General features: G+C 36.5%; 4 protein-coding genes and 2 pseudogenes across 14 annotated transcripts; 5 read left to right on the forward strand and 1 right to left on the reverse strand.

Annotated features, from left to right (window-relative positions):
- The first annotated feature begins 2,291 nt into the window (after positions 1–2,291).
- Positions 2,292–17,456, forward strand: LOC127793126 (ABC transporter B family member 25-like; annotated as a pseudogene).
- A 1,022-nt stretch (positions 17,457–18,478) lies between these two features.
- LOC127793128 (ABC transporter B family member 25-like) lies at positions 18,479–25,828 on the forward strand (annotated as a pseudogene).
- Positions 25,829–30,688: 4,860 nt separating this feature from the next.
- On the forward strand, positions 30,689–37,875 carry LOC127792990 (ABC transporter B family member 25-like). 3 transcript variants are annotated; one of them, XM_052323711.1, is made up of 18 exons: positions 30,689–30,847; positions 30,929–31,151; positions 31,500–31,568; positions 31,668–31,703; positions 31,795–31,869; positions 32,025–32,149; positions 32,439–32,538; positions 33,010–33,181; positions 33,291–33,409; positions 33,983–34,093; positions 34,183–34,327; positions 34,454–34,586; positions 35,016–35,091; positions 35,200–35,265; positions 35,502–35,609; positions 35,730–35,837; positions 35,933–36,130; positions 36,223–37,875. In XM_052323711.1, exons 2-18 carry the CDS (start codon positions 31,089–31,091, stop codon positions 36,424–36,426), a joined length of 1,908 nt encoding a protein of 635 aa, XP_052179671.1. In that variant the 5' UTR covers positions 30,689–30,847; positions 30,929–31,088; the 3' UTR covers positions 36,427–37,875. The 3 variants fall into 3 exon arrangements, with proteins under 3 accessions (XP_052179671.1, XP_052179672.1, XP_052179674.1); XM_052323712.1 differs by having other exon boundaries at positions 30,702–30,847; positions 30,932–31,151; XM_052323714.1 differs by lacking the exon at positions 31,795–31,869 and having other exon boundaries at positions 30,703–31,151.
- LOC127792991 (transcription termination factor MTERF15, mitochondrial) lies at positions 36,928–39,684 on the reverse strand. Its single transcript, XM_052323715.1, has 2 exons — positions 37,985–39,684; positions 36,928–37,432 (listed from the first exon to the last, which is right to left on the reverse strand). Exon 1 carries the CDS (start codon positions 39,680–39,682, stop codon positions 38,315–38,317), a length of 1,368 nt encoding a protein of 455 aa, XP_052179675.1. The 5' UTR covers positions 39,683–39,684; the 3' UTR covers positions 36,928–37,432; positions 37,985–38,314.
- Positions 39,685–40,689: 1,005 nt separating this feature from the next.
- LOC127793036 (protein GLUTELIN PRECURSOR ACCUMULATION 3-like) lies at positions 40,690–118,146 on the forward strand. Of its 9 annotated transcripts, XM_052323792.1 has the most exons (13): positions 40,692–41,036; positions 41,562–41,711; positions 42,404–42,571; positions 42,844–42,996; positions 43,141–43,293; positions 44,554–44,718; positions 44,839–45,021; positions 46,358–46,532; positions 46,645–46,840; positions 48,178–48,360; positions 48,651–48,864; positions 49,275–49,320; positions 118,084–118,133. In XM_052323792.1, exons 1-10 carry the CDS (start codon positions 40,847–40,849, stop codon positions 48,340–48,342), a joined length of 1,698 nt encoding a protein of 565 aa, XP_052179752.1. In that variant the 5' UTR covers positions 40,692–40,846; the 3' UTR covers positions 48,343–48,360; positions 48,651–48,864; positions 49,275–49,320; positions 118,084–118,133. The 9 variants fall into 9 exon arrangements, with proteins under 9 accessions (XP_052179759.1, XP_052179758.1, XP_052179755.1 ...); XM_052323794.1 differs by lacking the exon at positions 48,651–48,864 and having other exon boundaries at positions 40,691–41,036; positions 118,084–118,146; XM_052323791.1 differs by lacking the exon at positions 118,084–118,133 and having other exon boundaries at positions 49,275–49,595.
- Positions 96,535–99,684, forward strand: LOC127793129 (uncharacterized). Its single transcript, XM_052323910.1, has 5 exons — positions 96,535–96,590; positions 97,194–97,278; positions 98,529–98,791; positions 98,908–98,964; positions 99,255–99,684. The coding sequence occupies exons 1-5, from the start codon at positions 96,535–96,537 to the stop codon at positions 99,682–99,684; spliced, it is 891 nt and encodes a 296-aa protein (XP_052179870.1).
- Positions 118,147–123,138: the final 4,992 nt, after the last annotated feature.

A 123,138-nucleotide genomic window follows, 5' to 3' on the forward strand; every position in this document is an offset into this window, starting at 1 on the left:
GATAAATTACTTACTTTAATCTTAATGTTTATATTTAGAATCTCATAGCAACTCAGAAGAAAGTTGTCATTTTGGGATGTTAAATCACTAATTTATAACTTTAAATAATGTTATGCATTCTTGAATTATAAAAAATTTGCTTCAATGGCATATGTCAAAATAAAGGTGTTATTTTAATATTTTTTTATTAAAAAATATAATTAAATTTAACGGATATAATTTTCACAAAATCTATGTATTTATAAAACTTTTTGATTAAAATAGAGTAGTTAAATTATAACTGTTGAAACAGTAGAATCAGAAAAATGACATAACAGTTCATGACACTTTTCCTTTTTCTCTCTCCAGAATTTGAGAAATTAGCATTCTAAGAATATTGTTGTCATTTTACAATCTTAGATGTCAACTCGTTGGACTAAAAAATTTTAAATTTGAGGTGCTATTTCAACAATTATTGACAATTATGGTGTTGACACCCGAATGACACTTCGAGTACTCTCATATTAATAAGATACTTAAGTAAATATGCCTCTAGGACATAAGTTAAGTAGCGGATAAGTGATATATTGAGATTAATACTAATAGATTATGAGTTCGATACTCGGCTTAGGCAAGAGCCAAAGACCTGCATGCGATTTATCTTATTTGCCAAAATTAAGAGCACGAGTTGCGAGGACCGCGCAAGGGTGATAATTCTAAGTTAATTCAGTAAATATAATTTGCTTGAAAAAAATTTAAAATCTTTATTAACTCAATCTTTTGATGGCTCAGTCTATTTGTAACACCCGAGAATAATTTTGAGGATAAAAATGATATTTGATAAAGGGCATAATTGGAATTTTGAAAAAAATAAGACTATAGGGCACACTAACACAGCTTTGGACAATCGAATTAATCAGAGAGAGTACCTCGGACCCTAGATAGTTAAGGAAAATGGTATAGTATCGACGAGCAATTAAAATCATGATTTTTAGTGATAAAGGAAATGAGATCGAGAACAATTTTCGGTACAGCAAAAATACAGCTGCCAATTAGGTCGTATTACCGAATTACTGTAAACGACGTCCAAAAAGTCAACGGAGAGTGTCAAGGACTAATATTCGATGTATAGAACAACCCTTAAGTGGTTTCAGGTTGAATCGAGTGGATTTGAGGTTAAATAAATCAGTTGGGCCTAAGTGTAATTTCCAAAAATTGCCCGAGGGAGGTCTAAACGACAATTTTTCAAAGGTTTCAAGGGAGAAATGAGAAGTACTAATCTTGAGGGTCTTAGTGAGGATGTTAGAAAGACCAGGGGCTTAAGGGTAAGGGCCAAATTGCAAAAGAAAAATTTTGGGGGGCTAAAGTGTAATTTTCAAAAATTTTGCACTCACATGGCAGTCTGGCCGCGAGTTTTGGCCAGAAAATCCGGCCATTTGGCAGCCAAATCTTGTCAAGGGATGGCCGAGGTCAGTCCTGGTGGCGTGAAGGGGAAGAAATGGCCAGAAATCAGCCACGTGGGGGTCGTTTTTGCCTATAAATACCGAAGGTATTCGGCCGAGAATGAAGCACCAAATCGAGCTCGTTTTTGAATGATTTTTGGAACTTTGATAGAGGGCTTTTGGTCTCTAGGCATCAAGGATTATTTTGGTAGTGTTTTGAAGCATTTTGGTGAGCTTTTGAGGGGGTTTCGAGTTCGGCCGAGGGTTTGAGGCGGTCCACCTAGCCGGACCTGTAACCGGGCATTTGGGCCATTTTTCGGTGGCCTTTTGACCTGATTTTTGTGGCATCGTGATCGATTCTCCAAGGGCTTTCGAACGGCACCGGTTTTGTGGCTATCAGAGCAGTCGCCGGCGACCGACTCAAGGTAGAAGATGATCGGCGCATGACTGTCGCGCGCCAGTTCAAACCAGTCAGCCACTCGCCCGCGAGTGAGGGCGCGTGAGGCCTGAGGTAATTTTGAATTTTTTTTATTATTTTAATAAAAATAAATTATGAATTATGGTGGAAGAAAATTTGGAAAAATGTTGGGTAAAATGGTCATTTTGTAATTTTCAAGATAAATAAAGCTTATGAAAAATAGGAAGAGGTATTGGAAAATCCTTAGAAAATTTTGGAAGTTAGGAATTATTTATTTATGAATTGTTATGAAGAGAAATCGAGGAAAAATCTGGAGTAGGTATTTATTAGAATTTTTGAGGAGAAATATAAAAAAAATAGGAAGAAATTATGAAAAAATTGGAAAAATAGATATTGATATGATTTTGAATAAACGTGGTGACTAGGGTATCGTTGAAGCTCGAGGTTGAAGTATGAGAGCGTCGAGCACAAGAATTGAGGTCAGGCAGGCAAATCGAGGCGACTTGCGCTCTTCAAGAAAGTTGAGTTACAAGGTGAGTGTTCTCCCCCAACTTTGTTTTGACTTGAGAGTGGTTCTACCCGAAAAGACTTTAAGTGACATGTGAATGATTTACTGTGAATGTTCTTCCCTATGGCTTGGTTTAATATGGTTGTCCAAACAGTTATTTACACATGCATTGAATTTTGTATGGTAAATTGCACACATTGAGATGTCGATTTTTATGCATGTTATGATTTTTCGACATTGGCTTGTTTTGTGTTGTCCATGTGGGGCGTGGGTTGGTAACCTGTGACGTAGCCCAGAGTGACAGCACTCGGGATGTGTACCTAGGATTAATGCTAGGTGACCCACTTGGGACGGGGCTGAGACGGATTTCACCCTACGGGACCCAAGTGGCGGGGCTGAGAGTGGACACCACCCCAGTTGTTGGCTCAAGTGGCGGGGCTGCGAGTGGACACCACCCCAGGTTCCTTTGAGCGATAGCATTAATGCCGAGGTGACGTCGATTCCGAGGATAGTGCTGATGTGACACTCTTGGGGCTAGGGTTGCGTTGGGTTTTGGATTGTTTTTGAGTTGGAGCGTAAAGCCTAACAATGACAATGTGGTGATTCCCGGGTTCATATGTCGAGGTTGTCCCTCTTAAGCAGGATTTTTTTGTCAATGGGCCGAAGTGGTTGTGTCGCCTTTAGAGAGATTGCATTTTCCCCGGTTAGGGTTAAGTGCTATGTGGGATTCTCTTAGGCTGGTGCATGTCGGGATTTATCGATTTTGTATATAATTTTTCATATCTGCATGAAAACGTTTTTGAACTCTCACTTAGATGATTCAGTATCTAATTTGGACTATGTCCTTGGAATATTCAAACGTTCCAGGTGAAAGCAGTGGCGCCAAGGGAAAGAATATCATCGAGATGTAGTGGCTATGTTTAGTTTTCGTAGGTTTTGTCCATGATTACGATGTTCAGAGGTTATGTAATATTTTGATATTTTCATGTGAAACATCGATTTGGTTATTGTAAATGAATTGTTGGTTATATATCATTGAGGTTTCGATCTTGTTTCCGCTGATGTGATTGTTAATACTTGTCTTAGTTTATTTATTATTAAATTATGATATGCTAAGAAGGTACGATCGGGATTGACGGAAAATAATTATGATGAGCGTATGAATATCAAGAGATTTATGCTGTGTTTGATTTTTGAAAAAAAAAAAAAATCCCAAAATCTCAAGTTAACGCACGCTTGAGGAAAAGTGGGGCGTTACACTGTTCCTGCTTAAGAGTTGAAATAAAAATTATATTTATTTGTTGAGGGTAAATCAGATGATTCTCGGGAAATTCCCGGCGCGGGGGGGGAGATTTTCTTGGTGCTTACCAATTGTTTCTTTGTTCTTCAGAAGATATGTATGTTTGACTTCCCTCGATTGGGTTCCTTGTCTATAGGAGCCTTGTGATCTGTCTGGATCTCTCAGATGGTCTTATTTTGCACCTCTTGCTTATCCGAGACGTTCTTTCTTTGAATTTTTTCTGTTTTCATGTAGGGGAGAAGGGGAAATAATGCCTCAGAAGATGGCCAACTAACAGACCTTGAGCATGGAGATGCAGAACCGGTTCTATTACACTATGCAATTGTTCTGTCACGTTTAGTACCGATTGCGTGTTTGAGGTGCTAAGTGCTAACCTTCTTGAAAATTTAGGCTGCAAATGTGGGGTTCTTCAGGGTGCTATCACTTGTAAGTGGATACTATCTGGTTTTGTTGCCAAGAATGCATGATTTCACAGCATGATTTCTGAATTTTTCGTCTCATTAGTCATTACTTTCCAGGCAAAACCTGATGCAGGCAAATTGATTGTTGCTACCATTGCTCTGTTGATAGCATCCACTTCAAGTTTAATGATTGTATGTACTACCTGTATTCCCCCCATCTTACTTTTTTACCCTTGTATTGGTTCCTTTTTTGGTGTGTCTTGCCTATTTTAATCATGAAGTTAAGTAGTCCTTCCAGTCCTAAAATAATTGGGCCCTGATGGCTTTCCACTTTCCAATGTTCATGCTGCGGCCGAAATTTGGTGTGAGACATTGTGTCAAGGGATATCCAAACAGGACGAAGCACTAGATGCAGTCAAGGGCACCATAATTGGCATTCTTTTGATAGTCATAGTTGGGTAGGACCGTAGCACCATCGTGAAACATGTTGGTTTTAGTGTTTGTGATAGGCTGCTTTCCCTCTCTATCTTAACAACCAAAAATCAATCATTAAGCTCAAAAAAAGTAGTGCTGGGACTTCTGCTTGTGGAGTCCAGAGCTTCTAAGACTGAAAATTTTTGTTGGGAAAAAAGCTTATGCTAGTTTACTAGAACTTTGAGTATTAAAAGACCTATTAAGCAAATATGCATACTTGATTATTATCTCATCCCAAGAGGCTGCCCATCTTTTTCTTTACAGTTCAGTTAACACAGCACTACAGGCATGATTGTTTTTTTCTGCTAACAAAAGAGTTGTTGCTCGGTTGAGAAGGGATTTGTTCAGTCACCTCATCCACCAAGTTAGTCAAAGTTTTCCTTGCAAGTTTAATAATCTATCCCGACACAGTAAATTCCATTCTGATGTTAGAGAATCATATTTTTGTCACTTTCCACAGGGTTCGCAATTTAAAAGCATAAGAACACTCTCTATGTGACTATTTTTCACCATGGCTGATGGTTGCAAGAAATAGCATTTTTTGATGTTGCTCGTATAGGAAAACTGCTAAGTAGGTTATCTGAACGCACACGAATTATAAAAAATGCAGCAACATATCAACCTCTTTCAAGAATTGACTAGCCTTTCTACCATGTTTATTGGTCTTGCTCTCATGTTTGATACATCATGAAGTTAACATGTAATTTCTCAATCATTTATGACCAAAGTATGAATCGTTTTATGCGATTCCCATTTAACATTTTCGTCTTCTTTTTTTATATTTATCTTCAGTGTTGGCCTTCACTGAAAAAAAATAGATTTGTTTTTCATAATTCGTGTGCGTTCATAATTAATGAGATTTTAATGAATTCATAATTAACCTAAATGAATATAATAGATTTGTTTTTAACCACTTCACTGGAAAAAAAAAAAATTTTGTACAATCAAACAAACTCATTGCACTCTATAGCCACTTTAATGTAAGATACCTAAAATACCTTTAATGAGATTTTAAAATGGAAATGTAATACCCGGGAATAATTTGAGGATAAAAATGATATTTGATAAAGGGCATAAATGGAATTTTGGGAAAAATAAGACTATAAGGCACACTAGCACAGCTTTAGACGACCAAATTAGTCAGAGGGAGTACCTCGGACCCTAGATAATTAAGAAAAATGGTATAGTATCATCGAGTAAAATAAATTATGATTTTTAGTGATGAAAGAAATGAGATCGGGAACAGTTTTCGGTACAGCAAAAATACAGCTGCCAATTAGGTCGTATTACCGAATTGTTATAGACGATATCCGAAAAAATCAACGGAGTGTGTCTAGGACTAATATTTGATGTATAGAACAACCCTTAAGTGGTTTCAGGTTGAATCAAGTGGATTTGAAGTCAAATAAATCAATCGGGCCTAAGTGTAATTTTTTAAAATTGCCCGAGGGAGGTCAAAACGGTAATTTTTTTGAAAGTTTCAAGAGAGAAATAAGAAGTACTAATCTTGAGGGTCTTAGTGAGGATACTAGAAAGATCAAGGGCTTGAGGGCAAGGGCTAAAATGCAAAAGAAAATTTTGTGGGGGCCAAACTGTAATTTTCAGAAAAGATGCACGCACATGGCAGATCTGGCCGAGATTTTGGCCAGAAAATCCAGCCATTTGGCAGCCTAGGATCGTCAGGGAGTGGCCTAGGGAGGTCTAGGAGGCGTGGGAAAGAAGTTTTGGCCGGAGATTGGCCATGTTGAGGGTCATTTTTGCCTATAAATACCGAGGGCTTTCGGCCGAGTTTGAAGCACAAATCAATCTCTATTTTGGATGATTTTCGAAGCTTGGATAGAGGGCTTTTTATCTCTAGGAGTCAAGGATCATTTTGGGATCGTTTTGAGGCATTTTGGAGTGGGTTTGGTGACTGATCGAGCTCGGCCGAGGGTTTGAGGTGGACCGCATTCCGCCGCCTGCAACTGGCCATTTGGGCCATTTTCTGGTGGCCTTTCGGCCTGATTTTGGTGGAGTTGTGATCGACTTTGCAAGGGCTTTCGGAGGGTACCGGTTTCATGGCCATCGGAGCAACCGCCGGCGGCCGGCTAGAGGTTGAAGACGGTGGCGCGTGACTGCCACGCGCCAGTACAAATTGTCCAGCCACTCGCCCGCGCGTGAAGGCGCGTGAGGGCTCAGGTAATTTTGAATTTTTTTTATTATTTTAAGAAAAATAAATTAGGAATTATGGTGGAAGAAAATTTTGAAAAATGTTGGAGAAAATGGTCATTATGTAATTTTCAAAGTAAATAAGGCTTATGAAAAATAGGAGGAGGTATTGGAAAATTTTTAGAAAATTCTGGAAGTTAGGAAATATTTATTTATGAATTGTTATAAAGAGAAATCGAGGAAAAATCTTGAGTAGGCATTTATTAGAATTTTTGAGGAAAATATAGAGGAAATAGGAAGAAATTATGAAAAAATTGGAAAAATAGATATTGATGTGAATTTGAACAAATGTGATGTCTAGGGTATCGTTGAAACTCGAGGTTGAATTATAAGAGCGTCGGGCACGAGAATCGAGGTCGGGCACGCAAATCAAGGCGACTTGCGCTCTTCAAGAAAAAGTTGAGTTGCAAGGTGAGTGGTTCTACCCGAAAAGACTTTGAGTGACATGTGAATGGTTTACTGTGAATGTTCATCCCTATGGCTTGGTTTATTATGGTTGTCCAAACGGTTATTTACACATGTATTGAATTTCGTACGGTAAAATTGCACACATTGGGATGTTGATTTTATGCATGTTATGATTTTTCGGCATTGGCATATTGTGTTGTCCACGTGGGATGTGGGTTGTTAACCTGTGACGTAGCTCTCGAGTATCAGCACTCGGAATGCGTACCAAGGGTTAATGCTATGTGACCCACTTGGGACGGGGCTGAGACGAACTTCTCCCTACGGTACTCAAGTGGCAGGGCTGAGAGTGGACACCACCCCGGTTGTTGGCTCAAGTGGCGGGGCTGAGAGTGGACACCACCCCAGGTTCCTTTGAGCAATAGCATTAAGGCCGAGGTGACGTTGATTCCGGGGATAGTGCTGATGTGGCACTCTTGGGGCTAGGGTTGCGTTGGGTTTTGGAATGCTTTTGAGTTGGAGCGTAAAGCCTAACAATGACAATGGGGTGATTCTCGGGTTCATATGACGAGGTTGTTCCTCTTAAGCATGATTGTTTTTGCCAATGGGCCGAAGTGGTAGTGTCGCCTTTAGAGAGATTGCATTTTTCCCGGTTAGGGTTGAGTGCTATGTGGGATTCTCTTAAGCTGGTGCATGTCGGGATTTATCAGTTTTATGCATATGATTTTGCATATCTGCATGAAAACATTTTTGAACTCTCACTTAAATGATTCAGCATCTAATTTGGACTATGTCTTTGGAATATTCAAACGTTCCAGGTGAAAGCAGTGGCGCCAAGGGAAAGAATATCATTGAGATGTAGCTGCTATGTTTAGTTTTCGTAGGTTTTGTCTATGATTACGATGTTCAGAGGTTATGTAATATTTTGATATTTTCATGTAAAACATCGATTTGGTTATTGTAAAGGAATTATCGGTTATATATCATTGAGGTTTCGATCTTGTTTCCGCTGATGTGATTGTTAATACCTGTCTTAGTTTATTTATTAAATTTTGATATGCTAAGAAGGTACAATCGGGATTGACAGGAAATGATTATGATGAAGGTATATGTATCGAGAGACTTATGTTATGTGTTTGATATTCCCGAAATCTCGAGGTAATGCACGTTGTGGGAAAACGGGGCGTTACAGGAAAGCCCACATTGCCATTAGCCTCATTTACTAAAATACCCCTGTCTTTTTCACTGACATTTCCCCTCTATCTTCTCTTCCAATATTCACGCTTTTACTTTCTTGTCTCCATTGCTGAAACCATCAAACTTAACCATTTTTTCTACATTCAATCTTTTACATGTTAGGTCATTTAACTTCTTCATCAATCAACGCAGCGACCTCATTGAATTCGCATTCACGAGAAGTTTCCCTTTCCAACAAACATTCAATGTATTGATTTTGATTTATATTTGTTTTGTTTTTCAAAAGTATTTTTGTGTTGGCATTTGCTTATTAAAATTGTGTAGAATGATTGTGATTGTGAATAAAACATTTTTGGTAGATATTCATTCCAGATCTGTGTGAAAAAAAAAATTCAAAAAAGGCACACCGTCATCGAAATTTTCAGAAGTGGCACACCGTAATCGGGTTTTGTTGAATAGCTTATCGGGCTTTGTTGGGAAGCCTATCGAGTTTTGTTGGGAAACTTATCAGGCTTTGTTGGGAAACTTATCGGGTTTTGTGGAAAGCCTATCGGGCTTTGTTGCAAAGCCTATCAGGTTTTGTTGGGAAACCTATCGGGCTTTGTTGCAAAGCCTATCGAGTTTTGTTGCAAAGCCTATCGAGTTTTGTTGGAAAACCTATCAGGCTTTGTTGGGAAGCCTATTGGGTTTTGTTGCCAAGCCTATTGGGCTTTGTTTCCCAACAAAGCGTGATAGGTAATTTTTTGTTAATTTTATAAATTTTTTTATAATGGGATTTTTTCCTAGTTTCTCAATAGTTTGAAAAAAATTAAATCACTGATTTGGAATTACATTTCCAAATTTTATTTTATAAAATATAGTAACATTTACTTGGTTTAATGTAAACACTTGATAGATAGAAGGAACACTTAATCATTCATCAATTTCACTTAATTCCAATGTGACGTATATTCTGTTTGAGGTGCATTTTCTATTTAATTAACTCGAAGAATGTAAAAGATATTAAATTAGTGGTAATTGAAGCAAAAAAATAATTATAAAATAAAAAAAATAAAAAATTGGCAAGAAATATCCTATCGGGTTTCGTGACCCATGAAGATAGCCTATCGGACTCGATAAGCAATTTCTTGTCAATTTTTTAATTTTACAATTTTTTTTTTTGTAATGGGGTTTTTTCCTAGTTTCCTAATAGTTTGAAAAGTTAAATCACTGATTTGGAATTACACTTTCAAATTTTATTTTTTAAAATATACTTACATCTAGTTGATTCAATGTAAACACTTGATAGACAGAAGGAACACTTAATCATTCATCCATTCCACTTAATTCTAATGTGATGTATAGAGTTGTTTGATGTGCATTTTCTGTTTAATTAACCCGAAGAACATAAAAAAGATCAAATTAGTGGTAATTGAACCAAAAAAATAATTGAAAAATAAAAAAAAATAAAAATTGGCAAGAAATATCCTATCGGGGTTCGTAGCCCATGAAGATAGCCTATCGGGCTTTGTTGGGAAGCCTATCGGGCTTTGTTTATTGCCAATTTTTCAATTTTACAATTCTTTTTTTTTTTTTTGTAATGGAGTTTTTTTCTAGTTTTTCAATGGTTTGAACAATTAAATTACTAATTTGAATTACACTTTCAAATTTTATTTTATAAAATATACTAACATCTATTTGATTCAATGTAAACACTTGATAGATAGAATGAACACTTAATCATCTATCAATTTCACTTAATTCCAATGTGATCTATAAAGTTGTTTGAGATGCATTTTATGTTTAATTAACCCAAAGAACATAAGAAGAGATCATTTTAGTGTTAATTGAAACAAAAAAAATAATTAAAAATTAAAAAAAAAATGAAAAATTGGCAAGAAATATCATATCAGATTTCGTGGCCCATGAAAATAGTTTATCGAGCTTTGTTGGAAAGCCTATCGGGTTTTGTTGGTAAACCCGATAGCGCATCCCAACAAAACTCGATAGGCTATCTTCATGGGCCACGAAACCCGATAGGTTATTTTTTGCTAATTTATTATTATTATTTTTTAATTTTTTTAATTATTTTTTTGGTTCAATTACCACTAATTTGATCTCTTTTACGTTCTTTGGGTTTATTAAATAGAAAATGCACCTTAAACAAAGTATACGTCACATTGGAATTAAGTGGAATAGATGGATGATTAAGTGTTCTTTCTATCTATCAAGTGTTTACATTGAACCAAGTACATGTTAGTATATTTTATAAAATAAAATTTGGAAGTGTAATTCCAAATTAGTGATTTAATTTTTTCAAATTATTGGGAAACTAGGAAAAACCCTCATTACCAAAAAAAAAAAAAAAAAATTATAAAATTGAAAAATTGGCAAGAAATTGCCTATTGGGCTTTGCAACAAAGCCCGATAGGTTTTCTAACAAAGCTTGATAAGCTTCCCTCGATAGGCTTTGCAACAAAGCCTGATAAGATTCCCAACAAAGCCCGATAAGCTTGGCAACAAAACCTGATAGGCTTCCCAACAAAGCCCCGATAGGTTTTGCAACAAAGCTTGATGACGGTGTGCCACTTTTGAAAATTTCGATGACGGTGTGCCTTTTTTAAAAATTTTTTTTCACACAGATCTGAAATGAATATCTACCAAAAATATTTTATTTACAACCACAACCATTCTACACAATTTTAATAAGCAATGTTAACACAAATACTTTCGAAAAACAAAATAAATATAAATCAAAATCAATACATTGAATGCTTGTTGGAGAGGAAAACTTCCTGTGAATGCGACTTCAATGAGGTCGTTACGATGATTGATGAAGAAGTTAAATGACTCAACAAGCAAAAGATTGAATGTAGGAATAATGGCTAAGTTTGATGGTTTCAGCAATGGAGAGAAGAAAATAAGAGCGTGAATATTGGAAGAGAAGAGAGGGGAAATGTCAGTAAAAGAGACAAGGGTATTTTAGTAAATAAGGCTAAAGGCAATGTGAGCTTTTCATTTTAAAATCTCATTAAAGGTATTTTAAGTACTTACATAAAAGTAATTATAGAGTGCAATTAGTTTGTTTGTATGAGTTTAAAACGTTTTTTTTTCCAAAAAAGTGAATAAAAACAAATTTACTATTTATAAAGTGATTAAATTATGCAATTTCCACTTATAAAAAATACAGCAACATATCAACCTCTTTCAAGAATTGACTAGTCTTTCTACCATGTTTATTGGTCTTGCTTTCATGTTTGATGCATCATGAAGTTAACATGTAATTTCTCAATCATTTATGACCAAAGTACAAACCATTTTATCCAATCCCCATTTAACATTCTCGTCTTGTTTTTTTATATTTATCTTCAATGTTGGCCTTGCTTGTTGTGCCGACCATTTCCATTGCTGTACACAAATTTGGGCGCTTTCTATCACGACCCAAAATTCGGGGCCGTGATCAGCACCATCTCCCTAAAAGCCACAAACTCAATAAGGAATAGTAAGCCTTACAATACATATAATCCTTCAAATATTTAACAATCTCATATACACTACACAATATATGCATTTTCATTAACTGATATTGAAGTGCCTACTGTGCTAAAATCCCATTACACACTCACAATACTCAAAATTTTTTACTTTACATAAGAAAGGAATATTAACTTCCCTATACTCAACCCGTGAGATGAAATGCATGTGCTGTAGTTGGAGCGTGTCTAGAGTAAATGAAGTAGAATCGTTTACCACAACTCCTACCGTCAAAATGAAGTCAACCTACAAAATCTAAAATATTGAGGGGTAAGTAAACTTGACACTGGCTTAGTAAGGGGCGAAATGCATTATAATGAGGGGAAATATAGAATCAATGCATCAATATAGAATATCATGCTATAACATTTCAATAACATATAATACCGAATGAGAAATGATGAATAAATATGCACATTGGGAGTAAACCATTTAGAACTAGAATTCACACATCATTTCTTTGGTACGGCCTATCTCAACCCCACCAAGATCCACTTCGGTGGACTAACTCATGCCAGATATAAACAAGGATGGCAGACTATCTCACACCCGTCCAGAGTGAACTATTTCACACCCTAACACATACGTGGTGCATCAACAACTAACTCTTACTATGGTTAACGATACAAGGTTCTAACTGTTACTCCATTTAACACACATTTCATACCAACATTTGGTATTATCTGCAATATGTGCAAAACAAATAATATGGATTCTAATTTTCCCGTATGCAATTCCCAAGGAAGTTATGAATAGTATATATAGAATACTAGAATAATGAAAGGTATGAATACAACAAATATCACCATAATACAAATTCACCCACTCACAGTGTTATAGAAAAGGCGGGATTTCCTCATACGCCTCTCGACTAGGGCGCGTCAAAATCACCTAACAAAATTATCAAATTACATAAGAATTAATTAAATACAAAATTTAAATCCCCTAGAATTTGGACCGAGCCAAATGCTGCCCCCAACGGCCCAAAACCCCAAAATAAAACAACCTAGGCCAGCCACACCGCCGACGTCCACTTTTGGTCGAATATTTTGACGATCAGAACCTACCATTAGAAGCGTCTAGCAATGGAGGTCAATATATACAAAAATGAGCCAAATCTAACGGCTGAATTTCTGTAGATCTGATTTTTACATTTCTGGCTAGATTTAAAAATAAGTTGTTTGACACCGCTGGCCGCATTTTCCGGCGATCCGAGATTACCACTCGACTCCCTTACCCTCATAGACCAACGTATCCAAAAACCATCAAGATCTAACGATTAGATCTTCGTAGATTTAACTTTTAATTTTTGGCCAGATTTACAATGTCGCTGCCGGCCACCGCGGCCGACAGTTTCTGGTGATCCAAGGCAGCCATCCAATACTCTTAACCCCATTGGCTAACATACCCAAAAACCAACAAGATCCAACGGCTAGATCTTCCTAGATCTAAGTTCAAAGTTTCAACCAACACACCCGCACGCATATACATACACCTCTCACAAATTTGAACTAAAAGTGAAGCTAATGAAAATAAAAGTCTTACCTTGTTGTAGATCTGGGTCAATTTCACGGTGAAAATGTTGTCAGATTTAGGATCCAACGGTTAGATTGCCCAAAATCAGTTGTGAGAGAAAGAGAGAGAGATTGTTGGGCGGCAGAGAAGAAGAAGAGGGGGAGAAAATGGGAGCCCTACCTTTTTTATATGTCTATTTGGGCTTGGCTCCCCCCCTTTGAGCCTTCTCTAACAAAGCCCAAAGGCTAGGCCTTACAATAGAACTCCCGGGTTAAGCGTGTTTGAGTTGGGGAAACTTAAGGATGGATGATCCCCTGGTAAGTTCGCGTAAACCCATCAGGATAAGTTGTTTCGGTCCTTCATATCGCTCGATGCGGGATGTTACAGGTGGTATCAGAGCCGACCTTTGGTGAAGACGGTCCGATGAGGGCGGGGAGTGGCGCTAGGGCTTGAGGGCCTGTGCAAAAAGCGGCTCCTGGCAGGTTTCTAAGATAGCAGCCTCCAAGGGGGAGAGCTGAGACCAATTGTAAAGTCGCATGATGAGGACGTCATATGCTCAATGGGGGGAGAATGTAATATCCCAAGAACCCAGAGAAATGTAGTATATATTGAGGATAAGTAAGGAAGGAAACAACACCAACTAGATACTTTTTGCACTAAATGTAGACAAAGAACTCTCGGATTAAACGTGTTTGAGTTGGAGAAGTTCAAGGATGGGTGACTCCCCTGGAAAGTTCACGTAGACCCATCAAGATAACTTGTTATGGTCTTTCCTATCGCTCAATGCGGAATGTTAGACTTTCTTCATGAATTTTCTCACAAGACGCAAGCTGTGGTTGCTATTACTTCCTCAATTCTCGAGATTTGTTGGTGGCATTAGAAATTTCAGTTTCCTGTCTGTGGAATCTCTCAGTATAATAACCATATGTTATTAAGTCTTGCCATTACCAGCCATGAATCGAAACCAATTTGGATACCTCATTCAATAAGTTATTTCGGTAAGAGTTGCAATGATCAGCCACAAAACTATATCATCTCCAAAAACTAAAAAACTTTATGTTGTTGTGTCTTGCAATTATAAACATGATCAGTTGACATGATTGAAAAGGGGCCAGAGAGTACAATTGTATTCGGTATGTTGTGCCTAGGGTATCCTAAGAAATGCTCCCAGAATTGGACATTCTTGTTGATTTTTCTACTAAATGCACAATTTTTGTGTAGGAAACTTTTGGTGCTATACGCGCAGTAAGATCTTTTGCTCAGGAAGAGAGTGAGATTTTGCCCTATTCTCATAAAGTTGACGAGACACTAAAGCTTGGGCTTAAAGAGGCTTTGAGTTCCATAATGCATCTCTCTCTCTGTGCAGAAAAACAGCAGTCAGCAGTAGCAGTAGTTTTTGATGTTTTCTGCTGCAGAAAGGAGACGGATTATTCTTTGGAAATCTAAATGCAGCATCAATGCTGTCAGTTACCACAGCAGGGATCTATGGAGCTAGTCTGACAATCGCAGGATCTATGATTCCAGGATCTCTAACAGCTTTCATTCTTTTTAGCCTTACAGGTAATTCCCTCATTTTTTTCTGCTTTTGAATCAAGGCTATTATACCACTGAACAGGTTTCCATCCATTAGAGTTTCAAATTTTGGATTATTTAATTGACTACCTCAACTATGTCCACTGTCAGTGGGATCATCAGTATCTGGATTATCATCACTATATACAATAGCAATGAAAGCTGCTGGAGCTAGTAGGCGGGTTTTCCAGCTTCTGGATTGCATCTCATCTATGCCCAAATCAGGAAATAGATGTCCTTTGGGGTTAGTTCTCTGAATTCCTGTCCTCTAATCTATTTCACTATTTATTAGTTAGGGCAGACCAAGTGTCTGAGGCTCCCCATTTTGCAAGAGTAAAGGGAGTTTGAATGTAGCCCTACCCGTAGCTTTGCAAAAAGAGTTGTTTTCATAACTCGAACCCAACCTGCCAATCATAAAAGAGCAAAGCTTTCAATATCTTTTAGTCTTGACAGCTTCTGAATTCATGTTATTGAAAAAGATATTTTGAAATTGGAGAGTGAAGAATCATCACTATTAGAATCATTTATAGGGGACTTGGGGGTAGAACCCCCAGAATTTTAAGAATCCCACTTTGGAGATTCTTTCTGATGTAACTTGACCATAATAAAGGATAAGAATCATCTCACAGTTCCACCCTCCAGTCTGGCATATCCCAAAGGCATGCTCACGATGTATATGCACACATTTTGATAAGAGACAAAGACAACCCCCTTTCAAATTCTTACATTATCAAACAGGCATAACCCAGATTGTTGTTCGCATTGTTGGCCCATTTTGATCCTCAAGAACTTGAGCATTGTTCCTTCGAGCATCATTGGTGAGTAGTGCTATTATCTTAACTTTCCTGATCCTTTCAAGATCATTCCCCTTTTCTCAGTCATCATTCCTTACGCAATCCCAAGATGGACTCTCTTTTTGTTCTAACTGGAGATGAATAATTCATAGACACAAAAAAATGAAAAACTTGAAAAACAATGCAGTGTTTGCTAAATACATCTTCTGAGACAGTTGTGTCTGGAAGTAATAACACATTTTTTTTTTCTTTTGCAGTGATCAAGATGCAGAACTGGAGTTAGATGATACCTGGTTTGCCTATCCTTCTTGCCTGAGCCGCATGGTACTCATGGTAATGATACTCTCCTTGACTTTTCTCAGATGGAAGACATTATATCACTTTTAATTCGAGAGTTTTCTGATTAAAAAGATGTCATGTTTTTTGGATATAGGGAATATCATTGAAGCTACAGCACGGTTCTAAGGTTGGTCTGGATGGTCCAAGTGGTGGTGGAAAGGTAATTTTTGTATATTCCCATGGATATTCGTTTTGTGCTTGCTTTTTATCTCCCCCCACCCCACACCTCTCTTAATATCCTAAGAGGAGAAAGATGCCATTTTATGGGAATGTGTTGTTTTTTATGGATAGAAGCATAGGATGCACATTCCAGCACTCATCTTTTTATTTGTGAGATGCAGATAGCAAATCTAATTGAAAGGTTCTATGGTCCCATCAAGGGAAAGATTTTACTAAATGGGATTCCTTTAGTAGAGGTATCTCATGAACATCTTCACAGAAAGGTAAAATTGTCCTAAAATACTACAGCAGACAACTTTGTGCATTCAACTTGGGATTGCTTGCTTGTTGCTAATGCATGAAAAGTTTTTCAATCTCATGGACTCTGCTCTTGACAACACATACTAGCATAGTGAGCCAGGAGCATGTTCTCTTCAACTGTTCCATAGAGGAGAACATTGCCTACGGATTGGATGGCAAATCGAATAGTGATGATGTAGAAAATGCTGCGGTAAGACTTAAGTCTCTTCAAATTCGACCAGCAACTATTCTCTGCCCAATACTTATGACTGCGATTGTGTTACTCATTGAGTACTGCAGAAAATGGCTAATGCTCATGAATTCATTTCCAAATCCCCGGACAAAGACCAAACCCAGGTGGGAGAGCGTGGGTTAAGGCTTTCAGGAGGTCAGAAACAGAGAATCCCAATAGCAAGAGCACTCCTGATAAATCCAAAAATCCTCCTGTTAGATGAAGCCACAAGTGCCCCAGTCCAGATCCCATCTTCCAGATCTCACCTGACCAAACAACATGAATTCATGTTGCGCATCTAGTTTTTCTTTACTCTAGTTGTCTTGTTCTTGTGTAGGATGCCATGGATTCCCTTGTGAAGGACAGGACTGTTCTAGTCATAGCTCATAGGGTGTCGACTGTCAAAAATGCAGACATTATAGCAGTTGTTTCTGATGGTCAGGTGGTTGAATGGGGCACTCACGAGGAGCTCCTCAATAAAGATGGAAGCTGGAACCTATACCGCATTAGTAAGAAGACAATGAAAAACTTGGAGAAAACATCAGATTTGGCAGAATGCTACTCATTAGTTATTACTGATTCATCAAACCAAAATCCATGTGTCCTGTCCTCATTTCTGTTGAAAATTATTTGTCAGTTTGCCCAGTCTGACCTCAGTAGGGGAATGAGGAGTTTAAAATTTAGTATTTGATAGGATATTTCAGTCTATGTCGCACGGAAAAACATCATAGGTGCCGTTTTCTCGTTTTCGAAATATTTTGAAAACGTTTCTTATTCCCGTTTCAGACCCTATTTATGCCTACTTTTTTAGAAAAACATCTATTTCCACGTTTCCGTTTTTTATCGAAAATGTTTATCGTTTTCGTTTCTGTGCAACATAAATTTCAGTCATATTTGATTTAGATCTAAGACCGTTATCTTTAGTCAAATTTTATCTTGTTCATATGATTATAGTTAGGACAGTATGTTAGAATCATCTTACATTTTGGATTGGATTTTGTCTATAATTAGGGGCATACGATGGATTCAGAAACTTCATGTCTGTCCTCTCTATATGCTTGTTTCTTCTTCCTCTACTTTCTTCCCCATCCTTTCTTTACAACTGACCAAGTTTACGTACAATGCACGGTTCTTCCTCACCTTTTAAATGGAACTAGACCTTAATTCTTGAAATTTCAGGGAGCTTCTTAATTGCTCTTTTGTTTCTTTTTTCATTGTAATTCATGTTTTTGTAGGCTAAAATTAATTTCTGAGGGGAAAGCTCAAATCCTCAAATATGGATGGACAAATATATATGCATTAGTTATTTGTTTTTTTTGACATTTTCTTGACAAATATATATATATATATATTTATCTTAATTTATTTTTATAATGTGTTGTGTTGTCGTCGTTAAAATACCAGATATGAAAATTATATATGGATAAGTTTACAGTAAATTTTTTTTATTGTTGATGGCGTTTTGTAAAATAAGAATAAAGTTATATTTAAAAATGATAATTCTAAAATGCAAAAAAATTTACTATATTATATAAGAATCATGCTAGATGTACATCTATTTTGTACATTTTAGGCTACATAAGAGAGTATTATGACTAAAATACCCTCCGCCTCACATGCACCTCTATGCGCCTCATGAGGGATTTTTTTGTCATAATACCCCCTTATGTAATTCAAGATGTACAAAATGAGTATACTAATAGCATTTTCCCTTATATAAACGTATTTAAGAATGATTATTTTAAAATTGAGATTTTATATGTATTTATCGGAATAGAATTTGAAGAGTTGGGTTGTCACACCCAACCCCACCAAATTACGATTTTGCCAAGCAAGCCAAATCTTTAACCCACAACCGAACTTCAACTAATTAATTATTGTGGACAAAGCTCAAGCCCAAACTTCTTCCAGAGCAATAACGCTTCTAAGCTTCACGCGGGCCAACAATGAAGACACGGAGCTTTTCGCGTCAAGCTCCTCTCCAGTTGGCCGCCTTTTCTCGTCGTTGCGGTGGACTGCCGATCGTCTTCAAGCGAGCTTCTCTCATTCATTGCACCGGCAGAACCTGGAGCTTATTCCCCCCTCGATTGCGGATGCGGTAGCTACAGTGTTGACAGCAGAGACACAACTCCTCTAACGGTCGAAAATAAGAAACCCTGCAACGGTCGCCGATCTGCGATCTCCTGGATCCAGAGATCTTCTCGATCTCCTCTTAACGGTCGCCGGCAGTTGTCTTCCTTGGCAAGCAAGTTTCATTCCTCTAACGGCTCAATTCCTGGGCATAAATCTCAATTTCTCTCTTCTCCATCGATCCCAATTTGTTCAATGTGGCATTCGGAACGAGCTTCGACTCCACCCGCTCTCTTCAGAACCTTCCAGTAACAGCGAGCGACAGTAATAAGAAGAAGAAGAAGAAGAATACCACTCAGAAAACAATATCCTAGGCATGGCTCTGGCTCCTACTTCAGCAGTTCGCCATTCTCCGATTCCGCCAAGTCTTCTCTCTCCATCTGCTCTTTTTGATTTTTATCTACTTTGATTGCTTCTATATATTGATGGTTGTCGTATGATGTATTTCAAAAAGGAGCAATCGAGAAAATTAGGAAAATACATAATTTATATTTCAGACGTACGACTAGATCAAAAGTATTTCGCTGTATTTGATGTTCTTCTTGGAATAGGAGAGAATAAACTTCTCGGTGTTTGCTTCTTTTCATATATGTATATACCTAATTAGTAGCAGTTTTTTTTTTTTGGGGTATGTCTTTCTGTATTGTGTTCTCTTTTTGGCCCCTGACCGTATCGAGATTCTGAATGTATGTCGAGTGTTTTGATATCTGGTTTCAGTTACATGGGCGTGAATGTTCAGAGGTTACAGCAACAGTTTGACGCTGAAGCTTTGAGTTCTTCTCATTGTTGTTTTAATAGTGGGAAGCCTATTTCTCAAGGGGTTTCTACTTTTGTTGATGGATTTACCGTGCCATATAGTCAGTTTTTGATGAACTTTGGTAATCTCCAATGGATGCAAAGAGGTGTTACCAAAAAACTTGAAAATTTTCTTGTTCTTGGAATCTTAAATTGAGCTGCAAGGATATGCGCTAAAGCATGGAGAGGACGCTTTGAGAACTAACATATCATATGCAGCAACTTCCATACAGTAGAAACAAGGACACGAGGTGCATAATAATGGGATAATCCACTGAACATGGTAGGTCCTCATCCTATACCTACTTCTTTTTCCTCACTTCTCCTCCTCTTTCTCCTTTGCCTACTTTAAAGCCATTTAGGTTTTTGCTGTTATTTCGATGTTTTGGCTCTTTCTTAATTTATAAATTTTGCAGTAACCCAATCTCTTCATTTGTATTTGAGAAACAGTGGTCGACATTATCCTTTCCTCTTTCTTACTGTCCGTGACAGAAGAGGTGCTTTGTCTATTGAGGTAATTTCCTTCTCTTGATCAGTAGTTTTCCTCAATTTTCATGGGATTAACTTTGCTATTTTTTTTTTCTTTGCAAGCAACAAAAATCTTTGTACGTTCATTTCTTCATCTTGCCAGGTGTTGTGGAGGGTTGCTTTGCCAATCAAGGTGTTCCACTTGTTCTTTTATTAGTAATTCCCTTTAACATTCAATGGCAAGGTATCTCTTGGCTGTTGTAGCATCAGAACTTTGTGCCAAAAATTTTGGATGCCTGGAGCACTTTTATCTCAGGCCATTAATCTCCAAAGCTAGATGCAGGCTTTAGATTTTGACTGTTTTCAAAATGTTGACTTATTATTTCCAGAATTTTACTTATCGGTGCTGACTTGATGTTTTGTTTTGTTGAAGAATTTTGCTTGACTACAAAGTCTGACTACTCTCTCATTTGGAATTGTGATGTTTTATGACATGGTATTTCAGGTATTGTTTAAATTTCTTATATTTGGGCATGTTTTTCTTTTTTGATTTGTCTTTTTAACCACTAAAATTCTTGGTCTCACTTCTGTTTATGTCTAAAGGATCATCTCGAAGTCATTTTGAGTCTTTTAGCCAACAGTCTTAGTTCAGTCTTCAAGAGATTTGCTGTATTATCATTTCAAGGAGCTTTAAGATGGTTCATTGTTTTGCTTCGTTTCTGCATTCTCTCAATGAAACAAAAAACCACTATGTTTTTGTTTGAAACTTAGTTTTGTATGCTCACTTTAGAACTTTGTTCAGAAAGTGATAAGATTCTTGAATTGTTCAGAAAGTGGTGCATTTTTAATTGTTATTGGTACGGATATGTTGGTTTATTTTTTCTTGCTTATCCTTATTTTTGCTTGGTGTGGATGTGTTGGTTTATTTATTTATTTCTTAATTTGCCTTATTGGTGTTGACTTGAGGTGTCCTTGCAATGAAGCATGGCAATCCATTCCAAGGATTGAATTATAGACATCAAACAAAGAATTGAAGTCAAAGGAATATACTGTCTGTTAAGGGATCCAGAAAATATTTTAAGAGTAAAATATTATGATTATTCTGTAGAACATTAATGATAAGGAGATTTAAAAGTTGGTTTTTTAGCTGTTTATCTTAAAAAAATTATTTTTATGTGATTAAAAATTTGTACAATTCAAGTGAAATAAATTCTATCAATTTTTTAGCAACTCATCTTCTTTAGAATTTCAAAATTATACAGAAAATAAACTTGAATGAATCCCAAAACAGTAATGCACTAACAGAGAGGTCTCTCTCTCTCTCTCGCTCACTCGCTCCCCCTCTCCCCCCTTTGCAGAGTGTTATTACTTGTAAGTGGGAACTACCTAGTTTTGTTTCCCAAATAGCATGATTTCTCAGCCAAATTTCTGAATTGTTAATTCTCATAGGTCATTACTTTCAAGTCAAAACCTGATGCTGGCAAATTGATTGTTGCTACCGTTGCTCTGTTGATAGAATCCACTTCAAGTTTACTGGTTGAGAGCCCAATATTTCCTTTTATTTCCTCGTATTGCTTTCCCTTTTCTTGTCTGTCTTGCTTATTTTAATCATGATTCTAAAATAGCCCTTCCATTTTAAATTAATTGGGCTGTGATAGCTTTATAATTTCCAATGTTCATGTTGCAGCCGGGATTTGGCAGGAAAATCATTGACACTGTGTCAAGGGTATCCAAACAGCAGAGCAAAAGGCTGGAGCATTAGATGCAGTCAAGAGCACCATAATTGGCATTTCTTTGATTGTCATATTTGGGTAGGAGCATCACGAAACTCATTGGCTTTTTGCGATATGCTGCTTTCCTTCTCTATCTTAACAGGTAAAAACAAAACATGTAAGCTTAAAAATGTGGTGCTAGGGACTTCTTCCTGCGAGTCTGAAGATTTGAAGACTGAACAATCCGTTGTTTGGCATTTCTTTGATTGTCATATTTGGGTAGGAGCATCACGAAACTCATTGGCTTTTTGCGATATGCTGCTTTCCTTCTCTATCTTAACAGGTAAAAACAAAACATGTAAGCTTAAAAATGTGGTGCTAGGGACTTCTTCCTGCGAGTCTGAAGATTTGAAGACTGAACAATCCGTTGTTTGTGTTATATTATGAATTTCTGTAAGCAATTGCTCTTTCATTTCAAGCCATGTTATACTTGATTTTTATCTCATCCCAAGAAGTTGTCCATCTTTTTTATCTTTGCAGCTCAGTCTCCACACCACTTTGGGGATGGATATTTTCTTCTACCAAGGAAAGGGTTGTTGCTCGAAGACCAAGACTTTTGGTGGCCAACTTCTCCTGGTCTTCATCAAAGAAGAACCAGTCCTTCACGTTACATTGGACCTTGAAATTCTTGGACTCTAGTCTTTCTCTATACAAGGATGGAAAGGCTTGTAATTGTAAACTGGACTGTTCTCTTTGCGACAGGTGTAAACCACAATGGGCAAAGTTCTCAGGACTAAATGCTAAGGAAGTGATAGAGCTTCTCTCCTGGACAGACAAGTAACTCTTTGTTCTTACTTTCTCAGTGACCCAGTTATGGTTTTTCTGGACCAAAAATTCTGCAACTATTTTAATTTCTGGCATTGCCCATGTGAAATATTTTAACTTCATTTTGGTGGATTATACTTATTTATTGAGGGTAGATCAGATGATTCTTAGATGGAAAAACCCTTGGGGATTTTCTCGGTGCCTGCCAACTGTTTGTCTTTATGTTTCAGAACCTATGTCTCGATAACTTTCTTGACTGTTTTCCTTTAAGCAATTGCCCTTTCATTTCAAGCCATGTATTCTTAATTATTGTCTTATCCCAAGAAGCTGTCTATCTTTTTATTTTTTTGCAGCTCAGTTTCCACAGCACTTTGGGCATGGTTGTTTTCTTCTGCTAGTGAAAGGGTTATTGCTCGGTTGAGGAAGAACTTGTTCAGTCATGTCATCCACCAAGTTAGTTTAAGTCTTCCTTGCAAGTTTAATAATCTATCCTGACACAATGAATCCCATTTTGTTGCTAGAGAATCATATTTCTTGTCACTTTCCACATGCTTGGATACTTAATAGCTTTGAAACACTTTCTATGTGAAGGGTTTTCACAGTGGTTGATGGTTGCAGGAAATAGCATTTTCTGATGTTACCCACATAGGGGAACTGCTAGGTAAGCTACTGAAGATGCGCAGATTATAAAAAATGCAGCAAGTACCATTACCAACCTCTCCAAGGCTGTAAGCAATGTTTGTACCATTGTTTATTAGGCTTGGTTTCATGTTTTCTACGTAATGAAAGTGAACATTTAATATCTAAATCATTTATGACCATTGACCAAACTATGAACCTTTTTTATGCAATGCAGATTTAGCATTCTCATCTTGTTTTCTACTATTTATCTTCAGTTTTGGCTTTGGTTGTTGTCGCGGCCATTTCTATTGCTGTCTGCAAATTTGGGCTCTTTCATCGTAAACGTTATCACAAGACACAAGCTGCAGCTGCTGTTACTTACTCAATTGCTGAGGTATGTTGGTTCCATGTGACTCTCTCAATATAATAACTTTATGTTGTCAAGTGTTGCCATTACCAGCCATGAAACCAATTTGAATATCTCATTCAACAAAGTTATGTTGTTAAGTCTTGCAATTACCAGCCACAAAACCATATTTTATCTAACAATTAACAACTTTATGTTGTTCCATATTGCACTTATAAACATGATTCATAAAGGGTTCAGAGAGTACACTGTATTACACATTTATGTCTATTTTTGCCTAGAGTATCCTGAAGAATGCTTCCAGAATTGAGTAATGGTGAGGCATATTTAAAAAAGTGAATGCATAAAGAAATTGGCAAATATGGTTTCTGCATACCAGTGATGGAACACAGTTATGCATCTAGAGAATTTTTGATTGTTGTGGTTTGAATAGTTGTAAAACCATTTCATTGTGTTAATTTCGCATAAGTATTTTAGAAGTTAAATATTACTCAACAGCTGATAAAATACTTATGTTTCATCATTACTTACCCTTGTTGATTTTTCAGTTAAATGCACAATTTTTGTTCAGGAAACTTTTAGTGTCACATGCACAACAAGATCTTTTGCTCAGGAGGCGTATGAGATTTCACACTAATCTTCGAAAGATGTCGAGACACTAAAGCTTGGGATTAAACAGGGTGTGAGTTCCATAATTCCTCTCTCTCTCTCTCTCAGAAAACAGCAGTCATTAGCAACAGTTTTTTGTGTTGTTTTTTGCTGCAGAAAGTAGTTGGATTGTTCTCTGGAGGTCTAAATGCATATTCAACACTGAACAATAGTGATCTATTGAGGTAATTTGACAATCACAGGATCTATGACTCCAGGATCTCTAACATTATTTATTCTTTATAGTCTTACAGGTAATTCCCTCTTTTTTGCTTTCATCTGACTCGAGCTATTAAAACACTGAACATGTTTCCATCCACGAGAGTTTCAAATTTTGGCTTATTAGCTGACTAACTCATCTGTTTCTACTGTCAGTTGGATCATCTGTGTCTGGGTTATCTGGCCTGTGTATAGTAGCAATGAAAGCTGCTGAGCAAGTAGGTGGGTTTTCCAGCTTCTGGATTGTGTCTCATCCATGCCTTAAGTCAGGAAACGAATATCCTTTGGGATTAGTTCTTGGAATTCTCTGCTCTAATATGTTACTTTATTTTTTAGTAGTGAAAACTTGTTGCTTGATGTCGTGGAAAAAGGTATTCTGAAATGGAGTGTGAAGCAGCATTACTATTTCTTTGGGGGAATTGGGGTAGGACCCAAAATTTAAAGAGTCCCACTTTGGAGATTCTTTTAGATGTAACTTGACCATAATGAAGGATATGAAACATCTCTCAGCTCCACCTTCCAATCTGTCTTATCCCTAGGATATGTGGACAATATTTGCCAATTTTTTATGAGGGAAAACAACTATCTATCAAATCCTTACGCTTTCTAATAGACAGACAGACAGACAGAGACTTTTTCCTTGAACTGTGTCATAACCCAAATTGTTGTTTACTTTCGAGCACCATTTTTGAGTAGCCATATTATCTTTACTAATCCTTTCAAGATCATTCCCCTTTTCTAAGTCAGTCCTAGGCCATCCAAGGTTGAACTCTCTTTTCCTTCTAATTGTAGATAACATAATTCATTGACACTGAAAACCTTGAAAAAACAATGCAGTGTTTGATAAATTCATCTTCCGGTACAGTGGTGTCTGGAAGTAATAACACATTTTTTATTGCAGTGATCAATATGCAAAACAGGAGTTAGATGATATCTGGGTCTGCCTATCCTCCCCGCCTGATCCTTATGGTGCGCAAGGTTGTGATACTCTCCTTGACTTTTTGCAGAAGGGACATAATTACACATTGTATGGCTTTAAATCCAGTAGGTTCTGATTATAATGGTATCATGTTATGTTCATGCAGAGAATATCATTGAAACTGCACACCCTGGGTTATGGGTTTCCTTGGTTTGTTCGAGTGGTGGTGGAAAGGTAGTTTTTATATACTCCCATGGATACTTGTTCGTGCTTTTCTTGTTACTTACATATCCTAAAAGGCAAAAGATTCCGTGACCCTCGCAAAGCGGTGGGCTGCACTGGGGATGCGCTTTGATCCTAAAAGCTGAAAGATTGATGCCATTTTATGTGAAAATGTGTGTCGTTTTTTGTGGATGGAAGCATGGGATGTACATTCCCGTACTCATGTTTTTATTTATGTACTGCAGACCACAATAGCTAACCAAGTTGAAAATGTTCTATGGATCCCATCAAGGGAAAATTTTTACTAAATGGGGATATACTAACTTACAAACAACTTTATGTATTCAACTTTGGATTCTTTGCTTATGTAATGCATGAAAAATTTTCAATCCTATCAACTCTGCTTTTGAAAACACAGATTAACACAGTGAGCCAGGCGCCTGTTCTCTTCAATTGTTCCATAGAGAACATTGCATACGGATTGAATGGCAAAGCAAGTAGTGATGATATGGAAAATGCCGCAGTAATTTTCTCTTCAAATTCAACCAGCAACCATACCATCTTCTCTGCCCAATACTTACGACTATTATCATGTTACTCACGGAGTGCTGTAGAAAATGGCTAATGCCCATGGCTATTTTTCTAGGGGTTTCTATTTTTGTTGATGGATTTACCGTGCCACCTAGTCAGGTTTTGATGAACTTGGCCATCTTCAATAGATGCAAAGAGGCGTTACCAAAAAACTTGAAAATTCTCTTTCCTTTGGAATCTTAACAGGAGCCGCAAGGATATATGCTAAAGCATGGAGAGGACGCTATGAGAACTAACATCATGTTACACATCATCTGCAGTAACCTTCCAGACATACAATCAAGAACATGAGGTACACAATAATTGGACAATCCGCTAAACATGGTAGCTCTTCCTATACCTACTTCCTTTTCCTCACTTCTTCTTCTCTTTCTCCTCTGCCTACTTTAAAACTATTTAGGTTTTCACTGTTATTTCAATGTTTTGGCATATTCCTAATTTATAAATTTTGCAGTACACCAATCTCTTCATTTGTCTTTGAGAAACATTGGTCAACATTATCCTTTCCTCTTTCTTACCATCTGTGACAGAAGAGGTGCTTGTCGACTGAGGTTATTTTCTTTTCTTAATTAGTAGTTTTCCTCGGTTTTCATGGGATTAAGTTTTTTTTTTTGGCTTGCAAGCAACATAAGTCTGTACCTTCTTTTCTTCGTCTGGCCAGGTGTTGTGGAGGGTTGTTTTACCAATCAAGGTGTACCACTTGTTCTTTTTATATTGACATTCAATGGCGAGGGTATCTCTTGGCTGTCGTAGCATCAGAACTTTGTGCCAAAAGCTTTGGATGCTTGGAACATTTTTATCTCAGGTCATTAATCTTCAATGGTAGATGCACGCTTTAGATTTTGACTATTTTCAAATTTTTGACTTATTATTTCCTAAATTTTACTTATGGGTGCTAACTTGATGTCTTCTTTTGTTGAAGAATTTTGCTTGATTATGAATAAATGCTGACTACCCTTTCATTTGAAATTATGATGTTTTATGACATGACTTGATATTTCGGGCATTGTTTAAATTTTTTTATAGTTGGGCTTGCTTCTTATTTTTTTAGTTGTTTTTTTAATCATTAAAATTCTTTGTTTCCCTTTTGTTTATGTTTATATTTATAAAGGGTTATTTTAAAATTATAATAAGTTTTTTAGTCAATAATTTTGGATCAATCCTCATGAGGTTCATTGTATTATCATTTTAAAGAGTTTTAAAATGTTCCATTGTGTTTGTATTCCCTCAATAACAACTAAAACAATTGTGTTTTTTTGTTAGAATATTAGACTACGTTCTTTTTACTATTTTCAAGTTATTTTTAATTTTTAATTTTTTAAAATAATAAAAACACATTCTTTTTATTGTTTTTAAAATTATATTTTTGAAAATAAAAAAAATTATAAAAAAAATTCAAAATAATAAAAAGTTATTTTGAATGAAAACACATTTATTTATATTTATTATTATCATAATAAATAATAATATTTTTAATTTACTGAATAATCAAAATTTTAATATTTTTAATAAATAATGAAAACACATTTATTTATATTTATATTATTATTCTAAACTCAAAATATATTTATTTATTTATATTTTATTATTGTAATGGAAAAAAATATTATAAAATTCATTAACTTTAAAATATATATATTTTTAACAATATATTAACATTAAATATTTTTAATTTATTGAATAATTAAATTTATTAAATAAAATATTATTAAAAAATTATTTTTAAAATTTCAAAGAGAACGCGGTTTCTAACTTTTTATTTTAAGAAATGATTTTTCAAAATGATAAAGAGAACGCGTTTGTCAATTTTTTAAAAATAGACTATCAAAACAGAAAATTAAAAATAAATTTAAATTTAAAACTAAAAATTAAAAAATAAAGAAAACGCAATTTAAGTTTTGTATGCGGACGTTAGAAATTTGTTCAAAAAAGATGTAGATACTAGATTTTTAAAGTGTTTATTCATATCTTTCTTTGTTAATTTTTTATTATTTTTAATAATTAATGTATTTTTAATTGTTTATTGGTATTGATACTGTGATTTATTTTTTTCTTGCTTATCCTTAATTTTTTATTAGTGTGTATGTATTGATTGATTTATTTATTTCTTAATTTACCTTATTGGTGTCCTCTTGAAGTGACGCATATGGCTGTTGATTCCAAGGATTGAATTACAAACATCAAACAAATAATGAAATTCAACTAAATATACTTGTCAAAGGTTCCAGAATATATTTTAAGAGAAATATTTTAATTATTTTATAGAAAATTAATTATAAAGAGAATTAAAAATTGGTGTTTAGCAATGTATACCGAAAACTTAGGTTGCCTTTTTTTTTTGTGTTGTTTTCAGGTTATTTTTTTTTAAATAATAAAAATATGTTTATTTTATTATTTTAAGACAAATAATAAAAAAAATAATTTTTATTAATTAGATTTATTATTTTATTTTAATAATAAAATTTTATTAAAAATAATAAATTGTATCATTTAATAATTAAATGTATTGAATAAAATATCATAAAATAATTTTTCTCAAAATTTTAAAGTAAATGTATTTTTTAATTTTTTATTTTAAAAAAATAATTTTTTAAAATAACAAAAAAACATGTTTTCAGTTTTTTTTTAAAATAAGTTATCAAATAGAAAATTAAAAATAAATTTAAAATTCAAAACTGAAAATTAAGAATGCAAAAATAACACAGTTTTAATTTTTAGAAGACTAAATTGGTGCAATAAATTCTATCAATTTTTTAACAACTCATTTTGTGTACCAATTTCAAAAATTACCCAAAAAATAAACTTGAATAAATTCAAAATGATAATGCACTTAACAGAGAGGTCTCTGTCTTTCTCTCTTCTGGTTCATCTCCTTCACGAAGGAAGGCAAGGGCTTTTAAACTTGGTGGTATTTTATTTGATTTTTTTAATAAGTCAATATTTTTTATTTGTTCAAGAAATCCAAATGTATTTTTAATATATAAACTGTAAGTTACACATAACACTAAGGGTGTGTTTGATTACAAATATAGAATTTATATGAAAATAAAAAAAAAATAGGTAATTAAATTGTTTAGAATTAAATTTGATGAAAAATGTTAATTAAAAATGTTTGATTGGCTTAATTTTTTACTTAAAAATTATTATACTTTTCTATCTTTTGATGTTTGATTGCTATTATTTTTCATGAAAATAATCATATACATATACGTAGATAATTAATAATCAAATACACAAATCAATAATTAACTACATAAAATAATAAAAAATACATATATTCAAAAAATAAATCAAATATACAAATATAAAATAATCAAGCAGTGGGTCAGTGGGTCTCTAGTTGCCCAACAAGTTCAGGCACAGCCACCGTCATCACCCAGCCACAACTGTCGTCACCGTTTAGCCACTATCGTCGTCACCAGTTGTCGTTGTCATCGTCGCTGTTGGTCGAGGCATCGTTCGTCATTGTCGTCTATTGCGCGCGGAATCGCCACACTTGCATTGCGACCTTTTGTCTTTCTCCTACAACATGTTCGTTCGTTTCTCTAGTCACTGCCCACACCTCCGTCGTTGCCTACACCTTAATCGATAGTCGTTGCCTACGTCTCCAGTTACCGCCCACGCCTTCACTATTACCTATGTTTTACAAGTCGTCGATGGCTGTTGCAATCGTTGGATCTGGTCGATCCTTCTTTTCTTTTCTTCGTTGATGAATGATAGTGGGCGATGGTGGAAGGGGAAGGTCAACTATATGGTGGGTGGGTTTTTTCATTTTCATGAAAAATTGTATCTACCCTCAATAAGAAAACCAATTACAGCAAAAGTGAAAAAATAACATCACGTGATCATAAGTGAGAAAATTTTTTCTATGAGAAATTTGGCCAATCAAACACATCAAAAGCTGAATTTTAGGTGAAAAATGATTATTTTTCATAAAAAAAAATTGTTGTTTGATTGGAAAAATATGAAAAAGGAAAATATTTTTAAATTTGAAACTGTTTGATTGAAATTATTTTCATAAAAAATGTCACATCAATAAAAAAATTTCCATGCATGTTGCATGCTTGATTGCTTAAGGTTTTCCATGGAAAAATTTTATGATGTAACACATTGAAAAATGTCTTAGTCTATTTTCCATAGAAAATTGTAATTAGGAGAGATGGGAATTATGTATATTTTTTTTTCATATTTTTTCAATCAAATACACCATATTAGAAATATTATTTAGATATTGGTTATGATATTTTTTATAATAATCATATATTAATATATTATATTTTATATCACATTAATTTAAATATACAACACAATAATAAATAAATAATTATTATCAAAAGTGTTTGAATTGAATTTGAAAATAGCCTATCCCTACGCATAGCTGCATGCCAAGAAGTATTATCATATCATATAGCGGAGAATCTCCCAACAAAGATACATAAGCAGTGACAAAAGCCGTCCACGTTGCTCTCTCCGCTAGGTTGATGGATGGATGTCAAATTCATCCAACTTTTTCGTAGAAGAAGCGCTGATGAGGAGGACCCATCTTCTGAAGACCTTTCGAGATTATCGTACTGGTGAATTTCTTACTATCGAAATGTTTTAAGTTGAGAAACAATAAAGAATGACTTCTAAGCAATTTCCATTTGAAAATAAAGAAGACCAAGACTTTCGGTGGATTTTTACTCCTGAGCTTCATAGAAGAACCAATCATTCACGTTCTCTTGGAAGTTGAAATCCTTGGAGTTTGTCTCTATTTAAGGACGGAAGGGCGGCCTGTAATTTGGGTTGTTCTCTTCGTAAGAGGCAGAGACAGCAATGGGCGGATTCTCACGGACGAATGGCTTGGGAAGTGAGAGAGCTCCTCTCCTGGACACACAAGTAAATCTTTGTTCTTACTTTCTCAGTGACCCAGTTATGGCTCTTTCTGGACAAAAAATTCTGCAACTATTTTGTTTTCTGGTGGATTATGCTTTATTTGTTGAGGGAATATCAGATGATTCTCAGATGAAAAACCCTTGGGGATTTTCTTTGTGCCCACCAACTGTCTGTCTTTATGTTTCAGAACATATGTTTGGATGACATTCTTGAGTGGGTCCCTTATAATATGAGCTTCTAGAGAGAGTTTCTTGGAGCACTATGATCTCTATGGCTCTCCCAGACAGTCTTGATTTGCGCCTCTTGCTTCTCCGAGGTGTTCTTTCTTTGAATTTTTGTCTTTTCATGTAGGGGCGAAGGAGCAATAATGCCTCAGAAGCTGGTCAACTAACGGACCTTGAGCATGGAGATGCAGTACCGGTATAAAACCTTCTATTGCACTTTGCAATTCTTTTGTCATGTTTAGTATTGACTGCATGTTTGAAGTGCTAAGTGCTAATCTTCTTCTTGGAAATTTAGGCTGCAAATGTGGGTTTTTGCAGAGTGCTATCACTTGTAAGTGGGAACTACCTAGTTTTATTGCCAACAAAGCATGATTTCAAAGTCGAATGTCTGAAATTGAGTCTCATTGGTCATTACTTTCCAGGCAAAACCTGATGCAGGCAAATTGATTATTGCTACCATTGCTCTGTTGATAGCATCCACTTCAAGTTTACTGATTGTATGTAGTTCTTGTAATCTAACCTCACCATTCCCCTTGTATTCCCTTCCTTTTTTGTCTGTCTTGCCTATTTTAATCATGATGCTAAAATAGTCCTTCTGTTTTAACCTAATTGGGCCCTGATAGCTTTCTGCTTTCCAATGTTCATGCTGCAGCCAAAATTTGGTGGGAAAATTATTGACATTGTGTCAAGGGATATCCAAACACCAGAGCAAAAGGCTGAAGCATTAGATGCGGTCAAGAGCACCATAATTGGCATTTTTTTGATTGTCATAATTGGGTATGACCATCACGAAACTCATTGGCTTTAGTTTTTGTGATATGCTACTTTCCCTTTCTATCTTAACAACTAAAAACCAATCGTTTAAGCTTAAAAATGTGGTGCTTAGGACTTCTTCCTGGGAGTCTAGAGCTTCGAAGACTAAACAATCCGTTGTTTGTGTTAGACTACTGTACCTTTTGAGTATTAAAAGTTGGATTTCTGTTAAGCAATTGCTCTTTCATTTCAAACCATTTATATAGGATTATTTTCTCATCCCAAGAAGTTGTCCATTTTTTTTTCTTTGCAGCTCAGTTTCCACAGCACTTCGGGCATGGTTATTTTCTTCTGCTAGTGAAAGAGTTGTTGCTCGGTTGAGAAAGAACTTGTTCAATCATCTCATCCACCAAGTTAGTTGTTTTACTTGCAAGTTTAATAATAAAAATTAATAAAACTTTTCACATGAATCTTTTACAAAACTCTTACCTAATACTAACATTATCAACTAATCCGAGTGCTTTGTTTTTAGACCATGATATTTGATTCGCCAAATACATCATTATTATATACTTTTTCATATATATGGTGCAACCTAATTCTTATTTTTAACTCTTTTTTTTTTATTTGCAATACCTAAATAATAGGAAATTCACTCGACAGTGATATATGTTGCATATGTAAATCCTAGATATGAAAATATGCGGAATTTCTCTTTGAAAAGGTATAGAAAAAAACAAAAAAACAAAAGGAATATCCTGACATAATGAATCCCATTTCGTTGCTAGAGAATCATTTTCTTGTCACTTTCCACATGCTTGGGAACTTTATAGCATTGAAACACTTTCTATGTGAAGGTTTTTCACAGTGGCTGATGATTGCAGGAAATAGCATTTTTTGATGTTACCCGCACAGGGGAACTGTTAAGTAGGCTATCTGAAGACACGCAGATTATAAAAAATGCAGCGACTACCAACCTCTCCGAGGCTTTAAAGAATGTTTCTACCATGTTTATTGGTCTTGGTTTCATGTTTTCTACATCATGGAAGTTGACATGTAATTTCTCTATCATTTATGAACTATGAACTTCTTCCAAACTATGAACTTTTTTATTATGCAATCCAGATTTAACATTCTCATCTTGTTTTTGACTATTTATCTTCAGTGTTGGCTTTGGTTGTTGTCCCGGCCATTTCCATTGCTGTCCGCAAATTTGGGCGTTTTCTTCGTGACCTTTCTCACAAGACACAAGCTGCAGCTGCTGTTGCTTCCTCAATTGCTGAGGTTTGTTGGTGGCATTAGAAATTTTAGTTTCCCATATGCTGAATCTCTCAATATATTAACTTTATGTTGTTAAGTATTGCCATTACCAGCCATGAAACCAATTTGAATATCTCATTCAATAAAGTTATGTTTTGTTAAGTCTTGCAATTAGTGGCCACAAAACCATATTATATCTAACAATTAAACAACTTTATGTTGTTTCATCTTGCAATTATAAACATGATCCATGAAGGGTTCAAAGAGTATAATGTATTGGATATGTTATGTCTATGGTTGCTTAGCGTATCCGGAAGAATGTTCACAGACTTGAATAATGGTGAGGCATAATTAAAAAATTGAATGCATAAAGGGATCAGAAAATATGGTTACTGCATACCACGGATGGGACTCAGTTGTGCAACTAGACCATATTTGATTGTTGTGATTTGAGTAGTTGTAAAACCACGTCTTTGTGTTAATCTTCATACAAGTATTTAAGCACTTAAATATTACTCTACAGCTGATAAATTACTTAATTTTCATCTTTACTTACACTTGCTGATTTTTCTGTCAAATGCACAACTTTTTGTTTAGGAAACTTTTGGTGGCATACGCACAATAAGATCTTTTGCTCAGGAGGGGTATGAGATTTCCCGCTATTCTGAGAAAGTTGACGAGACACTAAAGCTCGGGCTTAAACAGGCTGTGAGTTCCATAATGCATCTCTCTCTCTCTCTCTCTCGGAAGAACAGCACATCAATGGCAACAGTTTCTTATGTTGTTTTCTGCTGCAGAAAGTAGTTGGATTGTTCTTTGGAGGTCTAAATGCAGCATCAACACTGTCAGTTATCACAGTGGTGATCTATGGAGCTAATCTGACAATCACAGGATCTATGACTCCAGGATCTCTAACATCATTCATTCTTTATAGTCTTACTGGTGATCCCCTCATTTTATTTTTGTCTTCATCTGAATTGAGCTGCGATGCCACTGAACAGGTTTCCATCCATGAGAGTTTCAAATTTTGGTTTATTAGCTGATTAACTCAACTGCTTCTACTGTCAGTTGGATCATCTGTATCTGGATTATCTGGACTATATACGGTAGCAATGAAAGCTGCTGGAGCTAGTAGGCGGGTTTTCCAGCTTCTGGATCGTGTCCCATCTATGCCTAAATCAGGAAATGAATGTCCTTTGGGGTTAGTTCTTTGAATTCTCTGGTCTGGTATGTCGCACTATTTTTTAATTGAGAGAATTTGTTAATTAATGTTGTTGAAAAAGTTATTTTGAGATAGAGAGTGAAGTATCATTACTATTGGGATCATTTTTTGGGGAATTGGACCCTGGATTTGAAGAGTCCCACTTTGGAGATACTTTTGGATGTAACTGAACCATAATGAAGGATAAGAATGATCTCTCAGCTCCACCTTCCAATCTGTCTTATCCCAAGGATTATTCCCCTTTTCTGAAGTCTGTCCTAGGCCATCCCAAGTTGGACTCTCTTTTCCTTCTAAGTGTAGATAACATAATTCATTAACATAAAAACCTTGAAAAACAATACAGGGCTTGATAAATACATCGTTTGGTACATTGGTGTCTGGAAGTGATAACACATTCTTTTATTGCAGTGATCAAGATGCAGAACTGGTATTAGATGATATCTGGTTTGCCTATCCTTCCCGTCCGAGCAATATGGTGCTCAAAGTAGTGATGCTCTCCTTGACTTGTTGCAGATGAAATATAATTTACACATTGTATGACTTTTAATTCGATAGATTCTGATTAGAAGGATGTCATATTATGTGGATACAGGGAATATCATTGAAACTGGAGCCTGGATCAAAGGTTGCCCTGGTTGGTCCAAGTGGTGGTGGAAAGGTAATTTTTACATATTCCCGGGATACTTGTTTGTTTGTTTGTTTTTTTTTTCCTTCCTTTCATACCTAAAAGTCAAATATTTTTTAAATCTTGCAAAGCCTCATGCTCTGAAAACGCCTGTTGATCCCAAAAGCAGAAAGATTGATGCCGATTTATGTGAAAATATGTGTCGTCTTTTATGGATAGAAGCGTGGGATGTATATTCCGGTACTCATTTTTTTATTTGTGTACTGCAGACCACAATAGCTAACCTCATTGAAAGGTTCTATGATCCCATCAAGGGAAAGATATTGCTAAATGGGGTCCCTTTAGTAGCTATATCTCATGAACATCTTCATAGAAAGGTAAAATGGTCCTAAGATACGTTCAACGAACATCTTTATGCGTTCAACTGTGGATTCTGTGCCTGTTGTGTAATGCATAAAAATTGTTCAATCTTACCAACTTTGCTTTTGAGAACACAGATTAGCATAGTGAGCCAGGAGCCTGTTCTTTTCAACTGTTCCATAGAGGAGAACATTGCCTACGGGTTGGATGGCAAAGCCAGTAGTGATGATGTAGAAAATGCAGCGGTAAGACTTAAATCTTCAAATGTAACTAGCAGCAACCATTCTCTCTGTCCAATACTTATGACTACGATCATGTTACTCATCATCGAGTCCTGCAGAAAATGGCTAATGCTCATGAATTCATTTCTAAATTCCCGGACAAATACCAAACCCATGTGGGAGAGCGTGGGGTAAGGCTTTCAGGAGGTCAGAAGCAGAGAATCGCAATAGCAAGAGCTCTCCTGATGAACCCAAAAATCCTTCTGTTAGATGAAGCCACAAGTGCTTTGGATGCTGAAAGCGAATACCTAGTCCAGGTCCAACTTATAGAAGCTTTATTGGAAGAAAAATGTGAATTTATCTTTGCACATATGGTTGATTTTACTTGTGATGCTCTTGGGTTGTGTAGGATGCCATGGATTCTCTTATGAAGGGCAGGACTGTCCTAGTCATAGCTCACAGACTCTCAACTGTCAAAAGTGCAAACGTTGTAGCAGTTGTTTCTGATGGTCAGGTAGTTGAATGTGGAACTCATGAGGAGCTCCTCAGCAAGGATGGCACCTACGCTGCTTTAGTGAGGAGACAATTACAAGGGCCGAGAAATGAAACCTAGAGTCGCATGGTGAACTGGTAGAAAACATCAGATCTGGTGTGAAATTTCTACCAGCAGTTCATGGACGTAAGAATTCTACTCTGATTAGTGACTCACACAAATCCCATTTATCTCGTGCTTATGTATGCTGAAAATTGTTTATATGCTTGGCCGGTATTTGCTCTTTCGACCAAGTCTACAATATTAGAAAAATGTTTATGTTCTGGGCAATCATTCTGTTAGACCTCAGTTCTTGACATTAATTGACTATTGGATAGACTATAGGGCATATTAGAAAGCTTCTGCATCTTTTTTTTGGGTTGTATTTTATGTTACTATTTGCCAAAAATGATGTGTGAGGGGGCAAAGATCAAATCCATAAACATGAATGGGAAAAACACGTCATTTTCATACTTGGGCAAATATATACATGCACGTCTTAATCTGCAACATACCGTGTCCGGTATTGCCACCAAACCCCGAAGATGTATGAGATTGCTTTTGTGACTGGAAGATTACAGGTTCAAATAATGGAAATAGTCTACTAGTGAAATGAGAATGAGATTGTATACAAAAATAACCCTTCAAAAAGTGGGAGCTTTATGCCCCAGGGGCACATTTAGACATAAAAAGGCTTGGAAGTTGTATAACGTTATACAAGAGTCGTTCTAGTAATTATCATTTCAACATTCTAACCCAACTCTATGCTAGAAGCCTGCACCCTCCAGTAAGTAGTATGAAAGGGAGGTGAATAGTTTCAATCTATCACCTGTCTCGATTTTCAACTGCACGTAAGAAGTATGTCCAAATGCAGGATAACCATCCAGAATCCTCAACCAAGCCCATTGTTACCATAACGTACATTGGTCTTTACTCTTTAATCCTCCATCTTTCAGCATTGAAACTGCTAAGCAGTGACCAATTTGGACTTGGCATCATTGGCTTGTGAAGAACTCGAAAATTATGCAACAGAAATTGATTCTAGTATACAGCTCCGCATGGCTCCTATCAGAACTTGCACCTGGTGCTGCAACACATTACGGCAAAGTAATTCTAAAACATACAAGAAACTGGGGGAAACTGAACAAGAGAAAGAAACACAAAACAAGTTGAGACATCACCATCCAAAATCAAACCCTGCAGCCTTGGAGTAACAATAAGAACCCAAGGAATCAGAGAACGGAAATGCATCACATATGTACATATATTGGCGATAATTGAGTGACAAGAAGCTGTCCTTTTAGGGGTCTGAGCTGAACCATTACCATATTGGCCTACCAAGCTGATATGTTTTGATCAATAGAAATATATACCAATCATGTTTGGACTTGAATTGAGCCCAAAAGCAGTCCTCAGAGGAATTACATCAGATATAATGGGCACCAAATCACACAGGTCTTAGAGGAATTACATAATCCAAAACATTTATAAGCATGAGGTAAGAACTATCAGGCGTGCCCCCCCCCCCCCCCCCCCCCAAAAAAAAAAAAAAAAAAAAAAAAAAAACTAGGTCCTTTCTGCAGTAAGGTTTAAAGCGTAACAATTAAGTAATTGGCGGAAAAAGAAAGCATAAAATTACCTTGTGTTCTGATGTCCATGATCAGATTGGTGGACAGAGCCAATCAACCATGATGACTAACTTGCAGAAGTTAGAGACCTTGCAACAGATAGACATTCTAATGATGGCAAAGATAGTTCTTCTGAGACGTGTCTTCTCTAATAAAGAATCCTGCAACATTCTACCTCAGCTATAAAAAGCTGACATTAAAATGGGATCGTTAATTCCCTTTTGCAACAAAGCAAGTTTGAAGTTGTTCACCAGCTACTGTCATGTAGAACATTTCCATTCAATGAGATCAGGTTCAAGGAAACCAACTTGATTTACGTTTAACAAACTGGGCCCCCCTCACTAAACAAGCATTTCCATGAAAGACTTGATGTTCTTAAGATCTTCTTTGGATTCTGGGTATTTTTGGGGCTTGAAAAGTTTCCACATTCCAACTGGATGTTGTCTTTTAACTTCCACTTGTCTTGCGAACCCGCCAAACAACTTTTCACACTCTGGATATGGCTTGACATATAGACTGTAAAATCTCTGCCTGCTGAGTTTGATCAAACCCTTCAAACCCACCTCACCTCCAAGACCACCCTTAGATCTCAAGTATTCAATCACATCATATCGAGGAACAATCTGCTTCTCAAAATTAACACCCAGATATTCTGGAACATCAACCACCCAAAGAACATCAAGTTTCATCGTGTGTATTAAGAACTCGAGTTTCTTCTCAATGTCCTCTATCACATACAGTATTGCTCGCGGCTCTCTCCGCAATATCTTAAAGGCATCCCCACGTATCAAACCGTATCTGCATAAGCAATCAACCTTCCTTTTCACCTCGATCCCAGCCCTAAAAGACCCATCACGATGAATTTTCTCTTTAATCACCACACGACACTTCAAAGTCCTCAGCAGTCCCACACATCGGGAGAGCTCCCCTAGTTCCAATCCTAGGACACCTGGGTCCCTAAGAATTTCTCTCCTGACCACATCCAGGCTAAAACCCAAATCTTCAAATTCATCAAACAAGGGCTTCAGCTTAGTTTGCACTCCACATGCCAGAATACGAGGAAACACATTAAAAACCCAATCAATTTGGTTCTTATCAATTCCAGTTCCCACCAAGAATTCAATTCTGTCCCGAATTCCATCCTCATTCATGACAAGTACCATAGGAAACTCCTCTAAAACCCTAGCCACAGTTCCATCACTAAACCCTAAACTCTTCAAACGCGATACAAACCCAGAAACCTCCCCCGGCCCCATACCCAACTTTCTGGAAACCTCAAGAACATTCCGAATCACCAAAGAACTAGCATTCGGAATCCCAAGTTCCGAAATACCTAATTCCCAATTCTTGAGGAACTCAAAATCCAGAATCCAAGGACAATTGTTAACCACGGAAACGAGAAATTCCTGAGACCGTTTCAAGGACATGAGAATCTTCAGGGAGTTTTCGATATCGGAGGAACTGGAGAAGATTAAAAATCGATTCTTTGAAAGCAAATCGTGGAGCTGAGATGCAGGGAAACCGTACCTTTGGAAGACATCTGCGAGGGAAATTAGCTTCCTGTACTGGGATTGCTGCGTGAATTCTGGGGAATTTGATTGTTTTGTAGAGAAATCTCGGCGCTTTGGGTTTGAGCATTGAGAGAGTGGTCTGTGGGTTGACGTGATAAGGCGACGGAATGCCGATCTGGTTAAAACCGTAATCGCCATTGCCATTGCGAAGCTTGCCCCCCCGCCGTGTGAGTGTGTGAGTGTGTGTGTGTGTGTGTGTGTGAGAGAGAGAGAGAGAGAGAGAGAGAGAGAGAGAGAGGTGTCTCTGGTCCCAAACAGGCCGCTTCTCAGTTGCATGGACTTGTTGGGCCCACTTTTCAGCTGGATGGGCTTCTTGCTTTTGTTGTTGGTATTTATTTCTGTATGTTATTTTCGATATGATTTTCAATCTTAACAGTGTCTCTTCAAATTTTGGTTCGATTCTTTAGCATTACAAACCCAAATCTAATTAAGACCACCCTACCAGTAAGCTATGGCTTATGGCAGTTACATTCTTTAATCTATTTGCAGTTGTCTACTGAGCTATGCCACTCTCACATTTTACTTTTCAGTTGCTATTAAAGTAAATCTTAAATGCTTGTACTTACCCTTTGCAGAGTCATTTAAAGGCATTAATGCCTTTTCACAGTTCAAGACCCATCCAATTTGTCAAAACATGGGCCTCAAAAAATTTAATATCTCTTAGGCCCATCTAGCAATGAGCCCACTAGGGTTGCAATATTTTCGTGCACAATTTTAATTTACATTATTAAGTCAAATGGACTACATAATTTACTTTGGTTCGATCCAAATTAGCCTTTGTACAGTATAATTGTAATGGTTTTCATATTAATGTTATATATACATATATTTATTGTATTATTATTTACATGTATAGTTTTAATTCAAAAGTTATAAACTTTTATGTAACAATATTCAAAACCATTATTTAAGTCTAAAGCAAATGGTAATCCAATGGTTTAGTTTAATTTGATTTATGTATCAAAGATAATTTCATTTAGCTCAAAATGAAAGAAATTATAATTTAATTCATGATTTAATTTTTAAATTAAATTTAATGAAAACCAACCAAAATCCTATAAAAATTCTTTCAAATACAATTATATTGTATGACGACACATCCACTAAACTGAACCGAGACGTGTACACCCCTAAGCGTGACACTTGTTAATGGCCGCTTCTCTGCGCTCTGCATGAACCCAAATCAAATCCCCTCATTCGCAACTCCACAAGCCAAAACGACGAGCCCATTTCTCTTTCCCTCTGTTTCTGCTTCTTGCAAAATTTTCATTCTCAGGTTCTGGGTTCGCTTCATCTGGAAAAATGAAATGGGAAAAGTTGTCGATTCAGAGCCGGGTCGGGGAAGAAGATCAGGATCTGGGCCCGATTTGTGGACCTGGGACGAGGTGGGGACACACCTGTAACGCCATTAGAGACGGCAAGCTTCTCTACGTTTTCGGTGGCTATGGCAAGGATAACTCTCAGACCAACCAAGTTCACGTCTTTGACACTGGTGGGTCTCAAACAATCCTTCTTATTTTTGGTGTTTTTGAGTCTTCAGATTATTGATTTCAGATTTTAATGAAGCTTTGGATAGTCGTAGTGCCTTCTTCTGTATTGCTACCTCTAGGGTTTAATTAGTTTGATGTATGACTTTGGAATGGAACAAGTATTTAGCAAAAGAGATAGAGGGATACTGAGAAATATTGTGTGAGAACACTTAGACATCATATGAGGTATAAGGGCTTTATAAAAGATAAAGTTATATATATATATAAATGATTAGAGAGCTAAATTTTTAATAGTGGTTCTCACGTAGGGGGATGAAATGTTGTTATGACTTTGAACTAAATACTTCTTTGGGTTATTATAGGGGTCTTTCCCGTTAACTTATTTTATCTTCATGGTCTGTAGTGTTCATGGATTTCTATTGGGATATTTTGTATGTGCATGCACAGTGTACACTCACTTTAATGTGGGTGGTTGTTTGAAATTCATCTAAAGTTTTATTATTGGTTTGATGTATTCTTGTGCGTAGCCACACGGACGTGGAGTGAGCCTGTGATAAAAGGGACACCACCGGTGCCAAGGGACAGCCATAGCTGTTCCACTGTTGGGGATAATCTGTTTGTGTTTGGGGGCACAGATGGAAGGAACCCTCTTAAGGATTTGCATATATTAGACACCTGTGAGTTGCCACCTATTGTTCTCTGTTCCGTTCTCTGGTTGTTTAGTTATTGAGTTCAAATAAATAATTTTAAGGTAATTATGAATAGCTACGTCACATGCTTGAAGTGGAATAGTCCTATAAATCTTGTATTATTTATATTTCTTTGATCTCCAAGCATTATTTTCAATCTGGATAATAGTGGACTGCTTTAGCAATGGCAAGAAACAATCAACTCATAGTTCTCTGACTCCTGATTCCTCAGTTTGAATGTCTTGGTGTCTTTTAAAGCATGTAATGGGGGTTTAGGCATGATTAATTTGAGAGTTTATATTATAAATGTGTTTTCATGAAAATATCATCAAGCAGTTCTTGCTTTATTTTTATCCTCTTTGGGAGTGGAAGCCATTATGTACCTTTGGAAAGGCAATCTCTCTATTAATAGCCCCTTTAGTCTTTCAATTTTCTATAATTCTTCACATCAAGCAGTTCTTGTTCTCTCTTTATCCTCTTTTGGAGTGGAAGCCATTGTGTACCTTTGAAAAGGCAACCTCAATATTTATAGCCTGTTTGACAAATAGTGTCCATGAGGTAAAATCTCAGTTTTGGATAATTCTTTGCATCACACAGCATTACTTTTTTTTTTCCCCCTGATATGTTAAATTTTGCATCATTGCAACCCATATACCCTTAACAAGTTTAATAATGCATAGCTACAAATACGTGGATGTCACCAAATGTAAGGGGTGAAGGACCAGCGGCACGTGAAGGCCATAGTGCAACACTTGTTGGCAAACGTCTTTTCATATTTGGTGGGTGTGGCAAATCTTCAAATGATGTTGATGAAGAGTATTATGGTGATCTCTACATTCTGAATACTGGTAAGTTTATTTGCTAGTCATATAGCCATTCATTCTGAATCTCTGGGAAGCTGACTTGTAGTTATAAGTGTAGGATGCAACATTTGTTTAACACATCTTGGTGGGTTTTACTTCTCAATTTATTTTGTTTAAGTAAAGTTGTTGGCAGCTAAAGCATAGGCTTAAGATGCAAATTTGCGTGATTCCTGGACACTTGACCCAGGTTATTGGTACTTTCTCCTAGAGAAAAAAGTGAAAAAAGAAGTTATTGATTATTTCCTCCACATTTGTAGAGACTTTTGTATGGCAACGTGCTATTACATCAGGAACTCTGCCAACGAAGCGGGATAACCATACATGCTCATCTTGGAAGAACAAAATCATTGTAATTGGTGGTGAAGATGCATATGATTATTATCTCTCTGATGTTCATATACTTGATGCAGGTATTTGTTCTTGTTGAATTTGCCATATTCATTGCCAAGATACAATGGATAATATAACGTTTTTGTTGAAAAGACTACCCATAGGTCCAGTTATTGTAACTAAATTTGGTAATGACTTACATAATAGTGTCTCTATTTTAATAGATACTCTTGTTTGGACTAAGCTGAGCACTTCAGGCCAACTCTTGCCACCTCGAGCTGGGCATTCAACTATTGCTTTGGGCAAGAACTTGTTTGTCTTTGGCGGTTTCACTGATGAGTCAAACCTTTATGACGACATTTATATGCTCGACGTTGGTATGTAATCTGTTCCATGTGTATGCAACTATCTATTTATCTTTCTTCCTTAAGAAAAGAGGTTTTCTTTTGTTAATCACAAAAATGTTGTCTTCCCCCATACATTTCTATGTTTTATCGAGGTATTATCTAGTCTAGCTACTTTATCACTCTATCTTTTTTGTAGCTGGTTTCACTTCTTTCAGACAAATATGTCCATTCGACATATAATTTCAATATTCTTTAAAATTTCCAAGATGTCCTAATGTACCATTTGTTTCTCCATATTCATTAAATAATTTCAAAAAATACCTCTTTCATCTCTTTTGATTGCCCCTTCATTTAACCAACGCCCTTTGGTTTTTGTTTTTATGCACTTCACTCTGCCCAAATTCCTTTTTGTTCCCCAACTTGCTTCAACAAGCTTATGTTTCTCTCCTTTTTCTGTTATCAAGTCAATGGCAGAAATTTTTCTAAGCTTTTAAGCTTACTTCACTGATTGCCTTTTTTGGTTTCTTTTTTGCCAAAATGTATATCTGTAGGTTTTCATCGTTAGAACATGTATGTACAGGTTTTTAGCAAGAACTTTTTTATTTTGATTTTTCATGGTACCTTTTTGCTTCACTTTGCTTCGATTCTTTCAGAATACTTTTTTTCATGTTTTGAATGACAGTAGTCAGCTTGGTCCACATTAAATTAGTCTCACCTTCAACAATTCAATCATTCCTCCATGCACTTTTATTTGAATATAACTTGTTTTTCACCTTTTTAAATTCATTTGTTTGACTTTTTAACTTCATTCTTGGCCATCCTTCTGCCTGGATTTTTTTTGATACGGACCTCAATGACCATAAGCCTATATTTAGTGATTAGGCTCTTCTGCTATGACTTCATAATTCTTACAGTGTAAAAAAGCTATTGTTTCAAATGTTTTGTGATGGTTTGCTGTGTTTTGGAGTATTTCACTGGAAATAGTCATTTTGATTTTGCAGGAAAGTTTTATGTCCTACAAGGAAATATATATATTTCAGCTGTTTCAACAGAAACAAGACAAATTTCTGTTCCTTGGATACCTGTAGAACATTATATTCATGAAATTTGTTCATCTAACTTGGTGGTCAAAATCAAAATTTCCATTCCTGTGTTATGTTTTTAGCTGCTTCCTTTTCTTCTGCTTGGTTCCTCTAGTGTATAAATATGTTAGTATCTGTTTCTATTTTCCATTGTATATATGGTATGATTTAATGCTCATCATGTCAAATTCTATCAAAATTTGAGTAGATACTGGCGTGTGGACCAAAGTGATAGCTACAGGTGAAGGGCCTTCTGCCAGATTTTCCATGTCTGGAGACAGTTTACATCCCATAAGGGGCGGTGTTCTTGTGTTTTTTGGTGGTTGTAATAAAGACCTTGAAGCACTGGATGACATGTATTTTTTACACACAGGTTTAAGTTCTTGAAGTTAAAAAATTTCTCATTGCTTTAAGTATCCATTTTATTGAAACTTCTGTATTTTTGAACGAAAGAACAATCTAAGATATTTTCTGTTCTGAAATTTAATGCTAGGACTCACAAGGGAAAATGAACGAGATGAACGGCGTTTCGAGAAGTTATCTTTGAGGAAGCAGCTAAAGTTGAAATGCCAAGAACAAAATATGCTTGCTTCTCCTGTATCTGACAAGGCACTGGTCAGAACTGAGACAAAAAATGATTTTGGCCAGCCCATTCCAGTAGGAAGTACAGAATCAAGTAAGAATTTTTCTTCCGTCATAGACTCATGATTGTTGTTACTGTTATCCATTTTGGAAAGGGAGATTTTATTTTGCAAGAGAAACATAAAGATAATCAATTAAAAGGTGCCCGAGTGCATCCAGGTGGGCACTGTGAAATTTGTTTTAGGAAAATATTCTGAGAGTTATAATTGCCTTTCTGGTTCCTGTTTTTTCTGCTCTTTGTTTTAATTGGTGAGGTAAGCACCTGATGTAGCTGGTGTTTGGAAAATTAATTTGCTAGGTTAAAAATAGGTCTCCAGTAGGTCTGGCTGCTCTGACTTTATTTATCCTTCTGGTCATGCATGTAACCATGCAGGGCATCCATTTAGAGATTGTGGAAATACTCTTATCAAGGTTGGTTTTATCAATTGTACAGGGGATAATTATAAAGGCCTACTTAACGTTTTGGGCCATTTGACATATATTCAGTTTCCATTAAATTTCCTGTCATTTTACAAAAACTTATTTGAACCATCTCTAACCTATCTGAGCCTACCTAAGTCCAGATCCTCTTTCTTTTTCACTATGAAACCTTGCTAGTAGCTCTAAAATAACATTTGAGACTTGCATTTTCTAATTTGACAGATTTTCTCAAGCTTCTAAGGCCAATTTTTGGTTTATGCACTCTTTTAATACAAAGTGGTTCTAAAATTAACTCTTCCAGTTGACTTTTTGGTACCTAAACCCCTCAAGCTTGCAACTTTGCCCATACTTCCTCTACCCTTCAGAAGTGTTTTGATAATTTTTGTAGAATTTTCTTCCTAAAGATGAATCTAGACCTTAGGTAGGTTTTTGTTAGGTCAAAGATGGTCCAAGCTGCTTTTTGTAAGGTGACAGTATGTTTAATGGAAAGTGAAAATTATGTCAAATTTAGGTAGGTCTCTGTAATTATCCCGTTGTTCATTCTACAAGGATTGTTTTTCTGGATCAATCTTTCGTAATCAATCAAGTTCTGATAGTATGCTCTTTCATGTACTGCATGAGCTTTAATATATTTGCTTTGTACAAGTGTTGTTATATTGTGCCTAACCTATTGGGGAAAAACAAAAATGGTGAAGGAGAAAAGAAAAGAAAAGAAAAAAACGAATCAGCTAAGTGTGGAATTTGTAATTTATGCCCCCAATTTTGCAAGGAGCCAATACCCACTGCAATAATAGTAGAATTCCTAGCATTTGGGGAAAACTTAATATTCTTGCCTGACATCACTAGTTATCTATCAGCTAATGTTTCAGAATTTTTTATGACAAAATGGACAAACTGTTGACTTTCAAGGGTATCAGCTGCATATCTAATAGGCAGTGCTTCAAATGCAGGCCAACCAAATCTGAGGGAGTACCTTCCTTTTCCAGGGAAGAGGACATTTCATGCCAAGGTTACCAAATGCTTCCCAGTCGGCTACACTATTGAAACCGTCATTGATGGCAAGGTTCTTCGTGGAGTATTATTTTCCAACAAAAGCATTAACTCTAATGATGATAGTTCTAAAAGGTGAGAGCAATCGGTTTGAATAACTAAAAATAGAAAAATAAAACTATCAGTTGCTAAAACCCGTGTTTCCTCAAATTCTGATTTTAGTAGCCATACCATTTTCTCAAATCAGGATAAAGGGTGCTGCGGAAATCAATGGTGTTAAGATGAATGTTGATCAGAAATCTTTCTTAGAAACCCCAAAACCTGTCGGGCAGGACAAACCAAGTGACAGGCAAGCAGATAGTGTTCGTGGAGAGAATGTGGAAGCTGCTTCTACTCCCAATATGAAGGGTCCAGCATGCTCTGTTGCTTCTCAGCCCGATGAGGTTATTTATTATTTCTGTTCCCTTCAGTTTTGTTCCTTTCATAGACTAAGTTTGTTATCTTCAAGCGAGTGTTTTGGTATTCCTTTTTCCCATTGCTTGTCCTTTTTTAAACTGTATTGGACTGCATGCCCCGTGAATTTGATTTAACTGATTCCATTTGAAGGTTAACCAATCATAATCAGTTAACCACAAAAAGGTTTGCTGATCTTTCTTTGAAACCAGAGTCTCTTGAATTTGACGCAACTTTTAGGATTAGTCTCCCACTTTTTTCATGGGAAGATGGCAAAACAAAGATTGCCATTTTCTCTGCCATAAGCAGCCATTTTATGCTTCATGCAATTTCTTATCTGGATTTACCAAATCAATTACCAGTTTCTGACTGAGTGCATGATGACAAGTCCTAACAAATAAATTGATATGGTGCAAGTATCTTGCCTTGTTTTCTGGAAAATAGCTTGTCTGATTTGTAACTATTTGGTCATGCACATCCATGGCATGTTATTGTAGCAAGGATTCATATTTGATTTTTTTTTTAATTTTTGGCTGGCCAAATTTTATTGAATATTTATAATGGCAACTCTAATGTATGGCATAGAATGTCGGTAGTTAAGTACCAACATGTACAAAATAGGAGTGTAACTGAGATAAGGAGGTTATATTGGACATGTGACCATAAAAAAGACAATTAGAAATGAGGTTATCCATATTAAAGTTAGAATGATACCTATTCAAGATAAGACGCCTGAGACATATTGAAGATGCATCAGAAATATGGGGAAGACCAAAGTTCATGTGAAGAGAGTAAATGGGTGAAAGAAATTTGTAGTAAAGGAGGTAGAGGTAGGTCAAAATTAAGAAAAGGAGGGGAAAAACTCTTAGGCGTGATATAGAATATAATGCCTTATAGAAGATATGGCCATGGATAAAGATCATAAGCAAGCTAAAATTCATATAGTTGATACAGTCGACCCCATGTAATGGGATGGAGATGGTGGTTTGTTACTTTTCATCTCAGGATTGACTTTCCTCCAACTTGTAAGAAGTGACTTTGGAAGCACACAAAAGTCCTACTCATGTCATCTCTGATTGAGTGGCAATTGTTTGGTTCATGCAAATCCATGACTATTTTTGGATGGAAGACCAATAACAAGGTGATCCTACTGTGTCATTTGTTAATCAGGAGCGTCTTATAATTATTCTAAAATTTGCCTCATCATTCTATGTCACTTTTACTTGGCACAACCATGTCAGCATCATGAGGCCCTGTTAATTGTTTGATTTCTGATATGGGGTAAGGATCTTTCATACAAGGATGCTTTGAATTATGCTTTCTTTAGCAGGTCCCTGGGAACTTAAATTTGCCTGTGGCGGTTGATAATGTGGAAAACTTGAACTTGCCTAACATTGCTGATGGAAACATGGAAGACAAAAAGACAATGAATGAGCTGAACACTAGCAATGAGGTCCATGAAGTAAATACATCTTCAGCTGCCAAGGACTGATAGCATCCCTGAATCTAGGTAAAAACAGAATAAACATCATTTCCTGGTGTGGGATACATCCCTCTCCTTGTGCATGCACATGCTAGTAATTGCTTGCCTTACATATTATAATTTGGAAACTAATTGGTACAATCTGTAACTTGCCTCTTAGATTTTAATATATAGGTCTGCTGTGTGTTTAAACTTCCAGGTGAAATAAAGTAGTTTTCTTCTGCGAGCCAAAAAAGAAAATGTAGTTTGGATTCTTGAGCTGTCAAAAAATGATTTAGGGTGTGAATGTGGTAATTTGATGTGTAACATGTTTGTAGGTACTGTGATTATCAATGGAATCAAAAGCACAGATGGACCTTGCATATCTGGGGATTGGAGATTTATAAAGAAAAGAAAGAAAAATTAAGCAATAACAAAAGTGGAGAAGTTGCAGAATAGTGGGGTTTTCTTGAACATCACAAGAGAAACTAAGGCTGTTATTCTGATGATGGATTGGATCATCACTTCATACTGTTTCTGGATTCCTTTCTGGTACAGTTTAGATGGTTTATGATTTGCATCAACATATATATTTTTTTACTCATTTGCTTCTTTTAATTTTATCCTAGATCTACTGGTATACAAGAAAAGATGAATGAGAATGATGTTATTCTTAAAAGGGTTGGACTGAGTTCTATTGAAAAAATGATGCATGAAACATAATTGAAACGGTTTGATCATGTGAGAAGAAAATTAATTGAGGCTCTTGAAAGGAGAAAGGATGGAATGGAAGCAAGGTTCTAGCAAAATATTAGTTATAGTGCCCCTTATAAAAATATAAGATCATATATAGATGGAAATGAGTGGTGAACTAGAATTCATGCAATGGTGGGATAATGACTCTTATGTTGATTGCTTCTCTGAATCCTCCCCTTACATTGGGATTTTTTCTTTGGTGACAGCTGAAGCAGTTAGAAGCATTCTGATCTGATAGCATCCTTCTTTGAGGTGAATTCGAGGAATTCGTAAAGAACAAGAGACTAGACTGTAAATTGGTGGTAGGTACAGTTGATAGGTGATATTACAGGGATTGATTGATTTCTTCTTCCAATCCTTTGCTTTGGCGGAATATTGGCATCTGACTGATCATGCTCCAGCTTCCATTTCATGAGTATGGGGTTTTAATCCATTAATTGTAGACTCTTTTTTAACTGTATCAGTATGTATGTAGTTACATACATACACATATCTATATATATATACATAGTGAATTCAACAACTTATACCTAAATTGTTAAATTAGAGAGATTAAATTGTTACTCATGCATTGGCCATCTGCTTGATTTTCTTTGCCCTGCTGAGGGGGCCGGGCTGTTGGTTGTTTAAAAGTACTAATTGATCGGAAGATTTGGGATGGGGTTTATTCAGCTCGCATTGTTGCATGGCCCACCTTGCCCAAATGTAAGGACACTTAGAATGAACGAAAGGGCATTTTTTTTATTGTGTAAAATTCAGGGGTTCTCCCAACACAGCTAATTTTTGACTAGGGTCGTAAATAAGTCGACCCATTTACAAGTGGCTCAATATTTGATTTAACAAAAACATATTTGAATTTATTTATTAAAATAAAGGAGTCGGGTTTGAATTTAATTTTAATCCTGATTTGTAAATGAGTTTGAGTTTGAATTCAGTAAAATTTAATTCATTAAAGTTATGAACATATTTGATTGGAGGTTTGTGAATAGTAATAGGTTTAGAGGTTTGTAATATGTTTGATTGAAAATTTGTGCATAGTTTTTGAACAAGTTTATTTATAAATACCTTATATATTTATTTATAATGTTTTAATATATTATTTAATATAAAATTATCAAATTTTAAATTATTAAATTAAATATATTTAAAATTATTATATATATTAATTTGATTATTTAACATAATATAATATATATATAATAAAATAAAATAATAAAAAAATAATAATAATCAGATGAAAGAGGAGAAGGGGATTTGGCAAGATTCGTGTAGTGAAAAATGAGGGAGAAGAAATAAAGACGGTTCAAGAAGCGAGAGGCTATTTGAGTTAGCGTCAAAAACAAAGATAGGGTAGTCGACGTAATATAGTTGTCAAAAGATTGATAGTGAAGTAGAGCAGAAAGCGAGGGAGTAGATTCTAGAGCACTGTTGTCGTTACCTCTCTAAAGTATTGTTGAACTGAAGCCTAGAAACTGGCTCACCAAGACGAGCTTGGGCTCAACAAAGCTCAGCTCGACTCATTTTCATTGCAACCCTACCTTTGGCCCGACACATCTCACCTAACATTAAAACCCACGATCCACCTTGCTTAAACCCAAAGTGTACAAACAAATGAGCTGCGAGCTGAAACCTAAGGCCCTGGCCCCTCGAAATGGACACAGATTATCACAATCCGCATGGAGGCAGACTCTAATCCACAAACTTACAATAATTCAAACTCCTAAACACATGCTAATGGACCATTTACGCTACTTCAATGGTTCAAAAACCAATGTTTTACATATAAGGTAGAAGAAAACATGATAATCTACGTTTATTTTTGTTTGAAAATAATAGGCTTAATACATTGCAGAAATCACTCATAATTAAAAAATATGATATTTAACATCTGAAGAATAAAATGTCAACATTCTGTATTTGAATTATTAAGAAAAGTTGTTTTAAATGCTTGCCATGATGACTTGTTAACGCGTGCACACACGTGCCTACTTCCACTAGTGAATGCCACGTCATTAAGCCACATCATTAAACACATATATTGCACGTGTCTGTCTCTTGGCCTATTTTGCTCTCTCATTAAACACGTGCATTCAACGCACATTCCCCATACACGTCCTTTGAGCTTTCTTGATTCAACACTCACATGTCTTCTCTAATTCATCCTTAATTGCTCTTTTTTTTTTTTTTTTTTTGTACAAGGGTTTACCGCATCCTTTGGTCTCCTTCCTTTCCACTGCTCTGATTCCACGAGAGAGCTTGCCTATTCCACTACTCCATTCGTGCGTGTTAATAATAGTTGGATCAAGATTGTTAAAATTGAAATTTTAAGTGGGATTGAAGAATGATTTATGAAATCAAATCGTAAACTTAAATTGTAAGATTTTAGAGACAATTAAAAATACCCTTTAATATATGTAAATATATATTCAGAATGACATAATTTAAAAAAAATAATTAATATTATTTAATAACAAGTTATTACAATTTGCAATCGTATTCCTTATGAATAATAAAATATATATATGTACATATTTCAAAATAATTTCATCTATTTATTTCAGAAATATTAAATAATATAAATTTTTAAATATTAAATTCATCATTTGTTATTATTCATCTATAATCAAAATTTTAAATATTAATATATATATATATAATATAAATTTCAAAGTTTACCACCGAGTTTATCAAGTTTGTAGTATTGAATCACGAGACAAATTTGATTATATGAAAGTCTAAGTTTATAAGTGAGTTGACTCGTTTAAAACTACGTGACTTGTAAATTCGTAAATTCATATGAATTAACTCACAAATTTAACAATAATAGGTTAGATGACTACTTTGATGGAGTTTATTATGTCACTTTTTGTTTAAGAGCTCATTTAACATTACGTGAACAAAATTTATAAATTCAATCAAGTTTTGTTGATTCACAGGTTGTGTACTCCATTGATAGTTTTAACAGTTTTTTTTGTTGATTCACAGGTTTTTGTTCACTGGGTAATAATTCAAAGTTTTTATTTTCAGGCTAATGATTCACAATATTTTATGAAATTTATGTCTTCAATTCACAAATTGTCAGGCATCTTCATTCCATTCGCAGGTTGTGTACTCAATTTTGTGTGCACTCCATTTATGTTCGAGTTCAATTTTTGCAATTCATCATCTTTAGGTCTTAGTGTAATTTTTTTATAAATATTTTAAAGTTTTTTTTATAAAAATTTTAAATAATTCCACCTAAGAATGTTTTCCACTGCCGATCTCATGTTCGGATAAAGGAGAATGGTTGTGTTAGGTAGCCGACAACCAACGTAAAATTTAGTCGGATCCAAAACATAAACTCTTGACAAACTATGAAAAATCATTGGGGAATAACTCTTCATAGCGACGTGCTACACTGCCCGCGTGTAATGTGAAATGAGCTAGAGCTGCTGCATCGACGTCCGAATGTAGTGACAAATGAGTAAGGGTCCCCGCATTTACTTGGACGAATATGTTTAAAGAAGTTAGTCCAAAATCAAAATAAAAAACAAATTCAAAGTCAAGGCCAAAACCAAAAATCATAGATTAAGTATTGGGTCATGGAACATAGAAATATTAACAGGCAAAGCTATGGAAGTGGTAGATGTAATGATTAAGAGAAAGATTAATATTATGTGCCTTCAAGAGAGGAGATGGGTAGGGAAAACAGAAAAAACTTTATCAGAAATTGGACATAAAATATACACAAGAAATGATTTAGCGAAAAATAGAATGAGAATTATTATGGATAAAAGCTTAGTAGATGAGGTAGTAGATGTAAAGAAAATAGGGGATAGGATTATTATGTTGAAGGTTGGTCTAGGAAGAATGACTATGAATATCTTTAGTACATATGCACCACAAGCGAAGTTAGATGAGGAGATAAAAAATAAATTTTGAGAGGACCTAGAGGGACTCATACAAATGATACTAAGAGGAGAGAAAGTGATTATAGGAGATGACTTAAATGGTCATGTGGGTAGAGATGAAAAATGCTATAGAGAGGTACATGGAGGGTATGGATTCGGGGAAATTAATAATGAAGGTAAGTTTATTCTAAATTTTGCTATGGCATATGGGCTCATCATAAAAAATAATAGATTCAAAAAATGGGACGAACACTTAATCAAATATAAAAATGTCACATTAAGCATCCAAATAGATTACTTGCTCATGAGACAAGAGGATCAGTTATGTTATAAGGATTGTAAGGTGATACTGGGGCTCCGTACCTACTAAGCCAAAATATTATTCCTCCCTGCTAATTCTTTTATAGTTTTTATCTTATAAATTGATGACTAGAACCAAATCTACTGCCTGAGATTGGTAGAGATTAGGTGTGATGGGGGAGGGGGTGTTGTTAATTCCGTGTGGGCTTGGGTAAGCCCTGCACTATGGCGAATCGTACAAACTTATTTCGCCAGGCTATGAAGCAAGGATTATGTAACGCCCCACTTTTCGGGCGTGTTATAACTTGGGACAATTCTGGGAATTTTTTTTTTTTTTTAAACTCTAAAACTAAACCGCATCATTAATTGAATTCGTCCTAGAATTCTTGTACATTAATCTCGAAAGAGAATCACTATACACATCAAATGCGGAAGCAATGATCGAAACTTGATATCTTAACATTAATCATAAATTCTTTCATCTTCAACATTTTTCAAAACATTCAGAATTTAAAGTAGCAGAACTTAAATACAGGGACTACGTTACATACATTTAATTTATCATGCACTCTGCTAAGTGTCGTTTCATGCCTCCTTTATCCTTGTATCTGCTACCATCTCCACCTGGAATATTTGAATATTCCAGGGGCAAAACCAAAGTTAGATGATGAACCATCTAAGTAAGGGTACATAATGCTATGTCATGAGTGTATGCAATGTCTTTCATCGTAGGTGTCAACTGCACCCCTCATGCTACCTACCATTTTAGCGGTCACCTCTTTCGAAGCCGGGGTGTATGGGTGCACCTTTGGTAAGGCAGCGGTGCCAGTTCGTACTCCCTACGGCCTCATATGCGTGTGATCGATGATATCAACGTGTATTTATGCATTTCATAGTCATATATGCAGTCTACGTGATGGATACATATATCAGGGCATGTTAATATGATGAAAATGTTTTCGAGGAACATAAACCCATTACTAACCAAGCATTTTCCATAAAACTAACTTTAATTGGGGAGTATCACTTACTTTCTCAAGCTTATCGGGCTACCTCGATATCCGTGCCTTGTCTCGTGCATCGTCTCGATTTGCGTGCCAACCTCAAAATTTGACAAGTCACTTTAACTTATTCCTCAAAGTATCCTAATCACCATATTTATTTAAACAATAAAACCTATTTTTCCATAATTTCTGGCATTTTCTATAATTTTCTCTCTATTTCTTCATATTTTTCCTCAATAATTCTAAATTAAATATTTATAAAAATATTTTCTCAAATATTTCACTACGACAATTCGTAAAATAATATTCTTGAATTTCTAAAATTTTTTAAGAAATTTTATTCACCTTAACTTAGCATCTCGGATTTCCTCGGTATGCGTGCCATATTCCCGAAAAGCATGCCCAGGCCGTTTTCTCATCAAAAATCTCCGGGATATCACCGAAACATAATTTCCTATTTTCTGGGATTTTTCTAACAATTTTTTGATATTTTTCTCTATTTTTTCTAAATTTCTTTTTTCTTTTTCTTTTCTTTTTTTTTCTTTTTCTTTCTTCCTCCACTATTCATCTTCTTCTTCCTTGCTTTCTCCTCTGCGTGCAACCTCTTCTTCTTTCTTTCCTTTTTTTTTTTTTCTTCTTTTCTTTTCTTTCCTTCATTTTGTTCTTTTCTTCTTCCCCTTTCTTCCTCCTCCTCCTTCTTCTTCTTCCTTTTTCTTTCCTCCCCCTGCTTCTGCGTGCGCGAACTAGCGCTTGCGCGCTGCCATGGCTGAAACCAGCCATCCCGACCACTTCCGATCGCTCCTGCTGCCTCCGATCACCTCCGCGCCGCCTGCCATCGCGGCCGCCTCTGCCGCTCCCGCTGCCCACGGCCATGGCCGCGCCTGGCTACTGCAACAGCAGCTTCGCGGCTGCCATGGCCGCACCTTACTGCTCCATTTCTCCCTGCTCTCGATCTTCTTCTCTCTTCCCTTAACCCAAGTGCTCTCTCTCTCTCTCTCTCGGCCGAATCTCTCATGGCTCACTGCCACTTCTTGCTTCATTTGCTTCCCTCAATCTCTCCATTCTTAGTCTATTTATAGGCTCACCCCACAACCCTCACGCCTGCCTCGGCCATTCTCTATTGCGTGCAAAATCTTCCTTGCCTATAAAATCTTCCAAATCATGCAGAGACGTGATTTTAATCTTGCAGGGGGCGTGGCTAATTGCAACAGGGCATGGGTTGCATTTTACAGAGGCATTGCGTGTACATATATTATGCAGAGCATGGGTTGCATTTTACAGAGGCTGCCATGCGTATACACATATATTATATATATATATATTGCATATAAATTACATTATAAAAAATGAATATATATCTAAATGCCCAATTTTAACCTTACATTTATTAAGATAATTCTCTAATTACGATAATATCCTCAAACACTGAATTATTTGGCCTTAAAATATCGAAAACACAAAATTAATAATCCAATTCTTAGTTAAAAATGACAATTTCACCCCAGTGTCCTTACCGAGCTATCATTTCATCCCGAAACCATTGAAGGGTTGATCCTTACGAAAAACCGGAGCCCCCCTAGGGTTCCGCTAATTTTTCGGGAACCTCATGCAACGATTCGGTTTTGCAACCTAAATGGCAGCTACATTTTAGCTGTACCGAAAACTGTTCCCGATCAGATTTCTTTCGATACCATAAATTCTATCTCGGAGTGCTCATTGAAACCATATAATTTTTCTTAGATAATTCTACCCTGAGACACTCCCTGCAGTTGATTCGGTACTTGTAACTACTATTAATTCAATTTTTCAGTATCCTAATCTCATCGAAATTACGTGGCAACTTCATACGAACATGGGGTATTACATTCTCCTCTCCTTACAAAAATTTCGTCCTCGAAATTTGCCACTTGTCTTAAATCTCAAATTTTCATCATTGAAATCAACACCAGATTGATCAAATAAAGAAGATCCCACTCGAAACTCGTGAATACCAATGCACATATCAAAATCCAAATCCTTAGACTGACCATACCCGTCAACCTATAGACAAGTACACTTGTTAACCATGCATACCTTTCAAATTATAATCGCATAACTCGGTCCTTGGACCATGAGTCTCCACTCGAGCTCCTATCTAAGTCAGTACTCACATCATCATAATGAGCCCATGGCTTTCATATCCACATTCTTAATTTTCAATTTTCTTAAGTCATCACGACATTTCTTTAATTCTAATTTCCTATGACGTCATTTATTTTGAATCAATCAATCATGGTTTGACAATTTTCCAACAAAGTCCCTGATCTCGATACATCTTAACTTTTATCAAATCGATCCTCAAAGAAATACTTTTATGTCGTCAAACTATTTCACGTACCCTTGGATCCAAAAACATCAAAAATATACGTCATCACATATCCTTGAACCTAGCTATGCCTTACCTTAGGTCATCTCAAACTTAGTCATTGCTTAATTTTTACTTGTGCTAATCTATTCGAGATTTCTATTGTTTACTCATTCTTGTAGGTATTCATCTCCCGATACAATCTCAAGTTTCTGCCAATTGACCACAATTATCTTCTAATCATGTACTATTTTCTCAAGAAATCTTTATTAATAGATTATATTTGTCTCCAAAACTTGATCGAAATTTAACGTTGTCTAGCAATACTAATATCCTTGCATCGCTTGTTCCTTTGTTACTTGATCGCCAAACTAATACTTATTTATCCATATACCCATAACTTAAATAACTCCTCAAACTTTTTGAAGTGATCCTCAAATAACATTTTATATAATCAAATTAATCATTTAATCCTCAAATTACTCTTCTAGTAATAACGTTTTATGTCAACTAACTTTAATCATGCTCGATCCTTTTCGGAGCTACTTACTCAAGTTATCGACCTTTGCTTGAACCAACCTCTACTCAAAGCATTTGGTTCGTCTCTCGAAACTTACTGGGTTATCTGACTTTTTGGAACTTTCAATCCTCGACCTTGACTTTACAGAGCCTCATGCTCTCATCATTTCTTTCTCGATTGGCTCATGACCTAGCAAACAAGTCTCATCTATCGCAACATTCCCTAACATTATCCTCAATGTTTTTCATACGTCTCCCTATCTGAGGAGTACACCAATATATCCTCGATAAACACAATCACTAAAGCGTCTTTAATGCAGACGGTACTCGGTCAAATCCTCAAATCATGACTCTATTGCCGATTTTCGAAATGCCTCATTCCTCAACCGCACATCAATCGTAATTATCCTAGCCTCTTGCAGTTGTTAATAATTCATCAAATTTGAGGTAAAGATATCGACTCTTAATTATCACCTCTTTGATAATTTACGTCCTCAATCAAGCCACTTATAGTTAAGCATCTAATAACCTTAAGCTATTATTGGCAATTAAAAAATAATCCTGATAAATCTTTCGAGAACACCTCTTGGTATTTTTTTTTTTTTTATGGCTTTTCATTGATCGCAAATGCCGGTATCACAAATCAAAAGGCTCCTTATAACCATAACTTGCTGACATCACTTAGCTATATATTTCCCAATTTGCCTACCAGGGTTACCTAGACTAACCGTCTAGTCATACGAAAGTTTCATTCTCCAAAATCGAAATATTGGATTCCAAATCGATCTAGGCCTTCAGCTTTTCCTATTGTGATCCGTTATCCTAGCACATCTGTCATCATTTGATTCTCTCTATCACAACTAACATTCGCACAATCTTCCAGACGACAATCCATAACTATACTGCTAGCTAGGGTAGGCAGGTACTTATGTCACTAATAGTACTCCAATCTTCGCCGGATTTCTTCCTAATAACTCTAAAGCTTCATCATGAATCCTTAGATTCTCGATCAATTCTTCCAAGAAATTCCTCATGAATTCCAAACCGATTTATCTCCAAAAATCTCGAATCAGATCACGATGTCTAGTTCCAATCCTCTTTTGCTTCCCTGCAATTATTGCTCTCATTTATCATGGCGTTTCCGAGTTCTCCTCGTCGGGTTGACCATCAACAACTTTACCTGATTTCGCAAGTCTACTAAGCTGTAATCACAACCTCCGTTAACTAGGTCTCCTTATCATTCCTTTAGGGTTAATTCGACCTATTAAGCAACTCTTTCATTTTTCAGTCCCCGAACTCTACTTTGAACCGAGGCTATGATCCCACTGCCCTACTAAATACTGCGGTATTCCTCAAGCTTTGCATTGTACGTCATGTCCCTACTCCCAAGATGACCGCGAATCCTGATACAATTCTTTAGATAGGACACTCAGTCCATACTCAATCTATTTCATTTTTGGGTTGATTCTCCGGCCTCGATCAATTACAACTAGTAGTACATCTTTCTCTTAGACCATTAGGACTTAGACCTATACCAGATACAGACCCTACTGCGCTATCCCAGATTTTCAGCATCTGGTTGTCTTCCAAGCAGTTTGCTATGATACTTCGATCGACGGTGCTTCTCGTACCTTATTGCAAGCCATCCATCAATTATCTGTACGTGGGTCCCTAGATCTAGATCTGTTACTGCGAACATCGAACCAGGAGTGCCGTCACTCTGCTAGGGTTCCTTATCCCATTTCTGCGAGTCCTATTGGTTGCACTACTACCACCTCATCAATTGACCCATTTCACTTGCCATCACTTGACCACCTTCGGTCTCTTGCTTGACTCAATTCGTTGGATCCCTGATCTTGCACATCTTACTTCTGAGACACTAAATGTTCTTCGAAATACTTATCATTCGATCCTAACTTAACAGCTATGCTATGTCACATCAGACTAGTCATCCATGACTCAATCATTTTTGATAACTACCAGCTATCCTAGTCCCTAAGTCTCTCGGGTCTATAATTGAGTCAACCTTACATTCGAATCATATCATCAGATCCTAACTTCAATAGTTAAATCATTGTACTAGCTTCCATCAGGCTTTTACTATTCACCGAGAATAGTAATCGTATACTGGAATAGTGTTTGTATGTGAATAGTACACCAGGTAAGTTCCTAGGAAAGAGAGGTGGGTCACAAATAGACACACTTAAATACCAAGTCTTTCCTTAGTCAGAACTTGACTAGACATGCACTTCCACTACTCAACATTGAAATCCAGTAACCTCTAAGTCTTCAACCGATAATCCCTGAATCTCTTAAATAGGGATTTCGTCTTTCGAACCCTTGTCTTTTTTTCCTAAGCCTCCACTTGGGGTTCCTACTAACTAGTTCTATCAATATCGAATACCCTTAAGTCTCCAAATTGTTATTCCCTAATCTTCAAATAGGATTTAACTCTGATATCGACTACATCCGAGTCACTTAGGGCTTCCAATAATCTTAAACTCTGATACCAACTGTAACGCCCCACTTTTCGGGCGCGTTATAACTTGGGACAATTCCGGGAATTTTTTTTTTTTTTAAACTCTAAAACTAAACCGTATCATTCCTTGAATTCGTCACAGAATTCCCGTACATTAATCTCGAAAGAGAATCACTATACACATCAAATGCGGAAGCAATGATCGAAACCTGATATCTTAACATTAATCATAAATTCTTTCATCTTCAACATTTCTCAAAACATTCAGAATCTAAAGTAGCAGAACTTAAATACAGGGACTACGTTACATACATTTAATTTATCATGCACTCTACTTAGTGTCGTTTCATGCCTCATTTATCCTTGTATCTGCTACCATCTCCACCTGGAACATTTGAATATTCCAGGGGCAAAACCAAAGTTAGATGATGAACCATCTAAGTAAGGGTACATAATGCTATGTCATGAGTGTATGCAATATCTTTCATCGTAGGTGTCAACTGCACCCCTCATGCTACCTACCATTTTAACGGCCACCTCTTTCGAAGCCGGGGTGTATGGGTGCACCCTTGGTAAGGCAGCGGTGCCAGTTCGTACTCCCTACGGCCTTATATGCGTGTGATCGATGATATCAACGTGTATTTATGCATTTCATAGTCATGTATGCAGTCTACGTGATGGATACATATATCAGGGCATGTCAATATGATGAAAACGTTTTTGAGGAACATAAACCCATTACTAACCAAGCATTTTCCATAAAACTAACTTTAATTGGGGAGTATCACTTACTTTCTCAAGCTTATCGGGCTACCTCGATATCCGTGCCTTGTCTCGTGCATCGTCTCGATTTGCGTGCTAACCTCAAAATTTGACAAGTCACTTCAACTTATTCCTCAAAGCATCCTAATCACCATATTTATTTAAACAATAAAACCTATTTTTCCATAATTTCTGGCATTTTCTATAATTTTCTCTCTATTTCTTCATATTTTTCCTCAATAATTCCAAATTAAATATTTATAAAAATATTTTCTCAAATATTTCACTACGACAATTCGTAAAATAATATTCTTGAATTTTTAAAATTTTTTAAGGAATTTTACTCACCTTAACTTAGCATCTCGGATTTCCTCGGTATGCGTGCCATATTCCCGAAAAGCATGCCCGGGCCGTTTTCTCATCAAAAATCTCCGGGATATCACCGAAACATAATTTCCTATTTTCTGGGATTTTTCTAAAATTTTTTTGACATTTTTCTCTATTTTTTCTAAAATTTTTTTTCTTTTTTTTTCTTTTTTTTCTTTTTCTTTCTTCCTCCACTATTCATCTTCTTTTTCCTTGCTTTCTCCTCTACGTACAACCTCTTCTTCTTTCTTTCCTTTTTTTTTTTTCTTCTTTTCTTTTCTTTCCTTCATTTTTTTTTTTCTTCTTCCCCTTCCTTCCTCCTCCTCGATTATATCAATTGTAAAATGTTTGAGTTTTTCAATGCTAATTAATATTTAAGGTATTACATTTTTAAAACTATGGAAGAAATCAAAATTCATATTTTTAAAATTTTGTTATTATTGAAAAACTTATTCTTAGTCACATTTAAAAATTTTAATTTATATTTATAATGTAATAAATATAAAATAACGAATGTGGATATATTATAAATTTTATAATATTTATTTATAAATAAATATAATATAATAAATAAAAAATTTATAAGTATTTTTCCAAGTGACCTACTTAATGTATTAATTATTGTTTAGCACATTTAATGACTGTATATTGAATTAAGAGTGTTCTCCATTAGCATATTGAATAGCAAATAATTAATTAAACTTAAATTTTTATAAAAAATTGAGTATTAAAAGAAAAAATTATAATTATCAATTCTATTAGAATTATTTAAAATAACAAATTTAATCTTTTATTTTTAAATTAAAGTCTCTTGTGTATCACGCGAATTTACCACTAGTTTACATATATACGAAGAAAGTGTTAATAACTAATCTTTAGAGATGATTTTTCATTCTTCCTAATTTTTTCCTTATTCTCACCACACGATAATTAAATATGGGTTCTTAAATTTATACATCTTGTTCTTGTAATTTTAATTTTTTAATATGATTATCCGAAAGTTTTATTATTTTGATTATAATTATAAATTTAATTTTTAAATAATTTAATTATTTTATTTTTTTCATATGACAATTCATATTTTTTTTATTTTAATTATATTTATATACTTGTATTTTTAAGTCAATTTAACTCATATACTTTTATGGTGACTATGTTGCCACATCATTGACACATCAACGCCATGTCATTGGAACAGCAGCAACTCCGGCGAGAGTATGCCGGAAAATCTCAAATATGATCACATTACAAAAAATTTAAAAATTTTGTGATAATTTTAAAATCAATTGAAGTTTAGTGATCACATTATAAAAGACACCAAAATTTTGTGACTTTTGGTATGAATTACTTGCTCTATTCACGTTAAACTATAAGAATTAAATTGTCTAAAAAATATAAATTCAGATATATAATTAAAATAATAAAAAATTTAATTATTATATTAAAAATATTAAATTAAAGATATAATTAAAATAATAAGAAATTTAAGTGATCAAGAAAAGAAAATGTAAAAGTCCTTAAACCAAAATATAGATTTGGTCAAATAAATTACAAATGTGGTGGGAAAACTCTAATTACAAATTACAGTGAACAGGATCGTAGCCGCAAGAGGACCGTAGCCGAAGACCCTTTGAACTTCCACTTGCTGTGCCTCTTGCTGATGCTTGCATTTTCCGCGGTCTTCGTGGCCACCAACATCACGCCCAAGCACCCCAACGCCGCCCGGGTGCTGGAGAGCATTGGCACGCTCTTTGGCATTACGGGCTTCTTCTTAGCCACTACAGTGGCTCTCCCACTAGCTCTGAAGCTCGTCAGTTGGCTCATCTACGCGCTTAATTTGCTCTCCTTCTGCAGCAGCAGCCTCCAGCCGTTTCTAGTTCGCATGGTCCGATCATTTCGCAGAGGATAATGATATTTGTCAGGCCAAATACATATTTTAGTTGGCATGGTGCGTTTAATTTATCCTTGTCTGTTTTGTTTCGTAAAAGGGTTTACCTCATCCTTTGGTCTCCTCGTTTCCACTGCTCTGATTCCACAAGAACGGTTTGCCTATTCCACTGCTCCGTTCGTGTGTGTTGTGTGTTATAATAATGGTTGGATGTCTTGTTTGAGAGTGAATGAAATTTATGAATTTAATGAAGTTTTAAGACCTCAGTTGTGTGTACTCCGTTGACAGTTTTTGTTGATTCCCAGGTTTTTGTTGACAGGTTAATGATTCACAGTTTTTATTTCAAGTTAATGATTCACAAGATTTTATTAAATTTATGTCTTTGATTCACAAATTGTCTGGCACCTTGATTCACAGGTTGTGTACTCCATTTAGGTTCGGCTCCAATTTTTGCAATTCATCATCTCTAGGTCCCCCTGCATCTTTTTTTTAAAAAATAATTAGTGAAATTTTTAGATATTTTTATGAAATATAAATTTTTTTAAATAAATTTATATCTTTTTATGAAATATTTAGATTTTTTTATGAAATTTAGGTATTTTATGAAATTTTTAGATCTTTTTATGAAATTTAGGTATTTTTGAATATTTTTAAGTATTTTTTATGAAATTTATGTCTTTTATCAAATTTTATGATAATTTTTAGGTCTTTTATGAAATTTTTAAGTCTTTTTATGAAGTTTATGTATTTTTTTTATTAAATTTGATCTTATTTTCATATCAAGAACTCAATGTTAAAATTTTTTAATTATTGAGAAACGAAATGTCATATTTTTGTAATAAGCTTAATCTGATATATTTTACTAACGTAGTTTCTTTTTTTTAATGTAAGGTGACATTTTTTTTTTATTTTTAGTCACCCTAAGGACTTAAAATAATATTTTTTAATAATCTAGATATCACATATTGAAATTTTATACTTCAAAAACTAAATGTTATATTTTTTTAATTATTAAAGAGTCTCCATAATACGTATTAAGCCAAAATATTATTGCTCTCTACAAATTCTTATCTTATTAAGTGATAACTAATTAGAAAAATTTATTGGCTATACTCTTAAGTTAATGTTTCCAATACATACTTCCTTCTTCTCCTCGACCCACTGGTAAGTCTTCAAGCAAACTACTGCACTGCCACTCGTGTTGGTATCCTTTCGATTGATTTGGCAAGATTTATCGGAAACAGGTGGCTGAATTAGTGCCTGGTAACATGAAAGCATGATTGTTTCTTGATTTGATTAATTACAAATTAAGATTTATGGTTGAGAGATAGATTTATCTGGTAGTAGCAGTCGAGATTTTCTTGTGGGATTGTTTTGTTGATTGTTACAAGTACATGGTTAAAGAGAAGAGTAAAGACTCTGGTAAACAGTCTGTGCAGGAATGTTATGCTTCTTATGGGATCCTTGTTCAGCAAGTTTATCATGCGCAACAGCCACCGTTCCTTGAATTTGCCTAAAGAGCAAAGGGAGTAACTAAGTTGTTCGTCTGCAATATTTGTCTTTCCCTATCTGTTCGGTAACTGAAATTAAAATGTCATCTTAGCGCATCAGTTTACCATTTCTGGGGAAGGAAGATCAGCAGATGTGCTAATTCTGACAAACCATCTTAGAGGCTTTATATCCTATGATTGGGCCTTTATCAACCTCATGGTTACTCTCAGTCAGTGAAGATCCAACAATTTTGGTAAAAGGGAGCCTAAAGGAAATTCTGGAGTATAAAGAAAATTTAGTAATTGTTTGAGGGGGCGAATATGCGTACATCCATATAAAGATACTCTAGTTAAAAAATGAAGTTTAGAAACTTTGGGGGGACTCCTGAGATTTCTGGCTACAAAGATCAGCAAACGAGGTTGCTCGTAAACAATGCCAAGGCCGCCTCTCGTTTTCCTAGCTGATTCTCTTTGCTTTATTTGGATACTTACAGCAAATTTTTCTTTAGCATCTGAGTGCTCTCCCACCGCAAGCCCCCCCGCCCCCCCCCCCCCCCCCCCCCCCCCCAACCAAATGTTTCTGTATACATATTTTACACGCGTGGATAAAAATGGTTAATTCAGTACATATGTTGCATGGATAATTCAAGCAAACTATTGTGTCATTTCTTAATCAGGAGCGCCTTATAATTATTCTAAAATTTGCCTTATCATTCTATATCACATTTACTTGCCACGACCATCTCAGCACCATTTGGACCTGTTAATTGTTTGATTTCTGATGTCGGCTATGGATCTTTCATACAAGGATGCTTTGAATTATGCTTTCACCCTACTTCTTTAGCAGGTCGCTGGAAACTTAAATTTGCCTGTGGCGGTTGATAATGCGGAAAACTTGAACATGCCTAACATTGCTGATGGAAACATGGAAGACAAGGAGACAATGAATGAGCCAACACTAGCAATGAGGTCCATGAAGTAAATACATCTTCAGCTGCCAAGGACTGATAGCATCCCTGAATCTAGGTAAAAACAGAATAAACATCATTTCCTTTTATGGCATACATCCCTCTCCTTGTGCATGTACATATGCTAGTAATTGGTCGCCATACATATTTTAATTTGGAAACTAATTGGTACAATCTATAACTTGCCTCCTGGATTTTAATATATAGGTCTGTTGTGTGTTTAAACTTCAAGGTGAAATAAAGCAGTTTTCTTCTGCAAGCCAAAAAAGAAAATGTACTTTGGATTCTTGAGCTGTCTGAAAATGATTTAGGGGGTGAATGTGGTAATTTGATGTGTAACATGTTTGTAGGTACTGTGATTATCAATGGAATCAAAAGCACAGATGGACCTTGCATATCTTGGGATTGGAGATTTATAAAGAAAAGAAATAAAAATTAAGCAATAACAAAAGTGGAGAAGTTGCAGAATAGTAGGGTTTTCTTGAACATCACAAGAGAAACTAAGGCTGTTATTTTGATGATGGATTGGATCATATCACTTCATACTGTTTCTGGATTCCTTTCTGGTCGTCTAGATGGTTTATGATTTGCATCAACATATATTTTTTTTACTCTTTTGTTTATTTTATTTTAATTATCTTAGATTTGTTGCTATACAAGAAAAGATGAATGAGAATGATGTTATTCTTAAAAGGATTGGACTGGGTCCTATTGAAAAATTGATGCATGAAAGATAATTGAGATGATCAAGAAAACTAATAGTGGCTGTTGAAAGGAGAAAGGATGGAATGGAAGCAAGGTTCTAGCAAAATATTAGTTATAAGTGCCCCTTATAAAAATATAAGACTATATATAGATAGAAATGAGTGGTGAATTACAATTCATGCAACGGTGGGATAATGACTGTATGTTGCTTGCTTCTCTGAATCCTCCCCTTACATTGGTTTTTTTTTTTTTGGTGACAGCTGAAACAGTTTGAATTTCAGCTGAAACAATTTGCTTCTCTGATCTGACAGCATCCTTCTTTGAGGTGAATTTGAGGAATCTGTAAAGAACAATAGAGTAGATTGTAAATTGGTGGTAGGTACAGTTGACAGGTGATATTACAAGGATCGATTGATATCTTCTTCTAATCCTTTCCTTTGGTGGAATATTGGCATCTGACTGATCATGCTCCAGCTTCTATTTCTTGAGTATGAGGTTTTAATTCATTAATTGTACTCTTTTTTTAATTGTATTAGTATATATGTAGTTACATATATATACATATACATATATATATATACATAATGAATTCCACAACTTATACCAAAATTTTTGAATTAGAGAGATTAAATTGTTGTTCATGCATTGGCCTTCTACTTGATTTCTTTGCTGCTGAGAGGGTCGGGCCATTGGTGGTTTAAAAGTACTAATTGATCGGAAGATTTGGGATGAGATTTATTACGGGGATGGTCAACTCGCATTGTTGCATTGCCCACCTTGCCCAAATGTAAGGACACTTAGAATGGATATATAAAAAGGGATTTTTTTTTTTTTATATCCTGAAAAACTCGGGAGTTCTCACAACACAATCAGTCTTCGACTAAGGTCGCAAATGACCCTAGCCATTCACAAGTGGCTCAATGTTTGGCTGAACAAAAATTGTTTCGAGTTCATTTGTTAAAGTCAATACATCAAGTTTAAATTAACTTTGAATTTTGATTTAATTTAATTAATAAAATTTTAAAACTCACGAATATATTCGATTAAAGATTCATGAAAGCTAATAGCCTTAATTTGAAGTTTGTAAACGTGTTTAATTAAAATTTGTGAATAGTTAATGAATAAATTTATTTATAAATATATTATTTAATATAAAGTTATTAATTTTTAAATTTTTAGAATAATATATTTAAATTGAATATTTTTAAAATTGTTATATATATTAATTTGATCATTTAACATAATGTAATATACGTGTATATAATAAAACAAAATAGCAAAAGAAAATAAAATGAATCGAATGAACGAGATAAAGGAGATTCGGCCAAATTCTTGCAATGGAAAATGAGAAAAGAGAAATAAAGGCTCTTTGAGAAGCGAAAGGCTATTCAAGTCAACGTCAAAGATCAAGATAAGGCAATCGACGTAGTGCGGTTGTCAAAAGATCGACAATAAGGCAAAGCCATAGGTGAGAGAGTAGATCTGAAATATATGTGGAGTATTATCGTCGTCGCCTTTCTAAAGCACTGTCCACTATTGTCACCCATAACTGCACATTTTTCTCTTTCTTTGCCATCACTCATTGTTGTTGCACACCACTTACCTTATTGCTACCACGGCTTCATAGCCTCCTCTTGTGGTTATTTTTTGGCAAGTCTAAGCTTGTGCTAGTCGAGCTTGAGCCTAAAAACTAGCTCGCCAAGATGAGCTTGGACTCAACAAAATTCAGCTCGGCTTAATTCCATTACAACCCTACCTTCAGCCTAACACATCTCACCCTACTTTAAAACTCACAGTCCACCTCGTCTCAGCCCAAAATGTATGAAGAAGTGAGTCATGGGCTAAAGCCTAGGACCTTGGCCGCTTGAAATAGACACAAATTATTATAACCCGCACAGAGACAAACTCTAACCCACAATCTTAGAGTAATCCAAACTTCCAAACGTGACAATGGACCATTTGTACTACCTCGGTGGTTCAAAAACTAATATTCTACATATAAAATAGAATAAAATATATGTAATCTACATGTATTATTGTTTAAAAATATTAAGTTTAATACATGCAGAGATCACTCAACAATTAAAAAATATGATATTTGGCCCTGAAGTACAAAAATGGCAACATTTAGTATTTAAATTATTAAAAATTATTATTTTAAGTTCTTGTCATGACAATCCATTAGCTCATGCACACGTGCCTGGTTCCATGAGTGAACACCACATCATTAAGCACGTGTATTGAATGCGCTTGTCTCTTGGCCTACCATGCTCTCTCATTAAACGCGTGCATTCAACATGCCTTCCTCATACACGTCCTTTGAGCTTCCCCAATTCAACGTATATGTGTCTTCCCTAATTTATCCTTGCCTGCTTTGTTTCGTAAAAGGGTTTACCGTATCATTTGGTCTTCTTCGTTTTGACTACTCTAATTCCATGAGAACAGCTTGTGTGTTAATGATGGTCGGATGACTACTTTAATGAAATTTATTGTGTCACTTCTCGTTTAAAATCTCATTTGACAGTCTATAAATAAAATAAGTTTATGAATTAATGAAGTTTTTGTTGATTCACCAGTTGTGTACTCCACTCCATTGACAATTTGATAATTTTTGTTGATTGACAGTTTTTATTTTGAACTTAATGATTCATAATATTTTGTGAAATTTATGTCTTTGATTCACAAATTGTTTGGCATGTTGATTCAATGGTTGTGGGGGTACTGGATTTTGTTTTTTTCTTGGGGGGCGGGGGGATGTTGATTCACAATATTTTATAATATTTTTTTAATATTATTGTTCTCTACGAATTCTCTTATAGTTATTATCATATTAGGTGATGACTAATTAGAAATATTTATTGGCTAAACTCTTCAGTTAATGTTTCTTAGATACTTCCTTCTCCTCGACCCACTAGTAGCCTTCAAGGAAACTACTGCTTAATTTGGGCAAATCTTACAAATTTTATTTGGCAAATTAAGGAGGGCTGGGCTTAAAGGCGTCATAAAGGTCGCAGGTTAGTGTGTATAAAGTTTGACAAATGGAGCCGATATTTCTGCTTCTCTTCACACGAAATTCCCTCAAATATATATTAAAGCATGAGTTAATAAAAAAATAATTCACGTATATATATATATATATATGAAGAAAGAGATAATAATTAATCTTTAAAGGTGATTTTTCATTCTTCCTAATTTTTTTCTTATTCTCACAACATGGCAATTAAATCTGAGTTTTTAAATTTATATATTTTTGTTGTTCTACTTTCAGTTTTGACCATTTATTATTTCAATTACACTCATAAATTTAATTTTTAAATAATTTAATTCATGTACTTTGATCTCTTTTTCGTGTGACAACTCGAATTTTTTATTATTTCCGTTATACTCTTATATGTATATTTTTGAATTAATTTAATTTATATATTTTTATATAAAAATAAAATAAAATAATAAAGCACATGTCATGTGTTATTTATATTAAAATATAAAATTAAATAGAATCAAAAATATAAATTATAATCAACTGGACGGATATTCCCAGTGCTATCTCCTGTTGGGACTGATAGCTCTCTTTGTTTTGTTTTGTATGTATTTTGGATTGGGATCCAAAATACATACAAAACAAAGAGCGCTATCAGTTGGGATCCAAAATACATACAAAACAAAGACCATATATAGATGGAAATGAGTGGTGAACTAGAATTCATGCAATAGTGGGATAATGACTCTGTATGTTGTTTGCTTATTTGAATCCTCCCCTTAAATTGTTTTTTTTTTTTTTTTTTTTTGTGACAGTTGAAGCAGTTTGAAGCACTCTGATCTGATAGTATTCTTCTTTGAGGTGAATTCGAGGAATCCATAAAGAACAAGAGAGTGGACTGTAAATTGGTGGTAGGTATGGTTGACAGGTGATGTTCCAGGGATCGATTGAACTCTTCTTCCAATCCTTTCCTTTCGCGAAATATATGCATCTGTATGATCATGTTCCAGCTTTCATTTCTTGAGTATAGGGTTTTAATTCATTAATTGTACTCTTTTTTAATTGTATCAATATGTATGTAGTTATATACATATATATATATATACACATAATGAATTCAACAACTTACACCAAAATTGTTAAATTAAAGAGATTACATTGTTGCTCATGCATTGGCCTTCTGATTGATTTTCTTTGCTGCTGAGAAGGCCAGGCCATTGGCGGTTTAAAACTACTAATTGATCGGAAGATTTGGGATGGTATTTAATATAGGGCTGGTTAGCTCGCATTGTTGCATGGCGCACCTTGCCCAAATGTAAGGACACTTAGAATGGACAAAAAGGGCTTTGTTTTTTTTTTTTTTATCGTGTAAAATTTGAGAGTTTCTTCAACATAGACAGCCTTTGATTAAAGTTGCAAATGAGTCGAGCCATTCACAAGCAATATAGTGTTCAGCTCAATAAAAAGTCATTCGAGTTCATTTATTAAAGTAAATGATCTAATTTTGAGTCTAATTTTGAATCTTCATTTTGTAAATAAGTTGAGATTGAGCTCAATAGAGTTCAACTAGTTAAAATTTACAAACATGTTAGATTAGAGGTTCGGGAATATTAATAGATTCAATTAAAAACTTTTGATTAAAAATTTAGAAATAGTTCGTAAACACATTTGTTTATAAATATATTAATATATTTATTTTATAATTTTATAAATATATTATTTAACATAAAATTATTAAATTTTAAATTATTATAATAATATAATTAAATTATTATATATGATCATTTAACATAATATAATATATGTGTAAATAATAAAACAAGATAGCAAAAGAAAATAAAATTAATCAAATTAAGGAGAAGGTCCTTTGAGCTTCCTTTGATTCAACACGCATGCATCTTTCCCAATTCATCATTGTCTACTTTGTTTCGTAAAAAGGTTTACCGCATCCTTTGGTCTCTTCTGTTTCCACGAGAATGGCTTTGGCTATTCCACTGCTCTGTTCGTGTGTGTTAATGAAGGTTAGATGACTACTTTGATGGGGTTTATTATGTTACTTCTTGTTTAAAATCTCATTTGACAATCTGTAAATAAAATTTATAAATTCAATAAAATTTTTGTTAGTTAATAGGTTGTGTACTCGATTGACAGTTTTTGTTGATTCACAAGTTTTTGTTTACAGGTTAATGATTCACAGTTTTTATTTTCAGCTTAATGATTCACAATATTTTATGAAATTTATGTCTTTCATAGACAAATTGTCTGGCATGCTGAGTCACAGGTTGTGTACTTGATTTTGCATCTACTGGATTTAGGCTTGGCAAGTTGTTCTAGGACCGGATGGACCTATTAAATCCCCCGTAAAAAAGGGGGTAAAAAAACGATTTTGTCCACGCCGACTTTGCAAATTTGCAAAGCGGGCCATTGCCCTCGCCCCTATTCTGTCGTCTCTCCTGTCATGGCCGTTGTCTTGCCTCGTTGCCGTCGCCTCATCTCCGTCGCATCTCTACCATCACTGCCTCGCCTCGCCAACAGTCGATGCAGCAACTGTCAACTTGGCGAGGCGACGGTCATGGCAGGGGAGATGATAGAGTAAGGGTGGGGCAATCCATGGGAGGGAAAGGGAGAGAGTAGGGTGTGGGGGCAAAATCATCTTTTTATCCCCTTTCAGTAATCTTGTCGATAAGCCTGTCAGCCTTTCTAGAATTACTCTAGGCTCGACTACAATTTTTTATGATTTACAATATTTTATGATTGTTTTAATATTTTACGAATTCTCTTATAGTTATTATCTTATTAATTGATGACTAATTAGAAAATTGTATTAGCTAAACTCTTACCAGTGTTTGGTATAAAAAAAAATTTAGATTCATGGGATTCATGATTTTTGAAAATGTTTTTAGAAATATTTTATTTATAAAATTTATGTAATTTTATATTTGAATGTTGAGTATTTTTTTTCTAAAAAATTTACATTTCTATATTTAATTTAAATGTAACATGCCTAAGAATCCATGTTATTTTTTCAAAATAACAATTATTTGATTTTTATTTAAAAAAGATAATTTTTTTCTAGTATATAAAATATTGAGACCCATAAAAAATTATTTTTTTTACACATTATGTATATATGTGTGTATATATATACATAATATATATGTTTGTATGGATATCTACTTTAATTATTTTTAAAAAAATTTATATACAAAACATTTAGTTGTTATTGGGATTAGAAGAGAGTAAGGGGTATTTTAATCTTTTTATTTGTTAAAAACTTTATCTAGTTCATGAGAATTCAAGATTCTTAACCCTCCATGAATATCTTTTTATGATAAAATTAATTAAAAATAAATCTTAAAAATATTATTTTTTTAGAATTATTTTTTAAAAAAAATTATATCAAATATGAGAATATAGAATCTCATTCTATCATTCCTAAAACTCTAATAAGAACTTTTCATGTGTAACAAACGCCCCTTAAGTTAACGTTTCCAATACATACTTCCTTCTTCTCCACGTCCATCTGGTCCGTCTTCAAGGAAATTACCACTACACATGACTTGGGCAAATCTTACATATTTTATTTGGCAAAGGAGGGCTGGGCTATCTTTAGCGGCTTCGTCGGCATAAAGATAGCCCGTCAGTGCATGATGCATGACAAACGGTGCCTATATTGACAAACGGAGCCGGAGCCGATGTTTGTGTGTCTGGTCACACGGAATTCCCTCAAATATATATTAAAGGATGATTTACACATATATGAAGCCAGAATTTGGCCCAGAACACAAGTTAAGTGGTTGATTCATGATAAATTGGGATTTGTACTAATAGGTTGTAGATTCTATTTCTTATCCTACTCAATGAAGCAAAATCTCCACATTCAATTTATCTATTTTGTCAAAATCGAAGGCACGAATGACGGAAAACTGCGCAAAATTAGTAATCTCAAGAAATAATAACTAATCTTTAAAGGTGATTTTTCATTCTTCCTAATTTTTTTCTTATTCTCACCACTCGCTAATTAAATTTGAGTTCTTATATTTATATATTTTTGTTCTTGTATTTTCAGTTTATTTAGTGTGATTATTTGAACCTTTTGTTATTTGATTACACTTATAAATTTAATTTTTGAGTAATTTAACACATGTAGTTTGATTATTTTTTTCTATGATAACTCAAACATTTTATTATTTCGATTACACTTCTACACCTACATTTTTTAGTTAATTTAATTTAAGAATTTTTATATAAAAAAAATTAAAAAATACATGTCACACTCTATTCAGATCAAAATATGAGTTAAATTAAATAAAAAATATAAGTTTAAGAGTTTAATTGAAATAATGAAAAATTTAAGTTGTTATATGAAAAAAAAATTAAATTGATTTAAAAATATAAAATATAAAATCTAATTTAAATAAAAAATAAATAATTTCACAAAAAATATAAAAATACTAAAATAAAAATATAAATTTGACTAAACAAATTACAAATGAGGAGGGGAAAGTATAATTACGAAGTACAATGAAAAATCGCCGAGGTGAGAGGATCAACACAAGAGAGCGATGGCCGAGGGAAGGGGAGGGAACATCTAAAAAAAGAAAAGTCTACAAGTACATGGGTAGGTAGTCTATTCACAAAATGAACCCAAAATTTTGAATATAACTCACTTATAACTTTAGATATTCACTAATAAAACTATAACTTTAGAATATAACTCACTTATAACTTTGAAAGTTTGAATTTCTAACTTAAAACTATAACTTTAGTTATATTATAACTTTTCGGGTAGTATAATTTTTTGGTTCTATTGCATATGTCATTTTCGGGTAATTATTTCACCCAAAAATTGACTGCCCAAGTAATTATAGACATGGTAGTCTCTCTCTCTCTATATATTTAGATTTATATTTTTTTTTCTTTTATTTTTAGTTTCTTTAGTGTGGTTATTTAAATTTTTTATTATTTTAATTACACTTTTAAAATTAATTTTTGAGTAATCTAATTTTTGTACTTTGATTTATTTTTTGTGTGGTAATTCAAATTTTTTATTATTTTGATTACACTTTTATATTTGTATTTTTAAATCAATTTAATTCATATACTTTTATGTATAGAAAAAGAAGATAAAATAAAATAATAAAATATACGTCATACTCTATTAACGTCAAAACATATGAATTAAATTAAATAAAAAATATAATTTTAAGAGTGTAATCGAAATAATAAAAATTTTAAATTATCATATAAAAAAATTAAATAATAGAGGTTAAATCGACTTCAAAATGTAAAATTAGATATGTAATTGAAATAATAAAAATTTTAAGTAATTATATAAAAAATATTAAAATAAAAATATAGCTTTAACCAAACAAAGGAGGGGAAAGTCTAATTATAAAGTACAGTGAAAAATCACTGAGGTGAGAGGATCGACACAAGAAAGCGACGGCCGAGGAGAGGAGAGGAGAAAGAGCATCTAAGAAAAGTCTATAAATACATGGGTGGGTAGTCGTTTCACAAAATGAACCCAAATGAACTCAAAGTTTGGGTTCATTTTGTACTCGAAAATGACATATGCAATAGAACCAAAAAGTTATAATATACAAATATATATTGAGATTATCGTCCTTGCACAATCTCTCGTCATTCATGCCCTCGAATTTGATAAAGACATAAATTACAGGTGGAAACTTTGTTCTACTGCGCAAAGTAAGGAATCGAACATACGATCTACTGGTGCAAATCCTAATTTATCATGATCCAACTACTTGACACGTGCCTTAAATACTATATTAATATCTATATAATAAGGCAATAGGGTTTTTGAAAATGTCTCAAATGTATCAGAGAGACATTTCAATGGTTGGGATGAATTTTTGATACGTTCCAATGGCTGAGATTAATAATCTTCCCACCCACAGCGCAGCCAAACACACACATACACACACATCCACATATATATATATACACCGGCTGGTCAGTGGAAGTCAAAGGAATCGATCGACCATGGTTGTGCGGGGAAGCAGCGGCCAGTTGTAGGGGCGGCAGTGCAGCAGCGGTGGTCGGTTATGGAGGCTGGTCGGGGTCTCAGCAGCGGTGGAAAACAACTGTGATGAAGCGACCAGAAACGTTGGTGGCCGACGATGGCTAAAGTAGCAACGACGGTCAGTGGTTGGAGGTGCAGATGACCAATTACAGCGGCTCTGCACACAGACGGGCTGTGCGCATGAAGAAGAAGAGGAAAGAAGAAAAAAATAAAAAGAAATAAAAATAAAGAAAAATGGGGAAAATAGCTGGAAATTTCAGAAAAAATTGGAGAAAATTTTAATTATTAATTTGGGGCTCGAGGAATATGTCAGAGGCTCGAAAATAGAATCTAGGCGCAAGATAGTAGCCAATATGGCTTCGAGCTAGCGAGAGTACGCGCAAGTCGAGAATTGGTCGTTTCAAGGCAAATTCCTAACCCTTTCATCATGTTCTTCAATCCTTATGCAAATCTCTATCGTTTTACATATTTTAATCATTTCCTTACCATGATTTGGTTCTACGCATTAATTATATAAATACGCATGATAACTATCTATATAATAAGGCAAGAGGGTTTTTGAAAATGTCTTAAATGTATCAAAGATACATTCATTGGCTAAGATGAATTTCTGATACATTTCAATGGTTGAGATTAATAATCTTCCCACCCACAAACATACACATACATATATACACACAAACACACACATACGCATATACGCAGGCGCGCACACACACACACACACACACACATATATATATATATATATCTATATATACTTGCTGGCCGCCCTAAAGCGGCGGGCATCGACTGGCCATGGCTGTGCGGCGAAGCAGCGACCAGCGACAGAGGCAACCATGCAGCAGCGGTGGCCGGTTATGGAGGTTAGTCGAGGTCTCAGCGGCAATGAAAGGTGGCCACGATGAAGCGGCCAAGAGCGTCGGTGGTCGGCGATGGCTGAAACAACAGCGGTGGTCAGTGGCTAGAGGTGCAAAGGACTAGCTGCGGTGGCTCGCAATCAGTGTCAGTCGATGGCGGCTATCGCGCGACAGTTGTAGGCGGCCAGCGTTGGCAAAGTTGGCTGCAGCGGTGGTCGCCGGAGGCCCAGGCAGTGTTGGTCGACAGCGGCTCTGGGCGCAGATGGTTTGTGCGTGTAAAGAAGAAGATGAAGGAAGAAAAAATAAAAAAAAAGGAAAAAAAAAGAAAAGAAATAAAAAAGAATAAAGGAAAATTTGAAAAAAAAAAAAAGAAAAAAGAAAATTGATAATAAAAGATAGCCATAAATTTTTGAAAAAAATTAGAGAAAATTTTAAAAATTAATTTGGGACTTAAGAAGCATGCCAATAGCTCGAAAATAGAATCTTGGCGCAGGGTGGCAGCCAAAAAGGCTTCAAGCTAGCAAGAGTGCGTCCAAGTCGAGAATTGGTAATTTTAAGGCAAGTTCCTAACCCTCTCATGGTGTTCTTCAATCTCTATGCAAGTCTCTGCTATTTTACATATTTTAATCATTCCCTTACCAAGATTCGGTTCTACGCATTAATTATATAAACATACGTGGTAATCATTTTATAATATTTGAGTTGTTATTGAGTCTGTGAATGGTGGGCTTAAACTAAATATGTGACCCTTGGTGATATTTATTTCTAATCGCCATGCGACTTCTTATTGCCCCTATTTCCTTGGAAATGATGTCGTACTCACTATGAATAATTGTGTGTGCTTTAGGTTTTGCGTATAATTGCACCAGCAGTCAAACAATCTGCTACTTGTTGGATCCCTCAATAATTTGGGTATCGACGGGATTTGAAAGAAGAGACATTAATTATAACTTTGAGAAAGCGTGGTTGGGAACCCTTGGAACCTCTAACCAACGGCAGTCGGGGCTCCAATTTTTTAGTTTTTTTAAAAATTAATACTTAATTTTAAATATCAATACTTAATTTTTTTTAAATATTCGACTACAACATTTGAACTTTTTTAAATAAAAAACACCAGTAGTGTAAGTGTTAATTTTTTTAAATATGTATAATTTAAGAATTTGATATTTAGAATTGTTTTTTTTAAATCATGAATGGTTCAATTCAAAAAAAAAAAAAATCTCTTTCTTTGATAATGATCAAATGTAATTTTTACTGTAAAAACTTTATTCAAATAATGATATTAAAGTAGGAAACGATATTCAAAATTTAATATTTTTATCTTTAGGTGTTGAATATTTGATACTTAAAGAAATGTAAAATTGATTTATTCGTATTATTTTTTAATTAAAATAATATAAAAATCAAAGAATTCCCGACGTCAGTTCCCCAACCTATCGGGTCGGGGAACATAACGGTCCCCGACCACTCACGGTCGGGAACCCAATGTTCTTCGACCCTGAATCAATGTTCCTCTCGTTGATGGCTGCAACCACCATGGCCGCAACCATATGTGTTTGTTTTCACAAATTACCAGATTGTTGTGTATGTTCCTCGTTAGGGATACATACAAGTTGATACAAAGACTTTTTGAAAAATAATGAGGAGAAAGTTTGGGCAAACACATGTTTGAATACATGTTATTGACACATATTTTATAAATCATACATATTTTAGAAAGATTTAACCTACTTTTTTGTAAAATTTTAACTCATTCTTTTGGTGTATGATAATATAATATTTGTTTCCTTTATGTAGTTATAATTTGATGTCAGTAGTATTAACTGGTGTGTATTTTAATTTTGATTTTTTTAAATTGCAATGTATTGGTTATTGTGCATTATTTGATATTTAATTTTTTTTTATATTTGATTTGTTTGAAATTGTAGAAGATAGGCTGGTATTTAATTGTACAATATTAGCTGGTATGTAAAATACTTACTGGTAGAGCACTTACTGATGTACTCTATTATATATATAGATTAAAAAAAATCTTTTTAATTTTTATTTTATATTCAGTGTTTACTATTTTTTTTACTTACTCTTATATTTTAATTTACAATATTGGTGAATATTATAAATTTTATATATTTATTTCTTATTTTAGTTTTGTAGAGCATTTAATATATGCAAAATTGTTATAAGTTTTTCACAAATTATAACATAATATGTATAAATTGTAATTATATTTTAATTTTTATATTATTTATACCATGCTTTTAGTCACGAGCATACACTAGTATATTAATATATTATAACTTTTGGGTTCAAAACTTTTGCATACGTCCAAAACGGAAAACCTCCTTTCTTTTGCATATGGTCCTTTCTTTTTCTTTAGCATATAGTGCTTTCTTTTGCATATGCCCTCCTTTCTTTTGCATATAGTCCTTTGAAACCTCCTTTGTTTTGCATATAGTCCTTTCTTTTTGTTTTGCATATAGTTCTTTCTTTTGCATATGTTTAACATATGCAAAAGAAAGAACTATATGCAAAACAAAGGAGGTTTTCCGTTTCGGACGTATGCAAAAGTTTCCAAAAGTTATAATATATATTAATATTAATATATTATAACTTGGTTCTATTGCATATGTCCAAAAAGTTATAAACATAATGGTTAGCTTCTTCAATGTTCTTCATAATACATCATGAATTCCACTGCTACTGCCGACCTTCAGGCTCCGGATCCTGAAATTCCCCCGGCGGCAGGACCAGGGCCTCGTGCTGTTCATCGCTGGCTGGACTGGGCGAAGCTTACGATGACCTTCTGCTTGGGTGTAGCGGCCGAAATGGCCATCCAGACTCGCACCGAAGACCCTTGGAGCTTCCACTCGCTGTGCCTCTTGCCGATGCTTGCATTTTCCGCGGTCTTCGTCTCCACCAACATCGCGCATAAGCACCCCAACGCCTCCCGGGTGCTCGAGAGCATTGCCACGCTCTTTGGCATTACGGGCTTCTTCTTAGCCACTACAGTGGCTCTCCCACTCGCTCTGAAGCTCGTCAGTTGGCTCATTTTACGCTCTTAATTTTCCCTCCGTCATCCTTGTCTGCTTTGTTTTGTAAAATGGTTTACTGCATCCTTTTGGTCTCCTCCGTTTCCACTGCTCTGTTCGTGTGTGTCAATAATGGTTGGATGACTACTTTGATGGGGTTTATTGTGTTACTTTTTGTTTAAGAACTCATTTGAAGTGAATAAAATTTATGAATTTAATGAAGTTTTAAGAACTTATGTGTGTACTCCATTGACAGTTGGACAGTTTTTCTTGATTCACAAGTTGTTATTGAGAGGTTAATGATTCACAGTTTTTACCATCAAGTTAATGATTCTCAATATTTTATAAAATTTATGTCTTTGATTCACAAATTGTCTGGCATGTTTATTGACAGGTTGTGTAATTGATTTAGGTTCGGCTCCAATTTTTTGCAATTCATAATCTCTAGGCTGACCCAGTGCAACATTTTTTTTAAACATTTTAAGTTTTTTTTTTTAAATTTTTAGATTTTTTAATGAAATATAGGTTTTTCTAAATAAATATGTCTTTTTTATAAAAATTTTAGAATTTTTTTATAAAAATTTTAGAATTTTTTTATAAAAATTTTAGAATTTTTTTTATAAAAGTTAGGTATTTTTATGAAATTTTTAGGTCTTTTTATGAAATTTAAATATTTTTTAAATATTTTTAGGTCTTTTTTATAAAATTTTAAGATAATTCTCAAATCTTTTTATGAAATTTATGTCTTTTTATATCAAATTTAGTCTTATTTTCATATCAGGGATTTAATGTTAAAAAATTTTAATTGTTTATGGATCAAACATTATATTTTTGTATTAATGCCAAAATACTATTGCCCTTTGCGAATTCTCTTATAGTTATTATCTTATTAATTGATGACTAATTAGAAAAAAATATCAAATAAACTCCCAAGTTAATGCTTCCAATAAATACTTCCTAATTGGACAACGGAGCCGACTTTTCTGCTTCTGTTCACACGGAAGGATGATTTAATAAAATGAAATAATTTACATATGTATATGAAGAAAGAGATAATAACTAATCTTTAAACATGATCTTTTATTTTTCCTAATTTTTTTCTTATACTCACGACACGGTAATTAAACCTGGGTTGTTATATTTATATATTTTTGTTTTTGTACTTTTAATTTTTTTTAGTGTGATGATTCAAATTTTTTGTTATTTCAATTATATCCCTACACTTGTATTTTTTAGTTAATTTAACACATATTTTTATATATTAAAAAAATTAAATAAAATAATAAAGTATTTATCACTTAGTTAAATTAATTAAAAAATACAAGTTTATAAGTATAATCGAAATAATAAAAAAATTAAGTTATATTGAAAAAAATCAAGGTATAAAGGGTAAATTATTCTAAAATTTGCCTCATCATTCTAAATCACATTTACTTGGCACGACCATCGCAGCATCATGAGGCCCTGTCAATTGTTTGATATCTGATGTGGGGTAAGGATCTTTCATACAAGGATGCTCTGAATTATGCTTTCACCCTACTTCTTTAGCAGGTCCCTGGGAACTTAAATTTGCCTGTGGCGGTTGATAATGCGGAAAACTTGAACTTGCCTAACATTGCTGATGGAAACATGGAAGACAAAGAGAGAATGAATGAGCCGAACACTAGCAACGAGGTCTGTGATAGCATCCCCTGAATCTAGGTAAAAACAGAATAAATATCATTTCCTTTTGTGGCACACATCCCTCTCCTTGTGCATGTACATGCTGCTAGTACTTGCTCGCCATACATATTATAATCTGGAAACTAATCGGTACAATCTGTAACTTGTCTCCTGGATTTTAATATAAAGGTCTGCTGTGTGTTTAAACTTCCAGGTGAGATGAAGTAGTTTTCTTCTGGCAGCCAAAAAGGAAAATGTAGTTTGGATTCTTGAGCTGTCAGAAAATGATTTAGGGTGTGAATGTGGTAATTTGATGTGTAACATGTTTGTAGGTACTGTGATTATCAATGGAATCAAAAGCACAGATGGACCTTGCATATCTGGGGATTGCAGATTTATAAAGAAAATAAACAAAAATTAAGCAATAACAAAAGTGGAGAAGTTGCAGAATAGTGGGGTTTTCTTGAATATCACAAGAGAAACTAAGGCTGTTATTCTGATGATGGATTGGATCATATCACTTCACACTGTTTCTGGATTCCTTTCTGGTAAAGTTTAGATGGTTTATGATTTGCATGAACATATATATTTTTTACTCGTTTGCTTCTTTTAATTTTATCCTAAATCTGCTGTTATACAAGAAAAGATGAATGAGAATGGTGTTATTCTTAAAAGGGTTGAACTGGATCCTACTGAAAAAATAATGCATGAAACATAATTGAGACAGTTGGATAAAGGCTTTAAAAGGGGAAAGGATGGAATGGAAGCAAGGTTCTAGCAAAATATTAATTATAGGTGCCGCTTATAAAAATATAAGACCATATATAAATGGAAATGAGTGGTGAACTAGAATTCATGTAATGGTGGGATAATAACTTTGTATGTTGTTTGCTTCTCTGAATCCTCCCCTTACATTGGTTTTTTTTTTTTTTGTGACAGCTGAAGTAGTTTGAAGCATTCTGATCTGATAGCATCTTCTTTGAGGTGAATTCGAGGAATCCATAAAGAACAAGAGACTATATTGTAAATTGGTGGTGGGTACAGTTGACAGGTGATATTACAGGGATCGATTGATTTCTTCCTCCAATCCTTTCCTTTGGCGGAATATTGGCATCTGACTGATCATGCTTCAACTTCCATTTCTTGAGTATGGGGTTTTAATCCATTAATTGTACTCTTTTTAATTGTATCAGCATGTATGTAGTTACATACATAAACATATATATATATAATGAATTCAGCAACTTATACCAACATATATATAATAAAGCTGTTGTACCCTCAATAATCAGAAAGAAAAGAAAGGAAGCATGACGAGAGAGAAAAAAGCTTTGAAAGAAAGTTTCGGAAAGAAAGCTTTGGAACGTATGTAACATCTCGTTCGAGCGATAGGAAGGACTGGAACAACTTATCCTGATGGGCCTACACGAACTTCCCAGGGAGGTCACCCATCCCTGGATTACCCCAGGTTAAACACGCTTAATTTGGGAGTTCTTTGCCAACATTCAGCCTAAAAGGTATCCAGCCAGTGTTGTTTCCTTTCTTACACTATCCTCGATATATACTAACTTCTCTAGGCTTTCGGATTATTACATTCTCCCCCCCTTAAGCACATGACGTCCCCATCATGCGACTTTACAACCGGTCCCAAATCTCTCCCCCCTTGCATGGCCGATGTGGGATTCGCCTAAGGTGTCTACACGCACCCCCCATAGGGGCCTCACGCCCCCCTCGGGACTCAGCCTCCTCGCTGAGGTTTGCCCCACCACCGCGCTCAGAGGCTCGGGGGTCGGCTCTAATACCATTTGTAACATCCCGTTCGTGCAATAGGAAGGACCGGAACAACTTACCCTGATGGGCCTACACGAACTTTCCAAGGGGGTCACTCATCCCTGGATTACCCCAGGTTAAGCACGCTTAACTTGGGAGTTCTTTGCCAACATTCAGCCCAAAAGGTATCCAGCTGGTGTTGTTTCCTTTCTTACACTATCCTCGATATATACTAACTTCTCTGGGCTCTCGGGGTATTACAACGTACCCTCGGAAGGAAGCTTGGGAAGCTCCCTTGCGCGAGGCAACCAGCCTCCTTTGGAAGGATGATACGGGAACCTCCTTCGGAATGAGCCTTCCAACTCACAACCTCCCACGAGCAAAAGCCTCTTTCAGAAATAGGCTTTGAAAGGAAATTTCTCAAGGGACACGTGTCTCCTACGACCATCCTCGAGACTCAAGTCCTATAAAAGCCCAGCTACAGTTCTCAAAAGGAGATCCAGACATCGATATACCACTTCCACTTTCGTTCCAAAATTTAATCTACTTTCATTTTCCTAATATTATTTTTCTTCCATTATTGACTTAAGCGTAAGAGGGTCTTCGCGGGAAAAAAACCCCATGAGCCTTTTAACTTTTGTTTGTTGTTCACAGTTTCTTCGGAAGCATTGCACTTGTCCCTTTGGAAGGCCTGCTTGTAAGAAAAGATAATACCCTTTGGAAGACTTGTCTAGTTCCTTCGGAGAGAACTCTCTGGAGCATGATAAGTTCCCTCGAAAGGAACCCTGCGGAAGCACTCCAAATTGCAAGACTCTTATCCGTCTGAAAATGTCTCCACTCATGCAAAAGCACCATCGGGAGGCCCCTTCGGAAGGCCCCTTCAAAAGCATTCTTTCGGAAGCTTACCTTAATCCAATGACCAAGCTTCGATCGTATCTCAAGACTATCGGCATCCACAGGCACCTCACTCCAAAAAAATTTAATTATTGTATTTTGACAACAACAAAAGTAAAATAGAAAAAGGAAATAAAATTAGTTAGATGAACAAGAAGAAGGGGATTCAACTAAATTCTTGCAACGGAAAACGAGATAGGAGAAATAAAGGCTGTTGAGACGCGAAAAGCTATTCAAGTCAACGTTAGAGATGAAGATAGGGCAATTGACGTAGTGTGAATATCAAAAGATCAACAATGAGGCAGAGCAAAAGTCGAGAGAGCATATCTGAAATATATGTGGAGCATTATTGTCACCGTCTCTTTGAAGCACTGTCCACTACTGCCACCCACAGTTGCGCACCTTCCTCCTTCTCTACCACTACTCATCGTTGTTGCACACCCCTTACCTTTTTGCAACCACGACCTTATAGCCTTCTTTTTATGGTTATTTTTTGGCAAGCCTGAGCCTGCGCATGTCGAGCTTGAGCCTAGAAACTAGCTTGCTAAGATGAGTTTGGACTCAACAAAGTTTGGCTTAGCTCAATTCCATTACAACCCTACCTTCAGCCTAGCATATTCCACCCTACTTTAAAACTCACGGTTCACCTTATCTCAGCCCAAAGTGTTCGAACAAGTGAGTCGCATGCTGAACCCCAAGGCCCTGGCCCCTTGGCAAACTTTAACTCACAACCTTAGGGTAATCCAAACTCCCAAACCGAGATAGTGGACCATTTGCGCTACCTCAAATGTTCAAAAACCAATGTTCTTCATATAAAGTAAAAGAAAATATGTATAATCTACATGTATTATTGTTTGAAAATATTAGGTTTAGTACATGTGGAGATCGCTCAACAATTAAAAAATATGGCATTTGGCTTCCGAAGTACAAAATGTCAATATTTAGTATCTAAATTATTAAAAAATATTTTTTAAGTTCTTGTCGTGACAACTCGTTAGCTAGTGCACACACGCCTAGTTCCATGAGTGAACACCGCGTCACTAAGCGCATGCATTCAACGTGTCTCCCCCATACACGTCATTTGAGCTTTCTCTATTCAACGCACACACATCTTCCCTAATTCATCCTTGTATGCTTTGTTTCATAAAAGGGTTTACTGTATCTTTTGGTCTCTTCTGTTTCCACTACTCTGATTCTGCGAGAATGGCTTGCCTATTCTGCTACTTCGTCCGTGTGTGTTAATTATGGTCAGATGACTACTTTAATGAATTTTATTGTCTCATTTCTTGTTTAAAATTTCATTTGACAGTCTATGAATAAAATAAATTTATGAATTCAATGAAATTTTTGTTGATTCACAAGTTGTGTACTCCATTGACAACTTGACAATTTTTATTGACAAGTTAATGATTCACAGTTTTTATTTTCAAGTTAATGATTCACAATATTTTGTGAAATTTTTTTTTTTATTCAAAAATTGTCTAGCATGTTGATTCACAGGTTGTGGGGGTACTGGATTTTGTTTTTGTTTTTTTTTTTTTTTTGGGGGGGGGGGTACTCGATTCAGGTTCAGCTACAATTTTTGACTTATCTGGCATGTTGATTCACAATATTTTATGATTTTTTTAATATTATTGCTCTCTAGAATTCTTATAGTTATTATCTTATTAAGTGATTAGAAATGTGATAATTGTGACTCAAAATCCTTGTTTATCTGTGATTGAGGTTCCTAATTTGACTGAGACTATGACTTCAAATTTGACTGTGATTATGATATTGTCAAATCTAATTTTATCTGAGATTTATCACATCTGGAGGAATATCCTCATGCATCATATTTTGATTAGGATATAGTTTTATGTATTCATCCATAGATGATTTTAAGTCTATAAATAGGTGTCTAGGTCACATTAAATTAGATCATTAGATCATCACAGAGTGTATATCAATATCACTTTTGTATTACCATTTTTGGTTAGTGATATTTTGTTCTTTCTGCCCGTGATTTTTTTCGATTTGGGTTTTTCACGTTAAATTATATGTTCGTGTTTGGTTGATCAGTTTGATCATGGTTTGTATTCGATCCTATTTCATAACAAACTAGTATCTGATGTTTTGCATTTGATATAATTTTGATGATGAAAAACAATTGTATTTTGATGATGAAATAAAGTTATGAGATTTCAATGTTAAAGAATTTTATGATTCAAAATATTCTTTTTTATGTTATCATTTATCGTTTCAGTTTTTATAAAAAGAATAGTCGACTATGTGGTTTAGTGCTGTTGACTATGTCTAAAAATAGTCGATTATGCTGGTTTGATCTGTCGACTATTTAAGGCTTTTGTCGACTATTTTTGGATCTGTCGACTATCATGTAAATATAGTCGACTATGGCTTTTCATCTGTCGACCATTTTTGTTCATAAAATTCAAAATCCTCTTCATATTTTTGCATTTGTCGACTATGTTAATGTGTCTGTCGACTATTGAAATTTTGTGTTATAAGATAGTCGACTATACATTCTTGTCTATCGACTATGTCTTGTTTTACTTGTAAAAATAGTCGATTATACATTTTCTTCTGTCGACTATATCTTTTGCAGAAAGCTTCTAACGGCTAGTTTTTCAATCTCTAACGGTCACAAAACGGCTAGTTTCGGGCAAAGATTTTGGGAAGCCTATAAATACAACTCAAGGATGATTGAGGGAAGACTAATTGATGGAAATGAGTTGATCTAGAAATTACAAATCATTTTAGTCAAACTTATAGTGTTCTGTGCTTTAATTTTCTCTCTTCAAGACTTTGATTTTAACTTGTATTATTTACTTCAAGCCTTGTATCATTTTCGAAAGATATTGTAACTAAGAGATTTATCTCTTAGATCATTTCTTTGTTATACTTCTTGTATTTCCTAGTTTGTATAACTAGAGGGCTTACTTGGTTTAAGTAGGAGGCTGTATTTCCTAGCTTGTGTAGTTAAAGGGCCTACTTGTGTAAGTAGGAGGTTTTAGTGAATTAGTTTAAAATCCTTAGTGGGAGCTAAGGTAGTAGATTATGCGTGGTTTAAGCCGAACCACTATAAATCCTTTGTGTCATTTATTCTTCTTGCTTTACATTTGTCATTTCATATGTTCTATGTTTTAACTCACTAAAACCTCAATTGGGTCAAAAAGTTTTCAAGTTCTATCAAGATTTTTTAAAATATCAAATTCACACCCCCTCTTGGTGTGTGCCATAGCACCTCCCGTTCCAACAGTATCAAAGCCGTCAAATCAAGCCATCAATGATTTGGCAGATCTCAGCCATTGATCTGCATTATCATTATCACTTTCATCTTCTTCCTCAAACTGGGTCTCCAAGTTAACCAGTAGCAGCCGTCGCTGTCGCCAACACTTGCCGCCACCTCCGCCACCATCGATCGCCCCCACAACCACCGATCATCGACTCCACCGCCATCGACCCCATAGCCATTTGCCCCCGTTATTTCTATTCATCTTCCTTTCTATCAAAGCTTTCGTCAGATCTTAAATCGCCTGTGATCATTGCTCTTATCTCCATTGTTCGATTGCTACCGTCACTATCAGATCGCCATCGCCCCCTCTGTCGTTCTGCCATTGCAACCGCAGTCGCTGCCACTGCATCTTACGCTCGTCGTCGCCCCATCGCTGACTGCTCGAAGCTTTTGCCTTCACTATCGACTAACCCTTCTGCAGACGACGGTCAATCGCTCGCCACCGCCATTGAAGAAGTTCCAAAGCTTCAAGACCCAGATCTCTATTTGGGTTAGATTTGACCCCAACTACCCACTTGGCCAGATCCAGTAGATCTGCCAGTCTATTTTTAGATCTGATTTCCAGCCCAAACTTTGCCCAGATTTGGTATTTATGATCCGCTTTTAGTTGTGTTTATTATTAAAATTATTTGATATTATTTGGGATTATTTAATGGCTTCGTTTAAGTACAATATTCCTTTATTTGACCGGAATATCATATTTTCGTTATGGCAGGTTAAGATGCGTGCAATTTTAGCACAGATAGATTTAGACGATGCACTTTTGGGCTTCGAAAAAATGCCACAATCATGGAGCATTGAAGAAAAATAATGTAAGGATCATAAGACCTTGTTTCAGATACATCTGCATTTATCGAATCAAATTTTGTGTGATGTTTTAAAAGAAAAAATTGTTGTCATTCTATGGTTGAAACTGAAACAGTTGTGTATGACAAAGAGTTTAACTAGTAAGTCACATCTGAAGCATATTATATTCTCATCGAATGGCTGAAGGTACGTCTATTGAGAGTCATTTAACAGTTTTTAAAGAAATTGTTTTTGATTTGGAGGCTATGGAAATTAAGTATGATGATGAGAATTTGGCTCTTATTTTGTTATGTTCTCTACTGACCTCTTATTCAACTTTTAGAGATACTATACTCTATAATCAGGATACTCTCACCCTAGATGAAGTTTATGATACTTTATTTTCGAAAGAAAAAATTGATAAACTATTATTGGGGACTTTTGAGAATCAGGGAGAGGGTCTATTGATTAGAAGGAGATATCATGATAGAAATTCTGGTGGTAGAGAGAAAAATAGATCCAAGTCTAGGAATAAAGAAAATGTTTGTAATTACTGTAAAAAGAAAGGACACATAAAGAATGAGTGTTATAAGTTACATGTAACGTCCCGTTTTTCCAGAACGCGCATTATCTCGAGATTTCGGGAATATTTTTTTTTTTTCAACATCATACACATAATTCTCTTGATATACATACCCTTATCATAATTATTTCCCTACAATCCCGATTATACCTTCTCAGCATATTAAAATTTAAAACAATTAATAGACTAAGACAGGTATTATCAATCACATCAGCGAAAGCAAGATCGAAACCTCAATGATATATAACCGACAAATTCTTTTTACAGTTAAATAACCAAATTGATGTTTCACATGAAAATATCAAAATATTACATAACCCCTGAACATCGTAATCATAGACAAAGACCTACGAAAACTAAACATAGTAGTTACATCTCGATGACATCATTTCCCTTGGAGCCACTGCTTTCACCTAGAACGTTTGAATATTCCATAGACATAGTCCAAATTAGATGTTGAATCATTTAAGTGAGAGTTCAAAAATATTTTCATGAATATATGTAAAATCATATATAAAACCGACAAATCCTGACATGCACCAATCTAAGAGAATCCCACATAACACTTAGCCCTAACGGGGGAAAATGCAATCTCTCTAAAGACGACACGACCACATCGACCCATTGGCAAACACAATCATGCTTAAGAGGGACAATCTCGACATATGAACTCGGGAATCACCCCATTGTCATTGTTAGGCATTACGCTCCTACTCAAAAGCATTCCAAACCCAACGCAACCCTAGCCCCAAGAGTATCACATCAGCACTATCCCAGGAATCACGACACCTCGATATTAATGCTATTGCTCAAAGGAACCTAGGGTAGTGTCCACTCTCAGCCCCGCCACTTGAGTACCGTAGGGTGAAGTCTGTCTCAGCCCCGTCCCAAGTGGGTCACATAGCATTAATCCTCAGCACGCACCCCGAGTGCTGTCACTCAAGGGCCACGTTACGGGTTAACAACCCACGGCCCACATGGACAATACATAACATGCTAATGCCGAAAATCATAACATGCATGACATCAAATCAACATTTCAATGTGTGCAATTTACCAAACGAAATTTAATGCATGAGTAAATAATCGTTTGGACGAACCATGGCATGAAACCAACCGCTCACGATAAATCAACAGTAACAAGAATATGCACTAGAATTGGATTGAACAACTCACAGTAAACCATTCGCATGCCACAACAAGCTTTTTCAATAGAACCACTAACAATAAACCAAGCTATAGGGATGAACACTCACCTTTAGTCGCAACTCAAATTTTCTCGAAAAATGTGATACCCCTCGATTTGCGTGCCCACCTCAACTTCGCACAAGTCACTTCACCTTAAGCTGCAAGGCGCCCTATTTATCATATTTATCCAGCAATCATCAAAACATAATTTTCTCCTTAATTTTCTCGCATTTTCCCATTTTTTTCTCTCATTTTCTATCACTAATAATCCAAAATAAATATCTACACAACTGTTTTCTCAAATATTTTTACACAATCATACTTAAAATAATTTTCTGAAAATAATAAAAAAATCCCAAAATAAATGGACATGGCACACGCCTCCACGCGTAGGCGCGTGGTCTGGACGATTCGGCTAGCACTTGACAGTCACGCGCCGGTCGTCTTCTTCGATTTTTCGGTCGTCGGCGAGACCCCGATGCTCGATTTTCTTACATCGCTCGAAAGCCCTCTTCCAGTCGATCAAGATGGCACCAACCTTTGGCCGAAAGAACACCGGAAAAGCCCCCAATCAGGCAATTGCAGGTGCGGCGCGGCGATCCGCCTCGCCTTTCCGACCAACCTTCGAAACACCCTCGAACCACCTCAAAAATTCACGAAAATCTCCAGAAACTCTCTTCTTGCCTCAAGGATCAAAAGCCCCTTATTGGCTTCCTTCGATTCGCCCTCAAACTCGAGCAATTTGTTGCTCTAAAATCGGCCAAAACCGACCCTCACGTGGCAAATCTCCAGCCATAGCTTCTCCCACACGCCTCCTGGACCATCCTTGGCCATGCCCTGACGAAACTTGGCTGCCATTTCTCTGGATTTTCAAGCCAAAATCGCGACCAAATCTGCCATGCTTGAGTAGATTTTCAAAAATTACATTTTGGCCCCCCTTGAACTTTCTTTTGCATTTTGGCCCTTATCCTCGTGCCCCTGAATTATCCAACTATCCCACTAAGTCTCATAAGCTCTAAAATCCTCATTTCACCCTTGAAAATCTAGAAAAATCATTGTTTCGACCTCCCTCGGCCAAAATTAATAAATTATACTTATGCCTAAATTTTCGTTTTGACCCTAAACCTCTTCATTTCTTCCTGAAATTACTGAAGGGTTGTTCCTTGTGAAAAACCAAATCCCCCTCATGCTTCCGTTGACTTCCCGAAAGTCGTCTATAACAATTCAGTATTACAGCCTAATTGGCAGCTGCATTTTAGCTATACCAGAAACTGTTCCCGATCTCATTTCTTTTGATGCCATTATTCCTATCTCGGGACACTCGTTACTGATGTACCATTTTCTTTAGGCATCTAAGTCCCAGGGTCCTCCCTATAGCTGATTCGACGATTTATTTTACCATCAAACCTATTTTTTCAGTATCCAAAGCCCCTCAAAATTTCGTGGAAACCTTATGCCAATACAGGGTATTACACTATAGAACAAACTTAAGAGATAGGAAACTGACCAGAAAGGAAAACAACCCGAAACTTCAGGTGAAATCAAAGTTGTTGAAAATAATAGTATTGATGGGGAACTTATAGTGGTTACTAATGAGGTTACTAAACCTACTGAAGATTGGATTCTTGACACAACATGCACGTTTCATATGTCTCCTAGTAGGGATTGGTTTTTGACATATAAAACTCTAAATTCTGGTGATAGGAAATAATTCTTCTTGTAAAATTGTTGGCATTGGAACTGTCAAAATTAAAATGTTCAATGGTTTTGTTCGAACTTTAACTGATGTCAGACATATTCCCGATCTGAAAGAAATCTTATTTCATTGAGTACTCTTGATTCGAATGGGTACAAATTCATTGGTGAAAGTGGAGTTATCAGGGTCATCGAGGTGCTCTTGTTGTGATGAAATGTATGGCTGAATTAAGCAAAAAAGAACTTCATGAATGGCAGAGTATTGGAAAATTTGAGTTCTGTGAGCACTGCATTTTCGGTAAGCATCTCCGCACAGATAATGGTTTAGAATTTTATTCAGGTGAATTTATTGATTTTTGCAAGAAATAATGAATTTTAACGCATTTAACAGTTCCAGGTATGCCACAGCAAAATGGTATAGCCGAGCGGATGAACAGAACCTTAATGGAAAAGGTACGGTATATGCTATCTAATTCCGATTTATCTAAGTCTTTTTGGGGCGAGGTTGCTTATTTGGCATGTTTTCTGGTTAATCAGTCTCCGTCGTTTGCTATTGACAAGAAAACCTCAGAATAATTATGGTCAGGTACTCTTGCAAATTATTCTGATTTGAAAATTTTTGGATATTCTACATTTATTCATGTTGATAATGGGAAATTGGAACCAAGGTCTAAATGATGTCTCTTCCTTGGTTATAAGCCTGGTGTTAAGGGTTATATGATATGAGATCCAGAAATGTCTAAAGTTGTGATTAGCAGAGATGTTATTTTTTATAAAATTGTTATGTTTCTTGGTTCGTCTGCAAAAGAAACTAATCCTACAGGTCACCAGAGTTTTGATATTCAGGCGGAGCTTGAAATCGACAAGAGTCAGACATCTGAGTCATCGTTATCATCTCAAATTAAATCAAGTCAAGTCTAGAAATAAGTTTCAGTCCAACAGATTATTGTATTGCGAAGGATAGACCCAAAAGAATTATCAAACTTCCTCAAAGATAAGTTGAAGCTGATCTCGTTGCATATGCTTTGAATATGGCTAAAGATATTGACTACAATGAAGAGCCTTTCAATTATTCTGATGCAGTTAGTTGTCCTGAATCTAGGAGATGGATTACTGCAATACATGAAGAGATGAAATCCTTACACAAAAATAGTACTTGAAAGTTGACGAAACTACCCGAAGATAAGAAAACAATTAAGTGCAAATGGATATTTAAGAGGAAAGTTTGAATGTACATCAGGAGTTGAAAAAACAAGATACAAGACCAGACTAGTAAAGAAAGGATACAGTTAGGTTCCAAGTGTCGACTTCACATATGTATTTTCTCCAGTTGTGAAACACAATTCCATCCGGGCACTACTTGGTATTGTGGCTATCCAAGATCTTGAATTGGAACAGTTGGATGTTAAGACAACTGTTAAGCTCAAGGGTAAGTAAATATGATTTTGATAATAACAAAAATATTTTTATGATATAAATGTATTTTTTATTCATGCAAAATATAAATTTACTTTGAATTAAAAGTGGGTACAAAGAGTAATTTATTTTGAATTAAAGGTGGATTGTCTTTAGATATGTTTCTTATTTTGATTATTTATGTCTCAAAAGTTTATGTTTAAATTTTCATATCTTGATAAATGCATTTCTTACTCATGCATAAAATAAATTAATTTTGAATTAAAAGAGAATTGTTTTGAGACACATTTTCTCTTACTCATGCAAAAAGTAAATTTATTTTGAATTAAAGGAGAATTGCTTTTAGACATGTTTTCTTATTATAATCATTTATGTCTTAAAAATTTATATTTGAATTTTCAAATATTGAATTAAAAGAGAATTGGTTTTAGATATGTTTTCTCTTACTCCTGTAAAAAGTAAATTTATTTTGAATTAAAGGATAATTGTTTTTAAACATGTTTTCCTGTTTTAATCATTTATGCCTCAAAATCTTATATTTGAATTTTCAAATCTTGATTTCTCATGTAAAAAATAAATTTATTTTGAATTAAAGGTAAGACATGTTTTCTTATTATTTGAGAAAGTCAAACATTTTTTGAATTTTAAATTTTATATTAACCTTTTCTTTAATGATTAGTGTGTTTGGAATATGTATATATATATGGTAAGTATGGAGACTCAAAGTAGAACAAACTTGATAGAGTAATCAAATAAGAGTGAGAAAGTTTGAAGTGCTGGAAGTGTGATGGTTGGTGGCGTTGGTGACTTGTTTGTAATTGTCTCTGATTGTAAGTTTGTTATTTTTATTCACTTATTGTGTGAGGGATTATTTTACTTACTTGTTGTGTGAGGGATTATATTTGCTAGTAGTATGCTTAGAAATGGCAAACGGGCCGGGCCGGCCTGGCCTGGCCCGCCACCAAGTGGCCCGCGGGCCAAGCGAGCCGGGCCAAATCGGCCCACTTAAAAACGGGCCAGCAGATTGCTGGCCTTAGCCCGGCCCGCCACGGGCCGGCCCAATTTTTTTTTTTTTTTTATATCATATTTGGCCATTTAGTCTACTTTGAAGAAAAACAACCTGCTCAAAAAGTCATTTTTGGAGGCCAAATTACAAATAAGAAAAAAAAAACAATTAAAAATTATACCTCTAATCTTCATCCTCTTCATCAACAACAACATTTGAGTCTTGTTTAGAAAGTCTTATATCATCAATGCTTGACTCCTCCTCCTCCTCATCATCTATAATAAAAAATTACATATGTTAATTATTTATCATATAAGAAAAATGTTTAATATTATGTTAAATCCCAGATATTAGAAAGTTTAAAAAAAATTACCTCCAAAACCATGTAACCAGCTCCGTGTGCACAAGAGAGCTTGAACTGTTTCATCATGCAAACGACTTCTATACTTGTTCAAAATACGAGATCCAATGCTAAAAGCGGACTCCGATGCTACGATTGTTATCGAAATACTCAATATATCACAAGCCATCTTTGCAATAATTTTCCCTCTATTAGCTTGCTCTCTCCAATATGCCAAGACGTCAAATGCTCCCGATATTGGAATCCTTGGCTCTTCCAAATAAAGATCAAGTTGGGATTTTCCGACATCGTTAGAAACTTGGCAATCAAATGCTTCAAAATCCTATCAAATAATCAAAAAAATAGTCAACCAAATATTTATATCAATTATATATGAACAAGTGTTTTAAAAAAATATAGACTTACATCATATATATTTTTTGACTTCTTTACTTGTTCACCTCCAATGGAAATTTGTGATCCACTAACATTTGAGGAAGGCATTGAACTTGAACTTGATAAACCATTGTTAACATATTCACCATAAAGCCTATACAAAGCCGTCTTCACCCTTTCCAACTTCTCTTCATAGTTATAAGGATTGAGCTTTGAATAAGTGTACCTCAAAAAGTTAAACTTCTTGGTTGGATCAAGAATTGCCCCAAATGCAAGAACCACTCTATAATCACTCCAATACTTATCAAATTTTTCTTTCATCCTTGCACTCATACTTGCAATCAACTCATCATCATTTTCCAAGTTAGATGTCAAGAGACACTCTATCCTCCAAATTTCCCCAAAATACAAATTAGATGTAGGGTAAGAGAATCCAGAAATCAAATTAGTGATAGTATAAAATGGCTTCAAGAATTCACAAATTATCTCCCCTCTTGTCCACTCATCACTTGATGGACACCACCTATAATTTTTATCACATAAGCTTAAACTATGAAATGCACGACGATACTTGAGTGCACTCTCAAGCATTATGTAGGTGGAGTTCCATCTAGTGACAACATCCGGTCTCAACCCAATTCCTGTATCAATTCCACCAACTTGCTCAATACATTGATAAAATTGTCTCATCCTAGCTTCTGAACCCCTCACATAATGAACACTTTGTCTTATTTTATGCAATGTCTCACTAGCTACCTTCAAACCATCTTGAACAATAAGGTTCAGTATATGAGCACAACATCTAATGTGAAAGAACTCTCCATTAAGCAACAAAGTATTCGACAAATTTAAATTTTCTTTCAATATATTTTGCATGTTGTCATTTGAAGTGGCATTGTCCAAAGTGAGGGGAAAAAAAATTTTCTCCAATCCCCAATCCTTTAAAAATTCCAACACCTTCAATGATAATTCATGTCCACTATGTGGTGGCTTCATATGAGCAAATGACAATATCTTACTATTTAACTTCCAATTGCCATCAACATGATGAACAGTAAGAGAAATAAATCCATGATTAGTGCATGCAGTCCAAACATCAGAAGTCAAACAAACTTTACCAGGAATTTGGGCCAATTGTTGTTTTAACTTCTCTTTCTCTATTTCATATGTTCTCAAGACATCCGCTTTTGCAGTATTTCTACAAATGAACTTACAATGTTCATTCAGAAACTTTTGGTAATTTCTAAACCCCTTCCACTCAACCATATTAAAGGGAGCACCATGTGAAATAATCATCTAAGCAATAAGTTCACGATTTACTTTAGGGTCAAATTTTTTTCTCTTCAACTTTCCTTCATAATCAATAAGCATATCTCCCGCATCATTATACTTAGAAATCATCATACATTTAGGAATATGACAACTTAAATGAGAGGTTCCTGATTTAGATGGACATGAATATTCTTTACCACACCCCTTGCATTTACACCTTGGTTTGCCATCACTACCAACACCAATTTTCACAAAATGGTTCCACACATCAGAGGTTAAAATCTTATGCTTTTTTGATTGTGATTGTGAGATGAATTCTTCATTAACATTACTAGGGATTTCTCTTGAAATTTGATCATCACCATCCATTCTAAATTTCTAACAGAAGAATCCTCACTGTAAATAATTAAAATAATTCATTTTAAATAATTAACACAAAACTTTAGGTAGGCAAATAATTAAAAAAAAAAAACTTAACTTACCTTGCTTTAGCTAGGCAATAGAGACAGGTAGCATGAGCGAGGCAGTGAGCGAGAGAGGGCGAGGGGCACGAGCGACTGAGAAGCGAGGGCGAGAGGGAGAGGCGCGGGCCAGGGGCTCGGGCGCGAGCACGGGCGAGGGCCAGGGCAAGGGCGAGACAGAGGGCGAGCGCGGGCGAGACAGAGGGCGAGCGCAGGCGAGGGCGAGGGGCGCGGGCAAGGGAGAGGGCGCGGGCAAGAGTGAGGGCGAGAGCGAGGGGCGCGGGCGAGGGCTAGGGTGAGGGCGAGGGTGAGACAGGGGCGCGGGCGAGGGCGAGGGCTAGGGCGAGGGCGAGACAGAGGGCGAGCGAGGGCGAAGGCGAGACAGAGGTCGAGCGAGGGCGAGAACGAGACAGAGGGCGAGGGCGAGGGGCGCGGGTGAGGGCTAGTGCGAGGGCGAGAGCGAGGGGCGCGGGCGAGGGCGAGAATGACAGAGGGCGAGGGCGAGGGTTAGGGTTAGGGTTAGGGTGAGGGTGAGAGAGAGGCGAGGCTGAGGGTGGGGGGGTTTTGTGGGCGATTAACGGGCCGGCGGGCCAGCCCGGCCCGCCACCATTTGGCCCGCCGGACCAAGAGGGCTGGGCCAAATCGACCCAGCCTTAAATGGGCCAGCAAACTGTTGGCCCTAGCCCGGTCCCGGGCCAGCCCGTCGGGCCGGGCCCATTTTGCCATCTCTAAGTATGCTAGTGGTTCTTGCTTAAATAAGGGATTGTATGTTGGTTTTAGCTCTAATTAAAAGGTAGTGTTGATTTTCCTTAGTAAAACCTCAAACTCAGTTTTGAGAGCCTCACCCTAAGTCTTGAGAGAGAGAATTAGGCTCTTTAGAGCCGAACCTCTATAAATTTCTCTTGTTTCTTGTGATTATGTGATTTTATTGTTATTAATCCTACTACAATCACGACATATTAAAATAAAAAATTTAAGAGTTTTTAAAAGAGTTATAATTATTAATTAATTTTTGAAAAACCCAATTTACCCCTCTCTTGAGTATTTTTCTGGGCAACAACAACGTTCTTAAATGGGGAACTTGACGAGGATATCTATATACAACAACCAGAAGGTTTTGAAGTTCAGGTAAAGAAGATTATGTGTGCTTATTGAAGAAATCTCTATATGACCTGAAACAGTTTTCTCAGCAATAGTATAAAATGTTTGATTCTTTTATGATCAAACACAATTTTAATAAATGCAGTTATGATAGTTATGTCTATTTTAAAAGGAACAAGAATGGGTCCTTTATATATTTGCTTCTATATGTCAATGATATGCTAATAGCATCGAAAGATAAGGATGAGATAAAGAGATTAAAAGCACAGCTCAACAAATAATTTGAGATGAAAGATTTGGGCGTAGCTCAACTCTTTATATGGATGTACGTATATTCGCCCCCTCAAACAATTACTAAATTCTCTTTATATTCCAGAATTTCCTTTAGGCTCCCTTTTACCAAAATTGTTGGATCTTCACTGACTGAGAGTAACCGTGAGGTTGATAAAGGCCCAATCATAGGATATAAAGCCTCTAAGATGGTTTGTCTGAATTAGCACATCTGCTGATCTTCCTTCCCCAGAAATGGTAAACTGATGGCTAAGATGGCATTTTGATTTCAGTTACCGAACAGATAGGGAAAGACAAATATTGCAGACGAACAACTTAGTAACTCCCTTTGCTCTTTAGGCAAATTCAAGGAACGGTGGCTGTTGCGCATGATAAACTTGCTGAACAAGGATCCCATAAGAAGCATAACATTCCTGCACAGACTGTTTACCATAGGCTTTACTCTTCTCTTTAACCATGTACTTGTAACAATCAACAAAACAATCCCACAAGAAAATCTCGACTGCCAGCTACTACCAGATAAAATCTATCTCTCAACCATAAATCTTAATTTTCAATTAATCAAATCAAGAAACAATCATGGTTTCATGTTACCAGGCACTAATTCAGCCACCTGTTTCCGGTAAATCTTGCCAAATCAATCGAAAGGATACCAACACGTGTGGCAGTGCAGTATTTTACTTGAAGACTTACCAGTGGGTCGAGGAGAAGAAAATATGTACTGGAAACATTAACGTATAGCCAACAAATTTTTCTAATTAGTTATCACGTAATAAGATAAGAATTTGTAGAGAGAGCAATCATATTTTGGCTTAATATGTATTACGGAAGTTCTTTAATGATTAAAAAAATATAGCATTTGATCTTTCAAATGTAAAATATCAACATTCCATATCTAAATTATTAAAAAGTATTATTTTAAGTCCTTATCATGATTGAAAATAAATAAATATCACCTTACATTAAAAAAAACTACATCACTAAAATATATCATATTAGATTTACTACAAAAATATGACATTTCGTTTTTCAATAATTAAAAATTTTGACATTGAGTCCTTGATATGAAAATACGATCAAATTTAAAAAAAAATACATAAACTTTATAAAAGGACTTAAAAATTATCTTAAAATTTGATAAAAGACATAAATTTTAAAAATACCTAAATTTCATAAAAAGATCTAAAATTTCATAGACCTAAGTTTCATAAAAAAAAATCTAAATATTTCATAAAAAAGACATAAATTTATTTAAAAAAATTTATATTTCATAAAAAGATCTAAAAATTTCACTAAAAAAATTTTAAAATAGATGCACGAGGACCTAGAAATGATGAATTGTAAAAATTGGAGCCGAACCTAAATGGAGTAAACCTGTGAATCAACGTGCTAGACAATTTGTGAATTAAAGACATAAATTTAATAAAATATTGTGAATCATTAACTTGAAAATAAAAACTGTGAATCATTAACCTGTCAACAAAAACCTGAGAATCAACAAAAACTGTCAAACTGTCAATGGAATACACACAACTGAGGTCTTAAAACTTCATCAAATTCATAAATTTTATTCACTCTCAAACAAGGTCATAAACAAGACATCCAACGATATCGGCTATGGATCTTTCATACAAGGATGCTTTGAATTATGCTTTCACCCTACTTCTTTAGCAGGTCCCTGGAAACTTAAATTTGCCTGTGGCGGTTGATAATGCGGAAAACTTGAACTTGCCTAACATTGATGATGGAAACATGGAAGACAAAGAGACAATGAATGAGCCGAACACTAGCAATGAGGTCCATGAAGTAAATACATCTTCAGCTGCCAAGCCAAGTGATGAGGAGAGCGTCCTCGGTCCCATGATTACGTCAAGATGGACACCTAGTGGCGGTCAGAAGATATATGACAGACAAGCATCGCCACGTCAATCGGATAGGCACTCAGTAAAGAAATCTCCGAGGCCGTAGGAACAGGCTAACCCACCGAAGGTCACGGAGGCAACAACTATCTCGAACTCCTCGGAGACTGATATTATTGCGAAATCCTTATCAGGAAAGTCTCGAAGAAGGTGGAGGGGAGATCCCTCCATGATCCCTATCCCGAGAAAAGGTAAGAGAAAAAGGTGAGGGATTCTTCTTATCCTCTGCTGGAGCATATAGTTTAAAGCAGATAATTAATCCTGGAGAAAAAAACTAACTTGATCGTCGGAGATCGACCAGGGGAACAAGTCCCCATCTCCATTGCAGGTACCTTCGGAGAGGCAAGAAGGGAACGTGTGGCTACCACTTCATAAAATTAATCATCAATTGGCGCCCACCGTGGGGCCGACATTCTTCTCTTTTGTCTCTCCAGTGCAGCAGACAATCTTGTCTTTTTTCTTTGCCTTGAATGGCAACCAGAAGACAGCCGTCTAGGGCCGCGGGGGGCAACCCCGTTCCAGAGCCGAGTCAGCAGAACCCTCCCCGAAGCCCGCCGAGGAGGGCTCAGAGTCCGGAGGGCCCTCCGCCTCCGCCCGATCGGATAGCACTCCTAGAGGGTCAAGTGCAACGATTGACGGAGTTACTCATGGGTTTTCTAGATCGCCAACATCAGCAAGCCCAGCATTCTCGGGTGGAAGAAAGGCACGAGCCCCCAAGAGAAGAGGAGTCCTATCGATGGGATGAGAATCCGCAGAGGCCGAGACAAGATGATGGTCAGGGCGAGGCGGCCGAGTCTTTTGACTTGTCGTTTGTACAGCAGCGGCAGGAAAGAAGATTGCGGCAGTTAGAGGAGGAGATGGTCGCCCTAAAGCCGAAGACCGGAGAGGCTCAGGGACCAAGGATAAATTAGCCCCTTAGCCCAGAGATCATGGCGGCCATACCACCGAAGCGTCTCCGTATCCCAGCCATTAAGCCTTACGCAGGGATCTCTGACTCGATGGATCACCCCGATCTCTTTACCTCACATATGATGGTACAAGACGCCTCAGACGCGATGTGGTGTAGGGTTTTCTTGGCCACCCTGGAGGGGCATGCACGGGCTTGGTATTCAAATCTGGCTCATCATTCCATCGTAAGTTTTGCGCAACTCCGAGGCAGCTTTCTAGCGCATTTTGCACCTCTCCGAAGACACCGAAGGTCCACCATGGCCTTGGTAAGTATGAAGCAGAATCAAGGAGAGCCCTTGAAGGATTTCGTTTCACGATTTAATATGGAAGCCTTGAGCATAGAGAACTTTGACCACACCGTAGCTATGGTGGCATTCCAGAACGCCCTGAGGCCTGGCCCTTTCGCCCAATCATTAGCCAAAACGCCTCCGAGTACGTTCACGGACATATTGGGCCGGGCCACGAAGTACATAAATGCCGAGGAGGTCATGCAGGCTAAGAGGGCAGAGCATGTGGAAAAGAAGGATAAAAAGAAGCATCTGGAGGAAAGGAGGAGTGACGACCGAAGGGAAAAACATCGTCCCCGGTGGGATTCGGGGGGCTTCACTCCTCTGAATGCCCCGAGGGCAGAGATCCTTGCTACTATTGAGGGTAAAGACTACTTGAAAAAGCCTCGGCCGATGAAAGCACCATCTGACAAAAGGAACAGAAGTAAATATTGCCGATTTCATCGAGATCATGGTCATGACACGGAGGAATGTCACCAATTAAAGGAGGAGATTCAGGAACTTATCAATCGGGGTTTCCTGAGGAGCTACGTGGCTAAAGCAGGTGATTCTCAGGGGAAAAAGGATCGACGGTCGCGATCGAGAAGCCCCCCCAAGAGGGATCGCACGGAGGATCGAAATCGGGCTCAGCGGGAGAAATCACATCGAGGGGAAGACGATCATCCTCAGCCTCCGATATTCCATACACTCGCAGCAGGGGAGGTCCTAGTCATGAAGGATGAAAAGAGTAGTGATGTCCGGCTGAAAAGATCGAGGAGTGTGGATCCAATCTCTTTTTCAGATAGCGACCTCCCGGGATACCCGACTCGGAATGACCCACTGGTGATAACAGCTGAACTCGGGAAGTGGGAACTTCGGCGGATCCTCGTGGATCCAGGAAGCTCTTCAGAAATCTTGTATCGGCAAGCCTTCTTAGACATGGGGTATGAAATGACACAGTTGAGGGCAGCGAGGGTCCCTTTGGTGGGATTTGATGGCGAAGCTGTATACTCAGAAAGGATCATTCAGCTCCCATTGACGGTAGGAAGAGGTTCCCGAACTTCTCGAGTTATGCTAGACATCCTGGTAGCAGACGTGCCTTCAGCTTACAACATGATTCTAGGAAGATCTGGTCTCAATGCCCTTCGAGCCATCCCAAGCACATATCATATGATGATGAAGTTTCCCACAGATAGGGGGACGGGCGAAGTGCGGGGAGATTTGCGCTTAGCCCGTGAATGTTACATGGCCTCTATAAGCATTGCGAAGGGTAAAGAAGTAGGGTCGCAAAAGGACGCTAACCCCCCGAAGGAGGTCAGTTTTTTACTAGAAGGACCCGAAGATCCCAAAACAGCAGAGCCGGTGGATGAATTGGAAGAAGTACCTCTGGAAGAAGATTGCCCAAGCCGATGCGTAAGAGTGAGTATGGAGTTAAAGGACCCGTTAAGGAGTCGAATAATATCACTCCTTAGACAGTATGCAAATATATTCGCATGGACAGCCCGGGACATGCCAGGAGTAAATCCAGAGGTAATGACACATAGACTGAGGGTCCGACCAGGTTTTTAGCCTGTCAGGCAGAAGAAGCGAAGCTTTGCCCCACATAGAGCTCGGGCAATCGAGGAGGAGATTGCAAAGTTAGCAGAAGCGCGCCACATTCGGGAGGTGGATTATCTAGATTGATTAGCAAATGTCGTGCTGGTTCCCAAAGGGCAGAGCAAGTGGAGACTTTGTATCGATTTCACTGATCTTAATAAAGCCTGCCCAAAGGATAGTTACCCACTCCCGAGGATTGACGCCCTAATTGATGGAACTGCTGGATGTTCACTCATGAGTTTCTTAGATGCTTTTCATGGATATCATCAGATTCCATTGCACCCAGAGGACCAGGAGAAGACGGCATTTATTACCAACAAGGCAACCTACTGCTACACCGTAATGCCTTTCGGTTTAAAGAACGCAGGAGCCACTTACCAACGCTTGGTAAATAAGCTTTTTCACCACCAGCTCGGGAGAAATATGGAGGCATACGTCGACGACATGCTAGTAAAAAGCCTGGTAGCCGAATGTCATCCGGAGGATCTGGAACAGTGCTTCAAAACCCTTCGTAAGTTCTATATGAAACTTAATCCTGTCAAATGTGCTTTCGGCGTTTCTGCAGGAAAGTTCCTGGGCTACATAGTACACCACCGAGGGATTGAGGTAAACCCTGCGAAGGTCAAAGCTATCATGGATATGCCGGCCCCGAGGAATGTGAAAGAGGTACAGAGCCTTACGGGCAGGATGACAGCCCTTGGCAGATTCCTTTCTCGTTTGGCAGAGAAAGGCCTTCCTTTCTACAAAGTCTTATCAAAGGCAAACAACTTCGAATGGAATTCTGAATGCCAGCGAGCTTTCGAAAAACTGAAGGAGCACCTAACCATGCCCCCGGTTCTTACCAAGCCGAACCCTGGAGAACCATTATACATATATCTGGCGGTGGCCAATGAAGCCGTAAGCTCGGTGTTGATACGAGAAGAAAATAAGATCCAAAGGCCTGTTTATTATGCGAGTAAACGATTGTCGGGAGCCGAGGTTCGGTATCTTCCTATGGAAAAACTGGCTTTCGCCTTAATAATATCGGCGAGGAAACTCCGACCTTACTTTCAAGCTCATACGATTATAATGCTTACTAATCAACCTTTGAAGCAGGTTCTTAGCAAACTAGAGCTTTCAGGACGGATGTTGAAGTGGGCAGTGGAGCTCACCGCCTTCGACATTGAGTATAGGCCGCGACCGGCTATTAAGGCGCAGTCGTTAGCAGACTTCATTGCCGAAGGGATAGGAGCTCCCGAAGGCCCCGAAGAAAATCAAAAACCATGGTTGGTGGCGGTAGACGGAAGCTCGACCTCAGGGGGTGGCGGAGCAGAATTAATGATAAAAAGTCCCGAAGGGCAAGTATGGCCTTATGCTTTACATTTTGAATTCCGAGCGTCTAACAACAAAGCAGAATATGAGGCCTTATTGGCTGGGCTGAGATTGGCTGAGCAATTGGGAGCTCAAAACGTCGAGGTGAGTTCAGATTCTAACTTAGTAGTGCAGCAGGTGAATAGAGAATATGAAGCCCGAGAAAGTCGCATGGCGCGATACTTGACCATAGTCAAAGAGCTGATGGCACGTTTCCAACAAGTAAAGATGGAGTACATCCCTCGGGCTATGAATACAGAGGCGGACTTGCTATCCCGAATCGCTTCTTCCTCTTTCCCTACGAGCTCTCGGGAAATTCGGATCGAATCTCTTCCACAAAAGAGTATCGAAGAAGTCGCGGACCAGTTATGTGTCAATGACGAACCTAGCTGGATGGACCCTCTGTTGTTATATTTGAGAGAAGAGAGACTCCCCGAAGACGACTCGGAGGCACGGGTGGTCAAACGAAAAGCCCGAAATTTCGTGTTAGTTAGTGGGGAGCTATACAGAAGGTCTTTTTCACAACCGCTACTCAAATGTCTCCGATCTCGCGAAGCAGATTATATCCTACGGGAGATTCATGAAGGAATATGTGGAAACCACATCGGGGCTCAGGCTCTTAGTCAAAAAGCTCTGCGGCAGGGGTATTATTGGCCAACGATGGTACGAGATTCCGAGCAGCTAGTCAGGACTTGCGATCGATGCAAGAAAACGTCTAATTTGGTCCATGTGCCGGCAGTCACGCTGGCTCATCTCGCTACACCATGCCCCTTCGCTCAATGGGGTATAGACATCCTGGGGCCTTTTCCCCCAGCAGCTGGGCAAGTCAAATATATCATGGCTGCTATCGATTATTTCACAAAGTGGGTCAAAGCTGAAGCAGTGGCCTCTATTACTGCCCGGCGGGTGAAACAATTTCTATGGAATAATGTAGTCTGTCGTTTCGGAGTTCCTCGGGTGCTGATCTCAGACAACGGCACTCAATTTTCTGATCGGTCTGTTCAGGAATGGTGCCAGGAGTTGGGAATCAGGCAACAATTCACCTCGGTAGCTCATCCACAGGCTAATGGCCAAATTGAGCTCGCCAACAGGACTCTGTTGCGCGGTTTAAAAGCAAGAGTAGATAAGGCAAAGGGTAGCTGGGTGGAAGAGCTATCGAGCATCCTGTGGTCTTACCGAACCACGGCGAAGGTCTCCACGGGAGAAACTCCTTTCAGTCTATGCTACGGCTCAGAAGCGTTAATCCTAGTTGAAATTGGAGTACCTACGCTAAGAGTAGAGCTGTTCAACCCTGAATCCAATGAGCAAAGTTTGAGGGACAACCTAGACCTCCTTGATGAATTTCGTGATCAAGCAAAGATTCGACAAGCTGCTTATAATCAGCGCATAGAGAGATACTACAATTGACGAGTAAGAGCACGAAATTTTTTACCGGGAGATTTGGTATTAAGGCGAGCAGATGTTCAGGGAGCCCGAGAAACAGATAAGTTAACACCAAATTTGGAAGGTCCTTACAAAGTAACAGAAGTTCTCAGCCCTGGGGCATACAAACTACAGACCTTCGAGGATGCACCGGTGAAAAACGCATGGAACGTGCAGAACTTGAGAAAGTTCTATCAGTGATAACTCTTTATTATCTCCATATGATTTGTTAGTAATAATTTTTCATTACATGCCTTGGCATTTTTCTTTGTTACTTTGCGTATGCTATCCAGGAATAAATCCATCTTTTTTCTCTTATGCGTAAAAACTCATCATTTCCAAAGACCTGGGAAGGCACATCAGAGCAAAAGGAAGGATTTGACATACCCTAAATGGGACTAGACCCCTCAACAAAAATAAAGGATCAGATGTGATCCTCGGAGGGTCCGCACCCCCGACAAAAATAAAGGATCAGATGTGATCCTCGGGGGGTCCGAACCCCCGGCAAAAACAAAGGATCAGATGTGATCCTCGGGGGGTCCGAACCCCCGGCAAAAACAAAGGATCAGATGCGATCCTCGGAGGGTCCGAACCCCCCGACAAAGACAAGGGATCAGATATGATCCTCGAAAGGCTTAAGATAAAAGGGTTAGACACGACTCAACCCCTCAAGGACGTTACGGGGATCCGGCGTGATCCTTGGGGGGCCAAAGCAGGTGGTAAGGATCAAGTCCTACGATAAGCAGGGGTGGCAAAAAGGAAGGATCAAGCCTGATCCCAAACGGCCTTTTCTCGTTTTCGACAAAAAGCAAAGGAAACAAGGCAACAAAAAGGCGGTAGTTTCTTGTTTTCGACAAAAAGCAAAGGAAACAAGGCAACAAAAAGGCGGTAGCAAAAGAAAATTGTGCGAAAAAATCTAACACTTTTATTATCACGACAGCAGGTTTGAATACAAAAATATCTACTCTAAAGAGGACAAGGCGGCAGCAACGTCGAAGGGGATGGAGTTTACATCCAGGTTTGGGAAGCGCTCTTTGACGAGTTTCCTCATATGCTCGAACCCGCCCCGAAGAACTTCTTCTAGTTCCGCGGCATAAGCTTCGGAACTTCGGAAATCCTCGCGACCATTTTGAAAAGCCACTTGGGCATCCTTGAGGGCGGATTGGAGTTGGACATGAGCAGTGCGAAGGTCTTCTTTGCACCGAGAATAAGACTCCAACGCTTCGACCTGTCCCTTCTTGGCTTCCTTCAGCTCTAGAGTAAGTCTTTTTATATCCTCCTGAAGCTGGTGATTAACACCCTTAGTGACGTCCAGTTCCTCCCCGAGCCGGGAATTGGCCTGATTAGCCTCAAGCATGTTTTTTTGGACCAACTCCAAATCCTCGCGCACTTGAGCTTCAGCTTCGTTGGCGAGTCGGGCATCTTCTTGCGCCAGCTCAACAGACTTAGTTAAAATCTGAACACGGTGTTCGAGACTCGACAGTTGGGAGGAAAAAGACTCAAGCCCCCGAAGCCTTTCGACCTCAGACTCTAGGGAAATAATCCGGGCTCGAAGTTCGAATTCTCGCCGAGAGACCAAACCTTGGAACTCTGTAAGGTTCTGAGGAAGTGAAAACGAAACATAGATTAAGACCTATTTGCATAGAAAAAGGGCAAAGTTAAAAAAGAAAGGAACACAGTCGCACCCTCAGAATCTCGGCGCAGTAGTCAGTTTCGTTCGAAGTTCGTAGGGTCCCCGGTAGGATTAAAGCTGTTAAGGGAACATTGGTGGCTTCAGGAGCCGGAGGCTCGGAGAGAGTAGCAGCCAGGGAGGTGGCCTCCATCCTACGACGCTTCGTCCGGCATGCTAATATCTTCTTCATTGACAATGCCGAAGCCTCTTCCAGCGAAGCCTCCCCCGTCAGCTCTGAACGCCCCACTGGTGCTAATGGCGTTAAAATTCGTTTAAAAACCGAACTGATAGGGATGCTGGGAGACGTAGCACTGGACTCCGTACCTGCCAAGGTTTGTCTTTTCTGGACCTCTGCGCGAGCTACAGCAAGCACCTGTGCGATGGTTGCTGAATCATCTTCATGAGAGATCGGCGAGGGCGCAGGCATGGTGGAGGCTTCCAGCCGCGCGTTCGGAGGGTCTCTGGTCTGAGAAGCGAGGAGTTGGGAAGATAGGTCCCCCGAATCCCCAGCAACGCCCCTCTTGGAAGCCTCCTGGAAGGTCCGAGGATCTTCCTCCACCACTCTTCGCGACCTAGAAGGTAGTGAGTTTTTTTTATTATTCTTCTTGCTCTTTGGAACTCGCTCGGAAAGTGTAGCCCTCTCCGACACTCTCTGGTTGCTGGGAGAAGCCGAGGGGCCTTTACTCCCGGGGAAGTCCAAAATCATTCCTCCGGTGATAGTAGAATACGATATCTCCCAGACTTCTTCAACTAAGAAAGAGATAACAACGAAAATCAAATACAGACAAAGGAAGAAGAGAGAGTAAAGAAAAAGATGAAAGAAAAAGAGCTCACAGTTCTCGCCGTCCAAACCCGCTTGGGTAAGGCTGGGATTGGAAAGCCATCCTTCTTCCCAGTTCCAACTGTTCTTCATAAGTCGGCAGGCGAAATCTTCGATGGTCTCGACGCTCGGACGCTTGTGCTTAGTATCTAGAGTCCACTCGTTGCAGACAGACCAGATTTCTTGAGAAGAGCTGGATGGCCTGGGGCGGACGAAGACGAAGCGTTCTTTCCAATCATCAGAATCTTTCGACCCGCCAGATTGCATGAGAGTCGAGGCAGAAATCTCAAGTCCGGAGTACCCCTTGCAGGCAAAGAGACGGCCATCTTTCATGATTCGAGGGGAGATGGAGATCCACCCTCCGGGGTCACGGTTGGTCATGAAGAAGTAGTCGAAGAGGTCCCCGGTTGGCTCAATTTTGCCAGAATGACAAATAAGGAGGAACCTCATCAGGTATCGCCAGCCGAAGGGGGACAACTGGGCGGGAGCGATGGTAAGATGTTGAAGTAAGGACATCACTCTTCTTCGGGGAGGAAGCCGAAAACCCCTGTCAAAAGCACACTTGTAAATGCAGAGGCAGCCGGCGACGGGATGACACGCTCGCAAATGGCTATTGAACTCTACCTCCCACTCTTCGGGGACGTTGTACTTTTCTCTGAACTGCTGGCATTCCGTCTGCCTCATCCATTGGCATGGAATGGAGGCAGCAGGGTGTTTTTCCCACTCAATAAGCTCTGCGCCGGCGGGATTAAACCTCCCAGAACCAATTATCGCCATAGCAAAGAGCTAGAAGAAAGAGAGCCGGAAGAAGGGGAAAATGCTTGACGGCACAAGAAAAGCTAAAGCTGAAGGAAAGTTGTGCGAAAAGAGAAGTAAAGGGGGCGAGGAGTTCCCATTTAAAGTTTAAACTGTGGGAATAAGAGACCAAAGGGCGAGCAATAATGAGCATTGATCACCCCGCATTGACAGGGCTCGAAAGACGAAAAGGCCTCAGATAACGCATGGGGAAGGGATACTGCCGTCAAAACCAATCGATTTTCGCGCCAGCCAGACACGCAAAAAAAAAAAAAGGAAAAGAATAAGTTAGAAGGAAAAGCCTCAGGAGCTTTACTACTCCTCGAGCCCTTCAAGCCGAAGAGCTCAAGGAGTGGGGGGCAAGTGATGAGGAGAGCGTCCTCGGTCCCATGATTACGCCAAGACGGATACCTAGCGGCGGTCAGAAGATACATGACAAACAAGCATCGCCACGTCAATCGGATAGGCACTCAGTAAAGAAATCTCCGAGGCCGTAGGAACAAGCTAACCCACCGAAGGTCACGGAGGCAACATCTATCCCGAACTCCTCGGAGACGGATATTATTGCGAAATCCTTATCAGGAAAGTCCCGAAGAAGGCGGAGGGGAGATCCCGAAGATCCCTCCATGATCCCTATCCCGAGAAAAGGTAAGAGAAAAAGGTGGGGGATTCTTCTTATCCTCTGCTGGAGCATATAGTTTAAAGGAGATAATTAATCCTGGAGAAAAAAACTAACTTGATCGTCGGAGATCGACCGGGGGAACAAGTCCCCATCTCCATTGCAAGTACCTTCGGAGAGGCAAGAAGGGAACGTGTGGCTACCACTTCATAAAATTAATCATCACCAAGGACTGATAGCATCCCTGAATCTAGGTAAAAACCGAATAAACGTCATTTCCTGGTGTGGCATACATCCCTCTCCTTGTGCATGTACGTGCTAGTAATTGCTCGCCATACATATTATAATTTGGAAACTAATCGGTACAATCTGTAACTTGCCTCCTGGATTTTAATATATAGGTCTGTTGTGTGTTTAAACTTCTTGGTGAAATAAAGTAGTTTTCTTCTGCGAGCCAAAAAAGAAAATGTAGTTTGGATTCTTGAGCTGTCAGAAAATGATTTAGGGTGTGAATGTGGTAATTTGATGTATAACATGTTTGAAGGTACTGTGATTATCAATGGAATCAAAAGCAAAGATGGACCTTGCATATCTGGGGATTGGAGATTTATAAGAAAAGAAAGAAAAATTAAGCAATAACAAAAGTGGAGAAGTTGCAGAATAGTGGAGTTTTCTTGAACATCACAAGAGAAACTAAGGTTGTTATTCTGATGGATTGGATCATATCACTTCATACTGTTTCTGGATTCCTTTCTGGTACAGTTTAGATGGCTTATGATTTGCATGAACATATATATTTTTTACTCATTTGTTTCTTTTAATTTTATCTTAGATGTGTTGCTATACAAATGAGAATGATGTTATTCTTAAAAGGGTTGGATTGGGTCCTATCGAAAAAATGATGCATGAAACATAATTGAGATGATCAAGAAAACTAATAGAAGTTGTTGAAAGGAGAAAGGATGGAATGGAAGCAAGGTTCTAGCAAAATATTAGTTATAAGTGCCCCTTATAAAAGATAAGACTATATATAGATAGAAATGAGTGGTGAACTAGAATTCATGCAACGGTGGGATAATGACTGTATGTTGCTTGCTTCTCTGAATCCTCCCCTTACATTGGTGTTTTTTTTTTTTTTTTTTTTTTTGGTGACAGCTGAAGCAGTTTGAAGCACTCTGATCTGATAACATCCTTCTTTGAGGTGAATTCGAGAATTCCGTAAAGAATAAGAGAGTAGACTGTAAATTGGTGATAGGTACAGTTGACAGATGATATTACAGGGATCGATTGAATTCTTCTTCCAATCCTTTGGCAGAATATTGGCATCTGACTGATCATGCTCCAGCTTCCATTTCTTGAGTATGGTGTTTTAATCCATTAATTGTACTCTTTTTTAATTATATCAGTATGTATGTAGTTACATACATATACATATACATATATATGTACATAATGAATTCAACAACTTATACCAAAATTGTTAAATTAGAGAGATTAAATTGTTGTTCATGCTTGATTTTCTTTGCTGTTGAGAGGGCCGGGCCACTGGTGGTTTAAAAGTACTAATTGATCGGAAGATTTGGGATGAGATTTATCACAGGGATGTAGGGTTGGTAATTTTGTACACGACTCGATTACACGACACGACACAACACGGAGTTAAGCGGAATAGGATTAGGGTTAATTAGGTTCGGGTCATAAACGGGTCAATCTGTTTATGACACGATTATTTTCGTGTGTTAGGCGGGTCAACCCGTCTAACCTGTTTAGACACGAAATGACACGTTTAATTAAACATGTTAACGGGTTGACCCAAACACGTTAACACGATCATATACGAAATGACACGTTTAATTAAAAGGGTTAGTGGGTTGATCTGAACACGTTAACACAATTATATACGAAATAACACGTTTAAAACTAAATAACACATTTTACAGGTAACACAACATGACTCGTTTAAATTAAACGGGTTAAACAGGTTAACAGGTGACACGACACGTTTAGTTAAACGGGATCATGTCGTGTTACACGTTTAATAAACGTGTCGTGTTCGACTTTAAGGAATTTGACACGATTATTAAACGGGTCATGTTCGGATTAGCTTGATACATGTTATACGTGTGTCTCGACATGACACGATTACGACTCACCAACCCGAATTGCCACCCCTACAGGGATGGTCAGCTCGCATTGTTGCATAGCCCACCTTGCCCAAATGTAAGGACACTTAATTAGAATGGACAAAAAGGGCTTCTTCTTTTTTTTTATTGTGGAAAACTCTGGAGTTCTCTCAACACAGTCAGTCTTCGACTAGGGTCACAAATGACCCCAACCATTCATAAGTAGCTTAATGTTTGGCTCAACAAAAATTGTTTCGAGTTCATTTGTTAAAGTAAATGACTCGAGTTTAAGTGAATTTTGAATTTCAATTGAATTTAATAAAGTTTGATTTGTTAAAACTCATGAATATGTTCGATTAAAGGTTCATGAATGCTAATAGGCTTAATTCGAAGTTTGTAAACATGTTTAATTAAAACTTGCAAATAGTTAATGAATAAATTCATTTATAAATATATTATTCAATATAAAGTTATTAATAATATATTTAAATTGAATATTTTCAAAATTATTATATATATTAATTTGATCATTTAACATAATGTAGTATACATATATATAATAAAGCAAAATAGCAAAAGGAAATAAAATGAATCAAATGAACAAAAAGAAGGAGATTCGACCAAATTCTTGCAATGGAAAACGAGAAAAGAAAAATAAAGACTCTTTGAGAAGTGAAAGAATATTCAAGTCAACGTCAAAGATGAAGATAGGGCAATCGTCGTAGTACAGTTGTAAAAAGATCGGCAATGAGGCAGAACAGAAGGCGAAAGAGTAGATTTCAAATATATGTGGAGCATTATCGTCGTTGCCTCTCTGAAGCACTGTCCATTGTTGCCACCCACAGCTGCACACTTTCGTCCTTCTCTGCCACCATTCATTGTTATTGCACACCCCTTACCTTATTGTTACCATGGCCTAACCTCATCTTTTGTGGTTATTTTTTGGCAAGCTTAAGCTTGTGCCTATCGACTTGAGCCTAAAAACTAGCTCACCAAGACAAGCTTGTATTCAACAAAATTCGACTCAGCTCAATTCTATTACAACCCTATCTTTAGCCCAACACGTCCTACCTTACTTTAAAACTCACAATCCACCTCGCCTCAGCCCAAAGTGTACGAACAAGTGAGTCACGGGCTAAAGCCTGGGCCCTAGTCCCTTAAAATAGACACAAACTATCGCAATTTGCATGAAGTCAAACTCTAACCCACAACCTTAGGCTAATCCAAACTCCCAAATGCGGACAAAACTCCCAAACGCGGACAGTGGAGCATTTGCACTACTTCAATGGTTCAAAAACCTGCAGGGATTGTTACAATCCCTGGTCCTGGTCACTATCGTTCCTTGACTATCACCATGAATTGAATTTAATGTAAATATATTTTTTGGTCCTATTTACAGGCCTTGTAGCGTTTAGCTTCTTCAATGTTCTTAATAATTCATCATGAATTCCACTGCTACTGCCGACCCTCCGGCTCCGGATCCTGAAATTCCCCTGGCGGCAGGGCCAGGGCCTCGTGCTATTGATCGCTGGCTGAACTGGACGAAGCTTACGATAACCTTCTGCTTGGGAGTAGCGGCCGAAATGGCCACGCAGACTCGCACCGAAGACCCTTTGAGCTTCCACTCGCTGTGCCTCTTGCTGATTCTTGCCTTGTCCGCGGTCTTCGTCGCCACCAACATCGCGCCCGAGAACCCCAACGCCGCCCGGGTGCTCGAGACCATTGCCACGCTCTTTGGCATTACGGGCTTCTTCTTAGCCACTACAGTGGGTCTCCCACTAGCTCTGAAGCTCGTCAGTTGGCTCATTTACGCGCTTAATTTGCTCTCTGTCTGCAGCAGCAGCCTCCAGCCGTTTGTAGTTCGCATGGTGAGATCATTTCGCAGAGGATAATGATATTTGTCAGGCCAAATACATATTCTAGTTGGCATGGTGCGCTTAGTTCATCCTTGTCTGCTTCGTTTAGTAAAAGGGTTTACCGCATCCTTTGGTCTCCTCCGTTTCCACTGCTCTGATTCCACAAGAATAGTTTGCCTATTCCACTGCTCCGTTCGCGTGTGTTGTGTGTTAATAAGGGTTGGATGTCTTGTTTGAGAGTGAATAAAATTTATGAGTTTAATGAAGTTTAAGACCTCAGTTGTGTGTAATCCATCGACAGTTTGACAGTTTTTGTTGATTCCGAGATTTTTGTTGACAGGTTAATGATTTACAGTATTTATTTTCAAGTTAATAATTCACAAGATTTTATTAAATTTATGTCTTTGATTCACAAATTGTCTGACACCTTGATTCACAGTTTGTGTACTCCATTTAGGTTCGGCTCCAATTTTTGCAATTCATAATCTCTAGATCTCCGTGCATCTTTTTTTAAAAAAAAAATTAGTGAAATTTTTAGATCTTTTATGAAATATAATTTTTTAAAATAAATTTATGCCTTTTTTATGAAATATTTAGATTTTTTTTATGAAATTTAGGTCTTTTATGAAATTTTTAGATCTTTTTATGAAATTTAGGTATTTTTGAATATTTTTAAGTCTTTTTTATGAGATTTATGTCTTTTATGAAGTTTTTATGTCTTTTTATGAAGTTTATGTATTTTTTTTTTTTATTAAATTTGGCCTTATTTTCATATCCAGGACTCAACGTTAAATTTTTTTAATTATTAAAGAATGAAATGTTATATTTTTGTAGTAAACTTAATTTGATATATCTTATTGACGTTTTTTCTTAATGTAAGATGATATTTTGTTTACTCTTAATTACGCTAAGCACTTAAAATAATATTTTTTGATATTTTAGATATGAATGTTGATATTTTATATTTCAAAAATCAAATGTAATATTTTTTAATTATTGAAAAGCTTTCGTAATACATATTAAGCCAAAATATTATGGCTCTCTACAATTCTCTTATAGTTATTATCATATTAAGTGATGACTAATTAGAAAAATTTATTGGCTAAACTCTTAAGTTAATGTTTCCAATACATACTTCCTTCTTCTCCTCGATCCAGTGGTAAGCCTTCAGGCAAACTGCTGCACAGCACATGGGCAAATCTGAAACAAGCTTTATCTTGCAATGGAACGGAGCCGATGCTTCTACTTCTGTTAACAGGGAATTCCCTCAAATATATATTAAAGGATGAGTTAATAAAATCAAATAATTTATATATATACAAAGAAAGAGATAATAACTAATCTTTAAAGGTAATTTTTCATTCTTCCTAATTTTTTCCTTATTCACCGCAAGATAATAAAATTTGAGTTTTTAAAAAGGTAAAATCTCTCAGCTCAAAGGCCCTTCCCCATCAGCCTCACATACGGGGAGATGAGATTAGTTACAAAATCCAACGATCAAAGATTAAACATAGGATCTCTCACCGGTTATATAGAGCGGTTATAGTCTATCTTCTTTAAGAGCTGCTCACTCCCAATTGTTGAACTATGCCTGCCGAGGGTAATAAAATTTGGGTTCTTAAATTTATATATGTTTATCCTTGTAACGAGGAGGGACAAGTGTAGTCACAAATTACAGCTGTAGGCGTGAGGGCACGGAAAGACACAGGAGCCAACGTGGTAAGGGAAACCAAAGATGAGCCAGAGGTGGCAAGGGAAAGTCTATACATACATTGGTGGTCTATTTACAAAATATATATATATATATATATATTGGTAGTTGTTATATTGTTGTCTAGGGATGGCAATTATAACTGAAATTATGAGGAATCGAATCGAAATCGAACTAGTCAATATGGTTAAAGATCATTTGATTGAGTAATGATTTGGTTTAGAAAAAAACCAAACACTGTTTCAATGAGTATGGTTTGGTTATGGTTTTCACTAAAATCAAACCAAAACCCAAATCGAAACCAAACTGTTGTGTGGATAATCAAACCGAATCAAACCAAACCAAATCAAACCGAACCGAATATATAAATATATATATAAAATATATATATAATATATTATATATTAAAGGGGCGGCTGCGAAACCCAGCCTAGCCGAGCCCACTTGCAAACCCACACCACCCCACCCCAGCTCACTTGCAAACCCTTCTCTTCTCCTTCCTCTCTTAACCTCACTCTTGCTCTCTCTCACCCTCACTACCTCTTCTCTCTTGCTCGTCCACTCGCGCTCGCACTCGTTCTCTGCCTCTCTCTTGTAGTCTTGCTTTCGCTCGCCCTTGTTGGCTCTCTCTTGCTCTTGCTAGGGCTCGGCCCCTCATGCTTGCGCTCGCCCTCGCTCTCTGCCTCTATTGCTTTCGCTCGCCCTCGTTCTCTGCCTCTTTCTTGCTCTCGATCCGCCCCCTCCTGCAAACAATAGCAAACCCTTTTCACTCTCCCCTTCTCTCTCAATTTTTTCTGTTGCTCGCCCTCTCTCTTGCTCGCTACCTATCTCGCCCTCCCTTGCCCTCTCTATAATACAAATACAGTTTTGAGAACAATAATAGAAACACAAGAAGCGTCGACCAGGCGAATTGGGAGTCATGGACCTTCGTTTTCTGAGCATCACACTTGAATTGCCTTATGCAATTTATCTCTATATGCCGACAGCAAGGTCTCCCTCTCTCTTTTTCTCTCTCTCTCTCGACAACTCACAAATTAGGGTTTCTGACTTGATTTATTATTTTGGTCTGATTGATGCGCAAATGCCTAAATCTAAATCTGACTTCCATTCTATATTTTTATGTAAATCTACAATGTTTAAGAATGTGTTTGTGTTTGCTATTTCTTTCTTTACTCCTCTGTTTTGATTCTTTTTCCCCTTACTGCAATGAATTGGAAGATAGAACTTTCTGTTTCCTTCCTCTGCGCTTGCATCGATTTTTTTGATCAAATATTAATATATATTGTGGGTGTGTTTGTGTTTGTGTTTGTCACTTAGATGTATAAATAAATTAAATTATTGCAATTTAGGAGGCACCGTCAATTTAAAGCCAAAAGTATGAGTTAATGTTAGGATTTTCATCTAATAGTTAGATATATATTTGTATAATGTTATTGTTAGTTGCCACAACTGTGAAAAGCATAATGTAGTGCATGCAGATTAACAAGTTTTTATGAATGCTATTTGCAAGAGTTTGTCTTTATTTGTTGGTATGGATCAAACTAAAAAAATTATGGTTAAAATCGAAATTGAATGGTTTGATTATGGTTTTTAATTTTTAAAACCAATAGATTAATAGTTTGGTTTTAGTTTTAGTGTTTTAAGTTTGGTTTGATTTTGATTTTAGTATTTTAATTTTGATTTGGTTATAATTTTAGCAAAAATTAAAACCAAACTTAACCATTGCCAACCCTAGTGTTGTCTCTAAGTATAGGATGAAGTCAATTATAGAAGATCAGACAAAGCGCATAAATGGCTATTGAAGGTTTAGGTAGAAAATTATATCTCAAGTGAAATAAATTTTTTCTTGCAATGGAACAGAGCCGATATTTCTATTTCTGTACAAATGGAGCCGATACTTCTGCTTGTGTTCACAGGGAATTCCCTCAAATATATATTAAAGGATGAGTTAATAAAATAAAATAATTTACATATATATGAAGAAATAGATAATAACTAATCTTTAATGCTGATTTTTCATTCTTCCTAATTTCTTTCTTATTCTCACCACGCGATAATTAAATCTGGGTTCTTAGATTTATATTTTTCTGTTCTTGTACTCTTAGTCTTTTTTAGTGGGGTTCTTTGAACTTTTGGTTATTTTAATTACATCTTTAAATTTAATTTTTTAATAATTTAGCTTCTTGTGACAACTCGAACTTGTTATTTCGATTACACCCTTACATTTGTATTTTCGAATCAATTTAATTTATGTACTTTCATGTATAAAAAAAAGTAAAATGAAATAATAAATTATGTGCCACACTCTGTTCACATCAAAGTATAAAGGTTAAATTGACTAAAAAAGTGAACTACAAGGGTATAATCGAAAGAATAAAAAGTTCAAATTACCACAAAAAAAAAAATCAAAGAACAAGAATTAAATTGATTCAAAAATGTAAAATTAGAGATATAATTAAAATAATAAAAAATTTAAATAATCATACAAAAAATCAGATGGACAAGAAGAAGGGGATTTGGCCAAATTCTTGCAATGAAAAATGAGAGAGCAGAAATAAAGGTTGTTTGAGATGCGAAAGGCTATTGAAGTCAATGTCAGAGATGAAGATAAGGCAATCGACGTAGTGCGACTGTTAAAAGATCGGCAATGAGGCAAAGCAGAAGGCGAGAGAGCATATCTGAAATATATGTGGAGCATTATCATTGTCGTCTCTCTAAAGCATTGTCTATTATCGCCACCCACAACTGCACACCTTTCTCCCTCTATGCCACTACTCATCGTTGCTACACACCCCTTACCTTTTTGCTACCATGGCCTCATAGTCTCCTCTTTTGTGGTTTTTCTTTGGTAAGCCTGAGCCTAGAAACTAGCTCGCTAAGTTGAGTTTGGACTCAACAAAGTTTGGCTTGGCACAATTCCATTACAACCCTACCTTCAGCCCAGCACGTCCCACCTTACTTTAAAACTCACAGTCCACCTCGTCACAGCTTAAAGTGTATGAACAAGTGAGTCGCAGGCTGATAATGAGGAACTTAAATTTGCTCGTGGCGGTTGATAATGCGGAAAACTTGAACTTGCCTAACATTGTTGATGGAAGCATGGAAGACAAAGAGACAATGAATGAGCCGAACACTAGCAATGAGGTCCATGAAGTAAATACATCTTCAGCTGCCAAGTACTGATAGCATCCCTGAATCTAGGTAAAAACAGAATAAACATCATTTCCTGGTGTGGCATATATACATCCCTCTCCTTGTGCATGTACATGCTAGTGCTTGCTCGCCATACATATTATAATTTGGAAACCAATCGGTACAATATGTAACTTGCCTCCTGGATTTTAATATATAGGTCTGTTGTGTGTTTAAACTTCCAGGTGAAATAAAGTAGTTTTCTTCTGCGAGCCAAAAAAGAAAATGTAGTTTGAATTCTTGAGCTGTCAGAAAATGATTTAGGGTGTGAATGTGGTAATACGATGTGTAACATGTTTGTAGGTACTGTGATTATCAATGGAATCAAAAGGACAGATGGACCTTGCATATCTGGGGGTTGGAGATTTATAAAGAAAAGAAAGAAAAATTAAGCAATAACAAAAGTGGAGAAGTTGAAGAATAGTGGAGTTTTCTTGAACATCACAAGAGAAACTAAGGCTGTTATTCTAATGATGGATTGGATCATATCACTTCATACTATTTCTTGATTCCTTTCTGGTATAGTTTATATGGTTTATGATTTGCATCAACATATATTTTTTTTACTCATTTGCTTCTTTTAATTTTATCTAAGATCTGCTGCTATAGAAGAAAAGATGAATGAGAAGATATTATTCTTGAAAGGGATGGATTGGGCGCCTATTGAAAAAATGATGCATGAAACATATAATTGAGACGGTTTGATTATTTGAGAAGAAAACTAATAGTGGTTCTTGAAAAGAGAATTGATGGAATGGAAGCAAGGTTCTAGCAAAATATTAGTTATAGTGGTGAACTAGAATTGGTGGGACAATGACTCTGTATGTTGTTTGCTTCTCTGAATCCTCCCCTTACATTGGGATTTTTTTTTTTTTTTTTTTTTTTTTGTGATAGCTGAAGCAGTTTGAAGAACTCTGATCTGATAGCATCCTTCTTTGAGGTGAATTCGAGGAATCCGTAAAGAACAAGAGAGTAGACTGTAAATTGGTGATAGGTACAGTTGACAGGTGATATTACAGGGATCGATTGATTTCTTCTTCCAATCCTTTTCCTTTGGCGGAATATTAGCATCTGACTGATCATACATATACATATATATATATATATATACATAATGAATTCAACAACTTATACCAAAATTGTTAAATTAGAGAGATTAAATTGTTGCTCATGCATTGGCCTTTTGCTTGATTTTCTTTGCTGCTGAGAGGGCCGGGCCATTCGTGGTTTAAAACTACTAATTCATCAGAAGACTTGGGATGGGATTTATTACAGGGATGGTCAGCTCGCATTGTTGCATGGCCCACCTTGCCCAAATGTAAGGACACTTAGAATGGACAAAAAGGGCTTTTTTATTATTATAAAAAACTCAAGGGCTTTTCACAACGCAGTTAGCCTTCGGCTAGGGTCGCAAATGACCCTAGCCATTCACAAGCAGCTCAATGTTTTTTTTTTTTATAACCAAACGCCTCAATATTTGGCTTAACAAAAATTCTTTTGAGTTTATTTATTAAAGTAAATGAATCGAGTTGAAGCCTAACTTTGAATCTCGATTAATAAACTAGTCAATATTGAATTCAGTAAAATTTGATTCATTAAAATTCATGAATATGTTCGATTAAAAATTTGTGAATGCTAATAGTGTGAATGCTAATAGGCTCAATTAAAAGTTTGTAACCATGTTTAATTAAAATTTGTGAATATTCATGAATAAATTCGTTTATAAATATATTATTTAATATAAAGTTATCAATTTTTAAATTATTATAATAATATAATTAAATTGAATAATTTTAAAATTATTATATATATTAATTTGATCATTTAACATAATGTAATATACATATATATAATAAAGTAATATAGCAAAAGGAAATAAAATTAATCGGATGAATGGGAAGAAGGGATTCAGCCAAATTCTTGCAAAGAAAAACGAGAAAGGAGAAATAAAGGTTGTTTGAGACGCAAAAGGCTATTCAAGTCAACGTTAGAGATGAAAATAGGGCAATCGACATAGTGCGGTTGTCAAAAGATCAGCTATGAGGCAAAGCAAAAGGCGAGAGAACGAATCTGAAATATATGTGGAGCACTATTGTCGCAGCCTCTTTGAAGCGCTGTCTACTATTACCTCTCACAGATGCACACCTTCCTCCCTCTCTGCCACCACTCATCATTGTTGCACACCCCTTACCTTTTTACTACCATGGCATTATAGCCTCATCTTTTGTAGTTATTTTTTGGCAAGCCTGAGCCTGTGCTAGTCGAGCTTGAGCCTAGAAACTAGCTTGCCAAGACAAGATTGGACTCAATGAAGTTCAGGTCGGCTTAATTCTATTACAACCCTACCTTCGACCCAACACATCCCACCTTACTTTAAAACTCACGATCCACCTCACCTCAACCCAAAGTGTACGCATAAGTGAGTTGCGAGCTGAAGCCTAGGGCTCTAGCCCTTTGAAATAGACATAGATTATCGCAACCAACACGGAGGCAAATTCTAACTCACAACCTTAGGGTAATCCAAAGTCCCAGATGTGGACAGTGGACTATTTGCACTACCTCAATGGTTCAAAAACCAATGTTCTACATATAAAGTAGAAGAAAATATGTATATTTTACATGTATTATTGTTTGAAAATATTAGGTTTAATACACGTAGAGATCACTAACAATTAAAAAATATGACATTTAGCCCCTGAAGTACAAAATGTCAACATTTAATATCTAAATTATTAAAAAATATTATTTTAAGTTCTTGTCATGACAACAGTAAGCTCGTGCACACATGTTTGATTTCATGAGTGAATATCCTGTCATTAAGTGTGTCTATTTAACGCGCTCATCTCATGGCCTATTATGCTCTCTCATTAAACGCGTGCATTCAACACTTCTTCCCCATACACATCCTTTGAGCTTCCCCGATTCAACGCACACACGTTTTTCCTAATTTATCCTTGTCTGCTTTGTTTCGTAAAAGGGTTTACTGTATTCTTTGGCCTTCTCCATCTCCACTACTCTGATTCCACAAGAACAGCTTGCCTATTTCGCTACTCCGTTCCTATGTGTTAATGATGGTCGGATGACTACTTTAATGAAGTTTATAGTGTCACTTCTTATTTAAAATCTCAGTTGACAATCTGTGAATAAAATAAATTTATGAATTCAATGAAGTTTTTGTTGATTCAAAGGTTGTATACTCCATTGAAAGTTTTTGTTGACAGGTTAATGATTAGCAGTTTTTATTTTAAAGTTAATGATTCACAATATTTTGTGAAATTTATGTCTTTGATTCACAAATTATCTGGCATGTTGATTCACAAATTAATTTTTTTTTTTTTGTGTGTGTGTGTGTGTGGGGGGGGGGGGGGGGGGGGGGAGGGTGTCTCAGCTACAATTTTTGACTTATCTAGCATGTTGATTCACAATATTTTATGATATTTTTTTAATATTTTACGAATTCTCTTATAGTTATTATCTTATTAAGTGATGACTAATTAGATTGGCTAAACTCTTAAGTTAATGTTTCATTCCAATAGATACTTACACTTCCTTCTTCTCCTCGACCCACTGGCAGCCTTCAAGGAAACTACTGCACTGATTTTGGGTAAATCTTAACAAATTTTATGCAAAGGAGGGCTAGGCTTAAAGGTATGATAAAGATCGCAAGTTTGTATAATAAAGTTTCACAAACGGAGTTGATATTTCTGCTTCTGTTCACACGGAATTTCCTCAAATATATATTAAAGTATGAGTCAATAAAATGAAATAATTCAGACATATATATGAAGAAAGAGATAATAACTAATATTTAAAGCTGATTTTTCATTCTTCCTAATTTTTTTCTTATTCTAACAACATGGCAATTAAATTTGAGTTCTTAAATTTATATATTTTTGTTGTTCTACTTTTAGTTTCAGACATTTTATTATTTTGATTATACTTATAAATTTAATTTTTAAATAATTTAATTCATGCACTTTGATCTCTTTTTTGTGTGATAACTCAAATTTTTTTTTATTTCCGTTACATCCCTATATTTATATTTTTGAGTTAATTTAATTAATGTATTTTAATGTATAAAAAATAAATAAAATAAAAAGATAAAATATATAACATACTCTGTTTATATTAAAATATAAAAATTAAATTAATTTAAAAATATAAATTCAAATGTATAATCAAAAAATATATTTATAACCATCCGTAGCTAGTGATGGAAAATTCTTAAGAATCAGACAGATTGACAGACAAATTTACAAAATAGATGTGGAAAAATTAAAATGTCATCACCTATATTGTATTGCACTTTTTTCAATGCAATATGAATGAAGGCATTTTAATATTTTAACTCTTATTCTGTAAATTTATTTGTCAACCTATCTGATTCTATAGAAAAACTCGCCAGTGATAGTCTAAGGGTCCCATGGAGTTCATGAAGAGAGAGATAGTTGAAGAAAGAGAAAAGACCCCATAAGATAGTTGAAGAGAGAGAAAACCCCATAAGTTGAAGAGAGAGAAAAGACCCCATAAGATAGTTGAAGAGAGAGAAAACCCCATAAGTTGAGGAGAGAGAAAAGACTCCAGAAAACCCCATAAGTTGAGGAGAGAGAAAAGACCCCATAAAATAGTTGAAGAGAGATAAAAGACCTCATAAAATAGTTGAAGAGAGAGAAAACCCCATAAGTTGAAGAGAGAGAAAAGACCCCATAAAATAGTTGAAGCTCTTCAAGTATCTCTCTTTTCTCTCTCTTAGTGGTCTTTTAACTGTCACTGGGAACATTCGTCAAGTTAAGGGATATGTATTTTTTGGCCGTCTATAAATATATATATGTTTAGCTTCTTCAATGTTCTCTATAATTCATAATGAATTCCACTGCCGCTGCCGACCTTCCGGTACCGGATCCTGAAATTCCCGCGGCGGCAGGGCCAGGCACTCGTGCTGTTGATCGCCGGCTGAACTGGACGAAGCTTACGATAACCTCCTGCTTGCGTGTAGCGGCCGAAATGGCCTCCCAGACTCTTCCGGCACCGGATCCTGAAATTCCCGCGGCGGCAGGGCCAGGCACTGATGCTGTTGATCGCTGGCTGAACTGGACGAAGCATACGATAACCTTCTGCTTGGGTGTAGCGGCCGAAATGGCCACCCAGACTCGCACCGAAGACCCTTTGAGCTTCCACTCGCTGTGCCTCTTGCTGATTCTTGCATTGTCCGCGGTCTTCGTCGCCACCAACATCGCGCCCGAGCACCCCAAGGCCGCCCATCTGCTCGAGAGCATTGGCACGCTCTTTGGCATTACGGGCTTCTTCTTAGTCATTACAGTGGCTCTCCCACTAGCTCTGAAGCTCATCAGTTGGCTCATTTACGCGCTTAATTTGCTCTCCGTCTGCAGCAGCAGCCTCGAGCCGTTTCTAGTTCGCATGGTGCGATCATTTCGCAGAGGATAATGATATTTGTCAGGCCAAATACATATTTTAGTCGGCATGGTGCGTTTAATTCATCCTTGTCTGCTTTGTTTCGTAAAAGAGTTTACCTCATCCTTTGGTCTCCTCGTTTCCACTGCTCTGATTCCACAAGAACGGTTTGCCTATTCCACTGCTCCGTTCGTGTGTGTTGTGTGTTATAATAATGGTTGGATGTCTTGTTTGAGAGTGAATGAAATTTATGAATTTAATGAAGTTTTAAGACCTCAGTTGTGTGTACTCCATTGACAGTTTGACAGTTTTTGTTGATTCTCAGGTTTTTGTTGACAGGTTAATGATTCACAGTTTTTATTTCAAGCTAATGATTCACAAGATTTTATTAAATTTATGTCTTTGATTCACAAATTGTCTGGCACCTTGATTCACAGGTTGTGTACTCCATTTAGGTTCGGCTCCAATTTTTGCAATTCATCATCTCTAGGTCCCCCTGCATCTTTTTTTATAAAAAAAAATTAGTGAAATTTTTAGATATTTTTATGAAATATAAATTTTTTAAAAAAAATTTATGTCTTTT

This window comes from Diospyros lotus, unplaced genomic scaffold (assembly GCF_014633365.1).
Source record: "Diospyros lotus cultivar Yz01 unplaced genomic scaffold, ASM1463336v1 superscaf1, whole genome shotgun sequence".
Lineage (NCBI taxonomy): Eukaryota > Viridiplantae > Streptophyta > Magnoliopsida > Ericales > Ebenaceae > Diospyros > Diospyros lotus.

What these genes read in the sequence shown, in the direction of transcription:
- LOC127793036 (XM_052323799.1), top strand. Translation starts at nt 40,847, where the DNA reads ATGAAATGGGAAAAGTTGTCGATTCAGAGCCGGGTCGGGGAAGAAGAT. An exon ending in CATGTATTTTTTACACACAG is followed by an intron (nt 44,719 to 44,838) that starts GTTTAAGTTCTT and finishes ATTTAATGCTAG; the next exon opens with GACTCACAAGGGAAAATGAA. An exon ending in AATGATGATAGTTCTAAAAG is followed by an intron (nt 46,533 to 46,644) that starts GTGAGAGCAATC and finishes TTCTCAAATCAG; the next exon opens with GATAAAGGGTGCTGCGGAAA.
- LOC127792990 (XM_052323711.1), top strand. Translation starts at nt 31,089, where the DNA reads ATGGGCGGATTCTCACGGACGAATGGCTTGGGAAGTGAGAGAGCTCCT. An exon ending in TCAATCATCTCATCCACCAA is followed by an intron (nt 32,539 to 33,009) that starts GTTAGTTGTTTT and finishes TGATGATTGCAG; the next exon opens with GAAATAGCATTTTTTGATGT. An exon ending in AAAGCGAATACCTAGTCCAG is followed by an intron (nt 36,131 to 36,222) that starts GTCCAACTTATA and finishes TGGGTTGTGTAG; the next exon opens with GATGCCATGGATTCTCTTAT.
- LOC127792991 (XM_052323715.1), bottom strand. Translation starts at nt 39,682, where the DNA reads ATGGCGATTACGGTTTTAACCAGATCGGCATTCCGTCGCCTTATCACG.
- LOC127793129 (XM_052323910.1), top strand. Translation starts at nt 96,535, where the DNA reads ATGGGGAACTTGACGAGGATATCTATATACAACAACCAGAAGGTTTTG. An exon ending in ATAACATTCCTGCACAGACT is followed by an intron (nt 97,279 to 98,528) that starts GTTTACCATAGG and finishes CTTCTTTAGCAG; the next exon opens with GTCCCTGGAAACTTAAATTT. An exon ending in TCGCCACGTCAATCGGATAG is followed by an intron (nt 98,792 to 98,907) that starts GCACTCAGTAAA and finishes AATCCTTATCAG; the next exon opens with GAAAGTCTCGAAGAAGGTGG.